The following is a 137,500-nucleotide window of genomic DNA, read 5'->3' on the forward strand; positions in this document are numbered from 1 at the left end:
CTGTAGAGCGACTGGAGAAACTTTGTGGCAGTAAAGTTGCAAATCACCTTTTTTGTGTCTTCTCATCATGGTACAAAGGCAGCAACGGTTTCAATATTAATATTGACCATAACTACATTGAAAGTGAAAGCTTAGGAAATGGTACTCTACTGAAGCTTCATGGCTTGTTGAATAATGCTTCAGAGTATGGAGAAGAGTCCCTGCTTCAGGATTGCAATGCAAGAGAGGACAAATATATTCAGCAGTTAGCTGAAAAAAATAATGAACAAGGAAACTGCAGAAGTGGTGCAGTCTCTCCTATACCACTTCAGTACCACATGATAGATGCAGTAAGTCACTGGTTGGCAAGGGAAGCAAAAGAATACTTGTCCAGCCACTTAGCCCCAAGGTTCCGGGAAGAGGTCCTTGAACTCCTTATAAATGTAATTGCTTGTAAGGTTGATTTGCCCAGGCCCAAAGAAAAGCTTCGCATATATGAGGAACATTTGGATTTTATATGTTTGTTAGCCTTCTTATTATGCATAAGCCTGAAGTGTTTGCTGACAAAGGGTGTTACAGCTTTGGATTTGTCTCCTATATCACATTTAGTAAAAAAATGGAAATTGTTGTGTTGGGGTGGAGAAATTGTCAATCATAATGGGGAAGAATGTAAATGTCCTTCTTTTGACATATTTGGCTTTTCTTTTGACATTGGAGTTTCAGGATTAAAAACACTGAAATATCTGAAGTTACCCCATTTTGTATATAACAGCTTTGTAAGGAAAGTCGCATACATGTGCCCTAACCTAGAAGTTTTAATTCTGCGATGTTCAGCAGACTGTGCCAACCCAAAGTACAATGCTCCTGTTGTCACTAATGTGGAACTATTGTATGGAGACTCTATGCTTTGTCCTGATGGCCATGTGAGACTTATACCTGGTTGTAAGGATTTAGTTACTCTTGCTTTGCCTGAAGGTGTAGAGACCTTAGATGTCACCAATGATGCCATTGAAATGTTAACCTACATGCCCAACCTGCAGTACTTTGTAGGTGTTCCTATGATTTATGTGACAGAGGAGTTTGAGGAAATTTTTGATCAGTTTCCTGAGCCTCCAAAGTTAACTAATTTTCATCATGGTGCATATGAAATATTGAGTTGGCCAACTTTTGTGTATGAGGAGTCTCCAGCAGTACCCAATCCTGAGTATTTGTCCAGAGTGTTTTCCAGAGTTAAAGAGGTAGGAATATATGCACCAAGTCATGTCACTGAAAAAGTTTTGAAGGGATTTCCAAAGGCTCAAGACATTACAATTTTCACGGATAATTTTCCAGCTCATGGTAAATACTTAAAAAACTTGACATCACTGGATATCAATACAGGGTATCAAGAAGAGTGGCCTATTCTTGTCTCCCTAAGTCAGACCTCCCCAAAACTAGAACAATTAACCCTCAGATCTTTCTCCTTGCAAATGGATGATGTCTGTACCCAAAGTCCTGTCTTTTCATCCTTGCATACCTTAAAGTTTCATGGTCAACATGTACTACAAGCAACTGCACTGCTCATCTTCCTTCGTGGTTGTCCTTCACTCTCTACCTTCGTTCTCTCAATGATAACAGATGAGGATGGAGATTCACAACTGGATGAACAAACTCTCTTGCAAGCTATTCCAATGTTAACTGGTATCCAGAAATTTGTATATAAAGTTCAGAGTGCTTTCAAGACCACAGGTGGTGTTCCATCTAGCTTAACAATGCAGTCATGTTTGGCTTTGATTGAAGCTTGTCCATACCTTATGTATATAGGACAACTGGAAACGTGGAAAATTACAAAGTTAGAATTAAATACTTTACAGGAGTTAGTGAGGAGTAAAAATTGGGCTTTGGAAATTGCTTGACAGGGAAATACATTTAGAAAAATAGACAAAAAAGTGTGATACATACTTGCTTCTGTTTCTGTACAGTACATGGATTTGTAAGACCAAGTCAGTATGGACTATTAGATGCCTTGGAGAATTAAGAATATAGTATTTATCTTTTTATAAAAACAATATTCATGAAGCTGTGTTCGTTAAAATAAGTTTAATTGTTGCCATTGTCTGGATTGCAGATGTATATGTATGTGTTTTAAAGATGCATTGAAACCTTAAATAAAACATGGTAAACTACAATTTTAGGAAATATTCCAGTATGTAGTTATAATTCTAGGGGAATATTTCACTAGGTTGGGACATAAGGCATTTTTACTAGTCCTTTAGTCTGTTTCTAGCCATGATAGTCTAGATGGAGAGCAGTTGTGGATTCATAAATGTGATATGGCCTCCAGGAGACAATAAACTAGTTCTATCAAAATATTCACTCCACTCAGGTTCTGACTTCTTCCAAACTTGAATGGTTGAAACATGCATTAAGGTGGATTCACACGTGTCAACATGCGACTGAAATTGTAAGTACTGACTGAGCCCTTCCAGTCAAAATGTTCACACAGACTAGGAAGTATCAGCTGGTTGGCAGGAAGTGAATGTAAACAAAGAAGTAATCAACAAGATGTCTTCCTCTGGTGACGACGATGATTGTGAACAAATTAAATCATCACATATTCAAGCCTCACCTCCAACAACACCCTGCATAGAGGGAAACGGTTCTTCAAGAGTGGCAGCGATCTCATTGAAGGTTGATTTGCGTAGCTTTTTTTTTTTTTTTTTTTTTTTGCTGTATAATTTATTTTTAGGGTTCTAGATGTGCCCTATTTCCCTCACCAACTCCAACATCTCTACATCTGGACACTACATTTTCAAACCTTTCTCTGTGACATCATAATGTAAATTGACTGAACAAGACCGACATGTTGGTCTTGTTTTGTGACTGGTTTTTCCAATCACTAGGCACTGATATTCAGTTAAAAACTATCGACTTGCAATTTCAGTTGCACATTGACGTGTGAACCAGCCTTTAGGCTGCCTACCATTGCTCCAGTCATTGAAAATTTCTTACAAAATTTTCATTTATGTTGATGTGTTCCCCACTTGTGCCAGTGTGTATGTGTGTGTGTGTGTGTATATATTTACCTAGTTTACATAGTTGTTTATTACAGGGTTCAAGTGGGGCTCATAGTGACCTGTCTCCATATTCACATTTATCCAACTTTTCCTTAAATTTGTGCACAATTTCTGCTGTTACAATCTCTTCACTTAATCTATTCCAGATGTCGACTGTCCTAGGTGGAAAATTGGACTTCTTAATGTTCCTGAGACACTTTTTCATGATCTTGGAATGGCCTCTTGTTTGTCTATCTCTGTCCTGTCAATTATATCAGGTCTTGTCTATCTATCTTTTCCATATGGTTAACTAACTTATACATCATTATTAGGTCTCCTCTTTCCTGTCTATCCTTCAAAGTTGGTAGTTCCATTTCCTTCAGTCTTTCTTCATAGGGAAGATCCTTTATTTCTGGGGCCATCATTTTAGCAATCCTCTGGATTCTTTTTAGTTTTTTTATGTCTTTCTGCCTGTATGGTGACCATACCACTGCTCCATATTCTAGTCATAGTGGTTATCATAATTTTCATCGTACATGTAATTGAACACCACCCTGATGTTGGTTAATATCTTGTATGTTGAAGCAGAGTCCATTTATGTGTCTTTCTGGAGTCAGGGTGTCTTGTATAATCACTCCCATTTCTTTCTCCACTCCTTTTCTTTATAATCTCTTCTCCCATTTTATATTCCCACATAGTTCTTCTATTACTTTTACCCATTTCCATTACAAGGGCATGAAGTTCTAATATTCACTTTTGGCTCCACTTCCAGATCTTGTCAATGTCTTTCTGCAATTCCTTAGTCACTGATGTTCCTTATTACTCTCAAAAGTTTTGCATCATCTGTAAACAAATCTATGTAGCTACTCAAATCTTGTATATCGTTAACATATTTGGAACATAATTAGTACAAGCACCGAACCCTGTGGTATGTGCCACTAGTAACTGTGCTCCAGCTTGATAGGGTGTTTCTTATAATTGTTCTCATTTTGCTATCTGTTAAGGGCATGCTGTGGTTGAGATTTAGTAAATTATTACGAAATATAATTTTTCAACTTGGCAGATTGTAGGAAAAGTATTCATAATTCATATGGTATATGAATCATGGCCCTATGCATACAGCAACACTCATTCTGATGCATTTAAAGGGACACGAGTGGCGTACTCCATGAGGTAGGCGTGGTGCAATAAACATTATCTAAGCATTGTAGTATATTGCCTGTTTTTCCTTGTTATTCTACCACTAATGTTAGTCTCGTATGGTGAGGCTCCACCTTTCAAATTGCTCGCCTCCTTCCCGCCTTGTCATACAGCACACCAGTGCAATAGAAAGGCAAAGGGAGAGGTTCTGTCATACTCCTGCTTGTAGGCTCTTTTATGCTACAGCAGCTAAAGAAGATGGAAGAGATTATGGCTCAGTGACAGGGGATGCTGTGGCATTTGGTATGCCAGGGAAGGTTTTGGAGAGAAGGGACAGGAAGAGGATCTCACTTTTAATAGCAGAGGCTAAGAAAGATTAAATTAAGGAAAAGAAACTGAAAAAAATACACGAGGAGAAGAGGAAAGCAGAGGGAGAAACATACGTACCTGGATGCACTGATCTTGATTAGGACCAAAAAATCTACTTGGAGAGGGTTGGGGAAGGTGCCTACTGACAGGTACAATAAACCATAATTCTATGAAATAGCATTCTTAGGATACTCACCAGTGAGTCAAATCTACCGGCAAAAACATGAAGAACCAGAGCCAGGAATTCTGATAATGTCACCACAAGGTAAATAGCTCCCGAAATGAAGTACTAAATATGGAATATGTAATTAGATCAATCTCTGTGTGCAGTTTCTCTATACATTAACACACAACATATAATAAATCTACTAATTTTGATAAACACATAGTGTGGGTGCTAATCTTTTAAAACTTTAAAAAGCCGTATCTCAAAACAGGATATATATATATATATATATATATATATATATATATATATATATATATATATATATATATATATATATATATATATATATATTGTAACAATGTGGAACAGGTGGGTTGGTGGGTGATGGAAAGAAACTCAGGAGTAGCAGGTATTTTATTTCTCAACGTTTGCCCATAGGGCTTCTTCAGAGAATTCTCTGAAGAAGCCCTATAAACGTTGGAGAAATAAAATACTCCTGCTACTCCTGAGTTTCTTTCCATCACCCATATATATATATATATATATATATATATATATATATATATATATATATATATATATATATATATATCATCAACCATTATACATGCTGCCTTGAAACTTGGTGTACTTAATGACAGGGATTGGGGTAACATTTTGTCAGACCAGCTTTTCCCTAAAGTGATTAGAAAGTTAAGACAGACATTTCGAATGCAACTATGTAGGCAGTAGTCACCTGCCGCCCGGTGGAATACTCCAGGAGAGGTACTTACAGGGATGTAGGCAGTGCTGCAGACTGAGTGATTCCCCGTGTCCTCTCTTCCCGGTTCCCTTTGTGGTCTCATTTATACAATTGAGCAGCTGCAGCCTGCCCTCTAAAGACAACTTCTACTACTTCCTACACTACACTACAACACCTTACACTTTTACACTCTCTTCAAATCAAAATTTAATAATGGCTTCACCACGCCCTGCCTCGGAGTCCCCTCTGGGAGGGACCATAAATGTCCCCAGGTCGGACTGCCCCTCTGCTGTCGACCTTGGGTGTCTTGACACTTCATCTAATACTTTCACTATCAATTTCTGCAACATTCGTGGCCTTCGTTCTAATTTTCAATCTGTGGAACACCACCTCTCCTCTACTAAACCTCATCTTCTCTTCCTAACGAAACACAGTTGTCTGTGACTACTGACAGCAGCCCTTTTCTGTTCCCTCCTACTTGCTCTATCCTCATTTTCAATCCAAAGCTGGATGTTGCGCATACGTGCGTAACGACACCACTTGCTCTCGTGCCCACAATCTTGAATCTTCAGAATTTTCTACCATCTGGCTAAGACTTCAATGTCACTCTCTAACTAAATTCATCTGTGCTGTATACCTCTCACCTAATTCCTCTGACTATGTAAAATTCTTTGACTATTTGACTTCCAAGGTGGAGCACATCTTATCTCACTTTCCTTTTGCTGAGATCTCCATTTTAGGGATTTCAATGTTCACCACCAGCTTTGGCTTTCATCTTCTTTCACTGACCAACCTGGTGAACAAACCTTCAACTTTGCTATCCTTCATGACCTAGAGCAGCTAGTGCAGTTCCCTACCCGTATTCCTGACCGCCTTGGAGACACGCCCAACATTCTTGATCTTTTCCTAACCTCCAACCCTTCTGCTTACTCTGTTAAACTTTCCTCTCCGTTGGGCTCCTCCGACCACAATCTAATTTCCGTTACCTGTTCTATCACTCCAGTGCAGCCTCAGGACCCGCCTAAGCGGAGGTGCTTCTGGCATTTTAACTCTGCTAAGTGGGAGGAACTAAGGCAGTACTATTCTGATTTCCCTTGGGATGATTATTGTTTTCATGTCAGAGATCCTTCTCTTTGTGCCGAGCGCATAACAGAGGTGATTATCTCTGGCATGGAGCTATACATTCCTCATACTTTCTCTAACCCTAAAGCTAAAAAGCCTTGGTTTAACTCTGCTTGTTCTCGTGCTGTCAATGATAGAGAGGCGGCTCACAAACGGTTCCGTAGCCATCCAACTGCTGAAACTCATGCCCTATATATTTCTGCCCGTAATCATGCCAAATCTATTCTCCAACTTACTAAAAACTCTTTCATCAATAGAAAATGTCAAAGTCTTTCCAATTCTAACTCCTCTCGAGATTTCTGGCATCTAGCCAATAATATCTCTAACAACTTTACTTCTTCGTCTTTCCTCCTTTACTTCATCCAGATGGCTCTACAGCTGTCTCTTCTTTTCTAAAGCTGAACTCTTCGCTCAAACCTTTGCTACCAACTCAACTTTGGATGATTCTGGGCATATTCCTCCTACTCCTCCACCCTCTGACTACTTCATCCCTAAAATTAAAATTCTTTATAAAGACGTTTTCCTGGCCCTCTCTGGCCTTGATTCTCGGAAGGCTTACGGTCCGGATGGAGTCCCTCCTGTTGTTCTCAAAACTGTGCTTCCGAACTCGCTCACTGCCTGGTCAAACTCTTTCATCTGTGTCTCTACTTCTATTTATCCTTCTTGCTGGAAGTTTGCTCACATTCAACCTGTCCCTAAAAAGGTGACCACTCCAATCCTTCTAACTACCGCCCTATAGCTTTGATTTCCTGCCTTTCTAAAGCCTTTGAGTCTATCCTTAATAGGAAGATAATGAGGCATCTATCAGCTCACAACCTTCTCTCTGATTGCCAGTATGGTTTCCGTAAAGGCAGATCTACTGGTGATCTTCTTACTTTCCTAACTGAATCTTGGTCATCCTCTTTTAGGGACTTCGGTGAAACCTTTGCTGTCGGCCTTGACATATCGAAAGCCTTCGATAGAGTCTGGCACAAATCTTTAATTTCTAAACTACCCTCCTACGGATTCTATCCTTCTCTCTGTACCTTCATCTCCAGTTTCCTTTCCGATCGTTCTATTGCTGCTGTAGTAGACGGTCACTGTTCTTCCTCTAAAACTATCAACAGTGGTGTTCCACAGGGTTCTGTCCTATCACCCACTCTCTTTCTATTATTCATCAATGATCTCCTAAATCTGACTCAATGCCCTATCCACTCCTATGCTGATGATACCACCTTGCATTATTCAACAGCGTTCAACAGACGCCCAACCCAACAACAATTAAATGACTCAAGGCGAGATGCTATAGGACGCCTAACTTCTGATCTTTCACTTGTTTCTGATTGGGGCAGAGAAAACCTGGTTTTGTTCAATGCCTCAAAAACTCAATTTCTACAACTATCTACTCGACATAACCTTCCAGACAACTATCCTCTCTTCTTCAATAACACTCAACTTCCCTCTCCTCTACATTAAACACACTCGGTCTATCCTTCACTAAAAATCTAAACTGGAAATTTCACATCTCTACTCTTGCTAAATCAGCTTCCAAGAAGTTAGGTGTCCTGTGGCGTCTTCGTCCATTTTCTCTCCCTCCCAGCTGCTTGCTCTGTACAGGGCCTTATCCGCCCGTGTATGGAGTATGGCTCTCATGTCTGGGGGATCCACACACAGCTTTACTAAACAAGGTGGAATCTAAAGCTTTTCGTCTTATCAACTCTTCTCCTCTAACTGACTGTCTTGATTCTTTAAGTCACCGCCGCAATGTTGCATCTTTATCTGTCTTCTACCGCTGTTTTCATGCTGTCTGCTCTTCTGAACTTGCTAACTGCATGCCTTCCCCTCCTGCGGCCTCGCTGCACAAGACTCTCTACTTCTTCTCATCCCTATTCTGTCCATCTTCCTAATGCAAGAGTTAACCAGTATCTTCACTCCTTCATTCCCTACACTGGTAAACTCTGGAACTCTCTACCTGTGTCTGTATTTCCACCTGCCTATGACTTAAACTCTTTCAAAAGAGGAGTGTCAAGACACCTCTTACGTTAACTGGACCCTCCTTTTAGATTTTTTTGTTTTTTCTCTTTCTCCTACTTTCCTCTTAACAGGGCCTGGCAACCAGCGGGATTTTTTTTTTCCAACACTTTGTTTTCCCTTGGCCAGTGCCCTTGTAATGTAAAAAAAAAAAAAAAAAAAAAAAAAAAAAAAAAAAAAAAAAAATTCATATTTATATGCATCAAAGACAATCAGTAGCTTATAATCTGAAAATTTCATGTCATAAATCCTTTAACTTTATTTTTATTAATTTCAAATCTCGATCGCAGCCATTCCCTTAAGTAGTCTGTCATCCATTATTTTACTTTATTCCTTCCATGTATTCTATTTTCCATAGGAATCTCCTATGTGGTGCTCTGTCAAAAGCCTTCTTAATATCTTGATACACCGTGTCAGCACATTCATCTTTCCCTTGTACTTCATCTATTACTCTTGTAAAAAAGCTTAGCAAATTTGTTATACATACTTGATCTTTCTTTTTTAAAAACCAAAATGATAGCTAGTTATTAATTATCTCATTTCTCTCCAGATATTCTAACCATTTTTCTTTAATAAAAATTTCACAGATCTTTCCCACACCACTAGATAGTGACACTGGTCTATAATTTAAGGGCCGTCTTTTTTCCTCCATCGCATCTTGGGATTATATTTACTCTTTTCTATTCTTTTGGTACCTTCCCTTTTACCAGAGTTGTTGATTACATCCCAAATGTGTGTGTACGTGTTGCATATGCTGTCCTGAATGGATGAGAGAGAGAGAGAGAGAGACTATCTCTCTCTCAATGTGGCATTGCTGTTATCCTCAGTGTCTAACAACATTCAAACAAAAATGCAAAACTAGCAATTCACACCTGCAGGCTGTGGGTCCAGCCATCCCCAATTTACCATGAGTGTCACTCTGGCAACCCCCCACAGGCAAGCAGTTGCCACTCCACCTTTTTACAAGTTTTTAAGTCATAGACAAACAAAACGACTTACAATGGCATGTAGCATGCAGACATTGATAAACATGGCCTTTCTTGGCTTGTTTATGTTGTGTGTTCATCCGCACGGTCACATAGGAACTATGGATTATATATATATATATATATATATATATATATATATATATATATATATATAGATATATAGAGAGAGAGAGAGAGAGAGAGAGAGAGAGAGAGAGAGAGAGAGAGAGAGAGAGAGAGAGAGAGAGAGAGAGAGAGAGAGAGAGAGAGAGAGAGAGAGAGAGAGAGACTGCCATTAGTTAAAAAAAATGTTAGTGTCTGAATTATTAATGAAATACTGTGGTATTTCATTACTAATTCACTATCACTCAGTGCCACAGAGTCAAGGTTATCTTTGTGGCATGACTGTATATGAATACTAAGATATGATATCCATTATAGCAGGCAATAGAGGAGTGAAAACATAAACATCATGATGAAAGTAACATGCAAGCAAAAGGGTCACAAGAAGAAAAAGCGGCCAAGTCGCCGCGAGTCTCCCGCTTCGTCTTTGGCTCATCTTATCTCTACTTTATTTTTTGGTATTCCATGTAAGATTTCACTTTATGCATTACAAAACAATCCTTTCTTGGGGACAAGGTTTGTAAAAAGTTAATAGAAATGTTGTTTTGTGAACATAAATGCATATATAAGACAGTAACACCACCTCGAGAGGTGGTGTTCCCAGCAACCTCAGAGCAACCTGATATAGTCTGACTGGGCTTAATTTACGGCTGTGGTGGGGCGAGGGTAGCTCAACAGTGCTGCCACGTTTCCCAAAAATGCGATATGAAATGGAAGTTATTGGTGTACAAGGCATCGCAAATACCATCAATTCAGATGTATAAAATTTCGACTTCTGTATATAGATGGCTGAATCAACAGTAACCATCATATGCATAAAAAAAAATATATAGTACCATACAAACATGGCATACATATTCAACAGTGTTGCTGATATCAACTGTAGTAACTTATAATGGTACTTAGCGTATGTTTAGGGTATGTAATAATATCAGCGTTACAGATATAAGATAATGAGCATGGAAAAAAGAAATAATCTATTATCCAAAGTAAAAAAAAAAAGGGTCTTGTGAGTGGCAGCAACACTGATGAACCCAGCCTGGCCAGGCCGAATAACCTCACCTTGTAGTACGAGAAGTTGCTATAATTATAAGATAAAATGCTCACATTTACTGGCTTTTACAGTAATTTCAAGAGTGAGGCATAATCACATTCATAATTCGTAAGCCAAGCTAATGTGTAGTTTCTATTTTTACAAAATAGGTATATGCCAATACCTAAGTGAAAAAAAAAAAAAAAAAAAAAAAAAAAAGCATTATTCTCTTGTGAGCGGCAACTCTTCCACACCCAGCTGGTGGCCTTGACACATTGCAGTGGCGACGTGACTGACCTCGTGCCACTCATATATATATATATATATATATATATATATATATATATATATATATATATATATATATATATATATATATATATATACAATTATAAATGACTTACTAAAGAAAGGTAAGCAGAGAGAGAAAGAGAGAAAGAGAGAGAGAGAGAGAGAGAGAGAGAGAGAACAGTAGTGAAAATGTGGCAACACTGTACAGAGACACTCGCCACCCCATGGCCGTAAATTAAGGCTGGTCAGACTATAGCAACCTTGTCACCATCCCTTCAAGCGTTCATTGATGCTATTTCGCTGCAAGAGGCTGCTCTGACGTTGTTAAAGAATCTTGGATCCAGCTCCAGAAGCGCTAGAAACAGAGGCGGGGAGCCAGCCAATCACAGCGAAGCTGCCGCGTTCAGTCCCTCAACTGGCAAATTCAAACCCAGAAAATTCGCTAAAACGATGTGGTTGTACGTTATGCAGACTATTTGGTCTAACTTTATAGAGTACGTTAAACCGGAAATTCTTTAAACGAACATTCGTTAAGCACAGTATTACTGTATATATTACACACACACACACACCGCCAGACCGCCGAGCTGACAAGACATCGAAGAAGGGGCTCCAGCCACGGCATCAAACATCTACCTATACGTGAATATACAGGGCCCGAGCAGTAATAGGAATGTCTCTATGGTCCAATGAGGTGATGAGTTGGGGAAAGTGAGGAGTGTTGCAGAATAGGAAGAGGTGAAGTGTGTGAAAAAATTTTTTTGTGCGGTCACCAACCCGCAAACAGCTGATGTTAACATGGCGGAAGTGAGAAGGGATTCATTTGTGGGTTTTTTGGATTCCCCAGGACTGAGGGAGGTGAGTTTGGACAGAAGAATTGAGAATATGGAAAAAAGAATTGGAACAATAGTGGTAATAGAGGAAAGTTGGATAGAGTCCTAAGAGAAAATGAGGCTTTCCGTAGGGAAGTCATAATGGTTACCAGGGAAAATGCCAAGTTGTTGACACAAAAGTTGGAATTGGAAAGTAACAATGCGCTCCTGGGAAAACAGTGTCAGGAATTAACTGTAAAAATAACCGAGATGGAAAGAAAACTAAAAGGAGAGGAGAAAAGTAAACAAAGACACACTAGGCTGGAGGAGGTGACAAAAACAATGAAGAAGCGCATAACAGTTTTAGAGAAATAATTAAACAACAAAAAAAAAGAAAAGAGTGAGTTGGCCCAACGGGAGATTGTTAAAGTTTTACAGCAAGAGGAGATAATGGTGAGAAACACTGTAGAAAAGAAAAAGTGTGTGGTAGTGAGTGGATTAAAGGAAGATAATATAAGAAACTGGCAGGAGAGAAAAATTAAGGAGGAAGAGAAGATTAAGACCATGCTGAATAAGATCTCGGAAGAAGAAAATGCATTTGGAAAAGTTGAGGAATATATGAGATTGGGAAAGTATGAAGAAGGAAACTCTAGAGCCATGAAGATAACATTAAAATCCCAAGTAGCTGCTGAGCATGTATTGAGAAATGCATGGAAGCTGAAAAAATTCTCAAGAGACAAACATGATTTATGTAAGAAGAAATATGTCGCAGGAGGAAAGGGCTAAGATGAGAGAAATGGTGACAGAGGTGAGAGAGAGGAATGAGGCAAGAACAGAAGAAGAAGAAGTTTTTTGGAAAATAAGAAACGACAAAGTGTGGAAGTGGTGGACAAAAGAGAGGGAGTAAAAGACCAGACAAAGGAGCAGATAAGGAAGAAAGACATAAGAGTATCATATACTAACATAGACGGCTTCCTATAAAAAGATTAGAGTGTATGGACCATCTGATAAGGGATAAACCAGATATTATGTGTATAGTGGAGACTAAATTGAGACCGAATATACAAATAGATTGGTTTGGAGGGGGAAATTATAGAATGTGGAGAAAAGATAGAGTGAATAAAAGTGGAGGTGGAATAATTGTGTTAACAAGAAAAGACTTAATAGTGCAAAATGTGTGCCTTGGAGGAGACGAGGAGGAAGTGGTGGGTGTGGTGGTGACTGATGGAAGGCAAGATATCAATATTGTAACTGTGTATGTACCACCAAAAACAAGTGCATGGTCAAATGATCAGTATAATAGTATGGTGGAAAGCACATTGGAAAGAATGAGAAATGAAGCTGCAAAGAAAGCAAAAATGGTTATAGTTGGAGATTTCAACTGTAAAGACGTCAATTGGGAAGAATTTGAAGTGGGGAATGGTGGAGAATGGGGTGAGCAGCTATTAAATTATGCGGTGGGAAATTTGATGACACAGTGGGTGAGGCATCCAACAAGGGGAAGGAGGGGTGATGCCCCGTCGAGACTGGACTTGATATTCACAAAGGAGTAAATCTAGAAAATGAGATTGAGCATGAGTGTCCTTTGGGGAAGAGTGATCATGAATTATTGAAATTTGAGGTAAAGGTGGGGTTCAGCAAAGATAATGAAGTTGGATACAAGGAGGAATGCCTAAATTATGCTAAGGGAAGATATAAGGAGTTGAGAAATTACTTTGGAAATGTGGATTGGTCCGAAATGTACCAGGAAACAAACATGCAGTTAAAATATGAAAAATTTATGGAAATATATAGTGAGGCCGCAGAGAACTTTGTGCCAAAATATACTAAGAAAATCTTAAAGGGAGATCAATGGTTTAACAAAACCTGTGACAAGGCAAAAGGGAGAAGGAAAAGGCATGGGAAAAATACAAGAGAAATAATGAGGAAGTGGAGAGAGAAGCATATAGGAATGCAAGAAATAAATATGTTCAAGTGAGAAGAAGGGCACAACAAGAATTTGAACAGAGAATAGTGGAGAATTGTGAAAGTGATCCCAAAATGTTTTATAAATTCATTAATGGTAAATTACAGAAAAAGAAACAGTTGATAAATTAAAGGTTGGAGATTATATATATGAAGATACAAGTGTCATTGTTGAAAAATTGAATGAGAATTTCTGCAAAGTATTCACAGAAGAAACACAATTCAATCGACGGATGTTACCTGTGACAAGATGGATGCAAGAAATTATAGTAACAAAGAGTGACATTGCAAAAGTTTTGAGTCAATTAGATGTTAACAAGGCAATGGGACCAGATGGTGTGTCTGGAAGAATGTTAAAAGAATGTCAAGAGCAGTTGCTAGATCCAATTTTAGATTTAACAAGAACATCTATCAACACGGGACAGGTGCCAGTAGAATGGAAAAGGGCAAATGTAGTACCAATCTACAAAAGTGGATGTCGCATGGAACCATTGAATTATAGACCTGTTTCTTTGACCAGCATTATGTGTAAGATATGTGAAGAAGTGATCAAAAGCAAGTGGTGTGAGTTCCTGGAAAACAAAGAAATACTAAGTGAGAAACAGTTTGGCTTTAGAAAAGGGAAATCGTGTGTATCAAATTTGCTATGTTTCTACTCAAGAGTGGTCGATATTTTACAAGAGAGGGATGGATGGGTTGATTGTGTATACCTAGACTTAAAAAAAAAGCATTTGATAAAGTACCACATAACAGATTGATGTGGAAGTTAAGTAGTATCGGAGGAATAAGGGGGAAATCTGACGGAGTGGATGAGAAATTATTTGACAGGTAGAGAAATGAGGACGGTAGTGAAGGGAGTGAAGTCAGAGTGGAGGAAGGTAACCAGTGGAGTTCCCCAAGGTTCGGTGCTTGGTCCCATCATGTTCCTGATCTATATAAATGACATGCCAGAGGGAGTGAGAAGTTATATGAATATGTTTGCAGATGATGCAAAGATTATGAGGAGAGTGAGGAATATGCATGACTGTAATATACTGCAGAAGGACTTGGACAAAATATATGAATGGAGCAGGACGTGGCAAATGGAATTCAATACCAACAAAAGCTGTGTAATGAGAATGGGTAGAAGTAAATATAGACCATATAAAGACTACCAGCTGGGGGAAGACTGTAATTGAAGTCAGTGAAGAAAAAGACTTGGGAGTGACTGTACAGAGTAATCTGTCTCCAGAAAAGCACATTAATAGAATATTTGGAAAACGTACAGCATGCTCCAAAGTATAGGATGGGCATTTAATTACCTGGACGGGAACATGATAAAGAAAATATTGACCACCCTGATTAGGCCACAGTTGGAATATGCATCAGTAATTTGGTCACCATACATGAAGAAACATGTCAAGAAACTGGAAAGAGTGCAGAGGTTAGCAACAAGAATGATACCAGACTTTAAGGAGGTACCGTATGAGGAGAGGTTAAATAGGCTGGAATTAAGCATGTTGGAAGAAAGAAGAGTCAGAGGATATGATAACAATGTTCAAAATAGTACATGGAGTGGACATATTGGATAGGGAGAACCTGATCACGATGGCATCCAGTAATTACCTAAGAGGACACCCAAAGAAAATACTGAAGGACTCCTGCACGAGCGACATCAAGAAGTATAGCTTCCGTATCGGAGCATTGATGCATGGAACAAACTGAGCAGTGGATGTGGTGTGTGCGGCGCAGTGTCAGTCAAATGAAGGAAAAATTGGACAAGTGTGGACAAAGAGACAGGACATAGAGAGCTACGGCTCGGGCCCTGTAATCACAAATAGGTAAATACACACACACACACACACAAAGAAGCTGATAAGTGCACAGTGATACATTCCCTCCCAAGCAGTGATGGCAGTAAGCTTGGATAAGGTAGGGAGACAGTGGCTGCACAGAGTATATCATGGTGCAGTAACAGGCTAAGCAATTTCAGAATTTGACATGATCAGTTAACGTTTCCCCACATGATTTCTCTTTAAAAACAAATTAATGATGCAAAAATGGTGTAAACTGCACAAATTTTTCCCGATCCGCCAAATTCCTCATTTACCAACCCCACCTACCTATATGTACACACCTGTATCAAAACACTTTTCCTAGTTGTGAACTAGCAAGTACATACAGGATTCTCAATACTAAAAGTTTTTATTAGTCAACTATTCACAAAAGCAATGTTAATCACAACCAAGATGGGAAACTGTTGATGAATTTGTTTAGCAGAAATACATACTGGTGCATTTCATAGAAAAAATAAATAAATTAATTCAAATTCATATGAAACAAATATACTATCCAATGAACATATGAACATGTTCTGTTAGTTCAGCTGCTATCCATGGCACATCCACAAATTTTGAATACATGTATTTTGAATTTGATATTAATCAATCAGATAATAAAACATTATGATGTTCTTATAGGATGTTTGAAGTATGAAGATGTGTGAATAAATGTTGAACAACCATGCCATCTCAAAATGAAAATCATTGGGTGGGCTTCAGTCACCAAGCAACCCCTGGAATGGTCATGCAACACAACTAACAATACCACATTCCTTGTTCAGAGGTTATTGGGCAGCTTAGTTTAATGGCAGTCAGGAGCTTATGAAATAAATCTTAGTGATCAAATTCATCAAAATTTTCAATTTGCTACTCCAATTCTAACTGATTCAATTGTCATGTGTATATATATATAGTTTAATTATAAAAATGCATCCTGGAGAAAGCAAGTACTAGCCAATGGTTCTAGTTTTAGCATACAAAGGTTTGGATTTATATGAAGACAGTGGGGACTCCTGACCACCGTAACAGCCACACTCACCGAGCCGGGTTAGTGTCACACTGGGCCACGTAGAGCGGCAGTAGCAGCAGGAGTAGCATCAGCAGCATCAGCATGGTTCTACTTGGAGGCAGGGTTGGCAGCCATGGGAGGGATACCTGGGAAGGCAGCCTGCACAGCACCTGGAGTTGTTGCAGCGCCGGGAAGTGAATACTGAGGTCTGAAGTTGGCAAAGGCAGTGTTGCCCAGGTTTGGCAGCTGGCCTGCAGGACTGTAACCAACAGGGAATGGCGTAGTCTCAGGCCCTGCTGAAATAAAGCAAACATTGCAGAACTGTGAATAACCATCTATGAATACCAACTAACAATATTAAAAAAGATCCACTAATATATTCAAACATTCCAACAATATAAGGCAAAAATACAGAAAGAATAATGGACAAACAATGCTGAAACTTCAAAATGATAATAAAAATAAACAAATGAATAAATAAATAGATAAATGAATAAATAAAACAAATAATAAGGAAAATAAGTTTCACATTGTATCTAGTATGTAGGTATATACACACTAGAAATCTCATGATTACAGCACTTAGCACCAAAAGGCCTTGCTGGATAGCAATGAATAATGTATCATTATCCCCCTAAGCTCTCCAATGCCCACTAACCCAATTATAATGATCTGCAAAAATAATGATTACATATACTATATACTCATAAATGTAGTAATAACAACAATAACAATACAATGCTCTGAACAATATAACTAACAATAACAAAAACATAAAGGCTACATTACAGGTGGTGTTGTACTACGGCACAGTAATAAGTAATGTTAGGCTAACTCATGGTGGTTCCTGTAACTCGCTCTTTATGAACTGAATGTGCACTGCATTATACAGGTGAAAAATGTAGTGCATCTAGTGGTAAATTTTTGCTGCATAATACATCAAAATGATGGATGTTTCCATACTACCTAAATGTTGGCATTGGAAAACATTGCACAATGAATAATGCAGACATTTAAAAGACGTAACTGCAAATAATGAGGAAAGGCTGGTATGCCTGTGCATGCATATGTAAGAAAACTAATTGTCGCACTTTTATGCTACGATTGGCAGTTTCGTAAAGCCATTAACCACTGATTGCTGATGCTAGCTTATTAATTAAATAATTTTTATGCTCAGTAACTCTGCTGTTTAAAAGTTTAATTAGTTTCTGTAAAATCTAGTTCTTGGTTTCTTTATCAAATCACCTTTTATGTATTCAGTAAGCAAGGCTATGTGACATGTGCAAAAATTTTCAATGTAACAAAACTGAGGCAGTTTGAAAAGATTTAGCAGGCTTTAAGCAACAAGGCTATAGAATATTATGTAAAATAATTAATGGTGTAACAGTTCTAAGAGATGGGAAAGCCATTGTCAAACAATGACCAACATTATAGTTGGTCATCTACATGTCAAAATCCTTGTCACTGATAAAATGGGCAATTTAATTATGAAAGAGCATCTACTGATAATTAAAAAAATCATGAATATTACGGGAATTAGTGCTGGTTCTGCATCTGGTATTTTAATATGATTTTGGCATGAGCACAATAACTGCAAAATCTGTCCTCAATGTATTTTCCACTAGAAACAGCAACAACTTGTCATGTAGACCAGGATCCCTATTCTCCAGATAACACTGTCAAGTCTATTTCAGAAATATGCAATCATAGGAACTTATTTAGTTTTGGCCACAATGCTGTAAAATGTCACAAAAAAATTTAACAGTATGTCTCTTATTTATTATGTATACACAGGTGTGTACAATAATGAAAGTGGTAAGCAATTGTGTCTGATAAATGATGATGACCAATGATACACAGGGAGTTTAAGAATATATTGTTACAAAGCACATATGATTGGTTAGAAAATCACACAGTATAAAATCCATCATTGATTTAATTTACCAAGAATTTTAGGGAGCAAATGGCTTGAATTTGTTTTACTTCCTGTTTAACCAAGCTGAGCAGCAACACTACTAACATCACATAGCAAGCAACTCAAGTAAACTGTTAGTAAACTATAATTCATCTGCAATGCCAACAGCAAAGAGTTTTAATGATGACAAAGCTGGTATCCCCTTTAAAGAGTGACTGTCAATACAAGTTATCTATTTGAATATATTCATATTCACAAACATACTCTCACATCTCAAGCTGACATCTAAGCGAGAGAAGACTTATCTTCAAAGCCTCCAGGTTTCCTGATTTTTGAGTGTGTGTGTGGTGTACGACTTCCTTTTCAAATGCAGTGCTTCATATATTCTCTATCCACACCAACTTGTAAGTTACCCTGAATAGTAATCCAACATTCAACCTACATCCTCAAACACACAATTTTTATTTTAATTCTCATTCACTCAAGTTCTAGTCTTTACACAATCTTCTAACTCCCTTATCCCCTACCTCAATCTCTCAGTCAGATTCAATAAGTATACTAGGCTGGCAATCTTACACTGGTGGCTTACAAAAAGCACTACACACACACACACGATTCATACTGTATGCCCTGACAGCCCAGATGGAAAGGAATAATTTTTCAGACTACCATACTACACCCTAGTAGCATAGGCATAGCATAGCTGGCTACTTGCATCCATTGTAAGGCCTGACAGCATACTCAGGTTTATCCCTGCTGTTTCATATTAAGACCTGTGACCATTCCCTAACTGGGTCCATGTGCCAATAAGCTCTGTTAATTGTGCTCACACTGCCCTCTAGGAGTCAAAAAGATCATGCAATTTTCATGAACTTTCCTAGATCACACACATACATTCTTCCTTATTGCAGTCTTACCATCTACACAGTTCATTCACTACAGGCAAAGGCCTTCCTTTTAACATTCCTCCAACAGCATGTCTGACCTCAATATTCTCTGTACTCCATACCAAATAATATGTTTAATATAACCACCCTAGCACTGAATATGAAAATAATATGTAAATAAGCAAAGGACCTGGAGGAAAAAAAAAAAAAAAAAAAAAAAAAAAAAGTACTAGTTTCTCTACAAATATGGGCATTACATGAAAGATCTATTCTTGTTTCACCCATCTCAACGGAGCAATTACTTATCCTCACACTTTGGCAAAATGCCATTTCTCCGTAAAACATTTAAAAATCTTGATCCCAATGTTTTACAACTATAAACACAAACCATGAAAAATATTAGAAATTACATGAATTTCCATAATTACTATTTCTGGTACACAGCCTCTCTTCAAAAGGATATTTTCTCATGCACCAAAATACACCAACACATCAAAACTCCTCAATGAATCTTTAATAATCTTGGTGTTTCACTTATTCACAGCAGTTTTACTGCACAAAATAATTAAGGGACCACCAATGCCATACTTCCTGGTTCTCATCATTCTTGGTTCTCATCATTGGTATGTTGTACTTATAAAATACTTTAGAGATGGAAAGAAGACCTGCCAAGAAATTAAGCATGATCTACTTTGATACAAAGCTCTCTACTTCTCACCAACAATTCCTTCCAGCAATAAAAGTTTAGGATTTTTTTCATTTTAAATAAAATACTTTCAGAATGAACTAACTCTCAGTACACATAATCTATTTCTGAGCCAAAACACATACATCACAAATAGCTGGGGCACTAAAAAGCCATGCATGGCACTGAAAGACTTCAGGGAGAACAGCCAATCAAATAAACCATGAATCCTTCCACCAAAGTTTTCTAAGTGCAAACCAAAGAATTAAAATTTACTTCATATGTTAATCCCCAATAGCACATTCAAAAAGCCAAGACCTTAATAAAGTATTGGGTTTTCAAGGTAATGAGTTTCAAAACACTAATGAGAGTAAATACATGGAAACCAACAGTTGTACAAATTATGAATAAACTGATTGAAATATTGAAAAGAAGCCATTAATTTTATAATAAAAGAAGAATAGTTCAACATGCATGTAAAACTATACATTTCCAAGAAGGTCATTAGATATGAATGGCAAAAATAATGTAAAAGTAATAAAGCGGAGGAGAAAAAAAAAGAAGCAAAATTAAGAGGAACCTCAGTGAAGAAATTTGTTTTAACACAGATGACAGGAAAGAAAATAAAACCTGTTCATCCCTAGTAATGAAAGAAAGGCTAATCTAGCAGCAAATTGCCCCTCACCTGCCCCTTGACTGTTCTTGTCCAAATTACCAGCTCCTGAGGCCAAGCGAGACAGAATGGACCTCTCTGACATCTGCAGCCGCTGGGCCACAGGTGGGATGCGAGCGAGGGAGGCTGGTAGGCGTGTCACATCAGACTTCATGTCTGACAAAAGCTCCTCCAGTTGGTTGAGCACCTGGAAAGGATTACACCTTGAAAACAAAACTCTCTCTCTGGATATTCTAAGCAACTTGGCATTACTAATATACCTGAAGGTGAGATTGAAATAAGCCAAGAATCCTGCATTCTTAACTCCTTCAACATGAGGATAAGTATTTTGCATCCTTGTAGTGCTCATGGCATATCCAAAGACACAAATACTGCGTCATGGCTGCGTTTTGCTAAAATTAAGTTTTTCCCAGATACAGTAAGAGATCTTACAGAATGTAGGTGGTAAATGGTTAAATGGCTTACTTGACTTTCATCATTATTACAAAGGAATATGATCTGCTTACACCAGTATAAGTACTGATGCACCCTGCAGCCAATAATTTAATGACTTTTTTTATGGAACCAATATGTAATTATAAGATTCATTACAATCAATTTACCATAAATGAACTTTCAGCCATTTTCTGTTGTTTGTCATCTTCAGAAAATTTCAAAGAGCAGCCAAACTATAATTAGTTTTCTTTTCACAAAAATTTGCATGGGTGATTACATAATGTACATACCTAGAATGAAAAATCACTTACTATTTAATTCTTATTTCCATTGAGAGAGAGAGAGAGAGAGAGAGAGAGAGAGAGAGAGAGAGAGAGAGAGAGAGAGAGAGAGAGAGAGAGAGAGAGAGAGAGAGAGAGAGAGAGAGAGAGAGAGAGAGAGAGAGAGAGAGAGAGAGAGAGAGAGAGAGAGAGAGAGAGAGAGAGAGAGAGAGAGAGAGAGAGAGAGAGAGAGAGAGAGAGAGAGATATGCCTCTGACTGAGTCAGGTGTCCCCCACCACCTCCCAGCCTGGATATGGTCCTAGGGCCATTTTCTATTGCAGAGTGAAGAGGTTAATACACTTACTTTTTGTTAAATCTATCCTTTGCAAGACTCCATATTAACCAGTCAGCAACAATGAGTAAGAATGATGACAATCTAAATATCTTAAATTCTTCCAGATTCAGGTATATTCACCATGAATTATATATATACCTTGCATAATAGTAATTCCAAACTAATATCTTTCTTTCATGGCATTCTATTACTTGAAATAATGTTTTTACCATACACATCCGAGCAGAACTACTCTAGAACCATCACTTTGTGTAATCAATGAAGGAGATTGCAAAATACTGGCAGGCTTACAATGAAACAAAGCTGGTTGACAGTGATGCCAATAATGGCTCCATACCTTGTTGAGCACAGCATTGGCTGGTTTATTTCCAGCCAATGACTCTTTGCTGAGATGTTGGTGAGATTCTGCCAAACACTCCACTTCGGCAAAGCGAGCATTAAGGGCACAGGCAGGGTGGTGTGGGTCCTGCTGCAAGTTGAGGAATGTTGCACGCCTCAGCTGCTCCTCAATTACCAATGCTTGCTCCAGTAACTGCAGCAGAAATAAATCAGGAAAGGTAAGATAAGCCTGCTTTGAAACAATGGCAGGTTCAGACTTTTAGGGAAATTGCCAAAATACATACAAATATTATTTTCTATCATTGATGTAGCTGATAAGAAGTACCCTGAATCCATCAGCATAATAAACTTCACTAAAACTTATTGAATGAGTTTTGGGGACAATTAATTGTTTGTTTAAATTCCAGCTGTTTTTTACAGGGGCAGCTGTGTCTTTGGACGAATTCCTTTTGTTAAGTTATTGAGTGTGTATACATATAAGCTTCCCAAGTGTGCCTCTTTCTTCTGGTACTACACCATGCGACACATACACCTAGTAACACATCACACTGTGTGGCAAAACCATTGTAACCATCATGCTGTTTAAAGTTGAAATCATTTGTGCACAGGAAATAAAGATTATTGAAAGAGCTCACACATCATTAATACTAGTTTCACCTTATATTCTAACATTAGAACTAAAATCTAAATGACAGCTCCTACCTCCTCCCTGAAAATTGTTTTTCTCTATCTTATCATGGAGTCATCTTTGCTGTTATGCAATAATTTCTATATCCATAACTGCTGTATTCATATATAAAATATTTCAAAAACTAAGAATAATAATATTTCATCACTGATCACAACTCACTTTGAATCTTCGTGCCAGGAATTTGTTTTTGATTTCCAAGAAATTGCCCTTGCCCACATCCATCTTGAAGGGTTCATTGATGATGGCAAACCGCATGTCATTTTGGATGTCTTGCCAACGACCATAGCCATGCGTCACAATGCCCGCCAGCAACCAATAATCATGCCTGGAAGAAAAGGGTCTACTATTAAATTTGTAGAAAGGAATTCATCAAACCAATTTTCATTATTTTAGCTGTTAGCAATATGCAAAATGTACTACTTCTGATCTTATAATCACACACACACACACACACACACACACACACACACACACACACACACACACAGGAGCAGGGGATTGGACAGACATCCACACGTAGGTTCGAATCCCATCACATACCACCTTGAAACTTTGCCATTTGTCAAGTGGTTTAAAGTTACCTACATGTCAACATGGTACCCAGATTCTAGGTGCTTACACCAAAGATGTCCTTCTTTGGTGATATTGGCCCTAATATGGGTACCATTACAAATAAAATTGCCTGCGTCACTAATGGGTGGAAACTGAACACCACTTCCCATTCATACTCTTGAAGTATAGCTACAGGTGCTGTAGGCCATAACAAAAAAGTGATTACTAGCTATAATATTTTGGAAGCAGCATGGTAGTAAAGATTTACAATTGTTACCTTAATCAGGGTACAAATACTAAACATTGCTATATATCACAGTTATTGTTCCTTCAGACATACCTGCGATGCCAGATTTCACATTCTCTGCCAGGCACAGCTGCTTTCTCTTCATTCTGCCACAGTGTGTGAAGCTCTGTGAATCCTCCATCTGCAATGTTGAACATGAACTTTCTCTTGGAAATGGGTTCAATCTCCTTCTTCTTGGTCACTTCCTTCTTGTCTCCATCCTTCTCACCATCTTTCTCTTTGTCTTCTTCTTTCTCCTTCTCCTCTTCTGGCTTACCATTCTCTTTCTCTTCTTCTTTCTTTTCTGTCTTCTCCTTCTTTTCCTCAGTCTAAAAGTTTAAAGGATTTGTTGAAAAAATAAAACTAAGCTACAAATACCTAGGAAGAGTAAATAGATCAATACATATTCCAGAATATTATGTAGATCATTAATATTTTCCAAACGTCACAAAAATGTTTTAAAATCAATTCTCACCTTGTCACCTTCAGGTTTTTCTTGTGTTTCAGTGATTTCCTTAATTTCCTCTATTTCTGCTGGTTTCTCCTCTTTTTTCTCTGGCTTCTTCTCTTCCTCTTTCTCCTCAGCCTCCACCTCATTTTCCTCTTTCTTCACTTCCTCAGTTTTTTCACTTTTCTCTGTTTCTTCAGTTGGTTTCTTTTCTTCAGTTTCTTCTTCTTTCTTTTCAACGGTTGCTACCTCTTCTTCCTTCTCCTTCTGCTTGTACCAAAATTAAAACACATTAACTACAAACAAGACTACAAATTGAACAACATTTACACTATAGTGAAATTCTATGCTTTGCAATATTTCAGTAATCTTTAAACACTGTATTACCTACATATCTTCCATTCAATTCTCTCTCTCTCTCTCACACACACACACACACACACACACACAGCGTAGCTATCATGCCAATCAGACGCATCTAAGCAGCTTACAGAAAAAAGCTACAACAGGAGTTGGAGACTGGCCTAGACGTATGTACTGGGGGGAAGGGGGCCATAGGTTCTCCTGTCTCCAAATTATTTAAGTGTTGGATCATATATACGGAAAGAATAAGGAGTGTGATGGAACAGAATAGTGCTGCCAAACGTAAGATGGAATCAAAACATACCCCATCGTGTGAAAACCAGCGGTACATTGAAACCCCTGTTGGTCTAAGGAAACTAACAGATGATATAATGGACAAGGATTTTTCTGGATTCAGGAATGAACGAGGTAATATGAGAAGGTTAATAAACGTAGAAAGGAAATTAAGGTATATAAAGAAGGTGACGTCGTTAATGGACAAACAGGACCAACAGACAATGAAAAAGAGAGCTGAAATTGAGATTGGTAGAATGTGAAAGGATCAGTGCAATCAATCAGGGATTAAAAGAGGAGATACAAAAAATAAAAACAAAATGATGTACTAAAAGCTACATGCCAAGACTACGAAAGCTCCTTAAGGAGCTTGCAGGTTAAAAGTGCAGGATGGGATTCTGGACAGGGTAGAAGGTGGATTGGGTGAAAACAAGCTGAAGGAACTACAAAATGAATGGAAGCAGGAGCAAGAAGAGGAAAAAAATAAAACTTTCAGAGGTTGTAAAGAGACAAATTCAGGAGAACACGAAAGTCTCTGTAATTGAAGTTATTAAAGAGAAAGAAGATCTGGTGCGAGATACAGTGGAGAAGAAAAAAAGCTTCATGATTTTTGGGATGAAGGAAAAGAATAATTCAAATAAATTCACGAGAACATGGAGAGAGTACTGGCCAAAACATGGCCCTTGGGTGGCTGGGAGCATTGTCAACTATCAGTAACAATCTTTTGGCAATGTTGTTAGCTGATGCATACTCCTTAAGAGCTGGAGACAGATATGATGTATTTACCTAGTTGTTTTACCTAGCTGAAGTTTTACAGGGCCTGGGCTTTATGCTCGTGTGGCCCCGTCTCCATATCTACACTTATCCAATCTTACTTTAAAAGTATGCACACTCGTTGCAGACACTACTTCTTCATTCAAACTATTCCACGTCTCAATACATCTTTGCGGGAAATAGTCCTGGTGAACTGAAGTGGTCAGCCATGCCTTCGGATTTGATTTTCATACCACAGGTAAGTATTGCTTCAGTAACCCCTTGAGTGCTCTAGGATTTTCGAAATAGCATCTGAGAAGTAGCTTTAGCTTCAAATCCCATTCTGCATTGCCTCCAAGTAACAGAGTTAAGCTTAGAGGCTTTAAACCCCTTCGCACTTTTTTCTTCCTTGTCAATATAGGTCTTACTGGTCATCCTCTTCCAATAAAGTCCTGTTTCATCATAATTTATAACTTGTTTCTTGCTGTACCCTTTCTCTTCAATGTACTTTTCTAATTCTGGCTTGAATTTGTCTGCAGCCTCTTTGTCAGAACTAGCAGCCTCACCTGTGATCTTGATACTATGGAGAGTTGAATGTCGCCTGAATTTATCGAACCATCCTATGCTTGCTTTAAATTCAATGTCTTCCACTCTCATTTCTACATTCAGTCTTTCAAAAATGAACAGCGCTTTCTGACAGATTAAATTCAAAGAGAGACCCATATTTTGACGATTCTGGTTGTTGATCCAAATTTTGAGTAACCTTTTCATCTTATCCATTATTGGCTCACAGTGTTTTGTTAGCATTTTGCTCTACAGATCCGTTACATTCTCCCTGGCTTTTTTATAGCCTCACGATTCTTTAACACCGTCCAGACTGTCGACTGGGCTAGGTCCAAGTTTCGACCTATGGCAGATGTACCTTCTCCCTGCTCTTTCCTCTTCAAAATATCTCATTTTACCTCCAATGTCAGACTACTCTTTCGCTTTGCTTTTTCAACTCCAGCAGTGTCTGCAGAATGTTTTGGGGCGATTATGGGTGCGTCATGATAATATCCACAAAAAACACACGTAAGGATTTCACTTGTGTTCAATGGGAAATGCAGTATGGTGTAAACAAAATGTGAGTGGATACCGTGTCTGTGAATTTTTCTTACCGTAAATAGAATCGAGGGTAGTAATTACCAAATACCATAACTGTGAATTTACCAGAAAATGAAGTACCATATAAAGAGGACTTACTGTGTGTGTGTGTGTATTCACTGTTTGATCTGCTGCAGTCTCTGACGAGACAGCCAGACGTTACCCTACGGAGCGAGCTCAGAGCTCATTATTTCCAATCTTGGGATAGGTCTGAGACCAGGCACACACCACACACCGGGACAACAAGGTCACAACTCCTCGATTTACATCCCGTGCCTACTCACTGCTAGGTGAACAGGGGCTACACGTGAAAGGAGACACACCCAAATATCTCCACCCGGCCAGGGAATCGAACCCCGGTTATCTGGCTTGTGAAGCCAGCGCTCTAACCACTGAGCTACCGGGCCGTGTGTGTGTGTGTGTGTGTGTGTGTGTGTGTATATATATATATATATATATATATATATATATATATATATATATATATATATATATATATATATATATATATATATATATATATATATATATATATATATATATATATATATATATATATATATATATATATATATATATATATATATATATATATATATATATATATATATATATATATATATATATATATATATATACAGTAAAGTCCCGGGTTACGTCGGTCTCGAGTTACGTCAAACTCGTAGTTACGTCAGTCCACTATAAGGCAATTTAAGATTAAAAAATTGAAAATTTATAAATCGTAAAGTGCGGGATTTATTGTTATTGTTGGTGGTTGCCCGCCTCACGCTTGAATACAATAACACCCTGCCTCAGTTCCACCACACCATCGCCCCTGGCAAGAGTGTTATCCTACTTCTGCGTTTACTGACTCAAGTTCTTAGTATCTTGCTCAATGGCACCAAAGAGAAAACTTCTTAGTGACAGCAGTGATGCTAAGAAAAGGAAAACCATTATGCTACAAGAAAAAGAGGACATAATTAAAAGACATGAGAAGGAGGCAGCAGCTGTGTGTGAGGGAGGAAGAAGAAAATGGGAAGCCCGTTACCATGACAACGGGGAGGTTGACGACCTTGAGGGCTCGCACACCCATCACAACAATAACAACTCCGGAGCCTTCGCCTGGGCCACACGACACTCGCAGCTGACTTGCACCGTCTGCGCCTGTCTGCTGATCCCTATTGCCCTTTCCTATTGCATTTCCTGCCCGCTGCCCACGCTTCTACTCCCACCGCACTGCACTACGCTCCCAGCTGTCCGCCCTGGGCGTCACAACATTCGACCTGCCCACCCTCCTGGCGGCCTCAGGCGTCCACCCCTCTCGGCAACCCTTCGCGTTCGTGGCCCTAATCAACAACAAAAAACAAGCTTGTGTTTCATATTCCTACATAGTTGTAAATAATATAACAATATAACCTTTAACTTACCTGAATGACCATAAACAATGATTGGTTGAAAACTCGATAATATGCTTTGAAATGTACGGAAACTCGAGTTACGTACAAAATTGACTTACGTCGTGTTTCAGGAACGTAACTCTGACGTAAACCGAGACCTTACTGTGTACACACACACACACACACACACACACACACAGGGACTCCTCAATTTATTGGAGGGATACGTTTCTGAAGGGATCGCATAATGTGAAAATTACATGAAGTGAACAGATGTGCACCGCAATCCAGTACACCGGAATACCAGTACTTTAGCTTCACTACTACTGGTATTATTGGTATCAGAAGTACTTTGGTATACTTCGATATGATTGCAAATTTCAGTAATTGTATTGCCTCCTTTCTTTGGACAAATTATCTGTGCAATTGTTTCACATAGTGTGGCAAATAAAGCACTACCTAAGTCATGTAATTCCAGACCTGTCACAGAGCAATGCCAAAGGCAGCCTGAAAGTTGGGCCTATGTTTAGCCTTGAGCAAGAAAGATCCTATGATGTCGTAGAATGGCAGCAATTTTTTGTCTACCTTTACTTCCCCCTCATAAACATCATTTCTTTTTTTGCCATAAATACTCGAACATGTACTTACATGGTTGTGTATTTTTGTCTAGTACTGTGTGTGTGTGTGTGTGTGTGTGTGTGTGTGTGTGTGTGTGTGTGTGTGTGTGTGTGTGTGTGTGTGTGTGTGTGTGTGTGTGTGTGTGTGTGTGTGTGTGTGTGTGTGTGTGTGTGTGTGTGTGTGTGTTTCACTGTTTGATCTGCTGCAGTCTCTGACGAGACAGCCAGACGTTACCCTACCGCCTTAATTTCCAGCAACCTACTCTTTTCATTGATTCTGCATTTCAAACTAATTCCTCTTTCCTTATAATTGGCATAAAAATCTCCCATTAATGATCTGTTTTTGTCTCTACAAACACAAGTTCCTTTCCTCTAAAAGTTCTTCAGACCTAAAAAGATGATGAAATAAATAAATAAAAATTAATAAAATAAAACTCCTTTCTTCTAACTCACACTCACCTTTTCCACTTCTGTTGTTGCTTCTTCTTTCTTCTCTTCAGTCTCTTTATTCTCTGGTTTCTCTGGTTCTTTTTCTTCTGTTGTTTTTTCCTTTTCTTCAGTCTTTTCCTTGTCTTCCTTTTTGTCTTCTTCCTTCTCTTCCACTTCTCCTTTGACAGAGGGAGCAGGAGAAGGTGTAACACTAGTTGCTGGAGTACCTGCCAAAGGAAGCTCCAATGAAAACATGCTTGACAGCAGGTTAGGTTAGGTACAAAGCAATGTGGTCACAATGAAAACAATAAAGCAGCATTATCAGCATCAACATTATCATAACTCAGTTTGTGAGAGCACAGGACAATTAATCTTTTTCCACAACCTTTTCCAAGCAACATTTATCTATGCACACCTTTCAGTCTCCCATTAACATAATATCCAAGGCAACCTGCAATCTCACTCAACAATTATTTGTCAATCCATGCTAGGCCACATCCTCATATCAAATATATTCCAAAAAATACCTCCACAATAAATCCTAAAATCTATTCAACATTTTCAGTTTAAGCCTAATCTCTAAAAGAATTACTGGATCTAAGTCCTTCTTATGCACATCATTAATTCTTGTCCCTCTATGTAATCTATAACACCCAAAAGTCTTGTGTCTTTATACAAAGTAACATATGAGATATCACACTTAACAGAAATTAAATAAAGCTTAATGAAATGCTACACTAACCAGAGGCAGAAGTTCCATTGCTTTTGTCACCCTGTACAGGATCAACAGGCTTGTGGATAGCTTCTGGCATAGAGTAATGACCATTTATAGTCTCAAATTCAGATACCTGAAAAAATAAGCATATCCAAATAACATCAATAAACCAGTGAGAGAGAGAGAGAGAGAGAGAGAGAGAGAGAGAGAGAGAGAGAGAGAGAGAGAGAGAGAGAGAGAGAGAGAGAGAGAGAGAGAGAGAGAATGTGTATGAGAAGGAACAGCTTCATACTATGGAAGAGCAGTCAGTATTAAGAGAAAGGAAGAATGAGAATGAAAGAACAAAAATGTGAAAGCAGGTTTCTGCTATGATCATACTCTAGATGGGGTTTCAAAATGTCATTTGACAGATATGAACAACATGAACACACTCAAAATTTATACCTGAATTATCAGTCCATACAATGCCAAAGAATTCTAAATCAATTTACCTTTTTACGGATGAGTGACATAACTCCAATCCTGGTGAGCACGTGCTGTCGGCTGAGCCCCTCACGAGGAACACCATCAGCAAAGGTCTCAGCATTGTCGTTACCGGGTTCACACAGATGTCGCATGAACAATGAAGTATATGCTCGGAAGCACTTTTCACTCTTCCCTCGCAAATCACGCACTAACCTGAGAAAGTTTTTATAAGAATACGTCAGCATCACTGTTAATGATGTCTCATTCCCTTGTGGAGGAGTCTCCCACCATGGCACACCTCAATCCCCTCATACATTACCCAAGACATGCTCTTACACTGTTATCAACACACAAGTGAGTCTCTTCTCAATGATATTCTTTCTTCACTTTTATGAAATGTGCATATTCATTCACTCATCAAAAGTGCAATGTGGTTATGGGATAAGTAAGAATTGAGTATGTGAATTTCAGAATCCAAGAAAAGTGCCCAGTAACTATAGTAAGATCAGAAAGTTACAAAATAACCATGAAGGGGAGAAATGTGTCTATAGATGTGGAAAGATTGAAGGTATGCCTTGATGAAAGGATAGTTAAAGAAGAGTATTCACCTTCCAACACAAATATTCTGGTAAGAGCCCTGAAGATGGAATAGTGTTCAACAGCATAATAGAGAGCATACTGTGGAAATGAGTTACCTGGAAAAGGAGTGTCAAATGACTAGACAAGAGGGTGAGAGCAATGAATGTGTGCAAGAGATGTGGTATCAGCATCAGTGCAAGAAATATAAATTGAGGAGTGATGGAATGGGTGACCAGAAGATACTGAGCTAACATAGCCATACTGAAAGGATAAAGAATTAGTTTGTAAAGAAGTGTATGTGAATGAGATTGAAAGTGAAAAATTGGGGAGGAAAGGCCACTTCGAAAATGGAAAGATAAAGTAAACAAGTACAAGTGTGACAGAGGTGTTGGTAGAAGCCAAGGAAGTCAATGAATTGAGAGGAAGAGATGGAAGTTTTCTGCCATGGCCATCCACTTGGGAACACTCCTGAAGCAAGTAAGGCAACAAGATATAAGAAGGACATGGAGATTGGCATAATTTTCTAAAAAGTCTCATATATTACACAATGAATAGAGATCAAATACATGAGGAGCAATACACATCTCAATCAGATTTATCATATTTGCAATAAAAGAAAATATGAAATCATTGCAAGATTCTACCCTAACACACATTGTACTCACCATTGTGAATTGAAGGCTTCTTGGGGGGGCATACCATATCGCATCACTGCATTAAGGAATGATTTCCGTTGGCGAGCGTTAAAACCAAGAACCTGAAAAGTCATCAATATTAAAAGATCATAAAAACCAATGATGTTCTTGAGAATTTAAGACCTGTAGTAACATCACTAATCAAAAGTATCAAAATGGGGAGAGAGAGAGAGAGAGAGAGAGAGAGAGAGAGAGAGAGAGAGAGAGAGAGAGAGAGAGAGAGAGAGAGAGAGAGAGAGAGAGAGAGAGAGAGAGAGAGAGAGAGAGAGAGAGAGAGAGAGAGAGAGAGAGAGAGAGAGAGAGAGAGAGAGAGAGAGTGTGTCCTGACTTAAGCGCGGTTCAGACGAACAATGTTTCCCCTCTTGAGTTCCCGCTGTTTAGGGAACTTATTCCTGCTAGCGGGATCACACCTCTGCTATTGTTCACACGTAATGGAATTTGTTTCTGCCAGCGGCAACTTAAATTGTGTTTGTAAACATCAGTTGTGACCATCACGGAGAACCACGCACAACATTTCTTCAATTGGGAACGACGCCAAGGCCTCATTCAGCAGCAATGGGGTTACTTTTTACTGGCAGTCTGCCTGATGAGGGAGCGGGATGAACAACCCCGCGTCTGGACTCGCCCCTGACTGTCAAGAAGGCATCAAGAGAGTGTGTACTATAGGCTGGTGAGGGAGTTGGCTTTGGAGGACCCTCGCACTCTTCGGGAGTGGATTCGTTTAGATCGAACTCACTATCATCACCTGCTACAGCTAGTAACCTCTCTCATAGAAAAACAGATCACCAACATGAGGCAACCTGTCAGTGCTGGAGAGCGAATGATGATCACTTTAAGATACCTTGCATCAGGTAAAAATTTACGGTTTTCTATTTCAATTAATGCACAAAATTAGGTAAATATAGAGAATCATGGAATAATGTCATACATAAATAAAATGTGCACCAGTGGTTGTATTATGATGCATACAATACGAAAATGTCACTCTTGGTCACCGCAAAGCCTCCAAAAAACTCCCTAGGTTTAGGAAATTCCTACAATTATAGGAAAATTTCCCTAAATAAGTATAAAACCTAGTACAGTTTTTTTTTAAACTAAAATTTGATCCCATTTTAAAATCTATAATCTAACTTGGCATAAAACCTAGTACACGTTTTTTTAACTTAAATCTGAACCATACCACTCCCCACTACCGGGTTTATTTAAGTTTGTTGGTCTTCAAGGAAATATTTGAAGTAGGTAATAATAATTAATGAAGGAGTAATTTGCGAGAGAAAGTGTATAGAAGAAAAAGTGTCTTAGAATCATGTCTTTTTGTTATTGGTGCACTTATTTTTTGTCTCAATAATTATTCCACGATTTTCAAGTAATACCCAAAATTATTTTTATTTGTTTGCCACTTCAATTACATCAGCCCTCATTATGGCCCACAATTAAATTGATTTGGTTCGTGAAAGTAATCAATGAATTAAGTAAATTTGTAACCCGAAGTAGTAGTGTACATATTTTACAGTTACTGTTTCTTACTTGTAATCCAAATTGTTCAGCATGAACAGCAGTAACTGCATTTGCATTATTTGTTGAGAGTATTACTTTATACCTAACTCCACATTACTATTATTCACACACACTTATGGTAAAAAAAAAAAAATAATAATAAAAAAAATAATAAAAATGTTAACCGAGGTTTACTATCGTTGCTATTTTCAGGTGAAACACAGAAGTCCTTGGCATACCAATTTAGTCAGTCGGAACCTGGTCTGCAGCATTATTCCAGAGGTGTGCCAAGCAATTTACCAAGCGCTGAAACCAACCTACTTAAAGATGCCCAGCACAACAGAAGAATGGCAACAAATTGCTAGTGAATATTTCTCACAGTGGCAGTTTCCTATGTGCATAGGGGCAATAGATGGGAAAAGAATATTAGTTCAAAAGCCAGCTAATTCAGGATCACAGTTCTATGATTACAGAGGTCAATTTAGCATGATATTGCTAGCTGTGGTGGATGCAGATTACAAGTTCATCTACGTGGATGTTGGTGCTTGTGGTAGAGCAAGCAAGCGATGGAGGTGTTTGGGACAAGTGTACCCTGAAGAGTGCATTAGAGTCTGAAGACAATATCCTTAATGTTCCTCCTAAATTTACACTCCCATTTCTAACAAACAATGTCCCTATGTACTGGTTGGAAATGAAGCTTTCCCACTGAAATCCCATTATATGAAACCATATCCAGGAAAAAATTTAACACAAGAAAGCAGAATCTTCAATTATCGGGTTTCTCACGCAAGTAGAACTCCAGAGAATGCATTTGGAATTTTGGCGTCACATTTTCAGGTGTTTAAAGTACCTATTAGAACATCTCCAACCACAGTTAAGAATATTGCACTTGCTGCTGTAACTCTACATAATTTCCTAAGAGCAAGCCATGCTAAACAGAGAGGACACAGAGAATGCACAGCTTAATTATGGTCAAGCACCAACATCCACAAGCTGGTCTTGAAAATCTGCCACTACTTGCCAGAGGTCATGCACAAGATGCCAAACAAGTAATAGAAAAATTTAAGGAATACTTCAATAATGAAGACAAAGTACCTTGGCAAGATAGGATGTGCTTCCTGCACTAGGCATGCACAATAGGAGAACAGTGTGAGTGTGTGTGTGTGTAATTCACCTCGTTCGCCTGCTGGTCACCCAGCCAGTCTTCCCCATTACGGAGCAAGCTCAGAGCTCATAGACCGACCTTTGGGTAGGACTGAGACCACAACACATTCCACACACCAGGAAAGCGAGGCCACAACCCCTCGAGTTACATCCCGTACCTATTTACTGCTAGGTGAACAGGGGCCATACATTAAGAGCTTGCCCATTTGCCTTGCCGCGCCAGGACTCGAACCGGCACTCTCGATTGTCAGTTGAGCGTGCTACACTACGCGGTGTGTGTGTGTTACTTACCTACTCATCAGGACATAGTTATAACACCATTTATCAATAACCAATAAATATGATTTATCATTGCTTATGATTTATATATTATCTCATAAAGTAGGCATGCACAATACGAGAACAGTGTGTGTGTGTGTGTGTGTGTGTGTTACTTACCTACTTATCAGGACATAGTTATAACACCATTTATCAATAACCAATAAATAATAAGATTTATCATTGCTTATGATTTATACATGGCAATCTCCTCAAAGACCTTGGCACGAAGCTTGTGCTTGGGATAGCCAGCATCCTTTGGGTCCCAGAGGCAGCGTTGTTCTTCTACCATCTCACAAAGACTTTTTACTGCACTTCTGGACCACACTACCTCACTTGACATCATATAATTGTCAAACTGAAAGTCGAGAAGGAGACGAAACTTCACCTAAGTTTCCGACAGCGGGATCAAGATCACCGTCCAATCGGAACCTCAGGAACACGGAACTAGTTTCCAGAAACTGATGCCGTAACACAGTTCCGCAACATTTGGTGCCGAAACATAGGGAAACATTGTTCATCTGAACCACACTTCAAGATTCAACTTTAATATCAATACCAGTAAATAAGTAAAGATCTGTATGAAAGGCGAGTGAAATAAAGTTTGTTAACCATGGAAAATACTTCAAATTCCAACAAAAGAGAGTAAGTGAGAAATTAAGCTAGACTTTTTTTTGTCACATTTGTGCAAGAGTGCCTTTATGCCAGGGCACAGCTCTGCCAAGGCTCCTAAGTCTCTTAAATTTTCTAGTCCATCTTTTACAACCAGAGTAATTTCTTCTTACTCAGGTCAAGATTCATGGACACAATGAATCACTGAATAACCAGAAATGTGCAGGTCAAAATTAATGGACAAAAATACATCACTAAATCACAAGAAATGTATTCCATCTTACCTCAATGTTGCCACCAACTCTGGCCAGCAGGGGTGGCAGGGGACGGTCCCTGTCATGGCGATCTGCCCTACGTCTGGACCGCCTGTTGCCATCATCTATAAAATGTGCAAAAATTAGTAATGTGAAGCAAACTATATTCCAAAATACTTATCTATCTTGTTTCTTTTCAATGCCTTTCTTAATTGAGGTACATCTCACCAAACCATACATCTCATAAGCTGTCAAACATGGTAACTGTGATGCAGAACTATAAAATCTAACAAATTGATCATTACACACAATTTTAAAAACTTAATAAAAATTAATCTTAAATATACACTTTGTTCACACATCCCAAAATATTTTGTTTAATAAATATTTTCAGCTTTTATGAATGTCCACATTTTCTTAACTTTAAACATCATAAAGTGGAACCCCGGTTATCAAACTTAACAGATTCTTGAATAATTGTAAGCCCAAAATCTGAAGTGTTTGAAAAGTGAAACCATTTTTCCCATGACAATCAATGTAAAAAAGATCAATCTGTTACCAAATACTAAATAATCATAATCTTACAACAGTCACTCGTACATAAAATTGTAGAGAAAATCTCATGATACAAGATGAATAAATCAGGGGGTCGATTTTATCATATGAACATAAAAAATATGACAATCGGTTTGGGATTTGTAAAAACCAAAGGTGAGAGACTTCTAGCTCAGTTACCCCTAATATTGCAGTTGTGGCTGTTTTTACTCAAGTCTCACAGAAAGCAGGCAGAGGATGATGTGGAGTCTGGTGCAGACATGCACTGAACAAGGCCTGTAGCATGACTAACATGCACATTGTAATCATGTGTGCAGGCTGTTGCATAGTTTGTTTGAGAACCAAAATATGGTTGTTAAACAATCCAACGGAGTTCAAATTTTTGTTCAAAAAGTAATTTGTATGAGAAAATGTTAAACAATCCAACTGAGTTCAAATTTTTGTTCAAAAGTAATCTGTATGAGTATAAAAAAAAAAAAAAAAAAAAAAAAAACAATCGTAACCAAGGTTCCACTAAATTGTACTATCTAAGAGGCTTAAATAAACAAACAAACAAACAAACAAACAAACACACACACACACACAGAAAAAAGCCAGGCATCTTACATTTTATCAATATCAACTAATTAGTCACACAATGAAGGAATTTATTGTAATAATGAAAACAACAATGATTTACCTTTTCTACTGATGACCCAGGTATAAACCACTGGAATGAGGGTAATATGACTGTTTCTGGTGATAATAATGTATGTGAGGATGAAGATGATAGTGGTAGTGGAAGATGATGAAGTCCCTGCCACAGTTTCCACCATTCTGTAGCAGAGTGGAAGTAACAGCTACTTCCCACCCTCCAATATCTCCACTTCCTCAGGTTCATTAGGCAAGGTAGTGGAAGTATTGGGGATGCATTTATCAGAGGCATTACTAAGTGGCTTGAAAAAGTCATGTATTTTCTTCTGTTTGGCTTTGGCAGACACCTGTGCATTGCCAGTAGTACCAGACTCCTTAATACACATGTTGAGCTGTTTATTTTGAAGGAGAGGAGCCCTAGCAGTAGGTAGGATTGGTTTTATGTGACTGGCTATCTCTTGAGGCTCAGCAGTTTGACTAGGTTGGATCCCATCCTTTGAAACTGATTTTGGAGTAATATTCTCATCAGTCTGGATTTGACCAGATTCAATTGACTTCACAAAGCTTTTCTTGGCAGATTCAGACAATTTTTTCTTGCAAGGTTTTTTGGATTGCTCCTTGTCAAAAGGGATTAAATTTTTCCTAGCAGAATGCACTGGAACCTTTTTGCTAGATAAGGCTGAAGCTTTCCCACCAGGCTGGACCGGATCATTTTTAATCTTCAAGCAAGTCGTCACTTAAAAAAAAAAGAAAAATTAAATGCTTTTAACACCTGAGCACATGAAATTAATAAATATTAGTATATATGCTTCCTATTCTTTTCAATTATACAAATGCAATCTATCCTTGATTTGACAAAGTACAAAGGATAATCATGAAATCAAACTGCCACTGAGTACATAAAATTTTTTTGTCTAGGCTTCTTTATAAATCATTGTCATTTTTTAATTACCATATATCCTGGACTATAAGGCAACTGGATAATATATGACAGACCCCAATTTTTGAGGTTTTGAGCTATTATCGCTGTACAATACGACCTCCTTAGTGGTGGAGAGAGCTGCTGCTCATATGGTTGTCCAAAAGGTAAAGCATCAGTGACAAGCCACAATGTGAAGGGGTTGCATGGTGGTCGATTGCCTCACGTAAGTACATTAGCATCATGACAAAATTCATTTTCCTTGTTCTGCACAGTTCCGGGTGTTTTTGAGTTGCAAATGGCTGAAATATGCATTACTTTTTTATTGCTGGCACCTCACTGGGCCATGGGGAGCTGTAACATGATAGGCTTGGGTGGCCATTCTAAGTGTGGGGGGGGTGGGGCTTCAGCAGATTTCCCCCCATCTATTGGCAATTTTTCATAAATCACAGGCTGGCCTTCATTCTCCAACCTTGCTTCATCTCCTTTACCCTCTGTCTCTGTCTTTCTCTCCCTCTGCTTCTATACAAGTCTGCATTTCCAAAACTATTTCCGAAATAATTCAAACCTTGTTTCAACTAACCCCTGAAGTAAAAATCAAGACATGTTTAATGTATAAAGGTCTTTCTCCCCATCCTAAATGTGGCATATGAGTGCAGGAGTGCAACCTTGCCGATACTTCCACTTGATCTGATTTGCCATTCTATACAGAAAACACGCCTTGATTTTTATCTCAACGATGATGTGGAACAAAAGTTACGATATCAGAAATACACCAATTTATATAAAAACAGAGGGAGAGAGAGAAAGACAACTATTAAAATGCCAGTTTTTAATGACCCAAGTATAGCCAGACATTGCCATGCAGGAGAATGCTATAATGGAGGAACTGGTTCCCACCTTATCATGTAGCTTTAATTTTATAATCAGATTAGCTGTGACGGCTATGATTGGCTAGCTTAAGGGGAGCGTCTGGTTTAGATTGGTGTTGTCATATTTCTGGTAAATATGCATGAAACACTCTGATTTTTATGCTGTGAAGCATTGGGGACATGTACATCAATATTAGACATTCATCCCCATTCTAGTCCCCAACACTGCCATGCAATTATAATTGCAACTAAAACTTACAAGTGTTATTTTATCATGGTGAAAGCAACACCCAAGCTAAAAGGGTCACAAGAAGAAGAAGAAGAAGCGGCCAAGTCACCGCGAGTCTCCGCCGTGTCTGTGGCCAATCTCATCTCTGCTTTATTTTTTGGTATTCCATGTAAGATTTCACTTTATGCATTACAAAACAATCCTTTCTTGGGGGCAAGGTTTGTTAAAAGTTAATAGAAATGTTGTTTTGTGAACATAAATGCATATATAAGACGTAACACCACCTCGAGAGATGGTGTTCCCAGCAACCTGAGACCAACCCCGTTACTGTCCCTCCAAGCATTCATGGATGTTATTTCGCAGCAGGAGGTTGTTCTGACGTTAAAGTTTCTTGAATCCAGCTCCTGGCAGCCAATGAGCACTTTTATGTGGGCTACCAACCTTCACCCGCCAACAGCAACGAATCTTTGTGGATGCTATTATACGAAGGTTGGTATTTCACCAGGAGGTTGCTATGGAGGTTGTCCGTACCAACATAGACAACAACCTGCTTCTTGGATCCAGCCCTGGAGCTCCCACCTATCGGCCAGCTGCAGAACTTTCTGGCGCTCAGTTTGAAAATGCGGTTGGGACAAGTTGCTTATAATAAGCAAACCGATCACGCAAATTAAATTAATTATAATATTTTTTCGGGCACGTTATAACAAAAATGTGTAAAACAAGTTACCTGCACACTCAATACTCAAATGAAAAAGTTAAATTTAATACTCGAAAAAATACCTTATAGTCGAACGTCTACACCGCTGTAAACAAAGGCTCCCTGGTGTCCCAGTTCCCCCTCCGCCAGTTGTGACGTGCTGCCATAGTCATCAGAATAACATTTTCTTGCATTTTATCTGTAGTTTTTCATTTTTAACTTACATTAAAACCAAAGGCTTATTAGTGGTGAAAATATCTGGTAATCAAACAGCCGCACATTTGGTTGTATACAAAGCTCTGTCATCTCCCTTCTTGTCCAAGTATTGAGTCTCCACTGTATGTGTGTGTGTGTGTGTGTGTGTATATATATATATATATATATATATATATATATATATATATATATATATATATATATATATATATTTATGTAGTAAGCTCTGTCATCTCCCTTCTTGTCCAAGTATTGAGTCTCCACTGTATGTGTGTGTGTGTGTGTGTATATATATATATATATATATATATATATATATATATATATATATATATATATATATATATATATATATATATATATATATTTATGTAGTAAGTCCTCCTTATATGGTACTTCGTTATCCGGTAAATTCACATTTACAGTGTTTGGTAATTACTACCATTGATTCTATTTACGGTAAGAAAAATTCAGATATGGTATCTGCTCATGTTTTGTTTACACCTTATCATAGCGCCACCATGCCATGCACCCACCACGATAATCAGTCTCTTCCTGCGTTTCCCACTGAACACAATGAAATCCTTATGGAGTGTTTTATATGGATATTATGAGTAAGGGCTGAAATCCCTACTGTCCCTTAGCCTCAGGAGGGACATCATCTGATAAAATACATGGCAAGTAAAAATTAAGTACAGTAAGCCCCCGCACTTGACGAAATTCACTTTTGGCAGTAGGGTGGCCACGGACCACCAAATGTACGCTTGGCGATTTGAATTCAAACTTGGCAGTCCCCTGGCGACTGCATGGTGAACCACGCACCTTTCTGGTGGTCAGACATCTCTTTAAACGTATCAGAATGCAGTGTGAGAGTCTCCTTCAGCCATTTTGTTTGTACTACCTCTGTTCTGCCAGCATGAGGACGAATTCTGGCGATTTACCGCCAACATGGCCTCTAACACAGCAAATCCTTAGTGGTTTGATTATTGAAGAAAATAAGAAAAGTCAGCGGTTGCGAGGCAGCAAAGGTGAAAGACGAAAAAGATTTTCAAGGCACTACTTTCTTAAAGAAGCAATACCTGAAAAGGAAGTATGCCAAAAGATGTTTTTATCTACTTTTGGCGTTACGCTCGAGAGCTAGGATCATTACAGAGAAGATGCGACAGTCAGGAAGTGGCATTGTAGCACCAGATGGAAGAGGAAAACATGGGAAACAAGAAAATATCCCCAAATCACTAGAGATAATTAAGAAGCATATCAACCAGTTTCCGGCCTGGAAAAGTCATTATGCTAGGGCAAACTCAGAAAGAAAATATTTGAATCCAGATCTCACAATAGCTCAGATGTATTGATTGTACCAAAAAATACTGCCATGAAAACAACTTACCACCAGAAAAAGAATCAATGTACAGAAAAATCTTCAATGAAGAGTTCAATCTGTCCTTCCATCACCCATCCCAGGACACTTGTGAAAAATGTGATACTTTTAAGGCATCCTTAATGACTGCTAGTGAGGATGATAAAAAACCGCATTGAAGAAGAGAAAGCAAAACACCATGAACTGGCAGAGATGGCTTACAATGAAAAAAGAGCTGATAAAGAGTTTGCTCTTAAAAACAAAGGAATTGTTACTGCATCCTTTGACCTCCAGAAAGTATTGCCTTGCCCACTGTTGCAGACAGGAATAGTTTACTACAAGAGACAACTTGCTGTATATAACCTAACCATTTTTTAAACAAGTGCGGATGGAAATAAAGCACACTGCATGATATGGGATGAAACAATAGCAAAAAGAGGTGGCCAAGAAATAGGTTCATGTGTAATGAAATGGTTGAATGGCCTCTCAGATGACATTAAGGACATTCAACTATATAGTGACTCTTGTGGTGACCAAAATAGGAACCATTTATTTGCTGGCATGCTTATGCATGTTTCTAGGAGTAATGGCATAAAAATAACGCATTCTTTCTTAGAACCTGGCCATACACATATGGAAGCAGATACAGTACATGGTTTGATAGAAAAATATAGAAAATCAGCTATAAACATTGAGGTGCCACGGGACTGGAGCACAACAATCAGAGCAATCCATAGAAAAAATAAGTTACAAGTGACTGAAATGCAAACAGAAGACTTCATTAATTTTAAAAGTTTGTATATGTCTGCTGGCCCCCTGGTGAATCGCCACAAAGATAAAAATGGACACCAAGTAAATTGGATGAAAATTAAGAAGATGGAATACAATCAAAATGAAATTGGCCAGATTATGTGCTGGACATCCTTTTCCCAAAATGCTGCACCGCAGCATTTAGATTTAAGAAGAAAGGAAAAAGGAAGACCATCCATTTGGATTCTCCCACAGCTTGAAGAGGGACCAAGGAAAATTCCACCCAAAAAGTTGAAGGACTTGATGGATCTCCTTCCGTTTATTTCTGCAGGAAGCAGACATTTTTACAGAAGCCTGCAGGCAGCAGAAGATGCTTCAGATGATGTTTATTTAGATGATGAACCCGATGTGTGACTGTTATGGCTGATGACACAATTACAATGGATCGTTACTTTTCTATTGGAACTCAACATGTCAAATATGAATCAGTTTTTTTTTTTTTTTATTAATTTTGATTAATCTACTTGTGTTTGCAAATTCATCAATCTTGTTTTTTTTTCACTTTTCTTTAGCAATTGATTTAGGATATTTTCTTTTATTCCAGGCAGGAATATTACAAATATTGTAATAATAGCTACTAGGACGATATAGGTTAACTTCAAAATGTTAAAATAAAAAATTTCACCATACATGCCAATTTTTTTTACAGAATTTGCAGGAAATGAAATGTTCAAAGTTTGGTCTAATATATTTTTTTTCTTCAAAATGAAAAACAGTAATTCAAATGCCTTGGACAGGAAATAACAGGTTAAAAGGTAAGCAATCGCGATAAAAAAAACCTTTCGTTTGCTGTACTTGTCTGATTTTTAATAAAGGAATAAATTTTTCAAATGGGTTTTTCTCAAAACTTGATTTTATGACATTGGCCCTTCTTGTTCTCAGCCCTAGATTTGTTACTCGACTTTGGCTAGAATAGAGCGCTTATTGTAACTCCCTGAACCCACGGACGACAATGGCCCTTATAGCACTGATACGAAGATAAGTTTTTAGTTTAGTGATGGTCTTATCTTCAATTGGCCATTTTTTGACATTGGCCCTTCTTGTTCTCAGCCCTAGCTTTAACCTCCTCACAGGATGACAAGTGATGCATCAACAAATTGATCGTGACTGTGAGGAAGTCTTTTTGTTACATACATTAGTGATAAAAGTAATGTACCTAAAAATAAGATGAGAATGTATATTTATTGTTTCTGTGACCTGGTGATATTATAATATTTTAAGGTTTGATTAACAAAATCTGCAAAATAGGCAGACTTTCCCAGTGACCAGGAATGTTTTCAATGGAAAAATTATGATTGAATAATGTGATGTCTCTGGGAACCATCGCATTACTCGGGAGTTGACTGTATGTGTATGTGCGTGTGTAGCTGCAGAATGAATTCCATGGTACAGTCCCGCTTAATGTTCAACATGGGCTTATAGGTTTGCGCTTTATTCTCGGTATACAAGATGACCACTTGATTTAGGAGCTTCATAATTGGGAAAAAAAAAAAAAAAAAAAAAAAAAAAAACTCATATTTCAGCATATATGGTATACTGTTGGCAAGCACATTCTAAAAAAAACTGCCTTATATTTCAGCATATATGGTATACTGTTGGCAAGCACATTCTAAAAAAAACTCGCCATTACACCCCCATTCACTGCCCCACACTGCAAGTAAACCTGAGGCTCCCAAACATGCATCCTTTTAACTACCAAATCAAGTGTTTACTAAAAATGTAATGGATCTAGCTGTGAACACGTATAAAGAACAATTAAAGAAGCAATCTAATAACAATAATTACCATTAAATTTTCCTACTCTCCCTGCCATAAGTTCAATTTACTATACAATTAAAGGCAAGTATATTTTACAACTGCATCTATTTAACAGAATAGCTATTATCAATCTGAAATACTCTGCCCTTGTGAATCTTCATATCCACAAAAGCAATACTGCAATGTGGTATGTAGTCAAGAGCTGGGAGATGGGAATGGTTGCTGGTGTCCTGTCTTGTGACATACATGATATCTGAACACCTCAAGTTGAGAGATTAAGTAGATTTGAACAGCAGAATAGCAACTGTGATGCTCATTAACACATTTGTAATGATTTGTTCAATATTTATCATAATTCAATGATCTACACCTTCTGACATATTTGGATGAAGGAATATCTTTCATTAAATTTGTTTGCTATCTATACCAATATTATATTTTCTATTATACAAAGTCCAATGAAAAATATGAAATAGTTCACTTGCTAAGTAAAATTAAAGCCCCACAGTTAAATTTCTTAGTTTGAAACCAATTCAATAGATAATATGCTCTGGCCTGCTCCATCAGCCATATGGACTCCCAGTGAAGCAAAGCTTCACCACTGATATGGGCAGTCTACTGCCCAGCCTAACCAATCTTTGTCTGCCCAGTCTTGGGTTAGACAGAGTTCTTGTCCAGCAAGCCTTAAGGGGCTATCACACTGGCCTATGATACGCGGAACGAGGAACATCTGCTCCATATAGCTGGAACTTGCCCAGGATTAGCGGAGCAAAGTTGGGATGGCTTCATATCCATCCTGGTTCTCCGTATGCTATCCCAATGAAAAAATAAACATAATATATGTTATAAAAACCTTTTATTTAAACTAAAAAGAACGTGCCTAATTTTTTTATATTGGAATATTAAATAATACTTCATCAATTTAGAAAGATAAAATATATATATCATATCGATAGTTTGGGCTCATGGCAACCACCTCTGACTCCAAAGTTGCCATCGCACATGTCTCGGTTTTTCTCTAGTTTCTTTTACTTACTTTTCTTCAATAAGAGGAAGTACAAATGCAATTCCAGAACGAAGCACAGGTTGAGATGGCATGGTTTTGTTCAGGTTTATTTTGATTAGGCTTGGTCTTGGTTGCTGGGCCATTTGACTAGCATAGCAAGAACATGGCCTGCTTCAGTGTGATAATGTTCCTGGTTTTGTGCCAAGAACCATAGCCTGCGTTCTGCGTATCATAGGCCAGTGTGATACCCCCTTTAGACATGGAAGTGCAGCTCCTGGTGACTCACTTTATTTATCCATTTATTTAGTTATTTTCTTAATATATATACTGCAGCAGTACTGTCACCATGTTTCCCTGGCACACCTTTAAGCACCATCGCAATTAGTAACTAGGCTTCTGAGTAGACACAGCCAAACACAGACACACACAGTTATGGAGACAATAGAAGCTTAGCTCCTCTCCCATATGTCACAACTGGGTAAATACAACTAGGCAAACATGCACACAGACAGTTCTACGAGTGGCAAAGACCACTGTGGTACTATGTCAGTCCCAAACAAAGCATATTGCTATACATATTTGGGAACAAAATCAATAACAAGCTACTCAGTTGGTATTTTAAGCTGTTTTGGGGCAATATTCCATCTGAAGTTCAGCTAAACTTACAAGGAACTTTAGGTGTTCAAAGAGATGATTTGAAAAAGCATGCAGCAGTCCCACCTTATCAGTTAACAATGAAAGCAAAATTGCAAGGATGCTTCACTATAAAAATCTGAAAACTTTGTGGACTTACTTTCATTCTTCTCGTCAAATTCATCATCATTATCATTATCAGATGGCAGTGAGAAATCAGAGTTGTAATCAGAGCCTTGTTCTTGCCATGTGAGGTCTTCACGACCATCTGCTGCATCATTGTAGTTCACCTGCCATACAATAATAAAATCAAATATGACATCTTAAGAGTTGCTTAAAGTGAATAAATGACAGGGATGCAAAGCTAATACCTCACCACATTCATAAGAATATCTATAATGTAATCCATCCCGGCAAATACATATTAACATTTCATAAAAAGGACCTACCTGTTTTCTGACACGCTTGCCCTTGCCCAAGGTACGGGCAAGATCTTCCTGTTGCTGTTCAAAGTGATGCCGTAGGAGACGTTCCCAATACTGTGAGTCAGTGTTGTCAGCTTCCTGTTTCAGCACTTCCACATCTTCCATTTCCTCCTGGAGTGAAGTCATCATTATGGCCATAATTGCAAAGGAATAATTATCAAATAACATGAAACTATATTATAATGAAAATGATGAGGTTTCATTTTCAAGCATATCGTGTATACTGGTAATTTCATAATGAAACACACAACCTTATAGTCACAAGACCACTATTAAATACTTGCCTCCTCTCCCTCCTTAGTGACATAAGAAGCCACCTTAAAGGAGCTCAGGTACTCATTGGCCCAGTTCTCCTTCTGCTCAATACCCTCCTTACTACGGTCCAAAAGCTCTTCAATGGCCTGGTTGTCATAATGAATAGCCTCATCCTCCTTCCCAGATTCATCCTTGAAGAGCTCCTCAGTACCAAACCTGTGCAACATGGCTTCTATGACCAGGTTTCATAAAAGTAACACACACACAACACATGCATCAAATATAACAATAATTCTGAACTTAGTTTTCTTCCTAAAAATACATTTTTTTATATAATAATCAGAGAGAGAGAGAGAGAGAGAGAGAGAGAGAGAGAGAGAGAGAGAGAGAGAGAGAGAGAGAGAGAGAGAAAGTGGAATATACCCAAGGAAAAATCTATAAATTTGAAATCTAGAACCAATATTGATTTTAAACAAACCTAAGAATGTCATCCAACTCTTGCTTAGAAAAATTAGTGGATTTTGAGCCCATGCCAGGCCGCACCACCAAGTGAGTCAACATCATCTTCCGTTTCGCTACTTGGGTTACTCGCTCTTCCACAGAGTTGCGTGTCACAAATCGGTAAATCATTACCTGAAAGAAGAACAAGACTTGGCCTAACAGATAGAGAGATAGATAAAAGCTTTATGGACCACAAATTACATCTTTTCCAAAAGAAATTATACATAAGTGGTCCTCTATATGAGTATATTAATTAATGTAAATTGCATTACTAGTTATCCACACATGTGCATGTAGCAACCAAGCCATAATAACACAATGACCAATGGACAATTCTGACATCATCTGATAATGAATCTCTTATCAACTTTCTAATAATTTATCTTTCAAAGGGCACACTGGCCAAGACAGGTAAAAATGATATATTAAGTTTACACCTTAGAGTATTAGTAAAGAACAGATCAAGTATGTTCTGTGTAGAAGAGGGAGGCAAGTGAGTGCCACTGAAATGAGTGTAATTATTTGGAAGATTGTACTGATTGGATATAAGAGGAAATGAGTTTCTGCAGCATTGAACAATACTAGGTTTGCTCTGTCTCAATCAAAAATTTCAGAGATCAGAAGTCAAGTATTCTGTGACCTCCTGTTGACGTCTGACATGGAAAAATCCTTTTATGTATATCCACGACAAGACTAACACGTAAACAGTGTGCCATGACTGAAGCTTTAAAGATCAAATGATGATTCAGTGACTCACCTTGTTTGCCTGACCGATACGATGAGCTCGAGAGAAGGCCTGGATGTCATTATGAGGATTCCAGTCTGAGTCATAGATAATGACAGTGTCTGCAGTGGCCAAGTTGATCCCCAAACCACCAGCACGAGTTGACAGCAAGAATATGAACTGCTGGGCTCCAGGTGCATTAAATCTAAGGAAGAAAAAGAAGGTTAATCGAATAACAGCCATCTGATATCAAAATCTACACTTAAAGGTGCCATATCATTTTCTATTGAACAATAGAGATTGGAAAAAAATAAATAAATAAAAACAGGACAGCAAAATATGCTGGGGAAAAAAAAATAAATAAAAGCCAAACTGATCAGCAACACATTATTCTTTCAATCTCTCAATGTATATAAATGTGGTTTGTATTTCCTCTTTATCATTGAATAAGAAAATTTGATAGAAAACAAAGTGAAGCTAAATCCTCTTATTCCCTTTGGAATATAAACCAGCTAACAACCACAATTTTCTTACATATTCACGATAGTACCAATCCTCAAAACAAACCTGTCAATTGCCTCCTGTCGAGCCAAGCCAGTGATGCCTCCATCAATTCTCTCATACTTGTAGCCAAGCCCTTCACAGAAATCTTCCAAAACATCCAACATTTTGGTCATCTGGGAGAAAACTAGCACACTGAAAAAGAGACATAGGACACACAAATTAATTAGTTTACAATAGTTAATAAGAGAATTCTACAAAACTACCCACAATATATCTTGCATAAACATAGTACTATCCATCTAAATCCCTACTACTTACCGATGACCATCTCTCTTCAACTTTTCCAACATGCTTTCCAAGATGGTAAACTTTCCACTGGCCTTCACTAGATCTCTTGTGACATACATTCCATTAGGGAGCTTTGGAGCCTCCTCAGAAGCAGCTGGGAACAAGTAGGGGTGATTGCAGCACTTCTTTAAGTCCATCACAATGTTCAAAAGAGACACCTAGAAAAAAGTAAGACAAAAAGGAAATAAGTAATACTTATATGATTATCAAATCCAGAAGGAATTACTTCTCAAATATCTTTTCTTCAATTCATTACATCCATACCACCTTAGCCATTCAATTGTTGCCAAGCCACACATCACTTCTGCATTCAAAACTTCTTTCTATTCACATAATCTCTCTATGAACTAATTAGTCTATTTACTTTATTTTCACAAAAAAAAAAAAAGCTTAAATTTGATTTACATTCCAAATACAATTTTTTTTTTTTATTGAACTTATCAATTTCAAGGTTAAAATCTTAATCATTATTAAGCTGATTTGAAAGTCATGGTGTCCCTTTTTTCACAAATTTATAACAATTACAACTCTCCTCTCCTTCCTTTCTTTTTAAAATTATAAGTTAAACTCTTTAGTGTTAGTGAGACCAGCCTAACAAAATTAATAAATCCTAAAAATTTGTGTTAGCTCACAATGTTATTCCTAAAACTAAACACAAGATGACCAATCTAGTTTCTCAACGATTTGCTACTCATCCTTTAGACAGTTCAAGTCATGGAAGAGGAAAAACAGAAGCAGTAAAAGAATTCCAGTTTCCAAGAATAAGGGATGAAATAGATAAAATATTGATCATATTTCTCTCCAGGACCATTCTCCAAGGGAATGGTCTCAGCAGAGGAGCCTCCACCTCCCCCTACCTAAACACTCCTTTCTTGTTTCTTCAGGTATTTGCTAACTACTAACACTTCTTTAACTTATATCTTCCATGCACATCCTTCTCTCGTTACATTAACAATAGCTGCTTACAAACTAAGACATAGTTACAATTAAAATAACAGTTTACCTGCTGCCCACCACCTCTGGAGTTCAGGGCCTCAAAGTTTCGGGTCAAGATGTACTTGTAATACTTCTTCTGGAGTGGTGATAGCTCCACTCGGATGATGAACTCAGATTTTGTGGGCATATTCTGTCCAAAGCATAAATAAAATGTCAAATTAATTATGTAAAATAAATAATATCAATGCATATAACAAGACACTCTCCCCCAAAAATGGAATAGGCAAGACAAGGCACACAACTCTCTCATTAACATTCATTCATAACACTGTAAACTTAGTCCCTTGGGTCCTAACAGAGAAGAAAAGGTATTCTTGCCACCCCTTCATGAGGATTATTTTATCTCTTAATACCTTTTGTACAATACAATATGTAAACCTAGTCAAGGTACATTAAAATTACTTAAGTTCTCTTCATTACTTACCTTCAAGACATCAGTCTTCAGTCTTCTGAGCATATGAGGTCCAAGCAAGTCATGGAGTTTCTTAATTTGGTCTTCCTTTGCTATGTCTTCAAATTCATTTTGGAAAGCTGACAAATCATTAAATTTTTCTGGACAGAGGAAGTTCAAGAGATGGAACAGTTCTTCCAAGTTATTCTGAAGGGGGGTTCCTGTCAGCAGCAGCCGGTACATTATGTTGTACTGGTTCAACACACGGAAAAACTAAGAGAAGAAAACCATCAGATTACTAAGAGAAAATCATCTAAAAATATATTACAAACTTTGCTAAATAATAGGAAAAGACTTGTTGAAGGTGAGATCACTTACCTTTGATTGGTTACTCTTTAATCTGTGTGCTTCATCTACAACTAAACATGCCCACTCCAGGGAGCCAAGACATGCCTGATCCATAGATATCATTTCATAAGATGTAAGCAACACATTAAACTTGACATTAGTTGTGCGAATGCGAGTTGCCTTTGAAGCACTGCGTACTGCTCCTTCTTCAAAGGACAACTCATGCTCACGAATCATTGTTCTTGATTCACGGTCACCAACATAGGTTACAACATAGAAATCAGGTGCCCACATTTCAAATTCTCGCTCCCAGTTAATAATGGTGGACAAAGGAACTGCCACAAGGAAAGGCCCCTTAGAATGGCCTTCCTTATACAGAGAGTAGAGGAAGGCAATTGTTTGAATAGTTTTTCCCAAACCCATCTCATCAGCCAGAATGGTATCTGTTCCTTGGCCCCAAGAGTACCTGGAAGTCACAAAGTTTGATATTAATATACTTAAAAAATAAAGGAAGATATATTACAAGTCATAATTAAATTTCCTATGGAATAAATCAATCCTCCACAAACATTACTGCTTCTTACCGGAGCCAATTAACTCCTTCCAGCTGATACTCATGGAGAGAAAGCCCAGTAATATCAATGTAATCTGGCTGCTTCTCCCACTTCTTGCTGAGATTGGTGGTAGGTTTCTCTGGCGGAGGAGTGAATCGGCGAGGCGATGCTGGCTCACGGTCTTCATCACCAAGCTCACGGGTCCTTGACTTGCCTTTCTTTTTCCCCTTCTTGTTCTTGCCTTCAAAAAGTAAGTCAATATTCATGAATGAATTAGACCACTACAAAATTATAAAAGAATCAGATATGAACCTCCCTGTCTTATGTATATAGAATTGGTCTTAGTGATAATACACACAGATCTCTAAAGTGATTAGAATACCTACCAACATCGGCATTACAAGCAGCTCGTAGATCATGGTAGAACTCAATAGCTTGCTTGAGACCAACAATCTCCTCATCTTCATCCTCCCATGTGGCCTGGTCATAGGGAAGATCCCTCCACTTAACCAGGTACTGTGTTGTGCCATCACGAAGGGTACGGTGATTTAGAACACGATGTATCTTAAGCCAGGTGGATTTGATACCATACTTGTAATACCTGCAGTGACATTTACATATGGTCAGTGGCAGCTTCCACTCCATTTCCATTTAACCCTAGTTATTAGGGCCTAAAGAGGTAATTAATCATAAGAATTACTTCCACTAAATGGAAAGAACAGAGAACAGAAAACTAGAAAATTGGATGAGGTCAGATGTGCACCCGGAAAGGTTAAAAGAAAGGTCACACTTAGAACTGATGAATCATGTAAGGACAAGATTAAATGAGAGAAATGAGCAAGCAGTAAGCAAGACTTTTTAATTTTTTGTTTGTAGGAGGGAAGAGGAGGTAATAGTAGTAGGGTAACAAAAATTGTAGGAAACACACACACACACACACACACTTAAGTGCCAGTCCCCAAACAAGTTTAATATAAACTAATTATATAGGAGACTCCAGGGATAATAAAGGAGTAATTTCTTTTTTATCTTTTGCATGAAGAATGAATGTGTAGTTAGATGCATGTAATCTTTTGTGATAGAGAGTTGTCTTTAGATGTTAGCCTGTGACTGCTCCCTTGTGCTGTGAGACATATAGGGAAATGTTCAGTGAGGTCATGGTTGGCTTTAATGGTAAGTTCATTCCACTCCCTGAACCCGGGCTATTAGACCTCACTGAAAGTAATTATTATTTCAGCAGGTGTCTACCGCCTCCTCTGCAATAAAGGTGAATGATAAACGGCAACATCGAGAGCAGAAGATCATGTGATTTTGTTCACTCCTGGTAAAGCTTTGTGAGCATACCTGGCAAAACCTATTTTCCATCTTATAAGACAAACTTTAAAAATCACCCAGTATTATACCCCAATTGCCTGAAATTGTCACTGGTATAGGACTAACACCGAGTTCACACTGAGTTCCCAGATGTCACTAAATTTAAATATTTATAAATAATTTCATAATGACTACAAGTGAAAAATTTAAGTGTATGTTTGCCTGGTATAAGGACTGTATTCAGGAACACTTCAGCATCACACCTCCACTATTCCAAAAGGCTCCTGTTCAAGTGACACAAGTTTTCAAGGGTGCTTTTATTGATTTAGTGACAAATGAACAAGGTTACTACACATTTACATGAGAAATATCCTTAGATACCCAGCTTATCATCTCTGTGGCCATGGAAAACAGTCATGGTGAGAGAGCAGAGTGTTTCAGAATACAGACCATAGATAGGCAGACATATCAAGAACATACAGGAAAATCATGGCTACTGAACAATGAATGAAAAAAATAAATGCAATAACTGCTCAGTTTTTATAACCATTCACTACTTTCTTCATTAGTTAAATCTATATGTAATAGATAAAGGGTAAGGTTTACAGAAACACATATGAGGATTCCTACTATAAACAACTATATACATTAAAGTTACAAGTTAAGGATGCACTCACCTTTCCTCAAGAGAATTGGGGTCATACTCCTTCTTGTGGCGTCGCTGGGAACCTAACTCATCATCATCATCAATACCAGGGACAGGGGGCTCATCAGGATCAAACTTCTTAAAGTATGACCTCAGCATCTGCACAGGAAAGTTTGACACTAATGTTATAACTTGAAGATCTCTGGATACAAAATGAATTGGAAATTACATTTATATTTTTGGGGTATTACATAATTAGTGAAATTCGGAGGACAATGTTATACAATAGATCAAGCACAGACATCTTTCCCTCAACTAACCTGAGGATGGTAGACATCCAGCATCAATTCAGAAATCCAGGAGCAGTGCCAATAGGACATGTCCACCCACTTCACTAAAAACTCTCGCAATAATTTGAATTGATACTTCTCTGCTTTGCTTTCACCAACAATTTCCTTCCAATTTTCTGGAGGCTTAGGAGGTTCCACAAACCTAATGAAACCAGAGAGGAAAAAAAAAAAAAAAAAAAAAAACTGCTATATTTGATGGCTTTATATCTCAAGCAAACAAGTTACTTTTGCCTTCAAGGTATTCATGACAGTTCATAGAGTATGCACACAAAATATGAGCATCAATAAAAGAATAACAAATACATGACTTCAAAATATATCACACCTCCAAAACAGAATTTTCTGTACTCGTCCAGGGAGGGGCTCACAGGCACACCGCTGGCAGGTCCACTCTCCATCAGGCACCTCAAAAAGTGGTGGAGACAGACAGTATGTATGGTAGGCATTGACACAGGAATCACAGCACAGCAGTTCCCCGCCATCCTGCCAAAGGAAAAACAAAAGATTACTAAAGAGGCAAACATCCATGAATATGCTCCAACACAAGAGGGAAAGGAAAAGATAGCTATTACTCACCTGATGTTTGTTTAAAGAAAGAAAATTTAGAAAAAAGGACAATGTTCATAAACTTAACCCCATGAGATTTAGTCAAGTCAGCAGAGTATAGCACTGATATATGAATATTGGAATGTATGAACTAGTCTTCATACAGCTTTCTAAAACTAGTAGAAACCGTAGGAAGAGACTGACCTTTTCATTACTGACCTTGCAAACCTTGCAGTACTCCAAGTGTTCATCCTCCTCTTTGACACCCTCAGCCTCACAGGTGGGGCAGGACCACTTGCCCTCAGGGGCTTCCTCCAACTCTGGTTCCAGGCACACCAAGTGGTAAGCCTTGGGACATGTGTCACAAAGGATGATTTCACCCCCTTGCTGGCACACTTCACAGTAGTCCTGGTTGGGGGGAGACTGATTATGCATGGAGAAAAAAGCCATTAGTAACATGGGTTAACAAGTACATTTTTATACAATCTCAAATCCTGTATATCATTAGATAAACCTGGATGGTTAGCAAAATTTGACTTGATATATGAGGCATCCCAGAGTTAGGATGAATTCAGACCAGATTGGAAATTAAATAATTGCAAGTCCATACTAAGGAAGTTCAGGCACAATTAAACTTCATGCTCTGTGACCACATTTGAAAAATACTAAACCTCTGCATGTTGGAAAAAATAAATAGATAATAATAACAACAATAATAATAATAAAAAGATAATTCTGGATAATCCTTTCTATACTTTTCTAATCCTACAAAGGTGATTTCAACCACTACCAATAACAAGCCTGTCAACACGTATATAACATATTGAAAAATTGCACTGAGCTTTGATCATATTCAAAACTCTGTACTTCCATCGCCTATTTCTTTTTAGCATGAAGAACACATTTGGTTTAGTGGTAGCATCCTGACTACTCCTACATTTATGTAACCTCTCATCTCAGGAATATTTCTCTATAATATATCATAAAACAAAAAGATGTGGCATTCATTTCCATGAGAGTTCATTCAACAAATGCAAGTAAAGACAAGTAAATCTTGAAAAATGCCATTATGTGGCAGATGCAACACAAAGACAGGAGGTAAATGAAAAAGGTAAAAAATAGAAAATAAATAAGCACTGGCAATAGACCTATGAGAGAGAGAGAGAGAGAGAGAGAGAGAGAGAGAGAGAGAGAGAGAGAGAGAGAGAGAGAGAGAGAGAGAGAGAGAGAGAGAGAATCTTGAAATTAGTTGCACTTGTATCTAATGCTCTACAATACAATTTTCCTCATCATGTTAAGTAAATGACAAGAACTTATCAGACATGCAATATCTGGAGATATACAACTTCTATACAAGAAATTGGATAATTACAGTTAAGTACAGTACAATAAAATGAACTTTCAGATATCACCTAAACTCTAGCAGTTCTAACTCACTGTTAGTTCATTATTCACACCAAATTTTGAAATGATCTTCAGTGTTCAAGGTTTCAACTAGCTTCAATGTGAAAATTGCTCAAAATTCTTATATCAATGGCTTGGTCTGAGCAAATGTGTAGGATGCCTCAAAATATTTTGTAGTGGACAGACACATTTCAGATGTTTGGAAGAGTTAAAAGGAAAACAATACAATGGTCATAAACGAATGCTAGTTTGGGATGAAGAGAATTGGCGATGCTGATAAATGGATAATGCAGGGAAAAAACAATAATTAAATAATTAATAACCCAATATCTTTATTGCAACAATTCATCATCATAATGCCCACCTGTTTAAATGACCAACAGAATATAGGCAGCTTTGTGCAATTTCCCAACAGTCCAGTACTATAAATTCATTCTGCTTTATTAACACTAATGAATGATTAGCAGTGAATCATTAAAAGTGGCGTCAACATAGATTCACCACAGCCCAATCTGAAGGAGGGATTTTGAGAGAGAGAGAGAGAGAGAGAGAGAGAGAGAGAGAGAGAGAGAGAGAGAGAGAGAGAGAGAGAGAGAGAGAGAGAGAGAGAGAGAGAGAGAGAGAGAGAGAGAGAGAGATAACATCCTGAAAGATTGTCACTTCATGACAAACCATAATATCCATCCAGGTTCACCATTACAAGCCATTCAAATATATCATATTATAAATATTCAAATTTTCAAAAGACAATATATATAATAAATGTAGACATCCCCTATGTGTGTGTGTGTGTGTGTGTGTGTGTGTGTGTGTGTGTGTGTGTGTGTGTGTGTGTGTGTGTGTGTGTGTGTAATTCACCACGGTTGCCTGCTGGTCACCCGGCCAGTCTTCCCCATTATGGAGTGAGCTCAGAGCTCATCGACCGATCTTCGGGTAGGACTGAGACCACAACACACACTCCACACACCAGGAAAGCGAGGCCACAACCCCTCCAGTTACATCCCGTACCTATTTACTGCTAGGTGGGTGGGTGGGTGGGTTGGGTGTGTGTGTGTGTGTGTGTGTGTAATTCACTGTTTGTTTGATCTGCTGCAGTCTCTGACGAGACAGCCAGACGTTACCCTACGGAACGAGCTCAGAGCTCATTATTTCCGATCTTCGGATAGGCCTGAGACCAGGCACACACCACACACCGGGACAACAAGGTCACAACTCCTCGATTTACATCCCGTACCTACTCACTGCTAGGTGAACAGGGGCTACATGTGAAAGGAGACACACCCAAATATCTCTACCTGGCTGGGGAATCGAACCCCGGTCATCTGGCTTGTGAAGCCAGCGCTAACCACTGAGCTACCGGGTGTGTGTGTGTGTGTGTGTGTGTGTGTGTGTGTGTGTGTGTGTGTGTGTGTGTGTGTGTGTGTGTGTGTGTATATATATATATATATATATGTATGTATGTATATATATATATATATATATATATATATATATATATATATATATATATATATATATATATATATATATATATATATATATATATATATATATATATATATATATATATATATATATATATATATATATATATATATATATATATATATATATATATATATATATATATATATATATATATATATATATATATATATATATATATATATATATATATATATATATATATATATATATATATATATATATATATATATATATATATATATATATATATATATATATATATATATATATATATATATATATATATATATATATATATATATATATATATATATATATATATATATGAATTTGATTTTTCATGTCTTAATCTCCTTTGTAAACTCCTCATATTCTATATGCAACTATTTTCAATTAACAAACAATTATAATAAAATCATTCCTCACAATCTAATATACAAATAAAAATGAACTTGGTAAATATTTATTATCTGTGATTTGTCATCAAGCACTTCCAAGATACTGTAAAAAGTTTTAGATAGAATGATGACAATTCCCACACATGAGAGATGAGACATAAAGACTCAGTGTCACTGCCTTACACTCACTTAGGGGATGGCTACACAAGAAAATTGTTAGAGAAAAAAGTACTCATACCTGATGATCAGTTTCATAGCCATCCTCGTCCTTAGCCTTCATGCGCTTTCTCCGTCGATTCTTGTTTCCTATTTTGGTTTTCTTACTTTTCTTAGGACCTGTAGTCTGTTCAGCTTCATCTTCAGCCTTGTTCATGTCTTCCGCCTCAGCCAACATCTGCTCAAACTCGGCATCACTATCCTGACTGGAATCATCCTCCTAAGCATGGAGGAAAATTTTTTAGCGTTCTCTGAAGATGGGATGTAGGATATTTTCAGAATCAAAGTGCCAGTATTTCTTAAACTTCTACACAATAATTTCCCTAGTACCAGATACATCATAAAGTTTATATGTTAATCATTTAAAGTTCAGTGATGCCAAAGACAAGAGTATGTCCTACATGTAACAGTCTCATAAATTCAATCATTTAAGAAATTCAATAAATAAATCCATTACCATACTTTCACCTTTCATGACTTACGTCAACTCAACCAATGAGGTACTCCAAAGGAATGACTTCAACAGAATAGAGGCAGAGCTAAATTTTCAATATGCATGCTTGTCTCTTATCTTCATTTAGTTTTGATACATCGTACAATTTCTGTCTTCACCTTCTATTTGCACTTACTGTTATCCAAACTTTATCACCAGGACTTTTCATACAGAGAAATTCTTCAATCCATATAGTCCTGGACTTACATGTCAATATAAGCATAGCTATTACGGTGGATGAGAAAACAGTATCAGGGCCATGTATTATGTTTCACAATAGCTTACATTCATTCAAACACCCCCACACAGTATAAACATTTGACAAACAAAGTAGTTACCAGACAACAATGACTGATAGTAAGAAGCTGCTTAGGATGCTACACGATAATCTTAATGCCAAACTAAATAGTCAGGTCACTCCTAATGCAAATTGTGTTTAACATAAGGGTCATTTTACTTTCAAGTCATACTCTGATGTGGAAATTTTTTAAGGTAATCAGCGATGAACCACAGCAAGTCACATGATATCCATAACACAGAGCAGAATAACACTTGCATCACAGGGGCATGTGTGTCATTGCCACTCATACACAATGCAAGTTTATCAAGAACAGTAGGCTGCAGCCCCTGATGCTGCTAGCATTCACAATGATGCAAGTATATTGAGAAAGGTGGGCTGCAGCCACTGTCATTCAATCATGCAAGTTTGGCTGCAGCCACTGCCACCCACAGTAATATCAACGGCGAGCATTCATCAGATGTATGTGAAAACGAGAACTTAGAATATTTTTTTTATGATTGTTACTGTACCGTTGTTTCTATTGCCTTTGGTTACACCTATGTTATAGTTATAAATAGTGGATATACTTTTTGAGTGGCTGATCTCACCTCAGTTAGAACCATAGTAATCATCTAGTAACCACAGTAACCATAGTAACCATCTAACGCGGGCTGATAGCAAAACGGAACCTCAGCGTCAGCAGCAACCTGACTACTATCTACTGAGATGAAAATACATAATGGACCTTCTTATACCAAATGGGATTCATGTTACATAACCACTTGCATCAAAACTCGTCAGTACTCAAACATATTATTTAAACAAATTGACAAAATAACTAAACGAATGAATCAAAGCAAAATAAAAATGAATTCTAAATGATTTAAGGAAGAGTTTCATGGGAATGAATGTATGTTCATGCAGGTGAAGAGGGGTCTAAGGAATAGTATTCTGCTAATGTTGACATGAGATTCGATATGAAATGAGACTACTGTGAAGGTAAAATGCCTAAGATAAACTGATGTGTAAATAAAATGGGAAGGTGAGAACAATGATAGTGTGCATGAAGCATAAAGAAATTTGCCAATAATAGTGAACTGGTGCCATGGGCAGATAGACATGTCTTGAAAAATTAATGACAAAAATTGTTAGGAAATTCAATCAATAGTTAAGGGAGAAAAATGGAACTGTAAAGGAAGAGATACGAGAAAGAGATGGTAGAAGGAAAAGCTGGTAAAAATTAAGGAAATACTTCAAAAGTTAGAGATCACCAAGGGACACTATTGGAGGGAATGAAACATGTCAATAACATGGAGTAAGTAACATTTCAACAAGATACTGATTCTAATAAACTCGTAAGTCTAGTATCTGTTAACATTCATTACCATAATTGATATCACTGCTTGATATTAGCAAAAATCAGGGACAGCCAGTAACAAACACAAAATCACCAATATAAACGTACAAAGAGCCAGTTCAGATACTTGTTACTGCAAGTATTAGGATCAAAGTCTTCTCCATTTAAAATTCAGGGTGGCATCTTCATTGGCACTAATAATTCTTAGTGAACAAAAAAAACATCTACTTGAATTTGATATTGTTCAATTATAAACACCAAAAAATAAGCAAAATAATTTCTACAAACTAAAGAGGTTAATAGTAAAAATCATACATAACCTAAGTAAAGCCCTCTAATTGTGTAATATCCTACCACTATTAAACACTCAGAAATAAAACTTGATGCAGAAATTTAGAAGGTCCACTATGCATATGAAAGTTCTTACTAACATTATCAACAGAAACCAACAATCTCACCAGACTCACCGAGGTGTCCTTCTTCCTTTTCCCTAACTTGATCTTGAGTGTAGGCACCTTTCCTCCCTTCTTGGCCTTGGCTTCAGCTGTCGTGGTGCGCTTCCGGCCACGCTTCTTCTTGCCCACCCCTTCACTGTCATCTTCAAACTCTTCCTCCACCTCTTCGTCGACCTTCGACTTCCTTGGACGTCCTCGACCCTTAGGAACAATCTGAAATTAGTGGAAACAAGGAAAACTCCTCTCATGCTCTTCAAATATAAACTGAACCCGTACGGAGACGAAGAACCCGAAGAACCTGAGGAGTCTTCTGTACTCACCGAGTGGATTTCATCAAATCACTTACTTGGACAGGTTCTGGTTCTGGTTCTTCTTCCTCAGCAACCTCTTCCTCTTCCTCCTCTTCATCTTCTTGTCCTCTGGCTGTGAACTCTCTCCACTTGGCTGCCACAAGCATCATCAGCTTGGATACAGGAACCTGGAATGGGATAATGTCTGTTAACAACATTGACTATTAGCTTAGAAATGTCAAATTAACTCACTATCAAATTCAATCTGCAAGTTCACTTTAACTTTTAACTATTTTTTTCTTTTGCCTCAATAGTTTGTTATGTTTCCTAAAATGATTAAAGTTACTTCTAGATTCTTAGCGCAAACAAAAGACATGCACATGAGCAAATTATCATTTTCAACAAAAAGGACAGTCAAAACTGAAGATATCCACATTTCTCTGCAAAATTTTGGAATGTCAAAACTCTCACAATCACAGCTTTAGGTAATGACAATGCTCTATTATGCACTTCATATTAATAAAACAATTCTTAGTCAGTCAAATTTCTGTGTACAGAAAGCCCCCACACTTGGCAAATTAATTAGTCTGGCAAAACTACCGCCAAATGCGAATTTCACCAAGCACGAGTTCTTTATACCATATAAAAATTGCCTAAAAAATGCCTCAATCAGTCTTCAGTCATGGCCAAAGTCCCTCTTTTGACCCCTAAAATATCATCTATTGAGTTAAAATAAAATCTTTTGCCTTCACATATTAGAACACGTACAAAACAGACCAATAAACAATAAATAAAGCTAATAAGACATGATATAAAGGCTGTAACTCCTGTTTTTCCCCATTTCCCTCACCCACTTTTGTCCTTGCTGCCACCACCATAGTCCTTAACCCCACCGGTACCACCTGTTGCACTGGTAGAGGCCATGTTGGCAGTCAATCGACAGAATTCGTTCCCATGCTAGCAGATCAGAGAGTAGCACAAACAAAATGGCTGACAGGGACTCTCACACTGCATTCTGATAGGTTTAGAGAGAGGTCTGACATCACCAAGGAGCCACGTGGTTCACCGTGCGGTCGCCAAATTTGAATTTAAATAGCCAAGTGTGCACTCAGTGGTCCATGGCTACCCTACCGCCAAAAGTGAATTTCGCCAAGTGCGGGGGCTTCTTGTATATAGCAGCAGTTAATATCTGTTAATAGCATCTCTGAAAATATCCTTTCATACAAAATAGCTCCCTGGCATGTGGATAGATAATTATATTCATAGACCTGAAAAAAAAATGTACAAAGATTATCAAAAGCCAGATGGCACTGGCTTTTGGCCAATCAGTTATCAATAGTAGCACCTAAAAACTTCATAACGCCTATTGGTGACTACTTTAACTACTTCATTTGTAAATCCTCAACATTATTCAACTCACCCTGGGATTTTCTTTAGCCAAGAGTGGCCGTACATGCTGCTGGAAGAGCTTGTACGTAGTGAGAGTCTGGTAGTCGTTTTCAGAATACTCAATCTGGACATCATTCAAACCAAAACTCTCGCACACCTCTGCAACTGTTGGCATCTGGTCACCTCCACCTGAAAGATTGACAGTCAGCATTATGTCAGGTGCTGTACAGAAACAGGTAAACAGTACTCCTAGTAGCACATCACACTGAATCTCCATTTCACTACAATAGGGATTTCAAATTAAAACACCATTAAGATAATTTCCACATCAGGATTTCTTATCCCATCACTCACTTTATATTGTGCTCTCACTATGCCCTGATAATAATATCACTTCTCATGCAACAGCAACAAACAAAACAGAGAGAGAGAGAGAGAGAGAGAGAGAGAGAGAGAGAGAGAGAGAGAGAGAGAGAGAGAGAGAGAGAGAGAGAGAGAGAGAGAGAGAGAGAGAGAGAAAATCCAATTTTTAGAATTATACTTATGACCGGATATAAAGAAAGCAAAATAAATCTATCAATCTATCAGAGAGAGAGAGAGAGAGAGAGAGAGAGAGAGAGAGAGAGAGAGAGAGAGAGAGAGAGAGAGAGAGAGAGAGAGAGAGAGAGAGACCAAAAATGCAATGCAGACACAAGCTAAAGGTAAGAACCAGCAGAAATGATACCATTCTGCTCATTGCTCTCCTGCATTGGTGCCATTGGAGCAACGGCAGGGCGGCCCCGGCCCTTGCCGCGCCCCCTGCCCCGAGATGCATCCTCAGTGTAGTCTGAATCCACTCGCTGACCTTCTTCCTCATACTCACCCTCCTGCAATCAAAGAGAAAATCACTGAATTGGAAATCCTCACCAAATTTTTAATTTTCAAGTTTTAAGTACAAATGGCAAAAATCAGCATATTGACTAAATTAGAGATCTTTTGATAAGTTTTGATCACACAACTATAGTTGACCTAGAAAAGCATTCATCTGATAAAGCTTTGGAATCACAGGAGTAAGTACATTTATACATATATGAAAATGATACTAATTTCATACTGAAAATACAAAATCCAACAACAAAGGCTACCAAAAAATAACTCACACTTTCACTTTCATCCTTCTTCTTTCGTTTCTTTCGCCCTCGATCCCCCCGTGAAGACTTCCGTTTCTTGCTCTTCTTTCTTTTCCGTTTTCCTCCACTCCACTCCTCATCCTGCTCTTCTTCATTGGAATCACCTTGTTCTTCTTCACCCTCTTCTCCTTCTCCCTGCTCTTCCTCCTCTTCTGTAAAGTTTATAATAAGTCACATCAATAATTATGCTGAACGTCACAACAGTGATTAATCCCTAAAAAACATGAATATTGTCTTTTTTTATGCACATAGTATTTAGAAAAATAGCAGTCTTTCTGATTGCTTAATTATTTTTCTTTCTTTCCTTTGATTACAGTATCTTCCCATTAAGTTAATGAATGCTACCTATAGTGAGAATAAAAAATAAAGCACTTAAAACTGACAAGAATTAATAATACTGATGGACTCAATCATAATGTTGTTGTCTTAATGACAATAAAGGGATTTCTTGAATTACGTAAGGTATATGTTCCTGAGAGATCATTTGAGAGATCATTGAGAGATCATATATATATATATATACTGTATATATGCAGGGAATCATCGCAATTCAACGGAGTTAGGGCAGTTTTCCATTGGTCGAATCAGCGTTTATTCGAATCGTGAAGCAATTTTTCCCATAAGATACTTAAGAATTAGGGGGGATAGGGACCAACTTCCAGCCTAGACTCCCTCAAAACATCATTATAACTCTAAAAAATACTAACTTAGACCAAATCAGTACTATTAAAGGCTTCATTTATATCTAACTCGTTTTTATTAAACACATTATGGTGCTGTATAGCACATTTTTGGAAATAAAAACACTTGCAGCGGTCTCACGGTACTTATCCCTGTTCTTCCAAATTGTTGATACTGTTGATCTAGGGACACCCATTTGCACTGCAACAACACTGTGAGCTATACCTGCCTCACACTTTCTTATAAGCTCAAGTTTATCTTTGAAAGGCAGAAAACTGTGCTTCTTAGGGCTGGAGCTGGAGGTAGCTTTCCATCATCTCGAGTCAGATGAAATGCACTGTTTCCCTCTAGCATCAATTTTTAGTTAAATTAAGATCAATGGTTTCTAATTAAAATTAATTTTCTTAACAAGAAAATTAATTTTACATAGTAATAATTAGTTAATTGGAATGATGCTATAATCTCAAATCAACAGAACCTTGATAAGTAGATGTAAATATATTTGTATATATATATTTTTTATCATAGCTTAACAGTGAAAAGTAGTTCAGTTGTTTGTTTACATTTTTCTGAGACTGTGACATTCCAAGGCAGAACTTCCAAGGAACAACTGGCCAAGATGAGCAGCTCTGTTGTTTATGAGTTGACAAAGCTGTCTGAAGAGTTTCTCATAGGGAGTATTAAAGGCCAAAAATACCAACGGTTTGCTGGGGGTGAAGGGGCTGCCATGTTTGTTTATAGTTGACAAAAGTGACAAAGGGGGGCAGCAAGCTTGTGTGTGACAACCAGCGTCGACAAAGTTTACAGTCTTCAGAAAGTTGACAGAAAAGTACTAGTGCGACGCCGTCTTAAGCAATGCACAGGATAGTGTCTGTTTACACTTCCACCTGGTGGGTTTGCGGTGAATTTGACCAGATGGGTGGTGCACGAGATATGCATGTCGAATTGGTGAGTCAATTGGTCGAACCTTGAGGATTGGGTATTAATTGACTGAGTTCAAATTAGCAATAACTTGAACTGTGAACGGTCGAATCACGAGGATCCCCTGTACAGTAAGTCCTTGTTATACAGTACATATGCGTTCCTGAAAACCTTACCGCAAATCAAAATTACCGTATACTGAACCCATTACAATAGGGGATGTGTTCCAGCATGTCGAAAGTTACCCCTACAGGCATGAAAATACATGGAAATAGTCATACAAAATAATGTAAAGTACTGTGCAAAAGAAATAAACAAAATGTTTTTATTTACCTTTCACTTGCCATGTATTCTATCAGACGATGTCCCTGCCAAGGCTAAGTGACAGTAGGGATTTCAGCCCTTACTCATCTTCCGCTGAGTGGGCTGACAAGGCTCTGCTCTGCAGATCCATTACATTCTCCCCAGCATTTTTTATAGCCTCACGATTCTTTAACACCGTCCAGACTGTCGGCTGGGCTAGGCCCAAGTTTCAACCTATCGCAGATGTACCTTCTCCCTGCTCTTTCCTCTTCAAAATATCTAATTTTACCTCCAATGTCAGACTACTCCTCTTTCGCTTTTCAACTCCAGCAGTGTCTGCAGAATATTTTGGGGCTATTATTGGTGTGTCTCTGTGCGTTGTGATAATAATATCAACAATAAACAAGCTGTAAGGATTTCACTTGTGTTCAGTGGGAAACGCCGGAAGAGACTGACTGTTGTGGTGGCATGGTGGCGCTACGGTATGGTGTAAACAAAACATGGGCTGATACCGTATCTGTGAAATTTTCTTACCGTAAATAGAATCGAGGGTAGTAATTACCAAACACTGTAACTGTGAATTTACCGGATAACGAAGTACCATATCAGGAGGACTTACTGTATGTATTCTTGAAGGCAGACAAGGTTGAAGACTATAGTGCACTCTCCTTTACTAATTTTCTGGTGTACGGTTTCTATTTGCCATACTGTTTTCTTTGTCTTCCTGTAGTTGGAGTAACAACTGCGAGAAGGGTTGCTGCAATGTTTCGGAGTTTTCTAACTCCATCTTCAGGCAGAAGTGATCTCTTTGCTGTGTTAGGTGCCTTATATACTGGAAAGGTGACTCACGATCACGTGAAGGGCAGCGACACAGCGCGGTGATTGGCTGGTGCGTTTAGCTGCTGGTTTCCTCCTCATCATTTCAGCATGGGGAGGATTTGAATGTTTTCTGTTTGGATGTTGACAGAAGGTTGTTTTGCGCTGATGTATATGGCTTCAAGGTAGAGTAGGCAGCGAGGGTCATGTTCTTTGTCTAATATGGTGGCGTTTTCGTCTAGATCTTTGCATTGAGTTGTCATGATTTCTTCCTTTGTAATGTTCCTTTATTATTCTGCTGGTGAGGTGACATGCGAGTCGCCTTGCAAGTGTGGTTCGTGTCATCCCAATGTAGGAGCAAAGTCCACATTCCTTGCTGTTGCACAGGTGGAGGTAGATGCCATGATCCTCTTGTAAGGGTGTTTTACTGTCTGATGGTTGGTTACACAGTAGAAGCTGGCTTGTTTTTCTAGTCTTGTAGTAAATAGTGAGAGTGAGTTTTGCATCTTCATTGGTTGGTTTGACATTCTCATAGATGATTTCCTTCAGTATCTTCTCATCAGTTTTGTATTCCGTGGACATGTATCCTCTATAGTATAGTTGTATCTCTTCATTTCTTGTTGGCGTGTCTTGCCGGTTGTAACATGTGTCTATTACATTCTTTATTGTTTGGGATACATCAGAGTTAGAGTATCCATTGTTAACAAGAACTAAGGTAACTCGTTCTAGTTCTTCGAGTGTTTCCGCTCATGTAGAACAGTGTATAAGGGCTCTTCTTATGTATGCACTGATGGTGCATTCAAGGTATCATCTAGGGCATTCACTCTCCCCGTTTAAGCAAAGTTCTTGATTGGAGGATTTCATATACACTGATGTCATGAAGCCGGAGGCGCTTGCCGTGACCAGGATGTCGAAGAAGGGATGCTGTTCCTTGTTCGTTTCTTCAAAGATGAAGTTGACCCAAGAGGCACTGATAAAGTGCTGACAAAGTGTTTTGAGTTCCTGGGGGTTCTTGACATGGACAAATATGTCATCTACATAGCGGCAATATATTGATCGACAACTGGTGGCGAGGAGTGTTGATTCAATCGTACCCATGAGGAAATTTGCAAATAATACTCCAAGAGGGCTGCCCACTGCCACACTGTCGATTTGCTGGTATAGTTTACGGTCTGGGCAGGTGAAGGGGGCTTCTTTGGTGCAGAGTTCTAGTAGTGTCTTGAGGTGTTCTTCAGAGATGCCAAGTGGTGTGGTATATCTGCAGCGGTACACACAGTCGAGGATAAAGTCAATTTTTTTGTTAACTGGGATGTTGGTAAATAAGCTCTCCATGTCTAGGGACGCGATGATGGAGCTTTCTTCGGGAGGGGTGTCACGGAGTATCTCGAGGAAGTTAGTGGAGGAATCCAAGCTGTAGGTGCTGGGAACATAAGGGGTAAGAAATTGGTTGAGCTTCTTTATTATGTTGTAGGTAAGTGTCGGAATCTGTGAGATGATGGGGCACAGGGGAATGTTTTGCTTATGTGTCTTGACATTACCACAAGCATAACCTGGTGAAAATTCCTCACTTATTTTCTATAGGTGAACGTTGCTGTAGGTGGCGTTGATTGCAGTGATGGTTCTGTTAACTCGTTTCTTGATGGATTGTGTGGGGTTTCGTCGAATTCTCTTGAACTTGGTAGTGTCGCTCAGGATGGCATCGAGTTTGCTGGCATAGTCCTGTTTCTTAATTAGCACGAAGGTAGGGGTTTTGTCTGCGCGTTACATGACAATTTCCTTGTTCTCTCTCAGTTGTTTAGCTGCGAGGATGTGGTTCTTTTTCACTTTGCTGCTTTGAAAGGATCCACGACTCTTGGCTGCTTCGGCAAGTAGGGTGGATTGGAGGTCAGATGAAGTGGTGACTTTTTTCTTACTTTCGAGCTGCTGGATGTCATCCAACAACATCTTGATCTCAATGCGTTTGCAGTGAGGGTGAGGTTTGGTGAGGAAGTGGCAATTCAGTCCCACATTCATGATGTCTTCTTGGTCTTGGGTTAACACCAGGTCTGTGAGGTTGGTATAGCCACAGATAGGGCAGGAAGCTTAATGTTACCTCCATATAGTTTTGTGAGCTTCTTGATCATGCCACTCTCGATGCCTCTGTGGTGTGGCTTACAAAGTATGAGTAGTCTCATTGATTTGTTGTTTCAAGTTCTTGTTGATGGGGGAATCCTCCCATTTTGTCGTCAGGACTTGAACCTGATGTTGTAGGTTGGAACTTATTTTCTTTTCGGAGATTTCTCTTTCCACCAGTTCTCTCCGGAACCGATGTGTGATGTCTTCATTCCTGGCGGTCTCGTCATGTAGTATTATGTTTGTATAGCCAGGTAGGATATTTTCTTGAAGGCAGACAAGGTTGAAGGCTATAGTGCACACTCCTTTATTAATTTTTTGGTGTAGTTTCTATTTGCCATATTGTTTTTGTGTCTTCCTGTAGTTGAAGTAACAACTCTGAGAAGGGTTGCTGTGACGTTACAGTTTTCTAATGTTCACCTACAGAAAATACCTAAGTGGGAAATTTTCACCAGATTATTCTTATGGCAATGTCAAGACACATAAGCAAAACAAGCACGCTCGTCTCACAATCGAGAGGGCCGGGTTCGAGTCCAGGCGGGGCGAGGCAAATGGACAAGCCACTTAATGTGCGGCCCCTGTTCACCTAGCAGTAAATAGGTACGGGATGTAACTCAAGGGGTTGTGGCCTCGCTTTCCAAGTGTGTGGAGTGTGTTGTGGTCTCAGTCCTACCCGAAGATCGGTCTATGAGCTCTGAGCTAACTCCGTTATGGGGGAAGACTGGCTGGATGACCAGCAGGCCACCGTGGTGAATTACACACACACACACACACACACACACACACACACACACACACACACACACACACACACACACACACACACACACACACACACAGGCAACCCCAGCTTAACTAAGGGGTTACGTTCCTAAAAAACCCTTTGTTAAGCGAAACTTTGTTAAGTGAACCAATTTTAACAAGCTTAACCCCTGACTTGAACTTCCATAGAGAGTAAACAAAGCGAGAGTGCATCATAGTACAGTGAAAGGTTTAATGACAGTAAAAATTATGAAGTTTACATTTAGGCAGTTTAATTCAAGTCATTATAATGTACACTAATATATGAATGTACGTAACTTTATAATGTTGATAATCTTAAATTTATGAAGGGAGGGAGAGTGAAACGGGAAAGACACTAACCAGCAACCTGTAGAATGTAAACAAAGGGCACATATTATTGTATCACATACAAAACTTATGTACCACATTTCCACAAGGCTTTCCATTTTATCCATTGTAGAGTCATGAGTTCAGATGGTTCTTTTAGCTTGCAAGGAAGATACGGTCTCACTAGCCTTCTTAATAGAGTCTGCTGACTTGAAAATAGTAGAGACAGTAGATGGAGTCAAGCCATGGTGGTGAGCAATGCTATTAGTTTTCTCGCCTTTCTCATGTCTGTGAATAATATCCAGCTCCACTTCGAGACTAACATCCGGTTCCTGAATTACTTTTTGGTCCGTTAGGCAGCCAACCAAGCAATTTGTGTCCTGTGCCGTTCCAGAATGCCTTTTTCCATCTGTTTTTTGTCCGCTAGTGGACCAAAGATTGGAACTTTGGTCGAGGGGTTTTGCAAAACATTGGTCAAGTGTCCGGGCGACCAAAACTACCGCCTTGTATTTTAAATTTCCAAATGTAAAAAGAAGCTAACTGTAATTAAATTTATTTCAGTCTATTTACCATGTCAAATTTTTTTGATGGTACAACAAAGCTTTTCTTATGCTATATTGAGCATACGTTTTAATTTTTGAAGTCTACTGTAGTCGCCTTGTGAGTTCACGTCAAACATCAACAACAGCCTAATCGACTCGTCACATCTCTACTTCACTGACTAAATTTGGTAAGTATATGATTAATCTTGTTATCTATATATCATTACATGAATTCTTACTGTGTGCTTCTACTATTAAGAAAGGTAAGTGGACGAATTAAAGGGCAAAAACTATAATATGGAAGGAGTGGAGTAGACTGAAGCCGAGATATCATGTACGTAGCTCATACCCAGGAAAAAAAAAAAAAAACGATTAAATAAATGAAAATGATCATGAGTATATTTGTAGTTTTAAGTTCAAGGCTATTAAGAGGTGACCGATGAAACAATGGAGGAAAGGTATAAACGGTACCTTGATGAGCTTGCAGGTAACACTCGATTCTGTGGTGGTCTACACATCAGAAGACATTATTGATGGATTTATTACACATTAGTGAATGGATCCTATTAACGAACCTAATGTAACCTAACCAAGCAAACAATAACCCAGCCAACTTAACCTAACCCACCCAACCTAACCTAACCTAACCAAGGTAACTTAACCAACCTATTTATTGTCATAACTTCTGAAGCATCAATTTGCGATGGAAAATGTCAATATGAAAAAGCGGAAATGTTAGATTGGCAGAAATTAAAACAAACCAAACATATTTTAACCTAACCTCACCTATCCCCACCCAAATCTAACATACCTATGCCCTACAACCATTCAAAATGCAGCTAGGTATTCTTCAGACCATTAAAAACTACACTTTTCAGGTACCATGGCTGCATTAGAAGAAATCATAGATGAAGAAATGTATGAAATGGAAGAATTGCGACGAGTGAGGATTCCACGCATATATAAGATCTTATGGTGTATAATGTAGGTATTGCAAAGTACAAATAGTATGTAAGAATGAATAAACTTAACCATCTACTTTTAATGCTAATCATTATACCTTGTGTGTGTGTGTGTGTGTGTGTGTGTGTGTGTGTGTGTGTGTGTGTGTGTGTTATCTACTTTTTGAAAATGTGATCATAGTCAGTGATGAGTCTGGAAAAAAAAAAAAACTGATTAACAGTGTTGCACATATTGCATTGAACTTCTTGGTAATTGTCTCCCAAGCTTCCTGTTTCTTAGCTATCATGGAGTAATTACCACTTTTATCAAGCACGACGTTGAATTGGTTGATAAGATCAACCAACGTGCTTTTCTGGTCGCTGGTTAGCGACGTCAACTTTTCTCTTCCTTGAGACATGTTATCAGCTAATCGAACGAAATTGTTTACATTTTCACCAGGTTTTCACTCACACGCTTACCAATCACAGCTATGCGGGGCTACCAACCATTCCGACGCTTTATATCCTTTTGGTAAGCCAGACAACTAGGTTGGCGAGCGCTCCAAACACAAAATAGCAAATTGTGGAACTGTCATAAATAGTTGGTGCGCGAGCCAAACAACATGGTAAGCGTTTTGGTTTGTTGCCGTACCAATACATTCAGGAACCGGCTGAATGAGACTTCCCGGTCTTCTTAGCAATGCTAGGCGACATTGCAAGGCGGTTTGGTGGTAAGTAGAGCGAGGGAAGACGAGCTGCTGCTGACGCTGTTACTGTTTTGAACTAGGGAGAGTGAGTGGTGCATGTGTTGTCCACGAGAGGTGCTGGTGTATTCAAACCTGTCGGCTTGCGTGATACGACGGGGCTTTCAAACTTGGAAAAAATTACCTGGATAAAACTTTGTTAAAGCAAGTTTGGTGTTCGTTAAACGAGCAGATGGTAGTAAAATGAAACCTTCGTTGTAGCGAAATTTCGTTATGTGAACCTTTGTTAAGCGGGGGTTGCCTGTATGTATATATATATATATATATATATATATATATATATATATATATATATATATATATATATATATGAGACAGAACCATTTTCTCCATTCAAATCAATGTAAAATAGATTAATTGGTTCCTGGATTCCAGGCCTGCATTTGAGAGAGCAACACATAACCCACAATCCCTGCAGAACATATCCTATATAAAATGCTTTTGTGCATCTCTCAGCTGGAATAAACAAAAGATTGTCATTGCCACAGTAACAGCACCTAACTGACAAGACAGCATACGCTCATCTTCCTGACGATGTTTATCATGCATCACTAACTGTCCTGGAGGTGAATGCCTCTGTGCTGCTATCAGCTGTAATGACAAATATGGCAGCCCAAACAAACATCTCGTGGAATCTCGTAACTCCGAGACTTGCCATATCAACAAAATAATTTTAAAATATATATTTTTTTAGTGTTCCACATTAATAATGGACATGAAGCATCAGACGAAGGGACAGCATGTTGGCGGTACACATGGGGAACACCTGGTGGCCACATCACAGAACTAAACCAGCTGCACAACTTGATTTTCATGACATCATGTTATTCTAAACAATATGTAATATGAAAAAATTACTATTTTTTTTTTTTTTTACCCCATATTATTCTGAAAATGAATATTCTAAATACACATAAACAGAGAAATCCCTGTACTTGCAGATATCTAGTTAGGTAGCATTGATGATATGGTTAAATGGTGGGCAATATTGCATTTTAAATCCAATCTCCATCCTGGTGACCTGCTTGTGTTGACTCCAGCTGTTGGCACTAAGCACACAGTTTTATGCTGGCCCATTTGTTCACCTCTACGGAATATTGTACTATACACTCTATCAGTGTCTGAAACTCACTGCCTGACAAAGTTGTTGCTATATAAAAAGTCGCTAGCTAATAAAAGAAAACAATTAACACTTTCCTTGAATTTCATGAAAACATTTCTACAAGTACTGCTATATGACATACATTCTTTTTATGTAAGAGGGGATAACTGGCCAAGGGCAACAGAAAAAGATAAAGAAAAAAAATGCTCACTTAATTGCAACTACCCACACAGGTATGAAAGCGTTAGCCAAAAGAAGAGGATGTCTTGAAACCTCCCTCTTATGAGTTCAGGTCATAGGAAGATAGAAACAGAAACAGGGCAGGAACTACTAGTTTCCCACAATTCTTTGCATTATAGCAGAAAATTACAGCTCATATTCTGATGAAATAATACAAAAGCTAATTATATTTTCTTTTCCTAAATACAACAGAAGGGTGAAGACAATAAGAGCCAGAAATTTTGTCATGTTTCTAACTGCATGTCTCCCCTCCTCCAACAGCCTTGCTGTAGATTTTAATCCTTCTCTCATACCTATTCTGTCCACCTTTCTAACGCAAGAGTTAACCAGTAGCCTTAGTGATTCATTCCTTTCTCTGGCAAACTCTGGAACTCCCTACCTGCTTCTGTATTTCCACCTTCCCTATGACCATAACTAATTTAAGAGGTAGGTTTCAAGACATCCCATTCTTTTGGGAAACTCTGACCTGCTTGGGAACTGGCATCTAAGTTGGCATTTTTGTTTAATAGTTTTTATTCCTCTAGGCTAGACTTCCCATTTTACAAAAAAAAAAAGTCTATGGCTAAACATAATTTAATCCTTGCTCAAGGCTAAGCTTGTTAATACTATGAGGCTAATTAAAGTCTGAAAATGTATGTTCGGGGTAAATTACTTAAAATGATAAAAGTAATTTTAGACTAACTAACATCATTTCCTTCTAAAACTCTCTTACTTCAATTGACTTTCCTGTACAAATTTTCAGTTGGTTGAAGTGATATATTATGAATGCCGTAAGAGAGAGAGAGAGAGAGAGAGAGAGAGAGAGAGAGAGAGAGAGAGAGAGAGAGAGAGCCCGTTCAAGTGTCCTAAGAGATGATGAGGGGTGCAATTTACTAACCATGCAATGCACCGCGATCCAGGATGAACTAAAAATCACCTTGCTACGCTGATCAAACTCGTCAAGTAATGCAATGAAAATAAAGCCATTCATAAAATCAATACCGAGGGCAAACACGAGAAGAATGAAAATGAGAAAAAAAAAAAAAAACTGGCAAGGAAGGGCAACACCACCTATAGTATCTTCGGTCTGATTGCGTAACCTCCCTAGCCAGGCGTGCTTCAAGGCTGCTGCTCAAGTTCCCCAGGCATTGAAACACCACAAGGGTATCATGAGAGGCCTGCCCTCCCACCATGGAAATGGAAGGAGGGATATTAAGGAAAATAAATTGCGCGCCAAGCATGCGGGGTCGGCCACCGTGCCTCAGCGACGCCACAAACGTTCCCAGGCTAACCTTCAACCTTCCCATGTCAACAAAACACAAGTCCTACTCTACACGTGACTACAAATTCGTAAAAACTGCCGAAAGTCCATAATATTTGGCCGATTTTTGCATTAGCAAGCATAACAAAGGTCCAAGCTTACCCCGTGAGGGTCGGCTGATCAGCGACAACCCGGCCGGCATCCAAGCCTTCACTCCACGTTGGTCGCTGACTAGCCGACCCCGCTATGGTGACGAGACGCTTCCCTACATTTCTCTTTCCTCTCAGTGCTTTATGTGGCCTTTAAATATCCATTACACTAAAATACAAGCACTAAAACCTTAATGAAGAGCACCAAAACACTGCAGGAGCACCCTTTTCCCGGCCCATTCGAATCAGATGCTGCCTCACTCCCTCCTCTCACCTGGGTACTCCGCCTCCTCCAGGTCCGACGGCATCCTCTCCTCTTCTCTGACTGCTTCTTTCTTCTTTCCCTTGCCTCCCTTTGATTCTTCGTCCGTGTGAGTCACTTAACAAAACTTATGAGACGCACGAGGCACACCGCCACCACCTCGTCCAGCGCGTCTCTCTCAATGTTTCTCGGCCACAGAGGTTTTTCGGACAAAAGAAAGTCTAATGCGCATGCGTGACGGACGGAGTCATGTGGCTTACGTCTCTAACTCCTTCCTTCCTCGCAATAAGTTTAGATATCGTGCATAAAGGTGTGAGAATTAGGTGAATTATATCATGGGCCGATGAGAAACAGGATACCTTGGCGGGAACAATAACTGATGCCTTCTAACAGCGAGCCTTTGTAGATAAGTTATAACTCGAAATCATTCACTAGCTTTATTTAACATACATAACAGTGCATTCATGATACAAAAGGCTTATACGCTTCTCCTTCCTGCAGCCTACAGCAAGTCAACCGGCGATCTGTTCACTGCATGTCATCTTTAAGAACTGAATCATTAACATTTATCCTTTACCGACTCCCTTACGACAAATTACTTCTTACACCAAGAAATGATGCATTCTCAATTTCGTATGTGAAAAAATATATATATATATATATATATATATATATATATATATATATATATATATATATATATATATATATATATATATATATATATATATATATATATATATATATATATATATATATATATATATATATATATATATATATATATATATATATATATATATATATATATATATATATATATATATATATATATATATATATATATATATATATATATATATATATATATATATATATATATATATATATATATATATATATATATATATATATATATATATATATATATATATATATATATATATATATATATATATATATATATATATATATATATATATATATATATATATATATATATATATATATATATATATACATTTGTAACAAAATGTCGGGCGCTCAAGAACGATTAGCTCTAGTTTCCTTTCCGCAACGTGGAATACTGGACTTAGTCGTTAATCCTTATAGCTTATAAGAAATATTTCAGCATTTGGTATTAACCAACGAGATTGAATGACAATTTAACCTCCTTGATATTAACCAAGGAGATTTAATGGAATCTAACCTCTCTAATATTAACACATTGGCCTATTCCCTATAATTGATGAGGGCAACAAAAAATGGCGCATCTATACAATAAAGCTGTGCTTATTACATAATGCAACAGTTACACTTACAACTTAATACTCTACCTAACGAATATAAATCGCTTTTAGGACGTGCCCTTACAGACGCATATGTTCCATATATTTACACTGTTAAACAATGATAAAACGGACATACATATAACATTTTTGATACTTTCTTTCAAAAATCTTTAAAATCACACAACGGGTTATTGTATGACTCATCATTTATTATTATCATTATTATTATTATTATTATAATAATAATAATAATAATAATATTATTATTATTATTATTATTATTATTATTATTATTATCATTATCATTATTATTATTGTTATTGCTGTTGTTGTTGTTTCTATAAGGATAATTTCTAGGTACCTAAATATATTCAGGGTACTATTTTCTAGTTTCGGGTCAATGCTATTATTCTACGATAGATTTGCAACAATAGTATTCAATGGAAAACGATTTGTGCCTCATCAACTATATTAGAGGACTTTTTGACAATGACTGAGGTTGTTTATTGATGGATCTGTGTACAGCATTAAAGCTGTTATGCTTCACATGGGAAACACCTTGCCATCTTTCAAGTCGCACACTTGGCTACTTTACTGCCTGGAAGAGGCTGCTGGGACGGGACATTAAGTTTTCTACTTTCGAGAGTTATGTAAAGTGAGGTTTGGAGGAACACTCCATCAGCTGTACCCTGTTCCCATACCGAATTAAGTACTTTGCATCTGCCAGTACTTGGTAGCTGCTTCCACAATTGAATGGACACTGCATAAAATATGTTTGCTGTCCGAATCTCCCAACGATGAGGAAGATTCCACCTCACTTCAAAATCACGTGCAACCTTCAACCACTCACCAGTATACGTAGTTTTTAGCAACTAAAACGAAAAATATTGGAAACATCTAGTAACATTAGCTATCTATATTATTGTTTTAGATATATATGACTGCTTCAACTAACTTAAAATTAATATATCATTTGTGAATTACAAAATTTCTAGTAAATTTTCATACATTAATGGATTGCAAATAGGTATACAAAGTACATGTTTCCCACGCAGGCAATCATGACAGCCAGGCAAAATCAGCAAAAAACATTACACTTTATCCGAATACCCACCATGAGATGCAGACACAACGGTATCACAATGTTGTTAATCAATCACTTGAGAAAAAAGAGGAATATCATCTTGACACCACCATTATAGAATTAGGCTTGTGTGTGTGTGTGTGTAATTCACTGTTTGATCTGCTGCAGTCTCTGACGAGACAGCCAGACGTTACCCTACGGAACGAGCTCAGAGCTCATTATTTCCGATCTTGAGATAGGCCTGAGACCAGGCACACACCACACACCGGGACAACAAGGTCACAACTCCTCGATTTACATCCCGTATCTACTCACTGCTAGGTGAACAGGGGCTACACGTGAAAGGAGACACACCCAAATATCTCCACCCGGCCGGGAAATCGAACCCCGGTCATCTGGCTTGTGAAGCCAGCGCTCTAACCACTGAGCTACCGGGCCGTGTGTGTGTGTGTGTGTGTGTGTGTGTTTACCTAGTTGTAGTTTTACAGGTCCTGGGCTTTATGCTCGTGTGGCCCTGTCTCCATATTTACACTTATCCAATCTTACTTTAAAAGTATGCACACTCGTTGCAGACACTACTTCTTCATTCAAACTGTTCCACGTCTCAATACATCTTTGCGGGAAACTACACTTTTTTGTAAGGAGTCCACACTACTCCTGCATATTCCAATCTGGGTCTTATTATAGTACTTATCAGTTTCTTCATCATTTCTTTGTCCATGTAGTGAAATGCTATTCCAATATTCCTTAGCAAATTGTATGTCTCTCTGAAAATTCTATCAATATGGCTTGTCGGTTGATTATTTTCTTCCATCGTCACTCCCAAATCCTTTTCCTTTTTTACTTTCTCCAGTTTGTGTGTGTGTGAGAGAGAGAGAGAGAGAGAGAGAGAGAGAGAGAGAGAGAAAGAGAATTATCGAGGATAAAACGAAATAGGTACACACAGTAACAATAATATATAACAATCATACATCCCGCAATGCAAGTACCTCGCATATATAAACTATGTAGATAACACAAAACTAAGCGACAATAGAAGTACCTGCAAGTAAATGTACAAACTAGCGTTATAATGGATAACTTTTTTAATTTAAGATTTCATCAAATGATTATTAACACATTCCTTAGCAGTGTGAGTTAAGACACTTGAACTTGGAAACAGTAGAAGTGAGACTGAACCAATAAAGTGTGGCTCAGATATGGGCACTATAGCTGAAAGCATCAACAGTGAGAACACGAGAGAAGAAATAAGCAAGTACGACGGGTCAGTTTACATACAAATCATTAACGCAAACTTCAACGTTATAGGATCATGGCATTGATCACTACTTCCGGTCACACACACGCACACACAGGCTCCAGGGGGAAGAAGACAACCACAAATGGATGAAGCCCGTGATGTGCAAGTGAAGTTTTGTGGAGTGAAGCTTTATTTTAGTAATCTTTCATTTGTCATTGTTAAGTATCTGTCAAAAGGGAAATAAATATTGATTGCATATTACGGTTATATGATGATTTAAATGTAATTTGTGACAATTTACAAATCTCTCTCTCTCTCTCTCTCTCTCTCTCTCTCTCTCTCTCTCTCTCTCTCTCTCTCTCTATATATATATATATATATATATATATATATATATATATATACATGGTTTTCGTTACTGTCATGTTCAAATTTCTCTGGATACCTACATATAGGTATATACACATGTCGTGTGTGGCAACCCTCATACTTATATATATATATATATATATATATATATATATATATATATATATATATATATATATATATATATATATATATATATATATATATATATATATATATATATATATATATATATATATATATATATATATATATATATATATATATATATATATATATATATATATATATATATATATATATATATATATATATATATATATATATATATATATATATATATATATATATATATATATATATATATATATATTTATTTATTTATATATACATACATACATACATACCTAAATAGGTACATACATACATATGTCGTATGTAGCGACCCTCATGCTTATCGCTTTTTTTTTTTTCAATCTACTTTCTCTCCAGCAGTTCGGATACTTATTATCATATTCATCCATGAAAGGTTGATCTCTCGCAGCTGAGGGAAGTGTATGGTACATAATTCAATAATGAATAATTTTAGTTTGTATGATCTTCACTGTCATACGAACAATTTTGTTCTGGATGCCACAATGATGTGAGCAGAGCTGTAATTTACGGCATGTGGCAATCATACTGAGTACCCGATAAGATCATTGATAAGAATCACAGTCACAGGAGACGATAAACTCCACAAACAACTACCAGTCTTGAGGGAAGCGCGTTCTGAGCGAGAGGGTCGTCTGTTGGTCAGCAGTAAGTAAATGTATTTTAAGTACTATGGATGATACTTGTGGTCTCTTTGTTAAATTCACCGCTAGAAAATAACTGGTGATATATTTCGTCTTGAAAGAAAGAAACGAACCGACACCCCTGGCCATATCAACCCTCTTTTATGGCCCTGGAACATACTTTACGTATCAACTATTGATTTATTGAGAGATGCGTTGCATCACAACGACTGTACAAGGCCTGCGGCAGCGTGGTGGTGACGATGATGATGATAAGCCATCATATTTTGAAGTCAAGTGCATAATTAGACATGTGTACTGATTCCACTTATGTGAGGTGTGGGAGCTTAACAAGTTTCATGTACGTACATGTGCACCACATTTCTTAGTTGTGGGATTCAATGTAGGATATCAGAAACAAACTATCTACGCGATGTCGTCATTCTCGTTTCAGTTGATTAAGTCCATTTTTGGGGAGAGGGAGGGGGTAGGATTTCTTAAATTCTCTGCTAGCTCATGATTATAACTCATGCAGATAAGGAAATAAGAGCAAAAATAGCGAAATAAGAAATAAAAATAAAGGCGAAAGGGAATAAAAGAAAACAAAACTTAGTACAGCGCAGCTATTTTTGTTGTGAAACATTTGATGCGAAGGGATGAGAAGGTCCATCATGACATGACACACACGGAATATTTTTTTTTATAAAAGATGAGAAGACTATGACCGTGGACAAGGTGAAAATGTCAGCTGACTCAGTACCAAACAGAAAAGGTAAGCACAGCACCGATTGGACACTACGACAGTGCACACGGATGAGGGGAAAAGAAGGATGACTTCTGGGAACTTGTTCGTATCTATATCAGCCCCCACCTCTCATCCGTGTCCTCATACCCGAAACTCTACCCTGCTTGGGTAAAATTCTTGATAAATATAAGTGTAAATCACTGTACTGTAGAAATTCTGCATGTTTTCCTGTACGAAGAACGAAGAATTTATATGGATGATTAAAATTAAGTTTTGTAAATTGAGTACGAGGATTACAGAAATTTTTGAACATTAATTGCTGGCTCTGTATCAGATATGTGTTGTGTATTAATATTGTTCATTAAGCAAATGAAGAAAATTATTTGTGTTTCTATACCCAACAGCCAGAGGAACTGCAACATCTGTCACGACATAGGTAGAGTTCATTATATTCACAGTAGGTATTCTTCGCTTACATTTACAGTATATGTCTTGCTTAGATATATAGATAAACGATAAAAGATATCTATTGAATAACAAATTCTTCTTTTTCTCTCTCTCCCACAGGAATGGACGAGAAGCGCATGGTGATCATTGGGGTGGTGAGTAGCTTGTGTCTTGTATCAACATCATTTCATATTGTGCCTCATCGCTCATCCGTCACGGTGGTATAAAAGCAATGTTCCAGAGCGAGGACAAATTTTTTCTCCTTTACCAATTTTCTCTGGTTTAATGCGCATGTTACTTTCTAATCATGATGCAGGCAAGACATCTAAAAAAAGGGTTAATGTTCAATCTCCAAAAGAGAGAGAGAGAGAGAGAGAGAGAGAGAGAGAGAGAGAGAGAGAGAGAGATCACGAACAAGATGCAGAAGGCTGACCTTTTTCCTCTTTCTCTCTCTCTTTTTGACATTTCATTCACTGAAATCCACCAACAATCTTGCATATATTAGTCAAGGTTTTACAGTTAGCATTGAAAGAAAGATTGGCATAACAAAGCCGTATACGTGATAACTTACACAGTGCTGGCAAAAGAGGGACGAATAGAACAACAGCGTGTGTTTCAGGGTGCGGTGTTGGCGGTGTCCACCATTGCTTTACTAGCAGTGACTATGTCCGCCAACCATGACGAGGGAACGCCTGTAACAAGAGCAAACAAATCAACTCCTCTTCTTCTCATATCACTTGATGGGTATCGCAGTAACTATTTCTATCGCTATCAACCAACGCTTAAAAGTATGGCAGACAATGGCGTGAAAGCACGCTATATGATGGCCTCCTATCCGACCATCACCTTCCCCAACCACTATTCCATCGTCACGGTAAGTGCGCTCTGATTTACATACATTATTGTCCAAAGAAACTATCCTTATCAGCTCCTGCATAGTTCATATCTAGATGTTACCTGCCGGATACTTTCTGCCTTCATCTAAGCGCATCACTCCTATTCAGTCAAATACTTCCCATTTAACTTACAGTATGTATTGGTTCACTAATTAAGTTGGTTGAGCAAAGTACCTTTTTCTTTCATATACTTTGAAAATGACAGTTAAGAAATAAGTGAAAAGCCTGTTAACAACACGTTCAGTCTGCAACTAACAGGACACAAGATTTTATGGCTCCACAGGGATTGTATCCGGCATCGCATGGAATCGTCGCCAACACTTTTTACGATCCAGACTTTAACGAAACATTTGCCATGAACATGGAGGTCAAGGACGGAAAGTGGTGGGGAGGAGAGCCCATCTGGCACACACTCACCAGGCAGGTTGGTAGTTGGCCCTAGTGTGTCAGATTAGGCTAATTGGGAAGTCAGTAAGTCATTCAATTTGTGTTGCAGTATACATTAAGTTCGTTATAAGTGTATGTTAATGATTTTGTTGGAGAGTTGCCAGGGACGAGTTAGGTCTCAAATAGAATGGTAGATGAATGGAACAGTCAGTAAATCCGGTTGAGTTTTAAAAGATTACACGAGTTTATGGATGAAACTGATAAGATATGTTTTATGCAGCGAATACGACGTGTAGGTCAGACAGTTAGCAGCTTCCTATATTTTCATATAATTTATCTCTCTCTCTCTCTCTCTCTCTCTCTCTCTCTCTCTCTCTCAGAACAAAACAAGCGCCACTTTCTTCTGGCCCGGATCTGATATCAACATCACTGGCCAGTATCCAACTGAATATCGTCCCTTCGACAAGTCAGTGCCTTTTAAAGACCGCGTCGACCAGGTAAGATTAATTTTTCTTAGTCGATTGATTTTTCGGCTGCATGGTAGTGTGTGTGTGTGTGTGTGTGTGTGTGTGTGTGTGGATATACTCAACGCACTTAGCGCTGGCATGTCTTTTTTTGTTTCGTAAAGTTTTTTTTTTTTTTCTCATGTTTTCCCATGCGCTGGCATGTCTTTTTTTGTTTCGTAAAGTTTTTTTTTTTTTTCTCTCTCATGTTTTCCCAGGTGGTGGAATGGTTGTCTCGACCAGATGAGACCAGGCCGGACTGGGTGTGTCTGTACCTTGACGAGCCTGATGGCACTGGACATCGTTACGGTCCTGAAACCTCTAAAGTAATCTTCTCGTTATCAGTATTATATATTTCCTTGATTGTCCACAAATATGGTTCAGATCAATGAGGATATATATCCATAAATTGCCATCTATAAGTGAAATTGGAATACAAACCACCATAATTTTTTTTTCGCGTGTGTGTGTGTGTGTGTGTGTGTGTGCTGTGGTACTTTCTGACAGGTGGACGACGTTCTGGTCGAAGTGGATGGAATGATAAATCGTCTTCTAACTGGTCTGAGAAGGAATGATATGGAAGACAAAGTGAACATCATAGTGTTGGCAGACCATGGCATGGCACAAGCAGGCCTAGAGAAACATATTAATCTTGATGAATACGTCCCTGGTATCAATACTTCAACAACACACATTACCTATGGAGCCTTCACTATGATGAACTTTAAGGAAAATGGTAAGTTTTTATTTATTTATTTTATTATTATTTTTTTTTTTACGAAATGGTCCTAACAGAGTTTCGCGAGATTGATAAATTTACAGATAATTGACTCAATTTCTGATTCTTCCAGTGAACATCACGGAAATGCTAAACACATTATCGTGCCCAGAAGGAGCTCCTCATATCAGAGCTTTCTTACCGGAAGATCTCCCAACCCGTTTCCATTATTCTTCCAACCCACGGATCGGCGACATAGTAATAGATTTCGACACGGGCTACTACACCGCGAAGGACTACATAGAGAATGGGGAACACGGCTATGACAACCATGATATCTCCATGGAAGCCCTCTTCATTGCCACTGGACCTGACTTTCAGAAGGGCGTAACGCTGGAGCCATTTCAAAACATCGAGATTTACAACCTAATGTGTTATCTGACCGAAGTGGAGCCTGCACCAAATAACGGCACTGAGGGAGCACTCTATGCTGCATTGCTTGACCCCCCGGAAATACCCGAAGTTCCTGTGGTTAGTAGTATACAGTGAAGCAGAAAAGGTGTATCACTTGCTAATTATCTGTTAAAAATATTCAAATCTTTACTTTCTACTTTATTCATCAAGGTTGTGATGTCATCATATGCTTACGTGTGCATTTCTTTTTAGATGAAAAAAGAAGTTAATTATGAATATTGGAAGTAATTGGACGAATTATCTTAAATAAGCAGAAAACGGGGCCGCCGTGGTACAATGGAACCATGCGTGCTTTGGGATCCGAGGGGTCTCCAAGCGCACGGGTTCGAATCCTGTCCACGGTCCGAGTGTAGGTTGGGCTTCCTCTTCCGGGGCAACGGTTTCCTAGCGGGTGGGCTTTGAGATAAGAGTATTAAAAAAGTATCCCCTTTAGCCCATAAATTCCCGTGAAAAGCCCACATGGTATAGAAAAAAATAAAAAAAAAAACCCGCAATACCTAGCTAAATTAGACAGTAACAACGTAAGCACAAACTTGATGTGATGGGTACAAAACAGCCCCTTCCTCCTTCAAATGAGTTGCAATTTAATTAACAGCAGCATATGCTTATATATATATATATATATATATATATATATATATATATATATATATATATATATATATATATATATATACACATATACACTCACACACACACACACACAGACACACACACACACACACACACACATACACACCGGAGAACTTAACACTATACCTTATCCGACAGGAAGAGCTACCGGCACCCAAGTACCCGATCCAACCGAACTACAGTATACCGATGATAGCCCAGTGCCGGACGAACTTAAGTGAGGTAAGTGTACGGTGTGCAGGACTGACTTATCAGGTGAACTGTGATGGGTAAATGAAGAATGTGAACCGAATATTTTCTCATTTTTCGGCTAAGACTTAATTTCTCATTATAGCATATATTCAGGCTTGTTCTTTCGTCTCCCTCTTTGTGCAGCTAATTTAACAGAGAAAATTATTTACTGCACAAGTTAATACAGATGTCTCAAATACTGTTAGATGGAACAGCTTCACCTTCCTTTATTTATATCATTAACAAAACTGTGAGAAATATTGTTGTGAAATCAGGGAGATCTCTGCCAGATTCACTTCTCTGCCTTGTCACAGCACCGCAATCAGGCATTTCGGTCAACTATTACTGTACTGACTTTAAGTCAAGTGGGTCCGATGTTCAGGAACTTCACTAAAAAGACAATGGTGGGTATTGACAAGGGAATCCTTGTCATTACTCTTGGGTTACTTCACACTCCTGCTCTCGAGGGCATGTCAGTCACACACACACACACACACACACACACACACACACACACACACACACACACACACACACACACACACACACACACACGCACGCACACACACACACCTATTGTTGGTGACAGAAGAAGCTGGAAAGACAAGATGACATGCTGAGAAGATTAGGAAGAGGCAGTGTGTGAAGGCTATTGGAAAATACAGTTTTCCACATAGAACGGTGGAAAAGTGGAATGTTTTGAATGATGTTGTTGCAGCACATAATGTGCACAGCTTTAAAGAGAAATTATAAAGAAGTGGAGATATGGAGACAGGACACTATGAGCCCTGCTCGAACTAAAGTAAATACAACTAGATAAATGCACACACACACACACACACACACACACACACACACACACTTATCTAAATGCGGGTTCACACGTACCAATTTGCGACTGAAATTACAAGTCGGTAGTCCGACTCGATTTGCGACTTCATTTATGTTGTGACGTCATGAAAATGCAGTGTCGATGTGAAGATGTTAAAGTTGGCGAGGGAAAAAGAACACAGCTGGGACTCCAGAAATGTATTATACAGTGAAAAAAAAGCTTGCGCAAAACGTTGTTCGACGAAGTAGCTGCCACTCTTCAAGAACTGTTTCCCTCAATGCAAGGTGTTGTTGGAGATGAGGATTGAAGACTTGTCAGGATTTAGTTTGATCGCAATTATGCATAGTCTTCTCAAGATTAGTGTGTGGTAGACACTCCTTTCATTCTTCTTAGCCAGTGACGTATCCACAGCCATTTTCTTTTCTGATGACTTCCGGTACACCAAAAGAGGTGCAACCACCGCTTCAGCATCGTCACTGAAGGAAGACAACTTGGCGGGTAGCTGTTTGTTTACATTCACTTCCCGGCAAGGCGCTAACTAGTCGATACTTTCCAGTTGCTATGTGTGACGTTTTCCATCTAGAAGGGCTCGCATTCGATACTTCTAGCGACTCACAATTTCAGTCGCAAATTGGGACGATGGAATCCGCCTTAATAGATGAAAATCTATGCAAACTCGCACACTCAAGTATACTTAGAATAACACTACCAAGCTTCATTCACAAACTGGACATGCCAATACACATTACATACTGGTGTCATTCCTTGTAATACGTACAGTACGTGCTTCGCTGCTGCATGCTTCTATGTACAAGCTCCACAACCCTAATATATACATTTTTAATGCCTGCTGTGCATACATTCAACATTATGTAGTTTATCTACCTATGACCTGCTTAAGCATGTGTGTATGTAGTAATTATTATGCAACAACAGCACCTGAAATCTTGCACTTTAATCTTACAAGTAACTACCTACCTACATAAAAGCAGCAGCTTTGCCATTACCTGACATACTTCTGCATTAACAGGAGGAATCAGTAGAGCTGGATCAACTCAAAATAAACGAAATAGAGCAAAATACATTGATGCAGTCTCACCTTCCATGGGGCATCCCGACGTCAGGCAATCAGTCAGCCGATACGATACTACTCTATCATAAAGACCACATCACAGGTGAGAACCATCTTACCAATGTAATTAATGAAATTTGGTGAATATATAGTTTAGCTTGGCCTTTTCTTCCGAGGATACACGCCAGACATGATTAAGGTTGCAGAATGTCTTGAAATATGTATCAACTTCCGGAAACTTATTGAACCAAAAACAAAACAAGGTAAATGATTGAAAATATCAAGAAGCAGCAAACAGAAACCTTAACTAAGACCTGAAAAAACGGCCCAACTTATTTACTTTTGCTGCAGTAACAAAGCCACAAACAAGTAAACAATAGTTCAAATTGACCCTTGTCAGCTCTTGATCTTAATCTTGATACTACAGGCGACTCGGGCACGGGTTGATCTTGATCTTGATCTTGATACTATAGGCGACTCGGGATCACTCCAGAGCCGGGCCTTTGGATCGGCAGCTCCTGTAGACGACAAAAGAAAGGCACACAGAAAAAAAGGGGGAAAAAAAAGAAGAAGAAGAAAAAGGAAACAGGGTTCTTTGCTCTAACCGTCTGTACATCTGGCACGCCACATTCTCTCCAGAAACTCTTTCACCGCCTCAATCATCCTTTCATTCGTTTCTCTACTCAGTCCCAGCAGCACTACCATCCACTCCTTCCCCGTCTTTTCCACTCTTTCGTTCCTATTACACCCTAACTCAGTCAACACCACTTGCATCATCTCATACCTGTCTCTGGCATACTTCACACTCCAGCATCACATGCTCCACCGTCTCGTCCTCTCCCGAGTCACACATCTGGCACACTTTGCTGCGGGACTCAGACCACCTGTAACTCCTTGCATTCACATCCATACACTGTGCCCTAGCTCTGAAGAGAAGATCACCACCCAGGCTTCCATCGTACCACCTCTCATACATCGGGGCCTCTTTCACCTTGTACCATTCCAGAGTAGTCTTTCGTTCCATCCCAGTCCTCCATTCATTCAGTCCCATACTCTTCACATCTCTGTCTATCTCACTCTTCCACTTCCTCACATCCCATTCTGTTCCCACTCTGCCTCCTCTTGTCACGACCCATTCCAGCTCATTCTGATTCACCCCAGCCATTCTCACTGCCCACCCAACCTGTAGACCATTCCTCTCTGTCATTCTCATACACCTTTTCCTCCATTTGCTTCCACTTTCACTCCACAGATACACCTTCCTTGCTATTCTTGCATCATCCATTCTCTCAAGCCTAATCTTGTACCTAAGTGTCGCTTTTATAAGTCTTTCCTAAAGAGCTCCATCCCATATCCCTCTTAAGGCTTCTACTGCCGTGTACCTCAGTGCATTCAGTGCCAGCCTAGCTACTCTACACTGCCCCACTTCTAACTTGTCAATTTCACTCTCGTTCCATGCAATCACATCCATACCATACATTATACTGGGGACAGCCACACTCTTCCACACTTCTCTCAGCACGTCATACTTACTTGCTCATCCTTGCCGCGCTTCCTAAACGACCCACCCACTGGTTCACCAAGCTTATTTTTTCATTCTTTGACTTTTCACACCCATTCGGACTCATCCACATCCCTAAGTACTTGTATTCTTGTGCCTGCTTCAACTCATTCTCTCCCAGCCTCCATGCTGCATTACATTCATCCTCCGACCTATTCACAATCATCACCTTACTCTTCTCACTACTAAACCTAACTCCAAAATCTCTTCCATACCCATCAACCACATCCAGCAGACTTTGCAGCTCCTCTGCTGACTCACTCATAACCACTACATCATCTGCATAAAGAAGCACACCTATCTTATCATTCCCCACACTCACTCCTGCATTCATCCTTCTCATTCTTGCTGCTAACTCCTTTGTGTACAGGCTGAAAAGGGTTGGTGACAAAATACATCCTTACCTAACTCCTCTCTCACTCCTCACCCAGTCTGTTTCTATATCTCCTAAACTGTACTTAGCTCTGGTATCAACATACATGCTACGCACTATGTTGACTATCTTGGCACTCAACCCAATCTTTTCTAGGACTCTACCTAGCATTTCTTTATTCACCCTATCATAAGCTTTCTCTATATCCAGGAAACCCAAATACAATTTACCTCCATCCCTCTTTTTTTTTCTCAATCATTTCATTTCTCACGTACCCTATGTGGTCTTGATCTTGATATTGATGCTACAGATAGCTCGGGATCGCTCCGGAGCCAGGCCTTTGGATCGGCAGCTCCAGTAGAGGAAAAAAATACACAAGCAGAAAAAAAACAAAAAGAATAGTATTCTCTTCGTTAATGATCCCTACACCTCGCTCGCCACATTCTCTCCAGATACTCCTTCACAGCCTCAATCATCCCTTCATTCGTTCCTTTACACAGTCCCAGCAGAAACACCATCGGTTCTCTTCCTGTCTTCTCCACTCTTTCATCCTTTTTATGCCCAATTCATTAAAAATCACTTGCATCATCCCATGCCTGTCTCTCATACTTCTCACACTCCAACATGACATGCTCCACCGTCTCGTCCTCCCCTATGGCACACATGTGGCACACATTGATGCGGGATTCAGATCACCTGTAGTTCCTTGCATTCACATTCATACACTGTGCCCTTGGCCCCTTGCTCGGAAGAGATCACCACCCAGGCTGCCATCATACCACCTTTCATACATCGGGGCTTCCTTTTTGTATTATATTTTACAACCTTATATTCACTCTTACATGTACCAAAGTATTCCTTGAGAGAAGCTAAGGCACAGCTCCATATTAACCTGAAATTTGTGTAGAGCAATTGCTATAGGTCAACATATTCTAAAAAAATTAATAATAATAAATAAATAAATAAACAAAATAATAAATAAAAAGATAAATAATATAAATAATAATAATAAAAAATAAATGAAAAATCCATCAGGATATTCTACAAAGTTGAAGATGCCTGTGTGGACAAGCTTCACTGTGAAAAGCTTTCCGCCGGGGACACCAAGGGACGACGAAAACTTGTGGCTTAGTGATATGCGTCTAAGTTCATCCAACACCCCAACGTGTGCGTCCTACCAAGATGAGAATCTTTCTATGTTTCCACTTTTCCCTCCTGGTAAGTATTTTAGTCAGGTACTTAAATTTTTTCCTTCCCATCCTGTTAGTTTCCATGGTACTGTAATACTGTACATGATGATGGTTTTCACATAGACTAATAATTGCACATTGATTTATGCTGTTCTTGAATATTGAATTCTTCTTACAGAACTCTCCAACAATAAATCCAACGTTATTATCCCATATTTGGTAAGCAATTCTGTTCCACTGGAAATCACAGTGAGGATCAAGGACTATTTGGATGATTTCCTGCAACAGATCCAAATGAACCCGATAGCTTCATTCAACGTAAATCTTGGACCTGTATTTGATGAGGATGCAGATTCCCTTCCGGATGACGTTTCAAATTCCACGTAAGTACTGTTGACTAGTTCTTACAATTTTAAGATATGCACTAGATGATGCAAAATCTATCATCTTTTCATGAAGTTGTCATCTGCAGGAACAATCTATGACACCAATGCTTGAGGCCTGCATTCCTCTCTCTCTCTCTCTCCCCACATACACACAGAACAAATATATATAGCTATAAAAAAAAAAAATGTCAAATCTCTTTTCCATCAATCATTGTCTGCTCACATACATTTTGACGAAGGACAGAAGGCAGAACCTTTCCTTAATTAACAAATGACATATGTACTATGTAGTGTCAGAAAGAAAGGTAGATGCTGTGATGAGACCATCATACTTCCTTAAATTGCTTTTGTCATTCAGTTTATGTTATCCTGATATTTTTAGGAATATACAAGTCCCTTCTGATCTCTTCATGGTAATCACCCACTGCAGAGAAGTAGGACTTCCCATCGAAAAGTGTGGAAATGACTCCCTTGATGCCATCTCCTTTATAATTCCTGATAAACAGACTGTTGACAACAGCTGCAAGGTAAGTTATTTGGAGTGCAGTGGATGGCAAACCTCTTCATATTAATTTACTAGTCATATTCTCAAACATTTTGGTAAATTTCTTGACTAATCTAAAGCCTCCAGTGGAGAATATTGAAATATTGACATGTTTCCATGTTTTTGTTGAAAGTTTAAGTAATACTGAGGCGGTGGCGTAGTGGATAAGGTGGTGAGCATGGAATCGGGCAGATGTCCACTCGCAGGTTTGAATCCCACCATACACCACTTTGAAGCTATGCCATTTGTCGAGTGGTTTAAAGTTACCTACATGTCACCATGGTATCCAGGTTCTAGGTGGTTACACAAAAGATGCATTTAAGTGGTGATATGGCCCTAATATGGGTACCAAAAATGAAATTGCCTGTGCCACTAATGGGTGGAAGCTTCGCAGCGCTTCCCCCATATACGTACTCTTCAAGTATGCCTACAGGCACTAAAAAAGAAGATAAATCATTTCTTTATATACGTATTTCAAGATGCTTTAGTCCTAATGGGACTCCAAAACATTATAAAATATTCACTTGAAAATGCAACTGTTTTGTTTTACCACACAATCTGTGATTCCTATATCAAAGTTGTGTATAAACACAATCTTGTCTTATTTTCAAGCAGAGCTGGGCACTTCCGTACCTGTGGACCACCAAATGAGGTGTGGAGGTCCGAAGTATGGAAATTTTTTTTTTTTTTTAAATGCGGAAGTAACAGGCACGGAAAGGCGACATTGTTAGTCTGTACCTCCGCACCTGAGACATGTGCGGAAAGACGAAATTTTAAGTCCGTACCTCCGCACCTGAGACAGGTGCAGAAAAGTTAAATTTTGAATCCGTACTTCCGCACCTAAAATTTTCAAGGGAAAAAAAAAAAAATAAATAAATAAATAAAAAAAAAAAATAAATTAAATAAAAAAATAAATAAATAAAATAATAATAATAAATAAATAAAGACGACAGTCCGCACTCCGTAGCATTACTTTCGGCCGTTTTTGGTGGTCTGTGATACCAGGCATATTTTCCCGCCATTTGAGTGACGTCACTCATTCAGGTCTAAGCATGCTCCCCCCCCTCTCTCTCTCTTTCTCTCTCTGATGATGATGATGATGATAATAATAATAATAATAATAATAATAATAATAATAATAATAATAATAATAATAATAATGTTACAATGACTTCCAGTTACTGCTAACCATACATACATTAAAATGATTGCAAGCATACATAATCCCCATTTCGTTATATATATATATATATATATATATATATATATATATATATATATATATATATATATATATATATATATATATATATATATATATATATATATATATCTCTTGGAGACAAACGAGGTTGAATGCAATAGCACATTCTCTCTTATTAATTTTCTTGTGTATGGATTCTATTTCCGTACGAGTTTTTTGTATTCTTCAGGAAGGCTTCTGAGTATATATATATATATATATATATATATATATATATATATATATATATATATATATATATATATATATACACACAGACAACCCCCGCTTAACGATAGGGTTATGTTCCTAAAAAACATTCGTTGTGTGAATTTTCGTTAAGCGAACCAATTATAACAAGTTTAATCCCTGACTTGAACTTCCATTGAGAGTAAACAAAGCGAGAATGCATCATAGTACAGTAAAAAGTTAAATGAAAGTAAAAATTATGAAGTTAAACATTTAAGCAGTTTAATTTAAGACTAAGTCATTATAATGTACACTAATGTATGTATGTAAATAACTTTATAATGTGGTGATCTTAAATTTAAGAAGGGAAGGATAGTGGAGCGGGAAATACGCTAGTTGGCAATCTGTGGAATGTAAAGAAAGGGCGTATCATTGTACTGCATACAAAACTTATGTACCACATTTCCACAAGGCTTTCCATTTTATCCATTGCAGAGTCACGAGTTCAGGTGGTTCTTTTAGCTTGAAAGGAAGATATGGTCTCACCAGCCTTCTTAATAGAGTCTGTTGACTTGAAAATAGTAGAGACAGTAGATGGAGTCAAGCCATGGTGGCGAGCAATGCTATTAGTTTTCTCGCCTCTCTCTTGTCTGTGAATAATATCCAGCTTCGCTTCGAGAGTAAGAGACTTCCTGGTCTTCTTAGCAACGCTAGGCGACATTGCAGGGCTGGTTGCAGGGTGTTTTGGTGGCATGTTGAGTGTAAGATGACAAGCTGGTGCTGGACGCGATTATTGTTTTGAACTAAGAGTGGGGAAGGGTAGGGGAATGAGTGGTGTGCATGTTGTCCTGTCAGCTTGTGTGATACAACGGGACTTTCAAACTTGGAAAAAATTACCTAGATAAAAACTTTTTAAAGCGAGTTTGGTGTTCGTTATATGAGTAGATGGTAGTAAAAGGAAACTTTCATTGTAGCAAAATTTTGTTGTGTGAACATTCGTTAAGCAGGGGTTGCCTGTATATATATATATGGAGCTCTGATGTATTATAGACTTGTATTTTTTTTTTTTTTTTTTTGAGGTGTAGACGTAATTTTTCGGGCGTGCTTTAATAGCTTTGGATATGGTACCGGAGGTGTGGAGGTGCAGTATCGCACCGAGGAAAAATTTTTAGGAGCAGAAGTACAAGTACTGACTATCAGCATTTCGAGGTCCAGAGCAGCGATAACGGACTACCTGATATCCAGTAACCCTCCCACCTCTGTTTTCAAGACAAGACAACAATAATATTTTCAGTAATACTTTTACACCAATAAGGCAGTGTGAGACAAAACAAGTCTTTAACATAACAAATATATACAAAGTAATGAGAGGAAAGATATGAGAGCTGGATGGAACAGACAAATCCCCAGACTAATATATAGATCTCAGCTGGGTGTCCAATGTGGCTGTTGGTCACTCACCTGCAAGCAACAGTGAGTGGATCAAGTAAGGAGGAACTAAAGATACCTTGGGTAAGACTTGGCCACACCTTCATGGCTTATTGACAGAGATAAAATATGACTCAAGTAATGAGATATTCAAGTCACAATCATAAAATCAGTTTCTCTGTGACCCCATCTGCCAGTACTTTGTAAACATCATGGTTTAGAAACCTGTGTGAATATACAGTATTCAAACACAGGTTTGTAAACATCATATATAAAGATAATAGCCTAACAGAATATGTGAATCAATACTTTTCTCTATGCAGTTTTCATGTGATGACTACAGCAGTAACTAAGGAATTGTACTATAATTTTCATCCATTAAGGATACTTAGTAGTATTTGAGAAGCTACCTCAAGACACAAGTGAAAAGAAATAGTAATGTGGTATTAACTTGAAACAATCAATATAAGCATAACAAGTTTGGGCTTCTCCTCCATATCTCACACTGGTCTGTGAATGTTTCACTGCGCAACACTCTAATGTTTCTGGAATGTATTAACAATAAATCTTTAACACACACACACACACACACACATATATTGATTTGGAATCAGTCTGATTTTCAAACTATAATAACCTTTGTGTACAGGATCCATACTACGGCAATACCATGTTCCTGTCTACGGTGCACGATGTAGAACTCGCTACAGGCCTTACCTTCTACCCTGAGCTTGAGCCCTCGACACGCCTACAACTGACACTCAGGATCCACAGAGATGTGAAAGAAACTTTAATAAGAAACCTTTAATATGACATTTACACAATTGAGCAATCAGTCTTATATTCTGCATAATGTAAATATAATGCCTCCAGGTAGTATTATAGAGAGTATATGTATAATTTCTGGGCCACTGTATATGATGTGCAATAATTTATGCAACAAACATGTTAAGTGTACTTAATATGACTATACATCTATTCATACACAGCTGATGTGAACACAGTCCCTTGTGAGCATCTGTTGTTGAGATGAAAGTGTAAATGGCAACATGATTGAAAAAGAAATCTGATTGCTTTCATTGGAAAGCAGTCATTTAGTTTTTAACCAGTATCATATAGCAGAACATACATATCATGTGCAAATAATCACTGGGCAATAAATATGTGGCCCTATAACCATACAGTGTATGTGTTCATGTCTATTCAATATTTCCTTCAATTAATGTATAATATCTTTTATCATTTCTCGTGTGTGCATGTTTAGTATGGCTTTATCAAGGGCATGCTGTGGTTGAGATTTAGTAAATTATGACGAAAAATTATTTTTTTTCAATTCCTGCAGATTATTGTAGGAAAAATATTCAGAATTCATATAGTATATGAATCACAGCCCTATGCGAATTGCAACACTCATTCTGATGCATTTAAAGGGACATGAGTGGCGTACTCCATGAGGTGGGCATGACGCAATAAACACTCTCTAAGCATTGTGGTATATTGCTTTTTTTCCTTGTCATTTTACCACTGATATTGGTTTCTGTGGTGAGGCTCCACCCATTAAATCGCTCACCTCCTTCTTTCCTTTGCTTGGTCATACAGCACCTCAGTGCGACAGACTAAAGGCGAAGTATCTCAAAACAAGATTTTCAAAAAAAAAAAAAAAAAAAAAAAAAAAATCTATCTATCTATCTATCTATCTATCTATCTATATATATATATATATATATATATATATATATATATATATATATATATATATATATATATATATGCTGTCTTGAAACTTGGTGTACTTATTGACAGGGATTGGGGTAACATTTTGTCTGACCAACTTTTCCCTAAAGAGATTAGAAAGTTTTTGATGAAGGAAAATAACCGCTTTTCATGCTATTTTGATGATGTCAAGAAATGCAAACACTTTAAAAATTCATATCTCATTACATATGTAGATATTGAGAAAAAGCATTCTCTACGTTAAAGTCTTTAAGCATCTCTCAAGTATGTCCATGCCAAAACACATTTCAAAATAAATTGAAATAATGCCTGTAGAACACTTTGAATGCAACTCTATGCATGACATCATTACTCTATCACATTCATATTCATTGACAACCTGCAGCTTACAATATTCTTAAAATTTCAAATTGCAAATCCTATCAATTTTTTTATTATTAATTTTTCAAATCTCGATCGCAGCATGCCCTTAACCTGATTGTGACACACACACACACACACACACACACACTGAGCCCTGCTGAAACCCTGTAATAAACAACTAGGTAAATACACCCAGCAGGTTTGGCCAAAACTGCACCAATAGCAGTATGCAGATGATGTATTTAGTGTGATGTGAAATATAAAATAAACTTGAAAATACTTTATTTGCTAAGGTTCCTGATCATAAACTTCTTAGATACTGTGTGTGTGTGTGTGTGTGTGTGTGTATATATATATATATATATATATATATATATATATATATATATATATACACACACACTCGACCCTCGAAACAACGGACTTCCCATCAACGGATTTCGGAAACTACGGACAAATTCTGGAGTCCAGTTTAATCTACGGGCGAATATTAAAATGGGCGCGATTGTTCATTCTCGGCAAATTATTGTCCGGTAGGTGGCGGGTCGGTTGCGTCATCAGCTGTTGGCCGCCACGTTTAATCTTCAGTCCGTGCTTTTTCAGCCAACAGCGAACATTGTCCAGTGCTTATTACGGCTTTTTTATGCATTTGTACCCTTCCCACGAGTGCTTAACCTATCCAAAGTGCCTCCTAAACCTAGTAAACCAGTGAAGCGTAATCAAAAGGCTCTTCCAGTGGCTGCTAAGCTTGAACTAATATGAAAATTAGAAAATTTTACTTATTTTACGTACATTTTATAGTTTTTTACGTACTTTTGCAAAGAACAGACTTTTGCAATCTACGGACGGGGTCATGCACGCATTTGTCCGTTGTTTCGAGGGTCGAGTGTATATATATATATATATATATATATATATATATATATATATATATATATATATATATATATATATATATAGGCAACCCCCTTTTAACTAATGGGTTATGTTCCTTAAAAAAACTTTCGTTGTGTGAGTTTTCATTAAGCGAACCAATTACAACAAGTTTGACCCGACATGAACTTCCATTGAGGGTAAACAAAGCGAGAATGCATCATAGTACATACAGTAAAAGGTTTAATGAAAGTAAAAATTATAAAGTTAAACATTTAAGCAGTTTAATTTAAGACTAAGTCATTATAATGTACAGCAATGTATGTATGTAAGTATCTTTATAATGTGTTGATCTTAAATTAATGGAGGGAGAGTGGAACTGGAAAAACGCTACCAGGTAACCTATGGAATGTAAACAAAGGACACATTATTTTACTGCATACAAAACTTATGTACCATATTTCCACAAGGCTTTCCATTTTATCCATTGCAGAGTCACAAGTTCGGATGGTTCTTTTAGCTTGCAAGGAAGATACGGTCTCACCAACCTTCTTAATACAGTCTGCTGACTTGAAAATAATAGAGACAGTAGATGGAGTCAAGCCATGGTGGCGAGCAATGCTATTAGATTTTTTGCCTCTCTCATGTCTGTGAATAATATCCAGCTTCACTTTGAAAGTAAGAGACTTCCTGGTCTTTTTAGTAACGTTACGCGACATTGGTGGGCTGGTTGCAGGGCGTTTTGGTGGCATATTGAGCGAGGGAAGACGAGCTGCTGCTGGACTCTGTTATTGTATTGAACTAAGAGTGGGGAAGGGTAGGAGAGTGAGTGGTGCGCATTTTGTTCACAATGGGTGCTAGTGTATTCAAAAGCCTGTTGGCTTGCGTGATACGGCGGGGCTTTTAAAATTTGGAAAATATTACCTGGATAAAATTTCGTTACAGTGAATTTGGTGTTCGTTATACGAGCAGATGGTAGTAAAAGGAAACGTTCGTTGTAGCGAAATTTTGTTGTGTGAATGTTCGTTAAGCGGGGGTTGTCTGTATACATATATACAGTGGTACTTAGACATACAAATTTAATTCGTTCCACAACGATCGTTGTATATAAAAAAATCGTATATGAAATCAATTTTTCTCATAGAAATGAATGGAAATACAATTAATTCCTTCTTGTGATATGAATTTATCCCCCCCAAAATTAACATGCTTTAAATACCAATCAAATATAGATTTAATATAAGATAAATACAATGTTTATTGTATGCATGATAGAAATGAACTATATTGCCCAAAATAACATCTTAACCCGCAAAACTCAGGACACATAAATAGGTGTTCATCATGCAAGACTCAGGGCACATTGATAGATGTTTAGGCTTTTTATGGCTATATTTTGGCTATTTTCTTCCAGTTTTCTTTGCTTGTGAGGTGGCAACACTCATCAGGAGTAAACATGTGCTCTTCGTCACTGTGTCACCAACGATGGATGGTGGGAGCACCAATGATTTCACTGTATCTGATTCTGCCATCTCTCCTGTGCACCTAACTTTTATATCTTGGGTCTCTCGCCATGTTACGGGGAGACTACTTTTGAATGAGAATGGTATCAGAACAGGAGAGAGAGAGAGAGAGAGAGAGAGAGAGAGAGAGAGAGAGAGAGAGAGAGAGAGAGAGAGAGGATACAAAGGGCCTGTTTTCTATCGCTCTAGCCAAGACTGCGGAACCCGATCGGATGCAAGGCCACATAAACTGCTGATACTACCTCATTCAACCTGTGATATTTTGGTAACCATGACATCTAGAGACTTGTTTTTTTTGCATTGCAAAGAGGAAGAGTTGCTTGTGGGCAGAACACCATTTGTACTCATTCGTTTATTGAATTTCTAAGTGTAATCAGTATGTGAATACAGGCTATTTTATGTTTCTCACCAACCTTTTACTTTTTACTTCTTGAGTTCACATAACTTAAGAATAAATACAGTCTGCCAAGGAGCACAGACACATACATGCACAAAGGATGAACAACGATATACAACGTGGGCTGAATGTTCGGGTGGACGTGGGTAGCCAAGCGATTGATGCGCCACCTACCAATGGCTATTCGTATCTTAAAATTATCTTCGTATTTCAATACGTAAATTATATGAAATTTTTCGTCATATCAAAAAACTTGTATGTTGGGGTGATCGTATCTTGAGGTATTACTGTATGTATGTATATGTATGTATGTATGTATGTATATATATATATATATATATATATATATATATATATATATATATATATATATATATATATATATATAAGAGAGAGAGAGAGAGAGAGAGAGAGAGAGAGAGAGAGAGAGAGAGAGAGAGAGAGAGAGAGAGAGAGAGATTAGATAAATTCCTACACTTACTCTCAAGAATGTGCAGCAATTATTCTCAATACACATGCACATGCACATAACATAAGTGATTTTCATTAAAAGGTAATATTATAGTAGAGGATCACTACAGAATACTACAAGTAGTCATATATTTTTATATATATATATATATATATATATATATATATATATATATATATATATATATATATATATATATATATATATATAGTATATCATATATATTTACAAAGACTGAAAAAGAATAAAATAAAATATAAATAAAATAAAAAAATAATAATATATATTCTCATGCCACTAAGCATTGCTTTACACCTGCTACAATCTCTCTCTCTCTCTCTCTCTCTCATTATTAATGTGCACATAGATTCATCTACTTTGATTCGAGTTAAACTGTATAATTATGATGATGAGAAACAATATTCCCTCAAAACACATATTGGAAGAGTTGTGTTATACACAATGCACTACATACTAAAATTAATCACATACCAATTCCCGCCATTCACACCTTCAATCTCACGCTCACTATTTTTACATTTTTGCTTATAATATATGGACCTTATATTACATCACTATTATATAGCTGTATAAAAAGGAAAATATGTAAGCCTGTACAATCATACCAATAAATCAGAGTTTACATAATTTCAGAAGGAATATTGGCAAGTTACCTATTGCTACCATAGAGTTCTTAATTATCATGAATGCTAATGATTGTTTTATAACTCTAAATCACTTAAATCTTTTTATCTGACAATTTAAAATGCTGACAGAATAAGCTTCAGGTGATTTTGACAAACAATAAGAAATATGGCCATGCAATGAGTACCTAACCAGTTTTTTAAGGTTATCATTCATCTGCAAAGTTACTGTATAAAACAGTGCAATAGTTTATAATTTTTTCAGCATTCTATGTGTATTTTTGCTCCAAAGATTGGGGACAATTACCTCACTTTAGTTTTTGGAGGTTTCAAAAATCCAATGTTTCTCAAATACCTTACTATAAATGGAGTTGCAGTGAGTGTCACAGCTATTCGGGCTGGAGCAAACACTTTGTGAACAGCATAAGCCACAACAAAGGTGGCAGCTCCAGCTGCTCTCTTTGTGTTGACATCTATTTTATCAAACTCTTCTGCAATTGTTTGTTTAGGACCTGTTGTACTGGTGGAGTCCTGTTCAAGGATTTCCACAGATGGAGATTTGCTTGGGGTTGGCATGTCAGTAGTACTCTCACCCACATGTCCCAAGCTAATGCCTAGACTCTTGATCACACCACTCATATCTACTCCACTGGAAAGGAAAACAAAATAATGTGAGTAAATATAGAAGTAACTAACATTAACTTATACACCATATCTCTAACAACAAGGATGTTCACTGCAGTTACTGGAAAGTAATACATTTGCACAAGATCACACATCAAAGTCAAATTATCACATTTCATCAATGGATAATTATATTATGTATATACATGTATATGTAGCATCAGGTCCTGTGTACCAACCAGTAGGTGAATGTCATCATGAGTATGTAAATAGAAAAATGAACACAAGCAACACAACATGCATATCTCACCTAGAAACCAGAAGATAGCATATCCCTAGGGAAGCTAGTGAGATCGTGACATGGAAAACAATGACCGTTGCTCCATATTCTTTTACTGCTCGCTGGAGCTTCTGCCTAGGGGTCAGCTGAAGCTCAGGTGTGTCTATGGTCTTGCTGTCACAGGTATGACTTTGCTGGAAGTTGTTGACTGCACTCTTGTGGAAAAACTTACACCCAAATGACCTTTTGATTAAATGTTCTCCAACAATGGCTTTGTTAGATAGAAGGCAGACTTTGCTAGGACTGACAGACAGCTTGACACAGTTCACATAGTCTACACTACCAGCACCATCACCATAAAGTGTGTTAGATCCACTCAATCTTGGCAGATTAGCATGTTTAACAGGCATATAGTGCCTCAAACTGCTAAGGGTATGGTAGGTAGTACCTGGATTCTTTTTTGAAGAGATGTTTGAGTGATGGAAGGTGTGAAGATCACCAGAAATATATTTCTCGTCCTGAGCCCACTGGCCACCTGGCATGTTCAGGTGCACTGGAGCCTTGCCAGTGATTCCATATGGCTTTGGAACATTTGTTTGCATAACCTGAAAAAATATGATTTCATTTATCAATTCAAATGTTACAAAAACGATATACTCAGAAATATATACATATGTAGGAATTTCAATACTTCAGGGCTAGGATGTAATTTATAAGTTATCCTTACTGATGATAGTGAGACTGTGATGCGAGAATCATATATATCAGAATGGGAGTCAATTGGATGAGAGCTATTGTTGAATGCAGCTTCGTGGGTCCCTTGAGTGCTCATGAACTTGGCTCCAAAGACACCACCAACTTGATTTAATTTAGAGGACACATCACGATTGCGGCGTGGAGAGAAGCGAGCCTTTAAGAAAATAAAAGATACTGTAAGATGAAGGTCTTCATCTTGTAACATGCATGGACATAAATACATATTAAGTAAGGAAAATGCACATGTTGTTAGTAAATATAAGAAAGACATTTACATATTGAGATTAAGAAATGAAGAAACTAACATCTTTTATATAATCCACACTGCAATATGAGGTAGTGGTATGGAAAACACAAAAAAACATTACAAAACTGGGAAGTTACAAAACGCAGCAACAATATAGGTATTAAGTGACCACTATTATGGTCAAAGTTCCATTTAGACAACCATGACTGGTACACCATATGACACTTCACATTTCAGGGTCTATCTATGAATCCACAAGACCTAGTTTGACTCTGAACTTGAGTACTCTGCACACAGCTCTTGCAGCTGTTCAACAATCCCTCAGATTGGTTGATAAATAAGTACTTGGATAAACCTGGGGAAGGTACACTGTGGATACTCAAATTTCAGTCTACCTGTCTCCTGGGATAAAGAATATAATTCATCACAGACTTGGAGGCCAATGAGACACAGCCATGTTTAATTATAGAATATGCCCCAACATATATCTGCTTCCTCATTTATACAAATACATTTTGTCAACCATGCACCCTTCATAGACCAAGAAAGCATATATATATATATATATATATATATATATATATATATATATATATATATATATATATATATATATATATATATATATATATATATATATATATATATATATATATATATATATATATATATATGCTTTATATATGCTTTATCTTGGTCTATGAAGGGTGCATGGAATTTTTTTCACTTTTGCATTTTCTTATGAAGTATATATATATATATATATATATATATATATATATATATATATATATATATATATATATATATATACAGTACATAGGTTTATCTAATGTATAAAGTATTTTCCTTATTAAGAATTCAATATATTTTTTCTTGATGGATCAAAGTAAACCACACACCTTTTCTGAGGCCTGCAGCTCCGCAACATTGGGAGGCATAGAGATGTGAGCAGCTCCTGGGATATGAGCAGAACTCAGGATCTGGTGCATCTTCTTCCTCTGTTGTGTCTGCTGTCTTAGCTGTGGTGTTTCTGCAATGAAAAACTGCCATTGAAGTTCTATAATCTATAAATAAATAAACAGTAGAGACACATACCACCCCACCCCCCAAACACACACATCACAGGTTTTCACCCTATGTGTGGTGTTGTTAAACAATCATACATTGAACTTGGTAAGACTTCACTTTTTATGGTTGATTTAGTTTAATTTTCAGGCTTTGAAGATCAATCATGCTAATAGTAGGTTTCAAGTCTAACTTCCTGATTTCAGATAGGTAATTTTCAAGGTTTCAAGATTCACACTAACAATGTTTCAAATCTTATTTCCTGGTTGGCACACATTACCAGTTATTCATATAGCATCTTCATCTATTCCATTTCTCACTTTTCACTGTTGATTTCACATATCATTAAAAAACATTTTCCAATCTATTTGTTAACATGTTAATCTATTTATTTTTTCCATGTCTTTCTTCATTGATCAAACAAACCCCCTAATTATGTTTCTATCCTCACTGTAATTTACGTAAGGGAAGCAAATAAGTAGCTGTACAGTAAATTAATGAAGAGAAGGTAGTGGAATTTAAGAGAGAGAGAGAGAGAGAGAGAGAGAGAGAGAGAGAGAGAGAGAGAGAGAGAGAGAGAGACTTACAAGAAAGTGGGCTCTGAAGTCACTATCTATAATCTATATCATCTATCCAAATGATTTTTGTTACCGTTACTCGTATACCTACTTGATTATGTGATGCCCGAATAGTTCATATTTTACCTGATATTCTGTAACACAAAAGGAATTTGAATCCAACTCAGTGGTAACACAATAATATTCACAAGGAATAACCACAATGGAGAAATAACAACCAGAGTATTATTGATGTTGGCAAACATATTGCTGATTAAAGATTTCACACAAGTACACAATGACTAGTCATTGATATATCACTAGAATAATCAAGTCTTGCTGAAAAAAAGCCTTGCAAGTATTGAAGGGAGCAATTAAGCAAGAAACGATACAGAAAAATGTTACGTGATAAATATTGCTTCGGATTTGAGACGATCATTAGTGTTGGTTACCTGTGGTTAATGTGTGCATGTGTTTTGTTGGTGTAGAGGTCCCAGCCAAGACCCTTCCACCTTGCAATCCCTTCAGCGCCGTCATTGCCATCTTGCCGTCCACTTGCAATAGCACCACAAACCTCAATGATGATACTGCCATCTGGAGAAGAGCCGCGGGGTGTCGTCTACCTGCTTGCCTGACAGTTGCCAACTCTTGCTGGCTGGATTGTTAAATTCGCTGTAGTGTTCTTGTTATTAAACTTCTAGTATATCACATTTTATTAGTACACTATTTCCAATTCTCAATGTCGATTTGTGAAGCTTCGATGTCATTTGTTTAATATAATACATTAAACTGTAAGTACCTAATGAAACACATTTAGCTCGTTCCTAAAACTGGGTCATCAATCATCGTCAAGGCGAATGATCATCATTTGGTGCCACCTATTGTCTCCTTATTTTGGTCTTGGTTGGTTGTAAGTACACATGACACAAGGACGTTCATGATGATAAAAAAAAAGCTTGGTATAACTATGTTATCTTCTTAAATGCTCCGTTTCAAACACAAAGGCAGTTTTTCATTTACTTATTTATTCATAAGATAATTTGAATCTGTCATTACTGATGATGGATAGATGGATTTTAATTTACTGATGAAGACAGTTCTTACCAACCTTACCTACTCAATGAATAGAGGACCATCGTCAGTGCATCAAATTAGTTAGGACATAATATTCAAATCATGTTTATAGTTCATTGGCAATCACCCACGTTATTATATGACGCTTCCTCCCACTCATATATATATATATATATATATATATATATATATATATATATATATATATATATATATATATATATATATATATATACACACACACACACACACACACACACACACACACACACACACACACACACATATATATATATATATATATATATATATATATATATATATATATATATATATATATATATATATATATATATATATATACACACACACACACACACACACACACACACACACACACACACACATATATATATATATATATATATATATATATATATATATATATATATATATATATATATATATATATATATATATATATATATATATATATATATATATATATATATATATATATATGTGTGTGTGTGTGTGTGTGTGTGTGTGTGTGTGTGTGTGTGTATATATATATATATATATATATATATATATATATATATATATATATATATATATATATATATATATATATATATATATATATATATATATATATATATATATATATATATATATATATATATATATATATATATATATATATATATATACTAGTGCGAGTGAGTGGACGCTGGTAACAATGTGTGCCTTCTCGCACACATTGTCACCAACTACCCACCACCGCCACTGTTATTTTAACAGCCTCGTACTAATCCGCCCCTACCTTGACGGGCTCTACAGAGCCCGTGTCACCATATGCTGACAAACCTAAGCAACAACAACAACAAAGCGAGTGAGTTTTTTGCGCGTACTCTATCCAGGATGGGCACGTTTGAAATGAGTTGCTGGGCCGCTGGCAGCTATAGTATAGTGTATACTGTTCTCTTTGAGCAAGTGCGTAATACTGTACATACTGCATGAAAGTTGATTACGCCTTATCCATGTATTAAACTTAAGATGAATATTAAAAATACCAAATTCGAAATGAATATAAGACTTTTGGAGGACTTTGAGGAAACATATTACGCTTTATCAAACGAAAGACAGAGTCGTTAACGGCAGCAATGTTGGTTTCTACAAGGCATTGGGTTTCTAGCAAGTTGATGTGTACTGTCGTATGCATACCATCTTAATCCAATTCCCACCATCTTTATGCAAACTCTTAATTGGGAGAAAATCGTAAATATTTATTTGTTCTTTGTTGAGGAGGCGTTTAGAAAATATAAATAATCATGTTCCCACATAGGCTTAAGAGAGAATATAGGCTTAAGAGAGAGAGAGAGAGAGAGAGAGAGAGAGAGAGAGATGTTGCATATCTATAGTATAGTGAAAATAATGTGTGTGTGTGTGTGTGTGTGTGTGTGTGTGTGTGTGTGTGTACGTAGTTGTATGTACCTAGTTGTAATTTTACAGGGCGTGGGCTTTACGCTCGTGTAGCTCCATCTCCGTATCTACAATTATCCAATTTTTCTTTAAAGCTATGCACACTCTTTGCTGACACCACTTTCTCACTCAAACTGTTCCAAGTCTCAACACATCTTTGCGGGAAACTATAGTTTTTAACATCTCTCAGACATCTTCCCTTCCTCAGTTTTTTACTATGCGATATTGTGCTTCTAATGTCATATTCTTCTCTCAGAATCAATTTCTCATTATCCACTTGATCCATTCCGTTAATCAATCTATAAACTTGTGTCAGATGCCCTCTCTCCCTTCTCTGTTCCAGGGTTGGTAGATCCAGCCTTTAGTCTCTCCTCATATGTCATCCCTTCAAATTCTGGAATCATTCTTGTAGCCATTTTTTTATAGTCTCTCCAACTTCCTTGTGTGTTTCACTGTTTGATTTGCAGCAGTCTCTGACGAGACAGCCAGACGTTACCCTACGGAACGAGCTCAGAGCTCATTATTTCCGATCTTCGGATAGGCCTGAGACCAGGCACACACCACACACCGGGACAACAAGGTGTGTGTGTGTGTGTGTGTGTGTGTTATTTCACGGTTGCTGTCCTTTGAAATACCACCTATAATGAATGTAGGGAGTTTTCTTGAAGAAAAAAAAAAAAACCCTAACTATCTTGACTTTTTTTTTCTTCTGCGCTGCGTGGCAGATGCCTACTGGAGACTGTATGCACACGGTTAGCAGCTAGCTGGGCGGATACAGTTCCTAAAATGAGTGCTGATAATGTATTGAAGGTCAGACTGACGTTGGTGAAGTGCGCCAGGTAACTACTTATGTCTCTTTTATGATTTTCTTTTATTTCAATATTAACTTTAAGTGCATTAGAGGTGCGAGTGTGTGGATTATGAATTTAATGATGACAAGACAAGGAAAGCAACAATGGTGGAAGTCACTAACATTATTGAAATGATTCCGGCAAATACCAGTAAGGTAGAGGCTCATTAAAGATAATTCATATATGTAATATCTGCGTATCAACAAATGTTTCTTCCTCTAGACCGTGAATTGTCTACGGCAGTGGAAACTCACGGATCATGCAAAAAAGAGACCGCAGATATGTCACCGACTATAGTAAGAATGACTGTGGCAGTGTGCGACGTGTTGTGCTGCTAGTGTATGTCTTATTAATGCTCGATTTGATTCCACAACACGATTTCTGTTCTCGACACCGTGTTCCCTGTCCTACAAAACTCATTCACGTCACATTCATCTTCACAAATTATTATTATTATTATTATTATCATTATCATCATTATCAATCATCATCATCATTATCATCATCATCACCATCAATTACGGGTGTTTGCGAGGGAGCTTGTGGTGGAATAGTGTTGGCATCTCATCATTGCTTGTGCGTTTGCTGCTCGCTTGGCGCTTCACAGCCTCCTTGTCCCCATTGATCCCTTTCCTTGTCTTCATCAAACACAAAATGACATCAAACGAAATATTGTGAAACATTGTGATTGTGTTGTACGGTGCCAACGGTAATCCAACAACCATGTTATTGAGTGACACAAAAGTACTTGGATCAAGGGGAGTGCATAGTGTGCGGTACTAACAAGCGGAGCCTATCTCGGGGCGGAAACATGGGTATGTACTGGAGGAACTGCGGAACTGAAGAGCGACGACACTGATGATGGAGAGGGAAGGGACGGCAGAGAGATGACTATCAGCCAAGGCAGGTGGCAATAAGTTTGGCATAAATAAGGCCCCAGACCAAATGGTGTAATTGCATGGTGCAATGAAAGTGTTATAATTGCGAATCAATTCACGCAACACGTACTGGTTCTAGAAGGCAGCCGTGCGACGAAGCCACAGCCGCAGCTGTCCACGCTCTGTAGGGGGTTTGGCGACTCTCCAGGGCACATGGAGTTCTCGTGCTTCGTGCAGTTCACACGTGACAAACGACTCACGAACTATGGCGGCCGGGAGTAGGGTGAGGGGATGTCAGAGACCTTATTCTACTACATACGCACTGGCCGACTGAGTGAAAAAGTTTATATATATATATATATATATATATATATATATATATATATATATATATATATATATATATATATATATATATATATATATGGTGGATGGTGGTGAGAAGAAACTCAGAGTAGCAGGAGTACTTTAAAGTAATAAAGTACTCCTGCTGCTTCTGAGTTTCTTCTCACCACTATCCACCAATATATATATATATATATATATATATATATATATATATATATATATATATATATATATATATATATTCGATCTTCAGATCGTAAAAATGAATACCTAAATGAAATTATTCAGGTGCATGTAGCACTAAAACATCATAATTATCTTGAAGAGGTGGAAATTTGTGTTACTAAAAGGAGGGGGGGTAACAGGGTGCGGGGAGGTTGGGGCAACAAAAGGACCTGGAGACGGGTCTATAAGGGGCGTGGGTGGGGATGGGTGAGGCGGGGCACGTGTAGGGCCGACTGATGCACAGCTTGCCAACTATCCTGAGTTGCCAATAAGTAATTATAGACCAAACCTCCACTTGCTTGCCTGTATGGGTGAGCATCACGAATTACCAAGGTGGTTGAGAGCACTTTACTTGCAGTAACGTGACCACTCCCAACATCATCACCATTAATATTACTGTTGCTGCTACTTTCCTTAAACTACTACTAGTATTTCTACTACTTCTACTACTAGTACTGCTAAACTACTACATCTACAACTACTACTTCTACTACACCGCCACCAGCACCACCACTACTATCTCTACCACCCTCTGTCCTTCTCCGTCCTTCTCCCCTATCTTAAAAAGAACTTCCGTCATTCGTAACAGGTCATTGACCCGGCACTACCAGTAGCAGCACGTCTGTTTATACTACAAGTAAAGCGCAATCGCAACATAGATTGTGAAACTGTAGAGATATTAATTCCAGAGGGAGGGAGGGAAAAGGTATGAGGAATAAGAATTGCTATATTGAATGCATCTCTCACTGGAAGCAAAGACTGGCACGCGCCCTTCAGGCAAACACGAGTGGCTTTATGAGGTCTGTCATTTTTCAACACAACCCTTATCAGGACTGATTTCAAAAGCCACGACAATGGTAAGTCGGTGTTTATTTTATTCCCTGATAGTGAAAACATACTAGAAAGTTTCAATAAATTTCACCACGGTCCGTCAAGTGTACGAAGCAAGGCTACAAAATGTTCAAGAACACATCCAGTTACCTCGGTCACCAAACAAGCGACCGCCATGGCAACAACGCTTAAATTGGGATGCTCCTATTATAGCACGCTATGTCAAAAGAAAAACGTCACAGCAGCATGAACAGCATGCCTGACGTCAGATATCCGCTTCATCATGATCGACAGTCAAACTTTACAATTAACACGAGATATCGCCTCAAACTATATACTAGCGTTGTGATGTAGCAAACCTAAGGCATATTAATGGGACATTCTAGCATCTCAAGGCATTCTTTAACCTGAACGGACCCATTGTTCCCCTTCTTTTTGTTACACACAAAATAATCCAGACCGTACACGAATACCTACCAACTGTGTCAGAGAAAAGCTATATAATATCACCTACAAAACTAATAAATTAACAAAGGAAAGATGGTAAGAGAGTTGTAATACGCACAATAGTAGCCTACAGTGCGTCAGTGCTCAAGAAGTCATAATAGTGAGTGAGAGGACGGGATCTTTGGCATGCCGTTTTCTTTTTCATGGGTGAAGGACGGTGAGAAGTAGGTTGATCAAGAAGGCAAGTTAGCGAAAAGGGAAAAGCAGCCGCAATACGCAATTATATAGGGCACCTTATTGCTCAGGAGCGTTTTAAATGAATACCGGCCACTATACCCAGCGACTGAAACCAAGAACAATAATTTGCGTGTCCTCTAAGAACTTCATTGATACGGTCCTTACCGAACAGAGGCTCAGTAAAACATCATTTATGTTCATCAAGGACATATTTCCTTTACATGCCCAAGGTAAACGATGACAAGTTGTCCAAGCACAACACCTCTCATTCAGTCCAAGGCTATCTATGAACAAACAGCTAGGTGTTGGGAACAATATACATGTGTGTGTGTGTGTGTGTGTGTGTGTGTGTGTGTGTATATATATATATATATATATATATATATATATATATATATATATATATATATATATATATATATATATATATATATACACACACACACACACACACACACACACAGACTATTGATAAATTTTTATCTAATATATTCCTGAGTGATAAAAACGCTAAAACTAAAACCATTATTTCGTCAAGATTTGAACATTTCTATGCAGTCGTAATAGTTCACAATTTTCATGTCATGCACTTCTAAAATCAGGTTATTTTTTTCCTAGTAGTATACAATAACTTTAGTGAATGAAGCCAGTAAGTATAACAAAACAATGTGTCTATCTGACGCAGGGACGGCCAGTATAGTGCATTGAGAATGAACGCCTCACACTTTGTAAAGAAGAGGAAAATTCTTCAAGAGCTTATATGGACCAGACAAATCCACAAATTAATCTTACTCCATTTTGTGTTATAGTAAGTGTTTAACGGATTAAGGACAATGTGTTCATACTTTGGGCACGATGTGACTGCCCACCTAGGCTTTCAGTTGTACTCGCACTCTGGTGTGTGAGCCGGGAGCACCAATTGGCAAGGCGCCATACACCTGACTCCCGGGCCTCGTGCACCACTGTGCCCCGCCCCACCACGCGGAGCTGGCTACATGATGCCTGAATGGCATTCCAATTAAAGTCGTCGCCTTGTCTTTCTTATAAAACCTACAGGCACCTATAACGCTAATTGGCGATAAGGTGGTCATTTTTAGATTTTTATAAAGAACGACTTATGGTATGCATGAGTATACCGCTAGGATTTTCTAGAATTGTATAAATCGCAACATAAGACCACTACATTTCTGTAAGGTGACACTGGATAAAAAGACAATAATCAAAAGTCAGACAGACTGACACTTACAATCGCCAAACGATCACAAGTGAAAAATAAGTGCAACAGTAATCAGATGAAGATATGCTAATTAGAAAAGTCAACAACCGTGACCGTAACAAGTAGATGTGGCCAAGTGTATTACGCCTTACATTGCAGAGCTTAGCCGAACACACATGTATGTATGGCAATAATACTAATTTTCCTCGGCCATTCGTTTCTGATCGCCATACACACACACACACACACACACCGCGTAGTGTAGTGGTTAGCACGCTCAACTCACAATCGAGAGACCCGGGTTCGAGTCCCGGCGCGGCGAGGCAAATGGGCAAGCCTCTTAATGTGTGGCCCCTATTCACCTAGCAGTAAATGGGTACAGGATATAACTCGAAAGGTTGTGGCCTCGTTTTCCCGGTGTGGAGTGTGTTGTGGTCTCAGTCCTACCCGAAGATCGGTCTAAGAGCTTTGAGCTCACTCCGTAATGGGGAAGACTGGCTGGGTGACCAGTAGGCGACCGAGGTGAATTACACAACGGTTTCTTAAGGGTTACACATCAATTATACAGATAATCGGTGCAACACACACCCACACGTGCCAATTCAGCTTCTAAGTCACCGTACCACAGTACACCACACTACCACCACCACCACCACCATCACACACTATAAAACAACACAAAAGACCACACCAGACTACCATACTCGGTATCCTGGACACCCGAAACATTGCAGCCCCGCTCCAGCTCTCACATTCAGTATCCTGGGCACCCTTCCGGCCCTGCTCCGGTCCGTCCCGGTGAGTCAACCAGCTGGTGAAGTGAGTTCCCCATCAACCAAGCATTGCCTCACCCCGCCCCGCCCCGCCACTGATACGGAAAACCGTTTTCAACGTATTTTCTCCGGTTTTGCATGTGTTTCTAGGTGTTTTCAAGTCTGAGAGAGAGAGAGAGAGAGAGAGAGAGAGTCACCCACCAGACGTGAAAAAGAAAAAAAAAAAAAAAAAAAAATCGGCTTATAGCAAGATTTTTTCTTTTACTATTGGAGTTGGCATTGATTTCTATATCTGATTTGTTATTAGTAAAGTCAATCAAGTTTTAAGCCTCAATAAAATTGAGTCTGACTGTGTTTTGTTTCTCGAGACAAAAACAGTAACTATATAAATTATACCTTTTTTAAACATCATGCCTAGGATTGTTTTGATGTTAGATATGTCTTGAAAAATATGAGAAACATACCCTGAGTAATAATATTCAATAACATCTAGACTAACTATTTCTATGTTCAAATTCCATTATTGTAATGGTATACAGGAACAAAATAAATGGAATACAGAAACAAAATTCATTATATGACGAGGAGTTTGCGATTTCTCAATTTGGCTGGAAAGTAAAAAGTTTTTGTATTTAGAAAATGTAATATAATGTAATCTAGTTACGATTGTTTTCTCAATATTATGATCTGTTTGTGGCGTTGCTAATGAGAAATACAGGCGGCTCGTTGGTTTTCACTATGTAAATAATAGATTCCGTAATGATATATTTTGGTTACTCACTAAATTTAATTTGTCGTGTCCAAAAATATAGTTCATTCCAGTCTGGGCACCATTTTTCTTCTGGGGATTTTTAAAATTGATTATGTATGTAAGTATTGATTGACTAACCTCTTCCTAGGTTAGTCCATCAATGTTTATCTACACTTCCTTCTGTTTCCTGACTCAAGAGTGAATGAAAGCCATAACCAACGATGAAAATAGGTAAATAAATCCAGGGGTTCTCAATCGGGGATTCATGAACCCCAAGGGGTTCACAAGAAGATTTCCAGGGATAATTAGATCCAGGGATAATTAGATGGCTGCTCTAATAATATCCTTTGTAGTACCATTGCATATTGAGTTAGTGTCAGTCACTAAATTAATATTTCATTCAATGTCAGATTACTGGTGGTTCAGATAGATGGTCTTGTAACTCGGAGAGTTCTTAATGAGAATAAGATTGAGAAGCCCTGCATTAGGCAATGGTTATATCTTTGTTGAGACCACCCTATATGACATGGACCAAGCCCAACCCTTCCTGTGTCAACTTGTCAACATTTCCTCCAATTCTCCGTATTTCCTGGGCACTTCCAGTTGTGTTCCACCTGAAATGCATAAAGTGTAGTATATAATAGGAGGAAGAAATGAAGAACGGAAATGAGAGGGAGTGCAGTAGTAGTAATAGGGGGTGTGGGGGTGGGTGGGTGTGTATTTACCTAGTTATATTGTACAGGGTTTGAGTGGGGCTCATACTGTCCTGTCTCCATGTCTCGATTTATCCAATTTTTCCTTTAAAGTTATGCACATTGTGCTGTAACAACTTCATTATTCAATGCATTCCATTTCTCCACCGTTCTATGTGGAAAACTGTATTTTCCAATATACTTCACACACTGCCTCATCTTGATCTTTACATATCCTTTTGTCCTATCTTCTGTCGCCAGCACCAGGTCTTCCTTGTCTATCTTTTCAATGCCATTGACTATCTTGTACATTGTTATTAGGTTTCCTCGTTCTCTTCTATCTTGTAAGATTGGTAGTCCAATTTCCTTCAACCATTGTTCATATGTTAGGTCCTTTAGTTTCGGCACCATCTTTATAGCAATCTTCTGTATCTGTTCTAGTCTTCTTATAACTTTTTTAGAGCTCAAAGACCACACCACAGCTGCATGTTCCAGCTTTGGACTTATCATGCTTGTGATGATTTTCTTCATCATATCTTTGTCCATGAATGGAAATGCCACTCTTATATTAGTCAACATTTTATATGATAATCCAAATATCTTGCTTATGTGTTTTTCGGGGTTCAGACTTTCCTGTATAATCACTCCCAGATCTTTTTCCTCTTTATTCTTCATTATTTGTTCCTCTCCTATCAGATAGTTCCATACCGGTCTTCATTTCCTCTTTCCTACTTCCATTACATAACATTTCTTGGCATTGAACTCCAATTTGTAGTTCTAACTCCACTCATAGATTTTATTTATACCTTCCTGCAACAGCAAACAGTCCTCCCAAGTTTTGATAACTATTAACAACTTTGCATCATCAGCAAATACATTAATATACGTGTATATATATATATATATATATATATATATATATATATATATATATATATATATATATATATATATATATATATATATATATATATATATATATATATATATATATATATATATATATTTTTTTTTTTTTCCCTTCTGTTGTGAATGCATCAAGTGAGACAAGCATGGTGTTGGTTGCATGATTTTGTCACATGCATATCATATGGCAAGATGACATTGGTCAACAACACTGCATAATGATTACTATCCTGCAGTACTGAGCTTAGTTATCTATTTCATTTCATTGCTTCATTAGTGTTACTGTTTTGCACATCTTTATCACTATCTGATGGTACATTCTTTTTTTCATGCAAATTCTTTAGGTATCTTTTAGTGACAAAATACCACACCGAAGGTAAACTTGTTTACTATAATAAAGTGATCAACAGGAGATGAAGCAATCTTGTAAGTTTTCAATGTTTGCCGGCTGGTTTAATTCAGGAATGGGGCAGCATCGTCTCACAGAACAAACCAGTTGTCTCAAAACACTATACGTATTAGGATGTATCTATTGATTTACCATGCTTTCATTCTTTCCTGTATTTTTCTGTTGTTATTTTGCTATGCTATTTCTTTATAGTTACTAGAGTTTATATAACCAACATCTTAATATAGAGCAAAATATAATCAGTCACCTGGTGTACCAAGCTCTTTCATTTTTAGAGATTTTAATATAGCACAAAACCTTTACAATAATTTCACCTCACTTCTGCAGAGATTAATGATTCACAAGGAAAGTACACACCTAATTTTGTTCGCTGGGTGGCAAGGTCCATCCTCTTCCTTTGTTGCATTCCATTATTAATGCAACAATAAATGTATCAATCAATCAATCATCAATCTAAGTAATATTTCTCCCATGGATTGAGATGGTATAAAAAACACAATGCATGGTTATAACCTTAATTTTACTATTAAGGCATTTATGCTGTAGGTATGTGTTTAAAATACTAAAGTTATTCTAATATATTAGTATGTGATAGTAAAATATCCAAAAATATACAATATTGAGTTAACCAACTTTTCTGTGAAATACTGCGATATCTGGAGAATATGGCAACCGAAACTCTTTAGGAGTTTAGCATCATCAAAACTAATTTCTAAATTAGCTTATCCCTGGTAAATTAAATAAGAGTCCATACAGGGAAGCCACAGAATGCCTAACTTCTGATCTCTGATTGAGGCAGAACAATTCACTGTCTCCAAAACTCAATTCCTCCATCTATCAGCTCAACAACATTTAAGATAAATATTTCCTTTACTTCAGTAACACTCAAGAGCTCCACTATTGTACACTGATTATCATCAATCTGTCCTTTACTTGTAACATAAAATGGAAATTTTACATCTCATCTCTAGCTAAAACAGGTTCTCTTTCTCTTCCTTTTAGTAAATTCTGAAACTTTTTTGCTTGCTATTGTATTTCCTCTCCTTCAAGAGAAAAGTTTCAAGACCCTTATCCTCCATTAGTTGGATTTTCTATTTGGAATATCTATGGGAATTTTAAGAGAGCCTTTTTAATTAATTTTATTTTCTATTATCCCTGACCAGTGGGAGGAAAAAAGAAAGAAAAAAAAATCTTAAATATTTATACATTATTGCAGGCAAGGGCTTGGATTTAAACGTTCTAGTTTCCTGCTAAGCAAATGTATATATTTATTATTTTTCCTTAATGTGAGGATGTTACATTATGATTCTGGTAGATGATGTCTCTTCAGGTCTGATTAGTTTGATTTTACATGTTCTGCTGGTGAAGTACACCACCATGTGTGGTGTATTTCACCAGCAATAAACCAATGGTTTACACTTTGTAATAACTTTTAAAAAGGATGAAAACTAATGGCTTGCAGATAACCTCATAAAATGTAGTTACTGCTTCACAAATTATGCAATAAAGCTCCCAGTAAGGTAATTTTCTTTTGCAGTTATATTTGTTACTATTATGTCAATTTTTTCCATTGGAATAAAGAGTTTGGGTGTAAATGTAAAAACTTTTCTGATGGCTGCATATGCAACACTGTGAAGTGGATGGCCAGACACAGTAACAAAGATAGTTTACAAGCAGAGGTTTTGGTTGTCATTTAAAAAGACATTTGCTGACATCAAAACTAGTGATTCTAATAAAAGAAAAAAGTCTTGTTTCAGAGTACAATACAAAAGGATCACACTAACCACTCAGGTACTTTCTATTACCTGACAGACTTGCTAATTACCATTCACCATGTTTACTGTCATACAAAATAATACAAGCACTTGTGTCAAATTCATACTCTTAGGAATGGACAAATAAATAATTAAATTATTTCAAAGAAGTAAAATACTGCATTTCTGTAATTTTCTTACTATAATACTTAAAGCTAGTTACTGCCGTTGCTGCTGTGCCTCCCGCCGGGCAGCATCCTGCAGCAGCTGTGTGTCCACCTCATCCACAGGCAGCTGTACATAACGCACCACAGATCCACGGATGAAACAATTTTTTACGGACAACTGGAATTGAGAGAAAAGAAAGATGAGAAGATCATCCATGCAAAGCAGTAGATATTCATCCAACTACCAAAAGACCAAGAGTAGGCAGATGAGAGATCAGCTACTATGGAGGATTATCTAATACAATGTAAACTATGCAATTTCAACCTAAAATTTTGTAAAACTATTACATCTAAAATTTTCAAACCTTAACACAACACAATTCCAATTAAAGTTATCAGCATAATATGAAAGCTAATAACTTCTGTTGGAGTGCCCATTCAAGTAAATATCATCACTCACCATGTGTGGATATTTCTCAGTATCTGTGACATTAATGTCCGTCAGTTTGATATTGAGGTACTGATCAACGGAGTGAAGTGTGCCACATATACTGAAACATATTTAAGGTTAAGGGATATGTATTCAATATGGTTAAACTTGATATAGTGTATGAGTGTCATATCTACCCAATCAAAGGTTATTTCATCATAGTAATAAACATAAAAATAGCATACCTCAGGTCATTTTTCAACTCTACAACAACATCTTTCCCAATCAGGGACTTGAAGAAGGAGTAGAACAACTGAAAAGAGAAAGGTAAAATTAATACTATTCACTGAAGAAAATGAAATGGTGTGTGACATTAATAGCTAGTTCTTCCCTATATTTACTTACATATTGTTTACTGAGCCAGTATCAATTATGTTAATCAACATCATAAGGTACTGGATTCAATGTGTAACCCAAGAAACCTAACTTAACTAAACACCTAAACATTTCCTGCAGACCATCAAGATTTAAGGTAATGAGGATGAAGCTAGAGGAACAGGAGGAGAACTGTGGAGTCCTCACAGTGCTGGGCCTATATCAAGGGGAAAGGATTAGTAAGACTTATGAAAGAGTTCACAGTATAGATATGGAAAAATCTAGCCATTTCAGATGTATAATTTTGTTCCGTGTGGTGTGTATTCTGCTCTCCTTCTACAGGTAGCATGAAAACCAGAACAGATCATTAAAAGGAAGGAGGGCCTATGATGGAAAGCTGAAGAGTTCTCAAGAAAAGAAGAATAAGGAGGAAGCAATAAATTTGACAAACATTAATCTCGGGAACAAACAATTTGCAAGGATAACGACGGACATCACTTTCTTATATGTGACTGAAATATCTAACTGACGACAATGTTTTGTTTTTTTCCTTTTACTGTGAGACAAGTGTATTCATAATGGTGAAAGTTCAGTATAACTCTGTAACGATCCAAACAATAGATTCTGAACTCCCCTTGGGTTTGATATCTATCTTGAGTGCGTGACTTTAGTGTATTGCTGCTATGTGGCAGCTTTGTTCCTACTCGAGATGGAAGCAGCTTGAACACTGGTCTGCCATTACCTAGCTGCCTTCCATACCAGCAACATTTACAGTCTGGTCAGCTACCCAGGCTGGATTCTGCCCTCTCACCAGAGAGGAAGAAGTGTAGGGAGGAAACTCATAGTGCCAAATGTATGGTCTGAGTTAGGTTGTAGGCTATGGGTTTCACTCATTGTTGAGGTCAGTATGACCCTCCTTGGGTAAAACCCAGGTTGTGCTGGGGTAGTTGTACCACGTTGGGTGTCACTTGGTAGGGTCAGTTAGGTTAGTGGTTAATTGAAGTGTGTGTGTTATGGGGTGCTGTGGCACATCAGACCCTGTGTTAAATGAAAAAGGGAGGTCCGAGGGGTCTCCAACCGCATGGGTTCGAATCCTGTCCATGGTCTGTGTGTAGGTTGGGCTTCCTCACTCAGGGCAATGGTTTCCTAGCGGGTGGGCTTTGAGATAGGAGATACCCCAAAAAGTATCCCCTTTAGCCCATAAATTCCCATGAAAAGCCCACATGGTATAAAAAAAAAAAAAAAAAGCATCAACAAGTATCTATGTAGCACTCCTGGTCCCAGGTGTTGTGTTGTGCTCCATCTGTTCACACCCACACTGAGCCTTTGATACATCTGTGACAGCTACCACTGTTGTAGTAGGTTAAACCACCATAACTCCAGCACTTCATTTCTTCACAAATTTTTTTCTAGACCTTTATCAAAATCACGTATTGGTTCAGTAGCACCTTATTTTTCGACTATTTTCTTTCAGACACTCACTAAACCCATTGTACACATATAATATGATATATATAAAGTGGCAGAAAAATGCCAACAACTCTCTACACACAACAAGCTTGAGGACCTGTGGGGAATGCGGGCTTTTCGGGTAGGGTGAGACAAAAAACAATTTAGCTAAATAATTTAACCTAACCTAACCGCATCATGTATTCCACGGAAAATACTTGTTTTCGTCTCACCCCCACATTCCTAAAGGTCCCTAAAGCTTGTTGGGGTTAGAGGGTTGGTGACATTTTTTCCTCAGTCTTTATATTACCGCAATATATGTATACAATGGGTTCTGTGAAGGTGTGGAAGACTAGTAGAAAAATATGGCAAAGTTATATTAAACTTTACCTTTACATGATATAGAACAGTTGAAATCTATTACATACAGTGACTCCTTCATTTTCATTTTAACTGTAATAACAAAAAAAGCGTAACATAGCCTAATCCAAAGCGAGAATACTGGTATTTGGGAGGAAAGGTGTTAGTTCATCCAGTTACTTCCAAAAGTTAATCACCTGCACAATATTTTCAACTTTATTTCTTAATATGTACATCTATGCACAACACACATAAAAAAGGCTTCATGTATGCACAGGAGACAACAGTATAGTTATCAACACACTCACTCACCATCGTGGTCCCCGCGCACAGACTTGTTTTGAGAACGTTCGGTGACTTCTATCTCGGCTAAGTAGCAAGAAATATACAAGATAGAATCTTTGTCTCGGCCAAAGGAGGGTTCTTACTATGGTTTTGTGAGAATTCCTTAGAATACCGGAAAACTATCCTCAGATACAGAAAAATTTCCTCAAATCTGAAATTATGATTTTAAATAAGTACAGCTTATTCTTACAGTAAAACTAAGATTCGCCGAGATCCTTTCCGTCCCTATGTCCAATAACGGGACGCAGCTAGCCGACTGACCGCCGTTTGGCCAATGAACGGAAATGTATCATTAGCATTTGAGAATGATAGCGCCTATAGGCTTGCTTGAAGAGTATATATGGGAAGCGCTGTTAAGCTTTTGCCCATTAGTGGCACAGGCAATTTTACTTATAGTGGTACCTATATTTGGGCCCATATCACCACCCAAGCGCATCTTTGGTGTAACCACCAAGAACCTGCATGGGTATCATGGTGACATGTAGATATCTTTAAACTACTCGACAAATGGCATAGCTACAAAGTGTGTGTGGTGGGATTCGAACCTATATATATATATATATATATATATATATATATATATATATATATATATATATATATATATATATATATGTGTGTGTGTGTGTGTGTGTATATATATATATATATATATATATATATATATATATATATATATATATGTGTGTGTGTGTGTATATATATATATATATATATATATATATATATATATATGTGTGTGTGTGTGTGTGTGTAATTCACTGTTTGATCTGCTGCAGTCTCTGACGAGACAGCCAGACGTTACCCTACGGAACGAGCTCAGAGCTCATTATTTCCGATCTTCGGATAGGCCTGAGACCAGGCACACACCACACACCGGGACAACAAGGTCACAACTCCTCGATTTACATCCCGTACCTACTCACTGCTAGGTGAACAGCACCTACACGTGAAAGGAGACACACCCAAATATTTCCACCCGGCCGGGGAATCGAACCCCAGTCCTCTGGCTTGTGAAGCCAGCGCTCTAACCACTGAGCTACCGGGCCGTGTATCATATATGTGTGTGTGTGTGTGTAAGCATGGTAAACAAACAAACAAAAATATATCATATTGGTCCTATCTATGGTTTAAAAAGTGAAGAAATGTCCACTATACCCTTCGGGCCTACGACCAATGTAAGGGTGCTTCCCTACGAGCAAACATGAAGGTGTCGCGTTCGAAATTATCCCTCCATGCGAATGGACCCATGCGTACCTTTCTGTTATATATTTTCTCAAACTCGTGAATAGAAGGTTCTATGAAGTTGATATCCCAACCAGAGCAATCATGATCATGTATCAGACCTCAACCAGCTACAGTATTGTAATGTTACGGCAATTTGCAACCAAACTACTCAACAACCTAATACCGTCGTTTCCTAGACCATGACGCCCCACCGCCACGATGCAGTGTTGCCAGATGGCGCAGGTGAAATTTCAGTAGAAATGTACGGAAAAATTCAGTAGATATAGGTAAAAAATCAGTAGACACACTCGATAATATATGTACATATAATCAAATTAAAAATGTTTTTATATGAATATATTTGAAGTAGTGAAATTAAATTAAGAAACTTTCTGTAAGTACCGTACTGCAATACTTTATTATAATATGCTGGTAGAAAAAAATTACTTCTTTCACAAAACAAAACGAACTACCTTAGTTTAGCCTAACATACATCAGTCTTCTACTTCATCATCATCAGCAGTGGTTTCAGCTGCTGTTTCCTGCTCACATTAAATTATTCTTGTACATTTCACTATTCATTCTTTTAACCATTTCTTTTTTTATTTCAAAATCATGACAATTATAATTTGATATAATTCTTTTTGTGTGAAGCATCCCACTAATAGTTTTAGTTGACAGTCTGTTTCTCAGTTTTGTTTTCATGAGATTTATGCTTGAAAATACTCACTCCACCGTTGCACTTGAGTGAGGCAAGCACAACAAATTAAGCATGAAGGTAGAGAGGTGTGGGTACATTGGCTCATTATCCGTGATCCACAAAAGGGGGGAGGGGAGGCGAAATACGCATTTACTACTTGATTCCAACTGGGGAGTGGAGGAGGGAAGGGAGGCCAAATACGTGTACTGAGTCTGATTTCTTGGGGGGAGTGGGGGAAGGAAAGGAAGGGAGGGACATGTTACGTGGGAAACAAACAAGGGTATAGGAGGGTTATAAACTGAATAAATATTATTTATACTACTGTGGGCACTACATGCAGGCACTACCAGAGGCCTAGCTTCGCTAACCCCCCACCCCACCCCTTCTGCTCTGCTCACTCCCTTCCCCTCTAATGAATTTCGAACTACCAGTAACCGGGAAGTTTAATTTCTGGAGAAATTCTGGAGAACCTATCAAAATTCTGTAGATTGCAGCAATAATTCGGTATTTCATGAGATTCGTCGGAATTTCAGTAGATCTCATGAAATTTCGGTAGATCTGGCAACACTGCCACGATGAGCAGTTCGCCACTACAAGGTTGCTTATCCCAATAGCTAGCACCTTCCAGGACCGGCCCTTCCAACACAATTCCAACTATTGTCAAAAGTATTAATTCGTATCAATTGTGTTACATATACATTCAAATTTATTTTTATTTTCATCTTAAATACAAAATCCCTAAAAAATAAATTTTACTCTTCATAGCTTCATAATTAAAAATTATATCTATCAGACGTAATTTTTTACTAACTGCTCAGAGTAAAATCCTGCGTACACTAGAACTACGTATATAAATATAAATATACATACATACATACATACATACATATATATATATATATATATATATATATATATATATATATATATATATATATATATATATATATATATATATATATATATATATATATACACACACACACACACACACACACACACACACACATATATATATATATATATATATATATATATATATATATATATATATATATATATATATATATATATATATATATATATATATATATATATATATATATGGTCACTTATTAAGAATTGGGAGGAGGGAGATGAGACAATAATGAGTTAGTGATTTTTTGGTAGTTTACAAAAGTCCAAAACATAGATAGAAACATTATATAGTGATTGGGGAGAAAGCCCAAGTACCCAGGTAGAAGAGGGATGACCTTACCTAAGTGAACAGTGATCATGAGAGACGGCAATGATGCCTAAATAACCAACAAGAGACACAGAACCCAGGAGGGCTTAGCTGTGGGCCGGTGGATGGTGAAGGGTGAAGGAATGTGCTCGGAATATGTCCAGCATCCTTCAAAATGGCAAGCACCATCCTAGCAGTGAGGGATCAATTAAAAATATGTCATCATGAGGCAATATGTCAGGGGAGCTGGTGACTGGTAGCTGCAGCTGTGACTGCAATTGCTGCTGCATCTAAGTTAATGTGCTTTGATAAGAGAAAGCTTGTCACTCCCCAGGTCCAACACTGCCACTGTTGACTTCCTCTGTGCCCACTCAATGTGTCTGCTGGAGGGTTGAGAGTAATGGGTAGACCAGGTGGATTTAGCACAGAAGGTAAGAGTGAGGAGGTTTGCTCTGATATTTTTGTTGTGGATATTTATTGTAATAAATATATATCAAAATCTGTAGGATTTTAACATGCAAACTCACTACAACACATAACTAACTGTAACACACTGATATCAAAGCTCATATAAAAATAAATTATACTATTATAAAAATAAGTTAAATTACAATTCTGTATTTCATTTGAATAACTAAACGAAGTATTTAACTGTTACAAGACTCTAGATGAGTGACATAATCATCCATACAAAGGAACTGTTCCTCACACAAGAGACAGTGAACTTCCATTTCAGCAAGGCTGAAGGACTCATCTACAATGGGGCCAGAGGGGCTAGCAATTCCTGGGTCTAGTTCCATCATTGTTGACAGGTGTTCATTGAGACACACCTCTGTGTTAGGCTTTACACAGTCCATTTGCTGAGAAACTGGCATGCTGGTGATACAAACCTCTGGTCTTGTGGAAGCTGATTGTGACACAAACTGTACCAATGAGCTATCATTAGGGGTGTGTTTTCCACACAATTCTGGTGAACTTTGAGAGTGAGCTATGCTTTCAGAAATATTTGTCTCTGTAGTCACTACTTTGAGGTTCACAGAGTCACTAGTTTCTTGCTCTGTTGTTTCACTCTGTTGACTGAAATTGTCAAGGACTTGTGCACTTATGTTTATGTATGTCATTCCTCTCAAGGAAGTAGCTTCTTTCACTGCATCATCAGCAAGGTCTGTCAAGGAATGATGTGGACATAATGCCACATATGATTCATCATCAACTTTAAACAGCAAGAGAGATTCATCACTCCTCTCACACATAGGAAAGGAACATTTGGCAGCATTTGATAGGATTATACATGAAGTTTGTTCTTCATAATTCTTCTTACAATTTTCCTCTGTTACATCACAATTAGTAACCAATCCATAAGTATCTGGTTTAGAAGTCTGATGCAGACCAGGACATGTCACTGCACTGTTACTATCTGGAGGAAGTACCAAATTCAGAGGCTCACTAGACATAAAATTTGCACTTGTTGATTGCATGTTCTTACAATGACTATCCACAGGTAGAGGAAAATTTGTGGAAAGATTTCTACTACATTCAGGCAAGACACTAGTGTCATTTGGTTCGCTGGACACAACACAAATAACATTTACTGAGGCTGTACTTGGTGACACACTCATACTAGAACTGGTGCCTTTAACACCCCCCAGAGTTGTATCTAGCAATATGGGAGTTGCTGCCTTCTTCAGCAATGATATCTTGCTACATGAAACTCCAGGACTGGATTTACATTTTGATAGGGATAAGGATGACTTCTTTTTTTGAGTTTTGTTTTTCTCTCCCTTCTTTGCAACACTAGTGTTCTTATTTCCACTTACTAAATGCTCTGTAGTTGACAGTATGTCACTCATGTTTTTCTTGTGAGCAGTGGTTGTTGAAGATGAAGTCTGGTGTTTTTTTCTGTGAGCATAATAAGTGTTTCTATAAGCTGTAGCATATCCACACACCTCACACTGGAATGGTTTTTCACCTGTAGAAGAAAAAAAATCACAGCATATAATACATGCACCATACATACATATATTGTTATGCACAGTGAAATAGCAAACTGAGATAGTGAGAAGAAAGAATAAGTTAAATAATGATAACGATACAAGAGAGAGAGAGAGAGAGAGAGAGAGAGAGAGAGAGAGAGAGAGAGAGAGAGAGAGAGAGAGAGAGAGAGAGAGAGAGAGAGAGAGAGAGAGAGAGAGAGAGAGAGAGAGAGAGAGAGAGAGAGAGAGAGAGAGAGAGAGAGAGAGAGAGAGAGAGAGAGAGAGAGAGAGAGAGAATGGGGGAAAGGCATCACTAACACATATACAGTGCAAAATAGTATTTAAAAAAAATACTTGATTTATAGTGGCCAATAAATTATTTTCTCTGTTGTTTTTTGTTCCTTGCCACTCACTAATTTTGTTTCTTTATGGAAGAATTAAATGCCTGGCCATGGCTGCTCTGTAACTTTACCTTCCATTTAAAAGTGTTGAGAAATATTTAGTATACTGAAGCTAGTTGGACAATATGACACCTAAGGAAGATGTGCCTCCCCTTGCTAACCTTATTAATAAACAAATAAATGACAAATAATAAAAACATGTGTCATGGTGAAAGTGAGAGATAATGAAAATTGAATGAAGCACACCAAGACACCCACCTCTATGGCTGCTCTCATGGAAGGTCAGTTGATCCTTGGTTTTGTAACACTTGCCACAGAAGGAGCACTGGAAGGGCCTGTAGGTGGAGTGGGCTACTCGTCGGTGTTTGTTGAGGTGCGACACACTCAGGTAGGTCTTGCCACAGTCAACACATGTGTATGGCCTGATGCCTGCATATTACAACATACCACAAATGTGCCAGTAATAATTTTGTGCTACACTACATAAATCTGTTTTCCTTACTTACTGCAAAAATAAAAAGAATAATTAAAAGAATCTAAGAACAAGTGTCTGAACAAAAACTAAATAAAATACAGTAAATCCTCGTTATACGGTACATGTACATTCCTGAAAACCTTACAGCAAATTGGAATTACTGTATACTGAACCCATTATAACATGTAATAATAGGGGATGCGTTCCAGCACATCGAAAGTCATCCCTACACACATGAAAATACATGAAAATAGTCATATATAAAAATGTAAAGTACTGTGCAAAAGAAATATACAGAAAATGTTTTTATTTACCTTCCACTCACCACGTATTCTATTAGATGATGTCCCTCCCGAGGCTAAGGAACAGTAGGGATTTCAGCCCTTACTCATAATATCCATAAAAAAACATGCTGTAAGGATTTCATTTGTGCTTTGTGGGAAACATGGGAAGAGACTGATTGTTGTGGAGGCCGCGCAGTGTGGTGGTGCTATGGTACGGTGTAAACAAAACATGAGCAGATACCGTATCTGTGAAGTGAATTTTTCTTACTGTAAATAGAATCAAGGGTAGTAATTTTACCAAACACTGTAACTGTGAATTTACCGGATAACGAAGTACCATATAAGGAAGACTTACTGTACATAATAAATAAAAAATGAAAGTGAGCAAATGTCCCTAGAATAAAATTGGTGACATTCCTCTGTTAGGCCTTCAACTATACTGATAATGTGATAAATCATGTGTTTGACTTGCAATATACTTATTAAAATACAACATCAGAGTAGAAGGTCCATATCAGTGCTTTATTAAACTTTTCAACCTTGGAAATGTGTGCTACCATAAAGGACAAAGAGATAATAAGCAAAGCAGTCACAGGTTCAATGCCTTACACACCAATAATATCAAAGAGAAAAGTAAAACCCAATAGAAGTAAAACAGTTGGATAGAGGATCAATTTCAAAAGCTTAAGCTGTTCAGCCTTCTGACAATTTTAGTTAAAAGCTGTAAGAGCTCTTTCTGGTATTGTAAAGGATAATATTTAGAATCATGAGTTTAAGTAAATACATGTACTAAAATTTCGTAACCCAAGTAGTTCAAAACAGTCATGTGAAATATATTTATAGTGTCACAATATATTTGCAAGAAAATGACAAATTTGTAAAAAAATATTGTAAAGGTGCGTCCACACATGCTCGGAACATTTGCTGCGAACATGGTTCGTAGCATGTTAGATAGCATGTTTGTAACACAGGTGTGGACAGGAGTGCACGAACAAGCTAGTGATCTTGGCAACAGCTTGTTCTGTAGCAGAGGTGAGGTGAACAGCTGTCCACACGTGGCAGCTACTGAGGACGCTATACTGGCAGCTGCAGCAGTTCTTATAATCGGTGCACGTCACATCCCATAATACGGGGTGTGACCGCTATAAGTTGATGAGAATTACCGTCTGGTCTCTCGTCCACTCCATCTCTCCACCGTAGACAGTCAAGTTGTGTGATACGTGTAACATGTTCGCTAGCACGAAAACCTCGTCCACACCACTGCTGCCAACATGCTGCGATCTCGTGGTACCAACCTCGTGTGGACATGACTGTTAACAAGCTTGTTACAAGCTTGTTAGTGAATTTGCTCTGAACATGTTCTGAGCAAATGTTCCGAGCATGTGTGGACGCACCCTTAGGTTGATATCATGCATCAAAATTCATGAGATATGAAGGACCTTCATGGTGATATTAATGTAAGAATAGCCATCTGGCTGACCTGAATGAGTGCGCCGGTGTTTGTGCATGTAGGACTCGGTGGAGAAGGTTTGGCCACACACATCACACGGGAACCTATGCTTGAGATGATACCTGCGTTCAGACACAGAGAACTTGAAACACAGCACCAGGTTATGTGAATTATATGTCTAAGCAGGAACACTGATGATAATCATTAGCAATGGCAAAACCTTTGGGCTTCTCACCAGTAATGGGATTTCATGAGGGCATCTGTGGAGAACACCTTATTACACCCACTGTGAAGGCAGGCAATGGTCTTCGGCTTGTGAACAGATATCAAGTGAAGACGTAGTGTGTGATGATCTGCAAAAACGTGTAAAATCATATTAATAATGATTTTTTTTTTTATTCACTAAAGCAACTTTTGTAATGCAGGATTTGGACATAATAGCATAAGGACAGTTCTTACTTGAAGAACTGTAAAAAAGAACTGTAGCAAGAGAAAAGCAGAGGCTACTTTAATGTACCTCACATTGTATACCATTTAAGGCTTTAGCTATGATAAATGAAAATATTTCTTGCATTTCCTGAGACTATAAAGTGGCTGCTGTAAAGAAAACAAAATTTACGATCATTTACATTTCTCAAGACATAAAAGGTAGAAAAATAAATTGGTCATCACACAAATTGTTATGTTACATTCCTGCAAGCCTGACAAAAACAATTCAAAGCAATTTGTGCACATGTTGAATTCATGCCACAATAGTAATTTTACTTGATTTCTAATAGCAATTTACAAAAAGGGCATTATTTCTTTAAAGTCATATCATTGTAGAGGTGAAAAGTGGCAATACACACTGGCAACTGGCAGAGCATTGTGTTCCTGTTATATAATATTAAATATTATAGTATTGAAGATGATGATTAAATTTTAATCATCATCTTCAATACTAACAGATCTTTCTACTACACTTACTATATAATTTCTTGGGAACTCCTCATCAGTCAGGCAACTCTGCAATTCACTTCCCATTACTTCCCACGCTACATGTTATTACAGTTTTCTATTCCTCTTAACACTAATACAATTTAAAGTATAGTTTCCTCTACTTCCCTAATGATTAATAAATTGTCTTTGATCATTGTGTATGTTTCACAATTAAGTGTACATACAGATAAAAAAAATAGCAACCATTCATAAATACATGTTTTCATTAATAAATACATGTATTCCTTAATCTGCTGTTCAACAAACTTTCTTAGCAAACCAATGTGAACAACACTGAAAAAATGTTAGACTGAAATAATAGAGTGAACTAGCTCAAAGAAAAAACATTTTTTTTCTTTCTTTCCTTTCTGAGATCTGTGTTAATATGCATAAGATGAATGAGAACTGTCAAATATATTTAAGATTAAAAATTCACAATAATAAAACAAGTAGAGTGATGAGAAATCTCTGTTGTGCTTCATTTTTCAGTTTTATCCCACACTGCATCAAAATGAAAACTAAGAAGTCTTGAGTACTTACCAACAAAAGACTTGAAGCAAAGCTCACAGGAATACTTGACCTCTGAGACAGCCTGGTGCACACGACGCACATGGTTCATATACGAGCCACGGACACTGAATGTCTGTCCACAAACACAGGTGAAGTTTGGGGTGGCTGAATGGATGGCTGCATGGGCCTTCAGAGAACTGCAAAAGTGTGTCTACTTCATTCTTCTCAACTTAAGTGGATACTAAAAATAATAATAATAATAATAATAATAATAATAATAATAATAATAATAATAATAATAATGATGAAAAGAAAAAAGCAAATATAAAGTTTTTCCCCTTATTTGTTCAGGTTAGAATATGAAATATAAAGATAATATATAATTACCTAACCATATTAATTTCAAGTGAGTTTCAGTGACAATATATGAATAAAAATGTAGCTTACAATTTGAAAACAAATTTTTTTCCACAATCATTGCAGACATTATTTTTCTCCTTGATGTGTTTTGCAATGATGTGTCTTCTTCGACTCTCTCGAGTGGCCAGGCGCTGCCCACATAGCTCACATTGAAATGGCTTATCTGAGGAACCAAGGAATACATCACACACAGACTACCTAGGATTTAAATTGACAGTATGGGCTATGTGCAGATACACTGACACAAAATCTTATTATCTCCACAAACAATAAAGTTTGTAAAATACATGACATCAAATAATACTTCAAGCTTAACAGGAACTGCATCATTGATTGTTAACTGTTAATGTGTTCAATTATCAGAACATGAAGCCTTTCTGATGAATTCAACAATACATAAACTCAATCAATCAGAGCTGGATGCTGCATATGATTATTAATATTTGTATGTGCATGCAAGTATGCTTACTCTGAAAATTCAAGCATTATTTTTACCAAAAGCAAATCTGTAAAATTACTGAATGCCATAAGCCTATCTTTATTATAACACTAATTGAACTACTATTTTACCTTGTTTCCCTATAATTAAGGATCACATTCAGTGAGATGTTTTGATTTTGAAATATGAAAATGTCGAAATTCAAAGAATATTCCAGAACATTTTCTTCAAAAATATTTACATTAAAGTATTTCTAAAGATTATTTCTAACTATGGCAAGTCCATGGTACAATAACGAGAGACGAGAGATCAAAAAGTTATTATACCATGGGTAAGTCATCTTATGCCAACTTTGATATTATGTGCATGTAGTCACTTTTGCTACACATGATAAGCTTTATCAGGAACAGAGAGAGAGAGAGAGAGAGAGAGAGAGAGAGAGAGAGAGAGAGAGAGAGAGAGAGAGAGAGAGAGAGAGAGAGAGAGAGAGAGAGAGAGTGTTTAAACATCTTTCAGAGAGCCAGAGAGTAAAAAATGGGCAGGGATATGCTTGGAATATCCAGGGCTATAACTCCACTGATCTTTGATGTGTTTTACTGATCAATCTTTTACCATGAAAATCTTTTCAAAATCTTGGCACAATATTTCTATCATTTTAAAAAGTTAAAAAGAACTTTTATAAGAAAAAAAATTTTTTTGACCATAAACAAAGACTAAATCAATATACCTTTGGTCAGTGAGGGAAATGCCTCATAGGAAACAAACTTGGGTTTGGGAACTCCTCGGTTGGTTCTGGGCTGTCTGGAGTCAAGGGAGGTGCCAGCAGTGTCAATGCTTCTGTAAAAATAAAGAACTTAATTTGCCAGATCATTGTAAATCTGTAATATTGATGTACCATCTCGGAGCTTTCATACATGGCCAAGCACGCACATCACACTATGGAAGGATAACACCCCTAACCTGGTTGTTTTTTGAGACACTGGTGGATCATCAATATTCTCTGAATTTTCCTCGTTTCTATGACTATTTGACTGGTCAGTGTGAATGCCTTTCTGTCTCGTGTCAGGACAAGGTGATGTGTTCCCTTCACTGTTCTCTTTCAATGCAGACCACAAACTTGGAGAATGAGAGTCAAGGTCTCCGACCAGATACTCTTCTAGATATATGACATCTTCTGTTTCCAAGGTGCTCAAGTTGCTGCTGATCAGGTCATCAATGTTGCCCAAATTCTGGGGGGGGGAACAACCAATTGCAAATATTTAGATGTAATGCCAAAACTACTTCAACACTGAGACTTTGACAATTGTCCAGTGTGTGTAGAGGCCTAGCTCTAATTAACAATGGTAGCCATGAAGACATATTGCTTAGTTAGCAAAGCTTTATTGTTTGAGCAAATTCAGCAAATCAGCAACTTGCAAGTTTTAGTTATGACTACATTTAGTGGGCAGTTTTACAGTATGTAGATATCTAGTACAGATAATATTATATTCATTCAATGTACATAACAAAGAATCATATAAAGTGTTTTCCTCTTACCTCATCCCATTCATCACTTGAAGTCATGATACTGAAAAAGAAGAGTGACATTCTGAAGAGAGTAAAGTTAATACAGAGTATATGGCTACAAACTCGTCTCCACTTCACAATCTACATGGACATTTCTCATTGTTTCACAACTAAAGCCACAGGTACATTACCAAATACAATTACTGCGTTGTGAACTGCTTCAGTTTCGCAAGTAATTACTGATTGGCTGATTATTGATTTCCTTAGGGGTTAGTGACAATAAGGCTGGTGCCCCACAGCTGGGGTGACAGCTAAATGAAGTGATCTTTTACCAACTCAATTAACTCTGTTGAGACAAGGTTCAACATGGACAACACCGAAAATTGAGTGACGACCGAAGAAAATATGGTAAAAAATATTAATCGTTATTTAGATGGAATTGTAACAGAACCAGAAAGGTGTGAGGTTGTTTCCTTATTATTTACTTGGCGTTGGAGAAGTATAATGTTCCTGTTCCAATTCCTGGGCTCAATCAAGTTGTGAGGCGACTCGCCTTGCCAAAACCCCCGTTTACCCACCGCTTCTGTCTGTTTGGATCGCTTACACAACCATACACACGTACACACCCTTGTATGACTCATTTTCCTTTATATATATGCATTTACCTAGTTGTATATATATTACAGGGTTCAAGAGGGGCTCATAGTGACCTTTCTCCATATATATTTTTATCTACCTTTCCCTTAAATTTGTGCAAACTTTCTGCTACTACAATCTCTTCACCGTCCTATGTGGAAAAATAAAACTTTTTAATGTCCCTCAAACACTGACTTTTCATGATCTTGCAGTGTCCTCTTGTTCGTCGATCTCTATCCTACGTCAGTGATACCCAGGTCTTGTTTATCTGTCTTTTCCAAACGGTTTACAAACTTATACGTCGTTATTAGATTTCTTTCCCGTCTATCCTTCCAAGTTGGTAGTTCCATTTCCTTCAGCATTTCTTCATACGAAAGATCCTTTATTTCTGGCACCATATTTGTAGCGGTCCTTTGGATTTTTTCTGGTTTCCTGATGTCCTTCTGCCTGTATGCTGACCACACCACTGCTACATATTCTAGTCTAGGTCTTATCATAGTGGTTATGATCTTTTTCATCATACTCTTATCCATGTAATTGAACGCCACCCTGATATTTGTTAGTGTCTTGTATGTTGAAGCAAATAGTCCATTTATGTGTCTTTCTGGAGTCAAGGTGTCTTGTATAATCACTACCAGGTCTTTTTCTTCATTCCTTTTCATTATAATCTCTTCTCCCATTTTATATTCCCATGTAGGTCTTCTATTACTTTTACACATTTCCAATACATGGTATTTTCTGGTATGTGTGTGTGTGTGTGTGTGTGTGTGTAATTCACCTCGGTCGTCTGCTGGTCACCCAGCCAGTCTTCCCCATTACGGAGCGAGCTCAGAGCTCATAGACCGATCTTCGGGTAGGACTGAGACCACAACACACTCCACACACCGGGAAAGCGGTGCCTATTTACTGCTAGGTGAACAGGAGCCACACATTAAGAGGCTTGCTCATTTGCCTCGCCGCCTCCGGGACTCGAACCCGGACCCTCTCGAGTGTGACTCGAGCGTGCTAACCACTACACTACGCGGTGTGTGTGTGTGTGTGTATTATTTATATATATATATATATATATATATATATATATATATATATATATATATATATATATATATATATATATATATATATATATATATATATATATATATATATATATATATATATATATATATATATATATATATATATATATATATATATATATATATATATATATATATATATATATATATATATATATATATATATATATATATATATATACACACACACACACACACACACACACACACACACACACACACACACACACAGAGAGAGAGAGAGAGAGAGAGAGAGAGAGAGAGAGAGAGAGAGAGAGAGAGAGAGAGAGAGAGAGAGAGAGAGAGAGAGAGAGAGAGATTTTCATTATTTTGTCCCAAACTCTAAAGATTTTTTAATACATCGTTGTTGTCTGATGCTAGAGCATTCACAGTAGGTTCTTCGTATACTTTGTATTCCACAGGCATGATCTAAGAGAGGACGATCATGGGAAATACTGTTGGAATAAATGTTGGGCTTTGATTCATTATAGATCTGACCAAGTTTTTAATAAGTTCGCCTCCCTTATTAACTCGCTTTGCTGAATAAAAAAGAAAAAAACAAAACTGTGATTTTGTGAAGGATCTTAGGGTATAATATTGGCTACTGCGTATTTGACACCTGTATATCCAGCTTCAGGCTTAATACCAAACATATGCCACGGATTACCCACTCAAGTTACTGATCCAGCAACTCAAATCCAGTCCGGTCTGAACTTCTATGCATAATCAAACCGTCCATAATCCGATGTCAAGTATAATTCAGTGTTTTATATTTGCTCCTGCTAAGAGGCTTTTAGGTGATAGTCACTTATAAGCGGGCGTGGTGGTGCGGCAAATATAGAAGTCAACGTAAATCCACCTGACAAGAAGGGATCTCCCCGAGTAGGCTATATCTGAGTGAGGACGCTTGTACTTTGTTCCTGTCCAAGCTGGAATTCACGCCTCGGTCCGTTATCACTGTCTCACGGCAAGTCCAGCGTTCCTAAATTTTTTTTCATACTGCATACAAAATAGTGGACATACATACAAATATAAGAATACACAATAATTGTAGGTAACTATGGGAAGCAGTACTTTCTGAAGGTAAAATAAATATACAATAATACTGTAAAAAAATACATATTACGTGGTCAAAGAGATGAAATAATGAAGTAAACATAATGATCTGGCAGCGCTTGTAGCCACTGCCCAATTAATTCATAAAATGCAGAAAAGAGAAACATTTTTCTGAGATTCCAATTACACCAAAGAATGTCTGAAAGTACTCGACTAACAAACACACAGTTGAGTGAGGAGTGTGGGTCCTCCGGCACTAAACCAACAGGAACAAGATAAAGGGAAAAGGTGATTAAGGGAGAATGTAGAAGGCCACAGACTTTCCAATAACGAGACATCAGTGTTTTAGATTAATGCAGGGGATGGTATCGAGGCAAGCATCGCATTCCTGCCACCGACGGACAGACAGGCACCGTGCACGGCTTCACGCGGCAGTTTCTCAAACAACTTTCACAACCCACTGCGGATGATAATTAATTCAAGCTGGGAGTAGGCACACCCCAGTAATTATTTGTAAAACCCTACTGAGTCTGTGGTACATACCTTATCTCAGTCATGTGGGAACGAAGAGAAGGTCAGATACCTGTAGGCTGTCCTAGGATAGATAAGGAAGTGTAGGCAGATGACCATATTAGGAGACATGGGGGGAGGGAGGGGCTCTGCCATTAACGATGGTGGGCAGATGCCAAGGACCATCTCCTGAAGGGATGCTGCTGCTGCTGCTCGTCATCTTTTTGTTTATATTCATCAAGCATGCTAAGTGAACGACCAGTTAACATAAGTACATCACACTTCTTCACCCAACAATAAGGCACAAATAACAAATACGATAAATGTATTTAAGCTAAGAGAAAAAATATAAAAAGAAATAATAGAACAAATAAAAACCTTCACTCGTATCTCTACATAACTTAGTATTTTTCCTCGTGCTATGGAAAAAAAGAAAGGTGATCCAAGGTGAGATGACCAATTAGAAAGATGGCGAAGGAGGACGAGAGGTGATCCTTACAAGATAAAGAGGCAGATTCTCGGACCAGGTATCCAGTAATTGGAAGGAAAACGGCGACTGTATGCTGTGACACACACACACACACACACACGAGAGAGAGAGAGAGAGAGAGAGAGAGAGAGAGAGAGAGAGAGAGAGAGAGAGAGAGAGAGAGAGAGAGAGAGAGAGAGAGAGAGAGAGAGAGAGAGAGAGAGAGAGAGAGAGAGAGAGAGAGAGAGAGAGAGAGAGAGAGAGAGAGAGAGAGAGAGAGAGAGAGAGAGAGAGAGAGAGAGAGAGAGAGAGAGAGAGAGAGAGAGAGAGAGAGAGAGAGAGAGAGAGAGAGAGAGAGAGAGAGAGAGAGAGAGAGAGAGAGAGAGAGAGAGAGAGAGAGAGAGAGAGAGAGAGAGAGAGAGAGAGAGAGAGAGAGAGAGAGAGAGAGAGAGAGAGAGAGAGAGAGAGAGAGAGAGAGAGAGAGAGAGAGAGAGAGAGAGAGAGAGAGAGAGAGAGAGAGAGAGAGAGAGAGAGAGAGAGAGAGAGAGAGAGAGAGAGAGAGAGAGAGAGAGAGAGAGAGAGAGAGAGAGAGAGAGAGAGAGAGAGAGAGAGAGAGAGAGAGAGAGAGAGAGAGAGAGAGAGAGAGAGAGAGAGAGAGAGAGAGAGAGAGAGAGAGAGAGAGAGAGAGAGAGAGAGAGAGAGAGAGAGAGAGAGAGAGAGAGAGAGAGAGAGAGAGAGAGAGAGAGAGAGAGAGAGAGAGAGAGAGAGAGAGAGAGAGAGAGAGAGAGAGAGAGAGAGAGAGAGAGAGAGAGAGAGAGAGAGAGAGAGAGAGAGAGAGAGAGAGAGAGAGAGAGAGAGAGAGAGAGAGAGAGAGAGAGAGAGAGAGAGAGAGAGAGAGAGAGAGAGAGAGAGAGAGAGAGAGAGAGAGAGAGAGAGAGAGAGAGAGAGAGAGAGAGAGAGAGAGAGAGAGAGAGAGAGAGAGAGAGAGAGAGAGAGAGAGAGAGAGAGAGAGAGAGAGAGAGAGAGAGAGAGAGAGAGAGAGAGAGAGAGAGAGAGAGAGAGAGAGAGAGAGAGAGAGAGAGAGAGAGAGAGAGAGAGAGAGAGAGAGAGAGAGAGAGAGAGAGAGAGAGAGAGAGAGAGAGAGAGAGAGAGAGAGAGAGAGAGAGAGAGAGAGAGAGAGAGAGAGAGAGAGAGAGAGAGAGAGAATATGCCGCCACTCCTGCGAAACATCAGTGAACTGCATAGATTTAACAGGAATTCTCTACAAGTATTATACGTGTCGGCGTAAAGCCTCGTAGGATGGAAGTAGACGTGGAAAAAAGGTACTTCCCGTCCTGCACCTATTCCAGCCTTGAGGTGTGTGGAGCGATCCTCTTCCAGTGAATTCTTGACAAGTTGACACTCCCTCAAACCACACACTCATCACACTCCTTGCCTTTGTTCACGCTATTTTCAGCCACACACTCTAGCTGGCAGCTGGTCCACAGGCGGCAACCATTACACACTACACATGTCCAGGAAAAAAAAAAAAAAAAAAAAAGAAAGAAGACAAACGGACTCTTGCCAGATCTCCAAAATTTGAAACAAGTAAGCTTTACAAAGCTCGGCTGCCTCCTGGTGGATGTAACACCGTGATCGTACTCTCCAGCATCATACAATAAGAAGCTCCATGTCCAATCTTGTTCACACGCGAGCCGCCTCGCTCAGCAGACCCGCGGCAGCAGCACCGCCCAAAGAAATCTTTCCTTGCACATCATGTAATCCTGCCAACACCTGAAGAAGTGACTGCAGGAGCGGAGGGAGGCTGGAGGGACACCCAGGGAGGAGTGAGGCTCCAATGATACTGGTTATTTCGGTGCTGCCTTTGTGTTCCCTGAAGGTTGTGGTATTTCACCGGCACCACCAAGCAGCCCCGTCCCAGGGCTACTCCTCACGCTCCGTATGACTGTATCCATGTTCACCAAGTTCTGAGATGCACCAACAGCAGCATCATTAAGCTTGCGTGACACTTGCCTGTCACTACTTGAAATGAAATGAGGAACACCGATGCACGCTCATCTTTCCTTTGCAGGTGATCAAAAGACTGAATATGAAACAGCTTATTTCGAGTGAAACATGGCAAAGGCGTCCCGCAGAGTTAAACAGTAAAACTGCGCTGTACGCCTACTGGAGAATGGACAATCTGCGGGCAGGTGGTCAGTAAACAAACTTGTGAGGAGACATGTAGAAAAGATACATTTTTTTTTTACTGACGTTAAGAACAGCGGGGAGCGAATGTAGGAACAGTGGAGGTGTGCCGGAACATAATGAGGGTGCAGAGGCAGGGGTTGAGGAGGGTGTCTGTGAGAGATGGACAAGGAAGTAAGGAAGCAGGAGAGGGAAAGGAAATGTATGTAGCATTGTGTACAGACGGACGGAAGGCTTGTACAGAGAAAAAGAAAGCACACGAAAGAGAAGAAGAGACGAGAGAGAGAGAGTAGAGAAGGAAGAGAAGACGAAGAGAGAGAGAGAGAGAGAGAGAGAGAGAGAGAGAGAGAGAGAGAGAGAGAGAGAGAGAGAGAGAGAGAGAGAGAGAGAGAGAGAGAGAGAGAGAGAGAGAGAGAGAGAGAGAGAGAGAGAGAGAGAGAGAGAGAGAGAGAGAGAGAGAGAGAGAGAGAGAGAGAGAGAGAGAGAGAGAGAGAGAGAGAGAGAGAGAGAGAGAGAGAGAGAGAGAGAGAGAGAGAGAGAGAGAGAGAGAGAGAGAGAGAGAGAGAGAGAGAGAGAGAGAGAGAGAGAGAGAGAGAGAGAGAGAGAGAGAGAGAGAGAGAGAGAGAGAGAGAGAGAGAGAGAGAGAGAGAGAGAGAGAGAGAGAGAGAGAGAGAGAGAGAGAGAGAGAGAGAGAGAGAGAGAGAGAGAGAGAGAGAGAGAGAGAGAGAGAGAGAGAGAGAGAGAGAGAGAGAGAGAGAGAGAGAGAGAGAGAGAGAGAGAGAGAGAGAGAGAGAGAGAGAGAGAGAGAGAGAGAGAGAGAGAGAGAGAGAGAGAGAGAGAGAGAGAGAGAGAGAGAGAGAGAGAGAGAGAGAGAGAGAGAGAGAGAGAGAGAGAGAGAGAGAGAGAGAGAGAGAGAGAGAGAGAGAGAGAGAGAGAGAGAGAGAGAGAGAGAGAGAGAGAGAGAGAGAGAGAGAGAGAGAGAGAGAGAGAGAGAGAGAGAGAGAGAGAGAGAGAGAGAGAGAGAGAGAGAGAGAGAGAGAGAGAGAGAGAGAGAGAGAGAGAGAGAGAGAGAGAGAGAGAGAGAGAGAGAGAGAGAGAGAGAGAGAGAGAGAGAGAGAGAGAGAGAGAGAGAGAGAGAGAGAGAGAGAGAGAGAGAGAGAGAGAGAGAGAGAGAGAGAGAGAGAGAGAGAGAGAGAGAGAGAGAGAGAGAGAGAGAGAGAGAGAGAGAGAGAGAGAGAGAGAGAGAGAGAGAGAGAGAGAGAGAGAGAGAGAGAGAGAGAGAGAGAGAGAGAGAGAGAGAGAGAGAGAGAGAGAGAGAGAGAGAGAGAGAGAGAGAGAGAGAGAGAGAGAGAGAGAGAGAGAGAGAGAGAGAGAGAGAGAGAGAGAGAGAGAGAGAGAGAGAGAGAGAGAGAGAGAGAGAGAGAGAGAGAATATGTGGAAGGAAGAGAAGTGAATCCATCTCTTTTCCATGGCATAACCTTCAAATTACAGGAACATTGCTATTATCTCTGCCTTTTTTTTTTCCTCATCTTCCTCTTCCTTTATTTCCTCGCCCTGTCCTGTCTTGTGGTCTGCATGCGCGGGAAGCCTCAGCACTGCTTCACGATTGTCCTTAACCTCTTCAGTAATGGGACGCATTTTTACCAAGAGTTTTGGGTATGATTAAACAATTCTATTGACATTAGGAAGGGTCTATAGGGGTCAGAAGATTAATGGCCAGAGTCTTCACTATTGTAATCTCCAACATAAGTTTTTGAAGCTCCACAAGAACGCCAGATATTTAGCAGAATAGATATGAAAACGCATCACGGCACAAAATTATGTATGCCGCGGTAATGTATATTTTTATGTAAAGTCATGTATATCTCCCTTTTTTATTCTTCTCTTTAAAAGTTCTTCGTTTTCTCTATCTCATCTCTTTGTTCTTTTCCATCTATCTCTTTCCTTCCTCTTCATTCTTCTCTTCCTATATATCCCCATTTTTCATTTGTCTCTTCATATGTTCTTCTCCGGTTTCTCTATTTCGACCCTTCGTTCTTTTTCATCTCTTTCTCCTCCCCCTCCTCTTAGTTCTCCTCTTCCTATATATCTCCATTCTTTCTTATTTTCTCTTCATTTGTTCTCTGTTTTCTCTATCTCATCCTTTCGTTGTCTTCCATCTCTTTCTCATCCTTTTCTTCATTCTTCTCTTCGTTTTCTGTCCTCCCTTCCTATTCCTTCTCTTCCTTGATCCTGCTTGGCGACCCCTGCATTAACTCACGGCTGCCTGCTGCGTCCCCCCGAAAGCTTAATTGCGTGTCGTACGCCTTCGAATATTCCTGTTTTGCAGCGAAGTTGTAGAGGAACCAGCGGCGGGGAGACGATGACACACACACACACACACACACACACACACACACACACACACACACACACACACACACACACACACACACACACAGCATCATCATAATTTCATCTCCACGTCAGGATCAAAAGACGAAACGATGGGATGGAATATAAAATGGGTAAAAGATACAAGCACCGGCAGAGGTAGGTAGTTTGGGCAGGTATTTTAGGGTCTGATGAGGACACACGCAACTGTCCGACCCGTCTTTGGTGTGGAGGAGGGGCACACGCGGGCAGAAGGGAGTGATTACAAGGAAGAAGCCTGGAGAGAAGAGT

At 38.1% G+C, this 137,500-nt stretch overlaps 6 protein-coding genes and 1 long non-coding RNA gene across 9 annotated transcripts in view; 3 read left to right on the forward strand and 4 right to left on the reverse strand.

Annotated features, from left to right (window-relative positions):
* LOC123506221 overlaps positions 1-4,224 on the forward strand; it is a 7,363-nt gene extending 3,139 nt beyond the window's left edge. Inside the window, exon 2 of the mRNA XM_045258144.1 lies at positions 1-4,224. This exon is cut by the window's left edge and continues 44 nt beyond it. Within this exon, the coding sequence (XP_045114079.1) occupies positions 1-1,874 (1,874 nt within the window). The 3' untranslated portion in view covers positions 1,875-4,224.
* Positions 4,225-15,923: 11,699 nt separating this feature from the next.
* On the reverse strand, positions 15,924-73,369 carry LOC123506030 (chromodomain-helicase-DNA-binding protein Mi-2 homolog). Its single transcript, XM_045257856.1, has 34 exons — positions 73,170-73,369; positions 61,945-62,126; positions 61,530-61,671; positions 60,837-60,994; positions 59,473-59,604; positions 59,139-59,339; positions 56,564-56,761; positions 53,255-53,443; positions 52,815-52,972; positions 52,460-52,631; positions 52,171-52,298; positions 50,566-50,780; positions 50,210-50,420; positions 49,656-50,091; positions 49,311-49,550; positions 48,894-49,016; positions 47,861-48,048; positions 47,606-47,734; positions 47,072-47,243; positions 46,292-46,446; positions 45,843-46,029; positions 45,523-45,669; positions 45,234-45,363; positions 35,419-35,513; positions 31,514-31,605; positions 30,296-30,482; positions 29,832-29,937; positions 29,120-29,316; positions 24,142-24,381; positions 23,721-23,995; positions 22,988-23,153; positions 22,136-22,330; positions 20,760-20,934; positions 15,924-16,883 (listed from the first exon to the last, which is right to left on the reverse strand). The coding sequence occupies exons 1-34, from the start codon at positions 73,201-73,203 to the stop codon at positions 16,696-16,698; spliced, it is 5,943 nt and encodes a 1,980-aa protein (XP_045113791.1). The 5' UTR covers positions 73,204-73,369; the 3' UTR covers positions 15,924-16,695.
* On the forward strand, positions 68,155-69,499 carry LOC123506031. Its single transcript, XR_006675329.1, has 2 exons — positions 68,155-68,647; positions 69,338-69,499. It is a non-coding gene; the product is annotated as an uncharacterized LOC123506031 (long non-coding RNA).
* A 4,461-nt stretch (positions 73,370-77,830) lies between the features above and the next one.
* Positions 77,831-94,151, forward strand: LOC123506211 (ectonucleotide pyrophosphatase/phosphodiesterase family member 3-like). Its single transcript, XM_045258137.1, has 14 exons — positions 77,831-77,943; positions 79,231-79,265; positions 79,730-79,984; positions 80,290-80,430; positions 80,774-80,890; positions 81,115-81,222; positions 81,404-81,632; positions 81,748-82,145; positions 82,860-82,943; positions 84,815-84,959; positions 87,826-88,008; positions 88,159-88,363; positions 88,749-88,893; positions 92,420-94,151. The coding sequence occupies exons 2-14, from the start codon at positions 79,233-79,235 to the stop codon at positions 92,576-92,578; spliced, it is 2,202 nt and encodes a 733-aa protein (XP_045114072.1). The 5' UTR covers positions 77,831-77,943; positions 79,231-79,232; the 3' UTR covers positions 92,579-94,151.
* A 2,449-nt stretch (positions 94,152-96,600) lies between these two features.
* LOC123506123 lies at positions 96,601-101,957 on the reverse strand. Its single transcript, XM_045258012.1, has 5 exons — positions 101,761-101,957; positions 100,586-100,716; positions 99,408-99,590; positions 98,711-99,285; positions 96,601-98,425 (listed from the first exon to the last, which is right to left on the reverse strand). Exons 1-5 carry the CDS (start codon positions 101,900-101,902, stop codon positions 98,080-98,082), a joined length of 1,377 nt encoding a protein of 458 aa, XP_045113947.1. The 5' UTR covers positions 101,903-101,957; the 3' UTR covers positions 96,601-98,079.
* Positions 101,958-112,932: 10,975 nt separating this feature from the next.
* On the reverse strand, positions 112,933-117,353 carry LOC123506124 (U6 snRNA-associated Sm-like protein LSm2). Its single transcript, XM_045258013.1, has 4 exons — positions 117,279-117,353; positions 115,028-115,095; positions 114,813-114,903; positions 112,933-114,530 (listed from the first exon to the last, which is right to left on the reverse strand). Exons 1-4 carry the CDS (start codon positions 117,279-117,281, stop codon positions 114,405-114,407), a joined length of 288 nt encoding a protein of 95 aa, XP_045113948.1. The 5' UTR covers positions 117,282-117,353; the 3' UTR covers positions 112,933-114,404.
* A 3,566-nt stretch (positions 117,354-120,919) lies between these two features.
* Positions 120,920-129,496, reverse strand: LOC123506258 (Krueppel homolog 1-like). 3 transcript variants are annotated; one of them, XM_045258197.1, is made up of 11 exons: positions 129,385-129,479; positions 129,091-129,245; positions 128,930-128,960; positions 128,354-128,622; positions 128,121-128,230; positions 126,982-127,117; positions 126,565-126,731; positions 125,282-125,399; positions 125,077-125,168; positions 123,096-123,266; positions 120,920-122,432 (listed from the first exon to the last, which is right to left on the reverse strand). In XM_045258197.1, exons 3-11 carry the CDS (start codon positions 128,954-128,956, stop codon positions 121,111-121,113), a joined length of 2,412 nt encoding a protein of 803 aa, XP_045114132.1. In that variant the 5' UTR covers positions 128,957-128,960; positions 129,091-129,245; positions 129,385-129,479; the 3' UTR covers positions 120,920-121,110. The 3 variants fall into 3 exon arrangements, with proteins under 3 accessions (XP_045114132.1, XP_045114131.1, XP_045114130.1); XM_045258196.1 differs by lacking the exon at positions 129,091-129,245 and having other exon boundaries at positions 129,385-129,496; XM_045258195.1 differs by having other exon boundaries at positions 129,091-129,487.
* Positions 129,497-137,500: the final 8,004 nt, after the last annotated feature.

Source organism: Portunus trituberculatus, chromosome 19, assembly GCF_017591435.1.
Source record: "Portunus trituberculatus isolate SZX2019 chromosome 19, ASM1759143v1, whole genome shotgun sequence".
Classification (NCBI taxonomy): Eukaryota; Metazoa; Arthropoda; class Malacostraca; order Decapoda; family Portunidae; genus Portunus; species Portunus trituberculatus.

Bases quoted from the DNA above. Each gene is read 5' to 3' on its own strand.
- LOC123506030 (XM_045257856.1), bottom strand. From the start codon at position 73,203: ATGCCGTCGGACCTGGAGGAGGCGGAGTACCCAG. The intron at 59,605-60,836 runs GTGAGTTGAATA...ATCCCATTCCAG, and splicing joins TGGCTAAAGAAAATCCCAGG to GTTCCTGTATCCAAGCTGAT. The intron at 49,551-49,655 runs GTAAGTGATCTC...TTCTTCTCTTAG, and splicing joins TAAAGAGTAACCAATCAAAG to TTTTTCCGTGTGTTGAACCA.
- LOC123506211 (XM_045258137.1), top strand. From the start codon at position 79,233: ATGGACGAGAAGCGCATGGTGATCATTGGGGTG. The intron at 81,633-81,747 runs GTAAGTTTTTAT...TGATTCTTCCAG, and splicing joins GATGAACTTTAAGGAAAATG to TGAACATCACGGAAATGCTA. The intron at 88,009-88,158 runs GTAAGTATTTTA...TTCTTCTTACAG, and splicing joins GTTTCCACTTTTCCCTCCTG to AACTCTCCAACAATAAATCC.
- LOC123506123 (XM_045258012.1), bottom strand. From the start codon at position 101,902: ATGGCAGTATCATCATTGAGGTTTGTGGTGCTATTGCAAGTGGACGGC. The intron at 100,717-101,760 runs GTAACCAACACT...TTTTCATTGCAG, and splicing joins CATGCACACATTAACCACAG to AAACACCACAGCTAAGACAG. The intron at 98,426-98,710 runs GTGAGATATGCA...TTTCCTTTCCAG, and splicing joins TGCTATCTTCTGGTTTCTAG to TGGAGTAGATATGAGTGGTG.
- LOC123506124 (XM_045258013.1), bottom strand. The intron at 114,904-115,027 runs GTATGCTATTTT...AATATGTTTCAG, and splicing joins GAGTTGAAAAATGACCTGAG to TATATGTGGCACACTTCACT. The intron at 114,531-114,812 runs GTGAGTGATGAT...TCTCAATTCCAG, and splicing joins CTGAGAAATATCCACACATG to TTGTCCGTAAAAAATTGTTT.
- LOC123506258 (XM_045258196.1), bottom strand. From the start codon at position 128,956: ATGACTTCAAGTGATGAATGGGATGAG. The intron at 128,623-128,929 runs GTAAGAGGAAAA...TCCCCCCCCCAG, and splicing joins CAAGTGATGAATGGGATGAG to AATTTGGGCAACATTGATGA. The intron at 127,118-128,120 runs GTATATTGATTT...TTGGTTCCTCAG, and splicing joins ATTTCCCTCACTGACCAAAG to ATAAGCCATTTCAATGTGAG.